The sequence below is a fragment of the Schistocerca serialis genome, chromosome 6 (assembly GCF_023864345.2).
Source record: "Schistocerca serialis cubense isolate TAMUIC-IGC-003099 chromosome 6, iqSchSeri2.2, whole genome shotgun sequence".
Taxonomy (NCBI): domain Eukaryota; kingdom Metazoa; phylum Arthropoda; class Insecta; order Orthoptera; family Acrididae; genus Schistocerca; species Schistocerca serialis.
In genome coordinates this window covers 644438166-644582344 of record NC_064643.1, presented here as the reverse complement: position 1 = coordinate 644582344, position 144179 = coordinate 644438166, and the positions used below count along the sequence as shown (strand labels likewise).

At 43.2% G+C, this 144179-nt stretch overlaps 1 protein-coding gene and 1 non-coding gene across 3 annotated transcripts; both read right to left on the bottom strand.

The window, feature by feature from the left end:
* Positions 1–46654: 46654 nt before the first annotated feature.
* Positions 46655–127284, bottom strand: LOC126484311 (probable nuclear hormone receptor HR38). Of its 2 annotated transcripts, none has more exons than XM_050107747.1 (8): positions 126672–127284; positions 87886–88034; positions 70077–70379; positions 65865–66178; positions 63186–63795; positions 58246–58448; positions 55869–56047; positions 46655–50733 (listed from the first exon to the last, which is right to left on the bottom strand). In XM_050107747.1, exons 1-8 carry the CDS (start codon positions 126766–126768, stop codon positions 50477–50479), a joined length of 2112 nt encoding a protein of 703 aa, XP_049963704.1. In that variant the 5' UTR covers positions 126769–127284; the 3' UTR covers positions 46655–50476. The 2 variants fall into 2 exon arrangements, with proteins under 2 accessions (XP_049963704.1, XP_049963705.1); XM_050107748.1 differs by having other exon boundaries at positions 65865–66151.
* On the bottom strand, positions 88416–88490 carry Trnas-cga (transfer RNA serine (anticodon CGA)). The gene has a single exon. It is a non-coding gene; the product is annotated as a tRNA-Ser (tRNA).
* Positions 127285–144179: the final 16895 nt, after the last annotated feature.

Below are 144179 nucleotides of genomic sequence, written 5' to 3'. Positions count from 1 at the left end.
AATCCGAAAAGAATACCATGTTCTTGCGTCACATAAGGTGAAAATTTTCAAACCATATTTTGCAGGCTTGCTTGATATATACTGTCGGAAGCTGCATTTGCCTCTAAATGCAACCAGTTGTTCATCCACTGTCGTATATTTAGACACAGTATAATTACTGACACAGTTTAACATGAATAATTCAAACACTTCTCTGAACGCAACTGGGTGATCAAATTCTCTATGCTGTGGTCTTTCTAGATCATCTAATCTCAAACAATGCAACAAGAAACAAAAGTGCTGTAAACTCATTGTTGCCTGAAATATTGCAATTCCAAAACCATTTGTGTCCCAAAGTCTGCCAGATTTTGGTGTCTGCCCTGTAAATCCCAGCCAATATCAACAGACCCAAAAGAGATTGATTTCTTCCTCACTTGGTTTGGCATCACAGTCTCTTGTGAAATTTGATGCAATGTGTTGTATGTAAATATTTGGGCATGATGTAATCATTCTAATTACCGTCATTTATAAATATCGAAAAACAGTCCACAGCAGTTTTTGCAGATTTTGCGATAGCTTTCACACCACGCAGATAAATAATGAGGTCTACTCTTCTAGTTCTTACATTGTGACTAGAACAACTTTTCATCCATTTTGTAACCTTATCCTTTCCAATAAAAAAATCATACTTGCTTTCATTATCCACTGCACTTACTTGCGGTTCCACTTCCACGTTGTCTTCATCCTCCATTTCCGTGTCACAGTGCTGACAGAAATTTCACTACTGTCTGTTTCCTCCTCTTCCTCTTGTCCTCCTTCAAAAGTTTCATCTAAGACCTCTTCCAGAAGCTTCCACACTCTTTCTTGTTCTATTTTGTAATGATCCATAGCTGTTTTAACTGTACAAAGTGACAAAATACAAGCAGCTACTACGGAAAACAACTGTGCACTTTCTCGCAGCACTGCAACATAAAGTGTCATGCAGGGTGCCGACAACACCCCAAGGCACATTGTTGCGTGTTTTTTTGGAACTTGCACTTCCATTGTAGATTCTATTGTTACTCAAAGCTTTCATATTACATCTTAGAAAGGTACCAAAGAACATGACATTATACTCCTATCCATTGTGTAATAATCCATCGATAAGGATGACTGGGGTGTTCTAAACACCCTGTGTGACCACTTAAGGGTTAAAGTGCACCAGCTTATTGATGAGATGGCTCATATATGTCTCAAGTGCAGGAGGGGAAATAATGCATGGCACAGGGCCCCTAGAATCCATTGAGGCTGAAATGCTTGGTTTGGGGCCATCTGTCATAACCCCAGATTTCACTTCACACACATTTGAATCAGCATAACAAATAGCCACAGAGTCTGATTTTTGTGCCAGTTCATCAATGGGAAGGTCAAGAAAAGCTTATAACATTACCTGAACATGTGGGGGCAAATGTCTGAACCAAGAAAAACTTTACTTATTGTTCCGATAGGAAAATTTGTGCCATCAGGGTGCTTAAGGTGTGGAGCATTTGGGAAGGGTAAGTACTAGTCACTGCCTCACTCTCCATGATTTTCTGTAGGTGTGATTTTGGAGACAGCACAGAATGTTCCTAGATAACATCTTGAAGAACAGAAAAAGACTGTTTGTCCAACAAATCTGCCAATTGTTCACTGACTGTAAGGTCCAGTTGCAAAATGGCAGTAGTAAATTTCTCCATGTCAACATCGACAGTATGGAAACAAAAAATTGTGTTGACTTCTGTTAACCACAGCTGTACCTTGATTGGCCAGAAAGGTGGAATTTTTATGTTCTTGTTTTCCTTGCAATGACTGTAGTCTATGGGAGGGGTAGACACCAGACGTGAATTCTGTTATGAGATCTGAGGCTAATCCTTAATTGATATGGTGAAATCTATAGTGTGTAGTATGTATCAGAATGTATGTAATAGATAAATTGTTCAGCTTGTGGTCACCGCTTGTGGGTACTTGAGGTACACTATTTTTATCTAGCACACACATAAAAATATAATTACTGGAACACTTTACTACTTCATAAATGCACAGAGAATGAAACACAATACATGAGAGAGTTCACACAGTTGAGCATCCATTTTCCAACCTGATCAAAGAAGACAATATTAAAATAATACATCTTTATACAATAGGTCTGGTTTAGGTGGTCAATTGTATCACTATTATCACCACAAATTAACTGAACAGAAATGTGTATGCATGAAGTTTCAGTTTGTAAAAATTGTAATTTTGCATAAGAGAAGAGATGATGCACTTAGTCTTCTGCAGGTTATTTAATTACTTCAAATTATGTTAAATAGTAAATACTAGGAGTGACAGAAATAAACATAATAATAAATATTTATCAACATAATAAAAGTTACAGTATATTCAATATTTCTCTAGAAGTGTGTATCATCTACTCCTGTATCAGTTATTTCATTACCCAGTTGCTCCAAAAGACCAATTACGGCTCAAGCTACATTTCTTCTATATGCTGCTGCACAGATTTATGTGTTTCGCCTTCCTCTTTGGCATATGATACTACTGCCCCTTTATTTAATGCTCAGGGAAATTTTTCTAGTGGGTTTAGTTGGTCTTTGTATAATTGATTCTACAACCACCTTATGGTCGCTGACTCCAACTGCAATATGGACTCCTCAAAGAGAACAGATGTATTTGCTGCTGTTATATCAAATATATTATCATCTTAAGTGGGCTTCCAATCTATCTGTTCTAGTTGGTTATCGGAGAAGACATTTAGTATTATTTTGCAAGATGTCTTATCATGTCCACCACTTATAAAATTGTAATTATGACAATCAATAGTTGGGTGATTGAAGTCTTTTCCTTTCATGTCAGTATGATTGGGGAACATATGTACTAGCAAAATGAATTTTCTTGGATGTATTTTGTTACAAGTGAGGGTGAGTCTTGTGGGTGTACACCCATGAAATTCAGCCATGTACAAACAGTCGTACATGCTACTTTATATCTCATTTTTTTGAGTTTCTTGTCTTCTGCTACAAACCCACTACCTGCTTTTCACACGAGCTTTTCCTTTCAATATACATTTAGATTTACCCCAAAAATCTCACTGCTGCTAATTTCAGGCTTTAGCCAGCTTTCTTTAATTAGTGTAGGAGTGCTTCCAATGCTGGCATTTTCTTTCGCAGCGGATGACTAGGATTTTACTGTCTCATCAGTGGGAGATATTTTTTTGGGTGTCAATACTTTGGGGTCTCCTATATTATGATAACTGTAAAATCCTAGTGATCAGCTGCAGAAGAAAATGCCAGCATTGGAAGCACTCCTATACTAAGTACTTGTACTAATCACTCCTATACTAAGTACTTGTACTAAGTACGAAGTACTTGTTGTTACATTTGTTGGTGTTTTAGTGGCTATTATTCATTCTTCTGGTCTAATTTTAGCTGCAAATTGTTCCTGCTGTATTTTAAAAAAATCTGTATTCATAGATGTCATTTTATTTTTCACTGATGAGATCCTGATAATCTTATCGCCATTTTGTTATCAGTGAGAACAGAAATTTATTAATATTGTACAGTTACTGATACAAGATACAAATAATGGTTATTCTGATAGTCCGATGCACTGATAGAAAAATACACTGATGCAAAGTCACCATATGCAGCATAGCCAAAACATAGTCCAGTGGTAAGAAGGTGCTATTCATCAGCATTGATAGATTTTACTCTATAGAATATTTGAATAACCTTAACATGATGCATCAGGTTGTTAGAGTAATGAAACATAAAGTTGATGAATTTCTTCTGTTATCACAATCTATAAAATGAAAATCAAACTGATGTACTAGATCAGTCTGAACACTATGTAAATACAGAAGTCTGTAAAGTAGCAGCTTATTAATGTACTGAAATTGGAAAGTAGGGAGGAGTTGTCACGTATGTTACAAAAGTTTAAAACCATTGAAACCAGTAGTTTCTGATTAGATCAACTGGAAGAAATTGTTTGCTGCTAAGAGAAAACTCATTTCTGATTTTTACAGAATATAGTTCTCCACTGGGAAATTTTGGAATATCTCACAATCAGAAAGAATTGGGTTATTATTATGCCATGTAGCAGAAAACTATCTCCATGAACCAGTTGTAAAGGAGCACCTGAAAAGCAACACAAACCCTCTAGAAGTAGCCAATACTTTTAATAGATATTATATTACTGTAGCAGACGAATTAATAAGTCAAAATAAAACAAATGCAGTAAGTAAATTGTTAAACCCCCCACATACAAATCATACTATGGTTTTCATACCTACAACAGATGCAGAAGTGTCAAACCTAATAAAACAACTTAAAATTAAACATTCTTCTGGCTTGGATGGCGTCACATCACATCTCATAAAGGAATGCAGAGAATGTATATTAAAACCATTGACACACATGCTGAATGCTGCGATAGAAGAAGGTATATTTCCAGATTCACTGAAAGTAAGTAAAGTGAAGCCAATATTTAAGAAAGGGAACAGGGATGAATTAGGAAATTACAGGCCAATATCATTGATCTCAACATTTGCTAAAATCTATGAAATGATAATAAAGAATAGAATTGTAAGTTTTATAACAAAGTACAGTATACTGCATTCATCACAACATGGTTTCAGAGAAGGGAAGTCAACAAAAACAGCATCAACAGATATAATTGAGCACATTCTTAATTTACTTGACAGGCAACAAAAGACTTGCGGGATTTTTATGGACCTATCTAAGGCATTTGATTGTGTGAACCACTCAAAATTAATGATGAAATTATATCAGTATGGAATTAGAGGAAAATGCTATGACATACTTAAATCATACATTACAAATAGGAAACAATGTACAGAAATCAGACATACTAGTGGGGGAAACATAACAAACTACATATCAGAATTACAAACAGTTAAACACGGTGTGCCGCAAGGGTCTGTGCTTGGGCCAATACTATTTATACTGTACGTAAATGGCTTCCCCAACTATATAAATCAGAAACTTATAATGTATGCTGATGACACAACAATCATTTGCACAGCTGACACAAAGGAGGAGCTTGAGAAGGAAGCACTCCTGACTATTGAAAATGCAAATAAATATTTAACACAAAACAACCTGTTTATGAATCAGTCTAAAACAATGAATGTAGTATTTCAGACCAAGCATAGTGAAAATTATAATATAAATGTTAATATAAATGGAAACACTATTAAAGAAGTAACCAGCACAAATTTTCTAGGAACTATAATAGACAAACATTTGGCATGGGGGGAGCACATAGATGCACTGTGTAAAAAGATAAACAAACAGATCTTCATCATGCATAAAACAGCTAAGACTGTGGATGATAAAGTCCTCAGATCAATGTATTATGGACTTGTCTTCCCACATTTGTCTTATTCGGTTCATATATGGGGAAATGCACAAGCTGGCTACCTAAAAAGAATATTCACAATTCAGAAAAGGGCAGTGAGATGCATTGCAAAAATACCACCAAGACAGACCTGTAGGCAAGCTTTTGTACACTATAATATTATGACAGTATATTCACTGTATATATACCAAAGCATAATGGTGGTAAGGTCAAGTGATAAACACCTCCTAAATAAAGATGTACACAAACACGGCACAAGAGGAAATGAAAATTACTACATGATAAACAGAAATCTAAAACTGTCTATGACTGCCCCAGAAGAAGCAGGCAAAAGGTTTTTTAATAAACTCCCCAAAATCATTAAAAAAGAAACAGATCTAAAATGTTTTAAAAATCATTTGAAACTATATCTCACAGAGAAATGTATATACAGTTTGAGTGAATACTAAGATGTGTTTAAATATATCATTACTGAAATGTACCTGTAAAAATTATCATTTCTGTATGTTTTTTTGATTTGTGTGTACATATAATGTGAAACATGTAAAACCTTTGTATGATTATGGACTATTTCTGTTTAATCATTTGTTTCATTTACATACATATTGAAATCAAGTTTGATGTTAATAGGCTATTGTATGACACACCCAATACTCTCAGCTGGATTTTCAGCTGGAGTCCATGGGCAAAGAATAAATAAATAAATAAATAAATAAATTATCTATTATTATCTCTTTTCTATAAATCATGATAGATACTCTTGCATAAGGTGACTTGTGTAGACTAGTGACATTGTGTAAGACACAAACTGAAGTGGTGAACAGTTACAGCATGAGAAGCTGGAATTGGAGGCAGTCTACCCAGCAAGAAGAGTGCCAAAAATAGTTCAGTAGAACAACTGAAAAGCAGAAGCAAGTCAAAATTATTGTGAGCCAAGTAATAATGGAACTAGTCAGTGGTCCATTCTTGCTATATATTGTACTTCTCAATACATTCAAATAGCTGGATTACTCGATTACACAAAGTTCTTTAGAAATTATAAAAAAAATTTATTTTTCAGTTATAATTAAATAATATGTAGAGTATTATTTTACTTACTTACAAATATAAAAAAAAGATATGCACTGACAAATCACTTCAAAAAATTTATGCTAAAGATATTTTCCCAAATTTTGAAAAGATATTTGAAATTATTATTTATATTGATATTTCTATAATTTTTCATGATGAATAGGAAACATTTGTAAAGTAAATTATTAATCACACATGACTTTGTCTGAATGTATCAATTGAAATCTTGTAATATCTATGTATGTGAGATTTGCTTCTTTTGTCATCTTTTTCTAACTTTTGGCATCTGTTAATGGTGTTGTGTTGGAGAAGTGATATACTATATTCCCAGTGCTGTTTTTTTAGTATGTTTGAGTGTGATGTGCTAAAATTTTGTGGCTGAACCAATAAATAATGAATAAAAAAGTTTCACGATGTTTTATTGTACAACTTACACATAAAATGGAAAAATGGGTCTCTCCTTGTAAAGTAGGAATTAATCCAAATGGACACTAAGCAGCCAAATGAAAGAAACTTTGAGAAAACTGCATAGGAGAGACAAGCATGGTAACATTACTTTTCATTTGATATAAAGTTCTTAACATGGAGAAAATGAAGCCTGAATTATAGCTACTGCTGATTCTAGAATTAGTAGATTATGTTTGCAACTTTACAATCATTCACCTGTACATTTGTGCTTCGTCACATGCAATATACAGCAATGCATGTCACTGAATATTTGCTGATGAACTTCAATCATTTTACTTTAATAATTAGCAAAACATACGGAGGAGGTCAGAATTTGTGGACATCGGTCAGGATGTTAATACTGTAAGTATTAATATAATAAAGGCTTGCAGGGGCAAAATTAAAAAAAAATTGTAAATTGTAGGAGGAGGGAGGGAGAAAGGAAAGGAAAGGGATTATTGATGTCAGCTGCATTGGGACATTACATGGACTCAGCGTTGATGGGTGAAAATGTGTACTGGACCAGGAATCGAACTCAGGATCTCCTGATTACTAGGCAGATGCGTTAATCACTGTGCCGTTCAGAACACAGTGTTGTTGCAGCTGCACGGACTATCTCAGCATGTCTACCAAGTGCCACCTATTCACAGGCCCTGTCCATTTCCTCCATCCTCACTACTCTGAGATTCCCACAGGAGATTGGACACATTTGTGCATCTGCACTAAAGAAGATGGATCTGTCACCCATCTAGGTGAACCAATTATCTGACTGCATGATGTCTGTGGTGATAACACTGTGTCCTGGATGGCACAGTGGTTACCCACCTGCCTAGTAAGCAAGAGATCCCAGATTCGAATCCCAGTCCAATACTCATCTTTAGTCATCACAGCTGATTCTGCATAATGTTTCGATGCACTTGATACCAGTAATCCCTTTCCTCCTTCAATTTACATGTCGTGTATCACAGCTACAGATGCCGCATGGTGACTATTCTTTCGGTCATCTCTAAAAGAGTAGACACAATCCATTCATATAAAAGAAAATAGTAATATTTTTGGTACTGGATGTTGGACATGCACTTAAACAGAGGACTTTTAACCTTTGATGGAGTAAAGGATCTGGCATTGGCAACACCAGCATTATGGGTATGTTAAGATCAGTAAAAATTTTTATAGTTCAGTGCTTTGTTCATTTAATTACGATGAAAAACATTTAGCAGAAATGATGATTATAGGGCCTAAATAGGAATAGATGTACAGTAGAGTGTCGATTATCCGAACGTCGATCAACAGAACGACCGCTTAACCGAACTGTGTACTTTCTCGCACCTGTTACTCTCCCACCCTACCGTCCATCATCCCCCTCACTTTCAAACGATATTACAGGAAAGAATTGTTGCGTAAGTTATTGTCAGAAAGAGAAGAGGATGGAGAAGAAAGTCTCTTAAGAAATCATAAGAATATTGACTTGAAAGACGTGTACTACATGATCAGCACAGCATGGAATAGTGTAAAGGAAGAGAATTTGAAGAAAGCCTGGAATAAAATTTTGGACACACAAGAAAATTCACAAGGTATGACTGAAAATGACGAACAGAATGATATGTCCAAAATTCTCGGTATGCTAAAAGAAATAGCTTGCCACAGATATGATGAAGAAGACATACATGAATGGATGAATATCGATGATGCAGATCCAGGACACTAAATCATGCAGGACAGCGAGATTGTAAACGTCGTCACTGATAAAGATGACGCCGGCAGCAGTGCTCCAGAAAGTGAAGATGAAAGTATACCAACAGCTTCTGAGGCGTTCACTTGTTTAGATACTGCCTTGTGATGGTTTGAAGCCCAAGATGAAAGTGACCAGTTTCAGATGTCTGTAATGAAAAAAGTACGTGACTTAGCCGCTCGTAAGCGTGTAGGCTTGCTTAGACAGACCAAAATAAAGGATTTTTTTAAACATTAATTTTGTATACTGTGTGTATTGTTCATGCAAAATGCGTTTGTAATATGTACATATTTTTGTTTAATAAACTGTGCCACATACTATATATTCCTACTGAAGTTGCCTCTGTATGTTACTTTGTAATACTAAAAGAGAAGCCTGTTTTTATGAATAAATTTACTGTACAGTGCTTCTTTTTGGCAAATAAACATGTACAGTTTGATTATCCGAACAAACCAGTTTTCCGAACACCCATGTCCCCCAATTGCTTCGGATAATCGACGCTCTACTGTGTATGAATGAAAATTTAACAGACATGGGAGACTTAGATGAAACATTTAAGCAATAGGAGGAAATGTCTGAATTAGTAGAACTGAGTAAGTTAGATGTGAAATTATTGCTTTTTAAGACATACCAGTTGATAAAAAAAGAGAGAGAAAGCCATTGAACAACTAGTGTTAGAAAATGAAGCATAATTTTAATCCTTTAAAATCAGTATCAAAAATCCTTTAAAATCAATATTAAAAAGTAAATAATAGTTTAATGAATACATAAAGAAAGCTGTATACAACCTATAGAACAAGTAATAGAATCTCATAAAGCAGAAATGAGTGTTGAAAATGCTTCACAAAATTTTCAGACTGTTAATAACAATGTTGATGGAGAAGAAGAAAAATATGATTAAACTAATCAGCAAATTTAAACAAGTTGTAGAAGAATTGAGAGTAGGTGGAAGTGATGACAAAATTAACACTGAGAGTGTTAATGTTGAAAGTAAAAATATGACTGAATGGGAATCTGTTTTGGTAGTAGAAACTAACACTGTAGTTAGTGCCAAAGACTTTATTATGAAAAGGATAGTTGCCACTCACCATATAGTGTAGATGCTGAGTCTCAGATAGTTGAAGACTTTGTTATATCTGATATAACTATGCTGCATTCGTCATAAGAATAAACCTGATATAAACGATACACCACACATTCTTTCATGTGTGCTTGAATCTCATTTGATTTGATTTAACTTGGAGCAGAAGCCAAGCTGTGTCCAATACAGTCAAGTACAATCATAAGGATACATTCTGTGCTGTGTTACATGCATATGGACTGAACAATAATATGGGGCAACTTTACCAGTGCATTTAACTTGTATAGCACTGGCCAGCCAGCTGGTGCAACTAACCAGCAATGATGTGAGCAGTTGCAGTTCAGGCATGAAAAGAGATGAGCAGAGAAGCAATACAGCTTCAAATGTCATTTAATTTTTAAAGAGAATGAAATAATATGCAGCAAAACTCCAGCTCTGTCACACTCTCCTTAGGGGACCAGACAGAAAGCATAAAATGCTCTTGTTCTCACCTAAAATAGTATTCTAATTGCAAACAAGAGTGATGAAAATTCCTAACATAAACACAGGGTAATTTTTCTGAGCAACCTATCTGTGATGCAAAAGTGTTGTGTTGGTATTGTACCATATTCTTGAATAATGATGCCACTGAAGGTATTAATAAATTACAGTCAGTCGTCTGGTAATCTCATAGTTCCTTCCTTATCCAAATTCAAGAAATACATTTAACTTCTGGAACTGTCATCCGCTATGTAGATAAAGAGTTGATCAACAACAGAATCCATGAAGCCACCTATACACTGCATTTTCTCCTCTTCTTTTATGATGTGTCATGCTATATCCCACCAGCATTTGGCAGGAATATGTGAAAAAGCTGTGTACATTAGTTCCAGTTTGTCTGGCAGCTTAACAATCTTGTATGACAAATCACTTAACTTGGCTCTAGGTCATTTCTGTTGGGTTCAGATTGTAATGGTACAATGGCATGTATAAAAGTGCAGCATTTGTATGGTGTGCTTGATGCTGTGAAAACTATTGTTTTTCATGCTTCTATGATACTTATCACTTTGGTTTTGTGAGACTACATCTGTGGTATGAACAATAGACATAGTACAAATAGAGAGTATCTGGTTTTGTGTTTTTGTCCTAAAAATTGAATTGTGATGTTTCCTTAATTTAAGGAACCTTTTCAACAATATTTCCATAAAATATCGGTAACTAAGAATTTATTTTTGAAAGGAAAACAGGAATTTTGCTTGCAATATGCAATTAGAAACAAGAGCACGGGCATTACTCATAAAAATTTTTGATGAATTTCACAAAAAAAAAAAAAAGCTACCAATTCCGCTAAGTATGCAATGTGTATGTATCTCAATTGTATTAAATACAGTCCCTCAGATAGAGTCCCTCAGAAAACTTCAAAGCCAATTTTTTCCTGTATATTTATGTAAAACATTATGGACAATCTATTTGTCAGCACTTTTCAATCGTATTTCACACATGTGTTTCACTACAGAGCAGGAAGCAGCCTCATCCATTTTCATACTGTGTATCAAAAGTAAGGCAATCAAAGCACAACAGTATGGAGAATGCAACTGTACACAATTTTTGAAATAAAAACTACGTAGCTAAAACATAATCATGAAAAACATTGATGGCTGTTAATACATACCTTAAAGTTTCATGTAATGTAACAGTAATAAGATACCTAACATAAGAAGGACCTACTTCCAAGAGCATAACAACACCAATGTGCATGTGCTATGGCTTCGATCAATCATCGCGTTTGTGTTTTTTTACATCAGGTTTATTCTTGTGATGAACAGAATATAGTAGAGAGAAATCTTTAATTAATTCATGTAGTAGAAGGTGTGCACAGTGTAATAGAAAAGTTATTTTCTTAAATTTTGATATATATGTTTGCAAAGACGTAGTCCTTTTTATGTGATGATAATAATAGTGATTTATTAACATTGACTTTCAGCTATTTTCAAGAACAAGAGCTAAAGGTCAATGTTAATAAATCACAATTATTATCATTCCAGACTGTTAACTCTCATCATACCTCTATAAATAATATACATGGAATTAAGGCAGCAGACACTAATAGCTGAAGATTCTTGGGCCTATACTTAGACAAAAACTTTTGGTGGTTAAAGCATATTAATTTGTGTGTGGAAAGATTAGTAGTGGATTATATCTACTCAGTCATCATGTAAAAATAGTTACAAAAATGTGGGCGTCGGCGTCAGTACTAGTCATGCGAGTCGGCAGGAGCACGACCGGGATTTCCATCTCAGGCAAGGCAGAGTGCGGAGGTGGAGTGACTGGCGGCAAGTCCACCTCATAGTCGGTTAACCAGCAGGGGTGGATGATGTGTTGACTGGCCCGAGAGGAAGTGTGTGGAATGGCCTACGGTGTGGTGCAGGTGTGTCTGCCCCATATGCAGATTGAGCAGTCCAATGAGATGAACATGCAGATTTCTGACAAGTTGCACTCACAGGGGAGGGACAGCCTATGCACCACACTGACATTTAACTGTCCATTGGAAGGCAAGGCCGCGGTGTCTGTTAGGAGCACGAGCACACAGTCATCAAAGGTGATGATCAACACGTCATCCACACGGTGTGGTGGCATGTTGCAGCACAGGTTGGCTGTGGGAGAGTGAGTCTCCACAGATGGTGGAGTGGCTGCGAAACTCGCACATGGGGTGGATGGTGACGTGCCTGGAGAACTTGCGAATGGTGACAATGAATCATGGGTTGGAGGAAACAGCGCTGTGGGATGAGACAAAGCATTTTCAGGCTCCATGGTGGAAAAGTCGTCACGAGTGTCCGACTGAGATGGCAGAGGGGCATCGGAGTCCACGAAAGCAGGTTTGAGCCGGTGCAATGAAACAGTTTGAGGACGATCTTTAACCATAATGTTGAACATTGTCTCCCCCCGCCAGAGCACTTTAAAGGGGCTGAGGTAGGGTGAATGCAGGGGTTGTCTAAAGGAATCATCCCTGAGCATAACATGGGAGCAAGTGTTGAGTGCGGTTGGCACATAACAGTACGGTGGGGAATGGCTGATAGGTGAGTGTAACCATGCATGTTTGAAGTGAGTGCGCATGCAACTAATGAAATCTGGGGAGGGGGGAAAATCTTCAGGTGCTTGAGGCAGGATAAGTTCCCCTGGTAGGACTGGGTTCTCCCCGAAAACGAATTCAGAGATGGTTCCCTGTAAGTCTGATTTAAAGGTCGAACAGAGACCGAGTAACACCCATGGAAGCGCCTCAGATCAGAGGCAATCGTGGCACCTGAGGGCAGTTTTGAGGGTGCGGTGCCACCGTTCAACTAACCCATTGCTTTGCGGGTGGTAGGCTGTTGTATGAATTTTTTTAATGCCGCAGATGTTACATAAAATGGTGAACAGGGCAGACTCAAACTGCCGACCTTGGTCGGTGGTGATGGTGGTTGGGCAACCGAACCTGGCAATCCATGAGGAGACGAAACCCTTGGCCACATTGCTGTGATGTTGGATAAAGAAACAGCTTCAACCCCACGAGACATGTGGTCATTTGTGGAGAGAATATATCTGTGGCCCTCCGACAGTGGTAGTGGACCAATAAGGTCAATATGTAGGCCTACTTGATGAAATTGTCCTTGTGGAATGTTGAACTTGCCTAGTGGAGGGGTGGTGTGGTGGCCGATTTCATTGCATTGCCAGGGGATGCAGCTGCGTGCCCAAATCTGACAGTCCCATTTAATATCCTTCCAAATGAAATGCTCAGATATGAGCTGTGTAGTGGTGCAGATGCCCGGGTGAGTGAGGTTATGCAAGGCATCGAAGGCTTGATGTTGCAATGTGGGCAGGAGCAACAGCTGCAGGGTGCTGGTAGAAGAATCGCACCACACCTTGTCCAAAACGCCGGGGAACTTGGCTTTGGTAAACGCAAGAGATGTTTGAGGAACGGTGAGGAGAGCTTGAGATTCCTCGTTGGAAGCTTGGAGAGCGGCTAGGTTGGACAAGTCAATGATGCGTGAGACAGTATTGCTCTGCGAGAAAAAATCTGCGGGGAAGTTTTCTGTGCTTTTGATGTTGTGAACATCTGTTGTGAATTGAGAGACTAAATCAAAGTGGTGGAAAAGCCGAGGGGGTGGGTTCTCGGGAGGGCTGCAGAATGCGTCTGCAAGTGGTTTGTGATCAGTGAGGATGAAGAAAGAGTGGCCCTCGACATTGGGGCGAAAGTGTTTGACGGCTTCATAGACTGCCAGAAGTTCCCTGTCAAAAGCGGAATATTTCTTATGAGCTGTAGATAGCTTTTTCTAGAAAAGAAATGAAGGGGAGAAACCATGTCGCCCTTGCGTTACTGTAGTACTCCCCCCGCCGCGATGTCGCTGGTGTCCATAGTGATGAACAACTCGGCCGACGGGTTAGGATGGGCAAGTGTCATGGTGTGAGCTAAGGAAGTTTTTAGAGCCTTGAAGGCCTCCAGCATAGGTTCAGTCCATCAAACTGGTTTAAGGCCTGAAGTCTGTTTGTCCGACAGCGAGTCTGTCAGCAGGGCCTGCATGGCGACGGCAGAAGACATATACTGACAGTAGTAATTTATTGTACCCAAGAAACGTCAGAGTTCTTTGTAAGCAGTCGGAGGCGGCAGTGATGTGATGGCCTGCATGCGGGATTTGGGAGGCTGTATTCCATCTGTGGAGACGGTGTAACCCAAAAATGTGACAGAGGACTGGCGCAATTGGAATTTGTCCTTGTTGACCTCGACGCCATTGGAGTTCAGTGTCTGGAGGACCTTGTATAAACGATTTTCATGTTCCTCAGCCGAGTTGCTGAAAATGAGTATGTCATCCAGATATGCAAAGCAAAACTCAAACCGTCATAAGATTGAGTCGATGAAATGATGCCATGTTTGTACCGCATTTTTCAAGCCAAGCAGCATGAAGTTGTATTTGAACAAACCAAGCGGCATGATAATAGCTGTCTTTAGAATGTGTTCTGGCACTACAGTAATCTTGTGATAGGCACGTTTACAGTCAATCACGCTGAAGATTGTGGTGCCCGCTAACATATGAATGAAATCGTTTATGTTCAGCAAGGGGTAATTGTCCATGATGGTACGAGTGTTTAAGCATCTGTAATCACCGCACATTCGAAAAGAACCATCGTGTTTGGGGATGAGGTGAATCGGTGAAGACCAGTTGCTGGCCGACGGTTGTAGAATGCCTGCCTCCAAAAGTTCGTTAATTTGCTGCCAGGCCACGCTGAACTTAATGGGGTTGAGGCATCTAGCCCTGTGCCTAATAGGAGGGTCGGCAGTGGTAATTATCTTGTGTGTCATTCTGTCAGTGACAGAAGAAACTGAGAATTGCACACGAGACTGAGTAACGTCCTGACACGAAGTTCTTGGACAAGTGGGGTGCGAAGACGCGTAGCCATTAATGCGAGTGGGAAGAGGCAGCACAAAAGTCACATTCCTATTACGTGAGTGCAGCATGCGCTTGGTTGGAGGGGTCATCTGCATGCAGCACAGAGCGGGTCAGGACATGCAGTGACTGTCTGTTGTCAGCCTTGCCTTGGGTAACTGGTGCGGATGAGAGAGGCATTGGCGTCGCTCGGGTAACAGCGAGAGAGGGGAAATGTTTATCAACACGCAGGGCAGCTGCCTGAGCAGTGGGCGTGGTCGTATTGCACGCGCGTCTGTCATTAGAAGCACTGGAAGGAGATTTTCACTCTGCAGTGGAGTGTGCACTGATATGAAACTTCCTGGCAGATTAAAACCGTGTGCTGGACCGAGACTCGAAGTCAGGACCTTTGCCTTTCGCGGGCAAGTGCTCTACCAACTGAGCTACCCAAGCGCAGCTCCCACCCCGTCTTCACAGGATGCATAAACGACCACTCGGCCGGGTGGACGAGTGGATGGAGTGCAATGTATGGGGATGCCTGTGAGGTTCCCTGCAGGACTTGGCATCTTTTAGGTCCTGCGGTCAGCTTGGGTGCTGGCTAGGTAACAGGCACTTCTTACCACCATCACTGAAAACCTTGTGGTACCAGCAGTATGGATGAGCCGGGTATGGTAGTGGTGGTGACTGTGGCAGTGGAGGAGGTTGTCCTCATCGATTTGTTCTGGCATGTATACCGGCACATATGGTGCATGGGCAACCCTGGATTGTTCAGACAGTGGAGAGAACAAGTGGATACTGCCAGGCAGTGTAGAAAGTGTGGATGTGTTGTGAGCGCTGCCTCTGCCAGCAGACGGCTGGTGAACAGGAGCAGTTGTGCTGACCAGTGGTAAGTGGTGAGCTGGTTGGTGTTCTCATAGCAATGCATATAGTTGGTCTGCAATGTGGAGACAACAGCCAATTGACTTGAAGGAGTGTGGTGGTGGGTGAATCTGTAGGTTGGTAGGCAATTTGGTGGACCATACTGCCCGCAGAGTGACGTCCGGCATTGTATGCTCATTTACAGGCAACTGAAGGCGGCACCAGGGTTGTGATGGAGTTCGGTCCCCCAGGTGTTCCTCATACAAGATCTTGATGTTTAATTCTTGTGGTGAGCAGGTGAGTCGGTCCATGATCGTTTTCTTCACGAACTCGTACCTCAGTGGAGGCAGTGGCGAGAGGAGTAGATCACTAATTAAGTCTGAGTGATCATGGAGGTGCGTGATGAGACACAGGAATTTAGAGTTGTATTCGGACACATGATGCAACTCGAAAAGGTGCTCAACCAGCGCAAACCATGATACAGGGTTGTCCTCGTATAAAGGAGGCAGATTTGGCAGATGACCAGGGGGAGAGGATTAAGGCATCTTTGGTGTCCCTTGGAAAACTGCTGGTCCATGGTAGGAGAGGCCATACAGCAGACCAGCTCAGTAGGAGTAGGTGTGTTACTGGCAAGCATGTCCGTAGCAACGGCAGGTTGCATTGTCCTTGACGTGTCGTGAAAACGCAACGCAGTTGACACGGTCAGTACCATAGGAACGAACAGTTGCATAATATGTGCGGGGGTCCCATAAACTGGACCGGAGATCACAGGTACTGAACTGAATTGACCCATCCTGGACATAACGCAGAAGGCAGAAGGCAGAAGGCAGCTGAGCGACTGAAACTGGAAACCCCTGCAAGTGCGAGGGAGGGGCAGAGGGGGGGGGGGGGGGGAGGTTAGTAACTTGTATGACCAAAGTTTAAGTTCTTTTTAAGTGAGTATGGAGAATTGTGCGTACTAAAATGTTCTTGATTAGTTTGCCAATGAGGCAAAACTGGAACAGGTCTTGGTTGATAGTAGCCGGGTGAATTTTGCAATAATGGTGGTGCTGCACATGGCATGACAGTAACTGTTGTTGCAGTCCGTTGAGAGTCAAAGTATGTGTGTGAATGTAGATCACTTTGAACATTATATTATCAATCAGCAGGTACACAGTTCTGAATATTATTCACTTCACACTTCACATGGTGGCGAGCACAGTCCGGCGCCATAAAACCCGAGTCCATTGTTTGTGTTAGCGGTTTACACTCGACCATTGTAGAGCAACAAAATTTGAAGTTAATGTGGCTGGAGATCACAAACACTGTGAATTAATGTAGAACTGGTCATTGGCAATGGAATGAAGATGTCCGGCAATCGTTGTTGTGCTTCCAAATCTTCGAATAAAGCATTGGGTGAGGTAGCCATGGCATTGTGTGCATAACCTGTTGATTTACAACACCTGGTGTGGAAGTCATGAAAGATGTAGAAACTTCAGGGTCACCAGTATGGGAACGGGATACAATTATTGGTCGAATGCAATAACTATCCCCCTTAAATTCCACACATAGATCTATATTTTGTAGTCAGTCATAAACGTGTACACAGCTTGAGATACAGAACAGAACTTAAAACTAAAATGGAGGCTCTGCAGAGCAATCAGAGTCCAAAGATGGTGTTAATCATGGTTGATATGACCTCTCGATGCCACAACATTTTATGACTTCCGTAATCACTACAAGTTTTTTTAGTTTATCATCCATTTCAAACTCTTTAGCTAAAATACAAAGGACTGCGCAGCATAACAATTTCACAGTGCATACGCTTTGGTCATCTGATATATAGCCAAAGAAACAAAGAACACAGTATTGCCAAGAGAGCTACTCTCTACGTGTGTTCATTGTTGCTTGTGAGCGCTTCTAAGTATCTCTTTTTGAAAAGTGTCTCCTGTAATTTGTTCACTATTGCAATTGGGACTCCAGATGTGTCAGAAGCACAAAACATGTATAGAACATTTTGGAAGATCACATGACATTGTAGCCAGCGTGTGCTAAAGCTTTGGAAAAGTACAGTACTGGTATGTCATTTTATGATGGAGAAGTAGTATTATGATGTTGATTAATTAGGTCAGGTAGTCCGGAGGCCAGATAGTCATGAGCCGCATAGTTGAGAGTCCATTGTACTTCAATTGTATCAAATACAACAGAACCAACTTCACTATGGCAAGTTAGTATTCGAATTGTATACCTTAATTTTAAACTGAGAACCATGTGAAATGTTGTGTTGTGTATGAGAGCAATGTAACTATGAATGGAAGAAGAACTGAACAACACACTACATGCAAGATCTCATAGACTACATGATTACATGGAGAGTAAGGCTGCAGTCACAGTGGCTCTGATATCGGTGGATTTCACTGATGTCTACGGCCGATCTTTTCAAATCAGTATGCCACTTTATGCGCAGTCACACTATAGCTGATCATATCTCCCAAACTTACAGACTTTGGATGACAATCTGTGAAATTCAAATCAGTTTGTTTTCTGCAGTAAAAACGACTGACGTTCTTGCTCACAAAACATGGAGCATGAGAAACTGATAAGTTTAGTCCAAAAAAGAGAGTTTGTGGCATCCTGAGGATGAAAATATCATAAATGGAATATAGTTCAGAATCTATGGAGTGAAATCACAGGTTTACTCCCCAAAAAGGCAAAATATTTATTCAAAATTTTAAGCATAGATTATAACTTCAAAAAAATAATATGTTCAAATGAAATGGGCATCATATCTTATATACTTATAGGTACTGTACTGCATCTTTTTGTGGTAGGTTGTCATTAGTTGTCTACAAATTATTATTACTGCTTACTGGCATTTTGTGCTAGTAGGGTAGTGATTCTGTTAATTAGAAGTGATTTGCAAATGTGGTGTATAGTATTTATTTCCACTTTTAAGTGCTGTAGGTTTTCAGTGTATCTTATACTACACTTTACATTTGTCTTTCACTCATGTGCTAAATGACAGTCATTGGAGGTTAACTGACATATGTCTGCTCAACTTTAAATAAATACAGTGAAACAGAGTGTTTATAACTTGCTTTTCAAGCTCACACATGAATTATCTCGAGTATGTAACCAAATGTTTCTCCTGTCATCTTATATATTTGTAGAACTTGTCTGGTTATTCCAATAACTGAGGACAGAGTGTATTCTTTACGAGACAGGATAGCACATTTATATGCATTCAGTGTCTGTTTAAAAACAGGAGCCACTATGCAGCACTTGTATCCAAGCACAGAGGTGTCATGGTATCCACTCCATCCTAAGAGGTTAAATTCTAACCTACTTCATACTGGGAACAGATTCTAACCTAACCTAAGCTCCTTGACCCTGCCAAAAAAGAACGAAGGAGATTGGACGCACCATGACGATGCTATTGGCCAATATTATCAGACAACCTCTGGTGACAGTGTCTGACCACCATTGTTGGTACCACTGTGAATGCAGCCCAACGCTGCAGTCACAGTGGCTCTGATATCGGTGGATTCCTCTGATAACTGACGTCGGCTGGAGATGGCCGACCTTTTCAAATCAGTATGCCATTACGTTCCTGGTCACACTATAGCCAATCTTATTACTTAAACATGCAGACTTTGGACAACAAATCAGTGAAATTCAAGGTGGTTTTTGTTTTGTTGGTCATATCGACTGATGTTCTCACACACAAAATATGAAGTGTGACAAACTGATAAGTTTAGTCCAAAAAAGAGAGTTTGTGGCATCCTGAGGATGAAAATATAATAATCGGAATGTAGTTCACAATCTATGGAGTGAATCGCAGATTTATTCCCCAAAAAGGCAAAATCTTTATTGGTAATTTTAGGATTACAACCTCAAAAAAATAATTTGTTCCAATGAAATGGGCATCATATCTTATATGCTTATAGCTACTGTACTGTATCTTTTTTTTTGGTAAGTTGTCATTAGTTATCTACAAATTATTCTTACTGCTTACTGGCATTTTGAGCTAGTAGGATAGTGATTCTGTTAATTAGAAGTGGTTTGCAAATGTGGTGTATCATATGTATTTCCACTTTTAAGTGCTCTAGGTTATCAGAGTACCTCATCCTACACTTTGTGCTTGTCTTTCACTCATATGGAGGTTAACCGACGTACATATGCACAAGTTTAAATAAATACAGTAAAACACAATGTTTATAATTTGCTTTTTGAGGTCACCACAAATTATCTCAAGTATCTAACAGAACATATCTCCTGTCATCTCATGTATTTGTAAAACTTTTCTGGTTATTCTGATAACTGAGGACAGAGATTCACCACATTCTTTATGAGACAGGGAAGCTCATTCACATGCATTCAGCATCTGTTTAATAGCAGAAGTCGCTATGGAGCACTCTTATCTAAGCACAGACACAGGTGGTATCCACCTCACTTTAAGAGGTTAAAATTTAACCTACTTCATACACAGAATATATTCTAATGTATTTCATACACAGAATAGATTCTAACCTAACCTAGCCTCCTTGACCGTGTCAAAACTTAGGATGAGATTGGATTCCCTTTGACCACACTGTCAGCCAGTGTTTTAGGGTGACCTCTAATGACTGTTGTTGGTGCCACTGTGAATGCAGCCTAAGGCTGTGTAAGGCAAGGGAAGGCTGCCTGTGCACTCAGAATGCTCTGTTGCCCTCTGTGGTTAAACATCATGTGGGAAGCATGCAATGATCTAATTGTGTCTAATGGCACTCATTGTGAGCGATTCAGCTGCAGTCCAGTAAATATGAATAGCAGTTGTCAAGATGATCAACTGTTGCCTTTATTTGCACTCACTTTGCGGAAACGAAGAAAGTGGAAATATGAACTTAATGCTACGTGACAAGATGACGTGGAATTTCACTGTCTGTGCAGGGAACTGTGGTCTTGTGAAGACTGTTTCTTCAGTTATAATGTCACATGAGCAGCTGAAAACATTACACAAGCTCATTTAACCAAAAATCTAAAAACTGAAACAAACTAGAGAAAGCCCATAGGTTCAGAGGAAGGACTTGTCAATTTGTTTGAGGCAAGCGCATTATTTATGATATTAATTGATTCTTCTGTTGCTGCTTAGTAGGACACTATTTACGACAGAACAATATTTACTGTAGAAAACACTTTGTTTTATTATTTGCTGTAATTATACAAGGTGCAACAATAAAGTGATGAGACTGATGTGAAAAAAAAAGAATGTTGCTTACTGTTTTAGTCAAGTTTAGTGTTGTCTCCTTCAAAGTAGTTCCCTTCTGATTGCACTCACTTTTTCCAGCGCTTCTGCCATTGATGGTAACATTTCTGGAACTCATCTTCTGTAATATCCTCGAAGAACCTCGTCACAGCTTTTTGGACATCTTGTGTTGTTTGAAAATGGTGTCCCTTGACTGCCGTTTTGACTCTTGGAAATAGAAAAAGTCACATGGAGCGATACCTGGTGAATAAGGTGGCTGTGGTTGTACTGAAATTTGTTTTGAGGTTAAAAATTGCTGTACTGTCAGAGCAGTATGGGATGGCGCATTATCATGATGCAGAATCCAATCATCAGCAATGTTGGCACAGACACAAAGAACTCTTTTATGAAGTCTTTCTAAAATTTCTTTGTAGTAATATTGGTTAACTGTTCGTCCAGGAGGCACCCACTCTTTATGAACACCCTGGCCAATTTGACATCCATCCGTGAGGTTGATGGTCATCCACTGCGGTCTTCATCTTCAACATTCGTTCTGCCTTCACTAAACATTGTATGCCAACAAAAAACTTGAGCCCTTGACATACCCTCCTCTCCAAAAGCCTTCTGAAGCTTACCGTAAGTTGTCATCATGTTTTCACTCAATTTAATGCAAAAAGAAATGGCATACTATTGCACAATATTATGCGGCTCCATTTCCGTGACAAGAGACACAACCACTTGTTAGCTTATTATAGCACAACTCAAGAGTGAGCAGTTGCATTGATGTGCTGCTTGGACTAGAAGCAGCTTATAGACCAAGGTCAAAGATATTGTGCCTATGCAAGCCTGCAGGGTTGCCACATCTTGCAAAGAAAATTAGTCTCATTGCTTTATTGTCACACCTAGTATATTTTCAAAAACAGTAATAAGCATAAAACATGACACTATATGAATAAAATATAAATTGAAAAATATTGTCAGTACTGCATGCAAACAAGTGTGACCTACAGGTCTATCATCTACAGTGAAACAAACTTTCGCTTTCTTATACATTTCTTTGTTGCTAGAAAAGGCATTGAAAGATTCCTCTGATTCCAAAATTGTAATGTAACTTTATTTTATGATATAGTATCAAGACTACTTTGTGACAGCAATGAATTGGGTGATGCAAGGACTGCAGGGATAGATGTTGTGGTATTTCATCATTTAATATCACAAGTTCAATCCCTCCAAATATTGAGCCAGTGGCATTTTTAAATGAGTTTGTGTTTGAGTCAGGAATGTCTTGAGTGAGTGAGCATAACTCAAAAATTAGTTGCCATATGGTTGTGCTCACTTTTCTCTCCCCTATTACTGTCTCTGGTGTGTTGATGATTTGTGACGGCAGCTACATCTTTATTTATTTTTTTTGTTTCGGCTTTTTGCCAGATGAACTCACATTACACATTCAGTTACGCTTCTTCCTCTTGATCCCCATCATCAGGAAATGATTCCTCTTACTCTACAACATTTAATGATGTATGATGTGGTGACAGAGTGTCAGGAAGAAACTCTGGATGACCTTCCCATGGCCAGTTTCGATATTTCTTGGCTGAGCTTGTGCCTCTCTTTATGAACTTTAGGTATTTACTGTGGAAGTCTTGTAGATTCTTCTATTTTGCTTGGCCAGTCTCACCTGTAAGTCAAGCCATATGCAAAATATTTTATTTCATGTGATGCAGATGTTTGGTCCCTAGTGTTTCACACCACACCATCGTTTTTTAATTCTGCATGGGAAAGACAATTATCTCCAGTGTAGTCAAATATGTGTGTCAAGAACTGTGCAACTTTTTACAACCACTGTATTTATCTCAACTAGCAGAAGAAATCTGGAAGAAAATTGAGATGGTGTTTGTAATGTTCTCCTTGGATCATTAACACTTAACTTAAATTTTATTTAACCTAGGATTCGGTGATGATTGGAAACAAAACTTTCAAGCTTAAAATTTTTTATTGACAATTGAACAACACACTCCGCACACAAACAAAACACTGACTGAATGACCTTTTCGCAGCATTGTTGCATCACTTTATATAGAATTTTAACAATAAATTTCAAAATAACCCATTATTAATTTTTGTACAATTTTGATGTTACAATTAAAATTTACAAAACGTAAAGAAACTGATGTTACAGCCAAATAAGGTATAAAATACAATATTGAATGGTATAATTTTTTGTAGTAATATCTCTAGTTTTCCATAAGAATATCAATCTGAACTTTAATTACAATAATGTCTCTTGTATTATTTTAGTTACATGATTAATTATGGATTTGCTTACTAACATTCAATAGCAGTACAGAACTCGTGCTTTATGGAGTTACAAATGTGGCATCAATAGATCGCATTGACCACGTATACTCTTGAACTCTAGCTGCTCTGACGAGCCGCCATGTTAATGTTCCAGTCAGACTTTGTACCTTGTACAGTGTACACATGTATCCTCCTTTGTGCTGAAATATATGTATGTATAGACGTTTATGGGAACAGTTTGTTGCATATACAGTTTCCCACATTGGTGACCCCGATGTTTCTACATCTTCCACACCAGCCGTGTTGAATCAACAGGTTTTATGTTTGATGCCACAGCTGCCCCACCCAACGTTTTATACGAGGATTTGGAGGATCAGCTACTACTACCAGGCCACTCCAATAACCTGCCAATGGTTGTTTCGCTGCTAACGGACAATGATTCATGATCTCCAACGAAATTAACCTCAAACTTTGCAGCTCTACAATGGCCGAGTGTTACGCTGTTACCTCAAATGATGGCCTTAGGTTTTGTGTCAGACTGTGCACATCAACATGTGAAAGGTGAAATGGACGATTTCCAGAGTAGTGTAATGATCAGTCGCTTGTGTAGTGTTCAAAGGGTCCCAAATTCGAACTCGTACTTTGATCCTCAACATGCCACGACATCGGTGACAGTAGTGCCGTGTGCAATGCCGTCATTCATGCAAAATGCACATGTGGTCAACTGCTATCAAGCTATGCCAGTTTTGCCTTCCTCATAATTTAATAACAGACATTTTTATATATCAAGTTCGCCAGGCTCAACCACCAAATCTGTCACCCAGTTTCTCGACCATGTGGGTTTGAGCACACCCGATGGCACTTCACCATCCAGGAACCTTGTACCACGACAATGTAACTGCCCGCAGGTTTCACAAGTGAGTTTTGATTCTACCACACGGAGTACATTTCTGATGTGCACAGAGAACTCTCGCTGTTGACACACCAAGTGCCAAACCACCACTCCCCTAGCCCCCCCCCCCTCACTCACGGGGGGGCCCAATTCTGACCATACAGCTGCTCGCTCCTTCTGCAGTACTGTCTGCGCCTGCCGTGCTGGCCTTCCGTGTCATTTCCAAGGTGGACAATTTAAGTGCTGTGCCTTTAACCTCTAGTCCAGTTTACGGGCCTACCTCACGTGCTGCTCATCTGTTCGTTCCCATGGTACTGACCGTGCCTGCTTTGTCATGCTTCCGCGACTTATCAGAGACATTGCAACCAGCCATTGTTCGGGACATGTTTGCTAGTAACACGCCCACACCAGTAGTGTCGGGTTACAGGACAGCCTGTCCTACCATGGGACAGCAGGCCTTCCAAGATACGCCAAAGCCACCCTCGCCCCCTTCCCCCCTCCCCACTCCCCACCCTGGCCATCTGCTGAAGCTGCCTCCTTTATATGAGGACAACCCCATTTCATGGTTCGTGCTTGTGCAGCACCTTTTCGAGTTACATCAGGTGACCGAAGACAACTCTAAATTTCTATGTCTTGTCACACACTTCCATGACCACTCAGATTTAATTTGTGACTTCCTCCATTCACACTGCCGCCACCAAAATACGAGTTCACCAAGAAGACAATATTGGACCGACTTGCCTGTTCACCACAGGAATTAATAATCAAGATCCTGTACAAGGAACACCTGGGTGCTCGCACTCCATTACAACTCTGGTGCCGCCTTTGGCTACTTGTGAGTGAACACACACAATGCCGGATGTTACCCTGTGGGTGATATGGTCTGCCGAGTTACCTACCGACCTGCAGATACTCCTTCTGCCACACTCCTTCTTGTCTATCAGCTCTCGCCTTCGCATCACAGATCAGCTGTATGCGCTACTGGACAAAAACTGCCAGCACACCTCTCACCGCTGGTTGGCACAACACCGTCTGTTTACCGGTCGTCTGTTGGCAGAGGCACATCTCGTTCCACCTCCATGCCATCTACACCACCGGGCAGTACCCGTTCACTCTCTCCTCTTTCTGAGCACCCAAGAATAGCACACACAACATATGTTCTGGTTTACATTCCGGAACAGATCAGTGAGGACAAACATCCTCTGCTGTCATAATCACCACCACATCCGGCTCTTCCATACTGTTGTTACCACAAAATTTTCGGGGATGAGGCTAAGAAGTGCAGATTACCTTGCCAGCGCCCAAACACCAACCACAGGATCTAAAAGACGCTGAGTCCTGCAGTGAACTTCACAGGTGTCCTCAAACATTGCGCTCCATCCACTCGTCCTCTCGGCCGAGCGGTCGTTTATGTGTGACCGACATTTTGTCGCGGTTGGTTTTCCTAGTCGACACAGGCACTGACATGTCCATCATACCTACATCATTGGCTCCTCCCATTTTTTCACTGACGAAGTCGCTTCTATGCGCTGTCAACGCATCAACATTACAAACTGTCGGCTCTTCTAAAGTTATGATGCATCTATCTCCTTCTCCACATTTCCCATGGACTTTCTACATCACCAACATTGATGCATCAATTCTCGGTATGGATTTCTTGTCCCATTACAAACTCTCCCCGAACGTAGTCCAAGGTTCAGTGCTACACCACCCTTCTGACACTCAGATACCGTGCACAGGCACTTATGCACGTCGTTCCGTTTCTGTTGCAACATGTGATTTGGTTTGTGAGTGCTCCACCCTCGCGGACAAAATTGTGACTTATGTCAATAATCTACTGTCAGAGTATGACACAAAGGCGATACTCCATCAGCAAAACGATGAGTTGAAACAACGCATTGCTCACACTTTCGACGAGCTCACCACGCTCGTACCTTGCTGCTGCAACTGCAATCCACAGTTCCTTCACGTGATCGACCTTCATCAACAGACACGAGCATGAACACTCATCAGGTTAGTTCAGAAACATTCATTGCGTGTGACGATTCACATTCAGTGATCTCTCCACCCGCCACACGCCCGATATGTGCATTGCCATGTGTTTCAAACAGTGCTTCTAATGACAGTCACGCACATGATGCAAATATGCCCACCACGCAGGCAGCCGCCCCGCATGTTGGTAAACATTCCCCCTCTCTCATGTGCCAACCATGTGATTTGGTGGCCATTGCTGTTCCATCGCTGTTCCCCGCGCGATGCCAACCCCTCTCTCGCCTGCGCCAGTTACTCAAGGCGAAGCTAACAACAGACAGTCGCTGCATGCCCCGATCTACTCCATGCTGCGCATGCAGCCAGCCTCTCCAAACAAGTGCACACCACGCTGACGTAATAGGCATATGACTTTCGTGCTGCCTTTTCCCACTTGTGCTAATGGATATGCCTCATCGCACCCCAAGTGTCCCAAAAACTTCACGTCAGAACATTACTCAGCCTTGTGTGTAGTTCTCAGTTTCTTCTGTCACTGAGGGAACGACACACAAGATAATTACCACTGCTGGCCCTCCTATTAGGCACAAGGTCAGACGCCTCAACCCCATTAAGTTCAGCGCAGCCCGGCAACAAATTAACGAACTTCTGGAGGCAGGCATTCTACAGCCATCGGACAGCAATTGGTCTTCACCGATTCACCTCATCCCCAAACATGATGGTTCTTTCCGAATGTCCAGTGGTTACAGATGCTTAAACACTCGTACCATTATGGACAATTACCCCTTGCTGAACATAAAACATTTCACTCATATGTTAGCGGGCACCACAATTTTCAGTGTGATTGACTGTAAACGTGCCTATCACAGATTTCCGTAGTGCCGGAAGACATTCCAAGGACTACTATTATCATGCCACTCGGTTTGTTCCAATAAAACTTCATGCCATTCAGCTTAAAGAATGTGGCACAAATGTGGCAATGTTTCCTTGACTCAATCGTATGACAGTTCGAGTTCAACTTTGCCTACCTGGATGACATCCTCATTTTCAGCAAGTTGACTGAGTACCACGAAGATCATTTATCCCAGGTCCTCCAGACCTTGAACTCCAACGGTGTCGAGGTCAGCAAAGATAAATTTCAATTGCGCCATTCTTCTGTGACATTTTTGGGTTACACTATCTCTGCAGACAAAATACAGCCTCCCAAATCCCGCGTGCAGGCTATCACTTCATTGCCACCTCCGGCTTCATACAAATAACTCCGACATTTCCTGGGTACTATACATTACTACCGCCGACCACTACCTACTGCTGCTGCCGTGCAGGCCCCGCTGACAGACTCACTGTCCAGCAAGCAGACTTCGGGCCTTAAGCTAGTCCGTTGGACTGAACATATGCTAGAGGCACAGCATTAGCTCACGCCATCATACTCGCCCACTCCAATCTGTCTGCTGAGTTGTTCATCACTACGGACGCCAGCGACATCACGGTTGGGGCAGTATTACAGTAACACAAAGGTGACACAGTTTCACCCCTTCATTTCTTCTCTAAAAACTGTCTACAGCACAGAAGAAATATTCTGATTTTCATAGAGAACTTCTGATGGTCTATGAAGCCGTCAAACACTTTCGCCCTGACATCGAGAGCTGTTCTTTCTTCATCCTTACTGACCACAAACCACTGGCGGAAGCCTTCTGCAACCCTCCCGAGGACCCATCCCCTCGGCGTTTCCGCCACTTCGACCTGGTCTCCCAATTTGCTACGGACATACGCTACATCAAAGGCACGGAAAACATCCCCGCTGATTTCTTTTCGAGGATCAATACTGTCTCACGCCTCGTCGATTTATCTGACCTCACCACTCTCCATGCCTCTGACAAGGAATCTCAAGCTCTTGTCACGGATCCTAAGACATCACTTGTGTTTACCAAAGCAAGTTCCCCAACGTTTTGGACGAAGTGTGGTGCGACTCTTCTATCCACACTCTGTGGCCGTTGCTCCCTTCCATGTTGCACCGACAAGCCTTTGACGCCTTGCATAACCTTGCCCACCCTGATGTCCGTACCACCACACGTCTCGTCACTGAGCGTTTTGTTTGGAAAAATGTTAAGCAGGACTGTCAAACCTGGGCATGCAGCTGCATTTCCTGCCAAAGCAACATAATCGGAATCGGATACCACACCTCTCCCCCTCCTTGGCAAGTTTGACATTCCACAAGGATGTCTTTGTCATGTACATATCGACCTTATCGGCCCTCTGCCACCGTCAGAGCGTCACAGATACATCCTCTCCACAATTGACCGCATGTCTTGATGGGTGGAAGCTGTTCCTTTTCCCAACATCACCGCTGAAACCGTGGCCAAGGGATTTGTCTCATCATGGATTGCTAGGTTCAGTTGCCCATCCACCATCACCACCGACCAGTCTGCACTTTTCACGATTCTATGTAACCTTTGCGGTATCAAAACAATCCATACAACAGCCTACCACACGCAAAGCAACGGTTTAGTGGAACGATGGCACTGCACCCTTAAAATAGCACTCAGGTGCCATGACTGCCTCTGGTCTGAGGTGCTTTCTTGGGTGTTACACGGCCTCTGTTCGACCTTTAAACCTGACTTATAGGGAACCATTTCCGAATTCGTTTTCAGCGAGAACCTGGTTCTACCTGAAGAACTTATCCTGTCTCAAGCACCCAAGGATTTCCCCACCTCCCCAGACTTTATTAGTAAAATGCGCACCGACTTTAGACACACACAGCTACACCTGCCTGTCAGTCATTCCCCACCAGACACTTACATGCCAACCACACTCAACACATGCTCCCACATTATGCTCATGGACGATTCTGTTACACAACCCCTGCAACCCCCATACCTCGTCCCCTTTGAAGTAATCTGGAGGGGTGAGACGACGTTCAACATTATGGTTAAAGATCACCTGCAGACCGTTTCGCTACACAGGCTCAAGCGTGCTTTCGTGGACTCCGACACCCCTCTGCCATCCCGAACGGACCATCGTCACCGCAGTTCGCAGGTTTCCCAGGCATGTTGCCATTGAATCCATGCACAGGATTTGATGACGTTTCATCTACTGGAGTGACTTGCTCCCCAGCTTTCAACTTCCGCTGCAACGACATGTCAATTGTCGCTTTCGACGACCGTGTGCTCATGCTCCTTACAGACACTGCAGACTCGACACTCAATGACGAACTAGATGTCAAGATACTGCATAGCCTGTCCCTCCCCTGAGAGTGCAATCCATCAAGAGTTTGTGCATTCATCTCCTCGGACGGCATTAGGGGCAAGAACACTCGCATGCCATATCCCTCCCCACACCTCTACTCCCAGGCTGGCCGATGCATTGTCCGCTCCACCTGGCTGTCTGATTATGTTGTGGACCTGTAGCCCATCACTGTGCCTTCGCATGCCACCCGGACTGAGATGGAGCTTCCAGTCATGCACCTGCTGCCTTGCACTACTCACTCCAACACTCATGCCCACATGACCTCCCCCCCAGGCCTCACAGGCTGTACTCTGTACTGCAGAGAGGGGGGGGGTAGAGGAGGGGGTCGGGGGACTGTGTGGCATCAGTAGGTGACATTGACCATGTAAAGCATGATGTTTGAACTCTAACTGCTTTGTACATTGTACAGTGTACACATGTATCTTTCTTTGTGCTAAAGTATATGTATGTATAGACATTTATGGGAACAGTTTGTTGCATATACAGTTATCCTTATTTCCATTTCCCATACATACATAAAATGCGCAAACAAGACCTCAAATTCTGGAAATCAAAAAGTTGTGTGATGTAAACAATTGGAGGGTTAATTATAAATGTAATTACAAAGAATATTAACTACTGAGGAGGACATAAAAATAGATACTAAATGAAAATACATCGCTTGGTAATAACTTTTAAGCTGTTTCTCAAGATAATGAGGTTTTTGTGTTAACACATTAATCAAGTGCAATTATGGTAATTAGAAGCGTTAGTTATTTATGCCAACATTTACACAGTCTCTTAATATTTGTTGCTATATATTTATTACTTCAATTTCTCTATTAGATGTTTGATTTAGCATTTGTACATAATTTTGTTAATGACAACAATCTATTGACAATTACGACAATATGTGTCCTTCCAGAATATTCTATATGTTTTCACAAAAATATTTGGTGTTTTAGCAAATTAGATAGGTCGATACCTATAAAGTTACACATACAAGGCCTTAGGAAGCACAGTATTGTCCGATAACTACCTGGATGCTTATAAAAATTGTTGTATCAGACACTTCATATTAATCTGTATCGTTATTTGTTGTATCATTATACGTTGATGGAATGGTGGGAATTCCCTAAATGCATTGGCAGCATAGATGGGAACCAGGTTAGAATGAAGTGTTCTAAAAACAGTGACTCAAATTAGTTTTGTCATGAAAACTTGTTTTCAATTGTCCTGCTTGCAATCATTGATCACAACTTTGTGGTTATCGACGTGAGCCACAATGGAAGACATTGTGGCAGCCAAAGTTTTGAAAACTGCATTTTTCTGGGAATTTAGATGAGAAAAATGTATTTGGCCTCCAAAACCATTCCCGGGCTCAGATATGCCTGACCCTCGTGTGTTGACAGGTGAAGAAAGTTTTAAATTTCAAACCTATCTGATGACCCCTTTCCCCAAATCTCTGGCCTTGGAAGATCATTCAAAAGCAATTTTCAATAAACAAATATGCAGTGTGTGGAGTGGCAGGTTGAATTATGTTTAAGTTAGTGGTTGTTACAGTTCGCTGTTTTTTTCCTGCAAGCCTGGCAACTAATTCTATGGTCAGCCAGAATGTGAAGGGAAACATACTGACCTTAGTTTCCAGTCTCCATGGCCACATTCTGGTCCAGCCCACTGAAAGAAAAGTTTCTATTCTCCTTCTGCTGAGCATGATCAGAACCATGATTTTTAAATTAAAGTATAAAGTTATATTTAACAATTGTCTTGATAAAAGTTTCTCACATACAACACTTGGAAATTCACTACGTTCAATTGAACTCTAATCTTTCTATTCTAACAGTGCACTTAGGAGTTCAGAGGCAACCTCTACGGCAGGTTCCTACCAGATTGGCTTTCGCCCTGACTAATAACACTCAAATGAAAGTTTACGATAAGTGTTCAAAATTGATGCTCGCCATAGAAGTGGAAATAATAGTTGCCACTTGCCAAGCAGATTTATAATTCTCACGGACAACAAATTAACAGTTACTTTGGCAAATTCTAAGCAATCCAGGATGGTGTACAGTCCTTGCAAGTTCACTCCATTTTTACTGCAAATATGCAATCCGTCACAGTCCAACTCTGACATCATCTGAGGCAGAGCGCGATCCAACGTTTAACAGATGTGGATCTTACAGCGGCTGAGTTCAAAGTGAACCTTTCAACTGATGCTGACACTGAAAATAAGGAGCCTGTTCTTGGCTCAGGGTGGTACAGTTTAGCCAGAAATTGTCATTCCTATGGTTCCCAAGGGGGAGACAATTGATATTACATTTCTTCTTGATTCGTCCTTGCTGGTGGGTACCTGTAAAAAAGAAGTAAACACAGTCTGCTGGGGGATTAGTAAACTTAATCTCAACCTATAAGGGTGGTATTCACTGCCACCGGCATAGGAAGGACTTTACCACCCTCCATGCACTACAATCCTCAGGATTGAGTGTAGACACAAGGTCTGCCCATTCCTGGTTCCAGTGTTGCTCAACTTCTGCCTTAATTTCCCATCTCATGAGTTTTAAGTGGTCCTTTGTGTCTGGTTGGTGAGTGAGCTGCCATTCACGAAACAGTCGGTTCTTCTTGGTGATTGCGTTCTGAACAGGGTGAGGTGGCTGACGCGAGAAGTCTCGTGGCCCTTGGTGATGTCTCGGCATGGCTTCGACTGCTGCTCAGAATATTCTTCGGGTGAAGAATGGTAGGGTGGCATCTGCCCCTACCTCTGTGAGGATTGGTATGTCCTCAAGGAGTTCAAGGGCTTTCATCCGAAAGCACTTGGTGTCCAGCCTGAGGTAGCTTGGACGGCTCTCTGGAAGAGAAGCTTCAACAACGTCAAGACCAAAAATGACCGGAACGTTGTTGGAGGACAGGATGTTTCACGTCTCAGCAGTCATGCTGCTGCCCTCAAGAAGAGCAATATTGAGCATGTCCAGTTGTCCCCTTACAGGGAAAATTGTGGGATCAAACGGCCCTATGGTGATCGCGCCGTTATGAAGGAAGACACCACCAAGCTGGCCATGCTTCTTCGGTCACCCAACCAGCTGGTGACTCAGCTACTGGTGCTCATGGGAGCAGTGACAGCAGCCCTCCAGGCCACTGCCTGGAGAAGCCAGCCTTAAAATGGATAACGACCATATTTATGGGTTAACGATTAGCATGTTCAATGCTAGAGGCCTCCACCCCCAGCAGAGCGAATTTAGCCAGTTCCTATGCGATGAGGTGGCCAACATCTGCCTTGCACAGGAGACCTTCCTCAAATGTGGGGTCAACGTGCGAGCAGCAAATTTTTGCTGCTACCGAGATGACAGAGCCACCCACAGGGGCGGCACTGCCATCTACGTGAAGAAGTCACTGTGCCACCACTGGGTCCAACTGCCAGTGCTTAATGCACTGGGGGCCACAGGAGTAGCCAACACCACCACCGGAAAGATTCTTTTCATGTTGGTGTACCGGCAGCCTGGCAGACCGCTAGATGAAGTGGACTTCGACACCCTGCTGTCGTTGGAGGGGTGAGCTTTCATTGCCAGGGATTTCAATGCAAAACACACTGAGCAGAACTCATGAACTGTCAATCGCAGCAGGCGCTGCCTCTCTCGCACTGTTCAACCTTCCAACTGCCTCTCGGGCTGTATTTATATAGGTGCTAGAGCGGATGGCCGACGGAACATCTGTTGCCTATGGCTTTCTGCATACTGCAGCAGCCTCCGAACAACTGCTTTCTCGGGCACCTAATCTTTAATATCACAGTTATAAATTGGTTCAGAAACTTCTTAATTTTTACATGTATTCAGTTAAGCTGTTTGAAAGTATAGAAGAAGTTTCAGCTTGCTTGAATGAAAGCTTTGGCTTCTAGAATTTTTATGGTGGAACTAACGGTAGATCATTACCTCTGAACCATACCTTTACTAGAACTGATATATTGACTGATATTAATACCACAACTCTAAAATTTGGCATAGCTCTAATATTTGGTATGTTTTATCATCTGTCTTAACTAAAATTCTCTTCTCTTAAAATTACAGGTACTTAATCTACTACAACTGGGCATAGTTGAGTTAAAAAATTGGTTTTTACTTAATTACTCGAAAACTATAACGTTGTCTCTCAGTTATGATTTTTAGGATGAACTGAAGCATAAACCAAATTTTTAAATTTCTAAGTCAAATATTTAGCACTTTTGATTTTTCATAAAAATGCGGATACTGGTTGTAATTTTTGTTCTATAGTTTTGAAAATTGCACCACTTATTTATGAGATGTAAAGGCACATTCTGACCAAATTCTGGCATTCTATCTTTATTATTTACCGCCACTTATTTTCCTCTTAAAATGGCATTTTTACATAAACTATTAAGTCTATGTACATAAAACTTGATATTTGTGACTTACCAAACGAAAGCGCTGGCATGTTGATAGACACACAAACAAACACAAACATACACACCAAATTCAAGCTTTCACAACCAACAATTACTTCATCAGGAAAGAGGGAAGGAGAGGGAAAGATGAAAGGATCTGGGTTTTAAGGGAGAAGGTAAGGAGTCATTCCAATCCCGGGAGCGGAAAGACTTACCTTAGGGGGAAAAAAGGACAGGTATATACTCGCACACAGACACATATCCATCCGCACATACACAGACACAAGCAGATGTTACCTGCTTGTGTCTGTGTATGTGCGGATGGATATGTGTGTGTGTGTGTGTGTGTGAGTGTATACCTGTCCAGATGTTACCTGCTTGTGTCTGTGTATGTGCGGATGGATATGTGTGTGTGTGTGTGTGAGTGTATACCTGTCCTTTTTTTCCCCTAAGGTAAGTCTTTCCGCTCCCGGGATTGGAATGACTCCTTACCCTCTCCCTTAAAACCCACATCCTTTTGTCTTTCCCTCTCCTTCCCTCTTTCCTGATGAAGTAACCGTTGGTTGTGAAAGCTTGAATTTTGTGTGTATGTTTGTGTGTCTATCAACATGCCAGTGCTTTCGTTTGGTAAGTCACACCATCTTTGTTTTTAGATATATTTTTCCCACGTGGAATGTTTCCCTCTTTTATAAACTTGATATTTGGAACTTTGTTATACTAAACTATATTTTAACGAAGTTTTAAACTTAAGTTTTGATTTTTAATTTCATACTTAATTGTGGTGCAACACTTGTGTGCTATGTGCAGATGCGTTAAGGTGACGTGGCACTAGTAGCAGTGAACTGGGGTAAGGCCCGGCATACTCGCTCGCCTCTGTATCTCACACATGATACAGCACTTGCTTTGCTTCAAGTGCCAGTCATGTGGTGGAAAATGCCTTCAATATATTTGCTCAAGACTGATGACTCTTTTCAAGACCTATAAACTTACAATTGATGCTGCAGAAACTGTAGCCAAAATGGCATATTTGTGGCTTAAATTATACTACAATGGCCCATTAGTTTGTGCAAACATATTATTATTTCAACCGAATTGTATTGTACAATGCAATGTTCATCTGGTACTGTATCATGCAACTGTGCATTTATTTATGAACAAAGACACCAGCTGTTTGATTAATACTTGTTTCAATTTTTTTCGTTGTTGCTGCCTTTTTCATTGCATTTTTATAATCACAGTGTCGTATATCATAACAAATACATTTGCACACACCAACACAATTCGAGCTTTCTATTTCTTCTGCCATCTTGCACACACTTACCTGCCACAGACTCTGTAGGAAATGACAACCTTCCAACTGCATGCCACAGGCAAGAGCAGCCCAGTGCGGGCGCCCGCCCCATTTGACCAGGACGATGTTGTAATGCACATCTGTGCAGCACAGAGTCCAAGGCGGGTGTCCACACATATTGTGCACTTCCTTTTTGACAGAGCCTTAATGTGCGCAAACATGGAAGACACTATACAGGTAGACTAATAGTAAAATATTATTTTAATGACAGGTGCAAATATTTAACAACACTTCGCCAATAAATTATTGAATGCCTGAATGTTGATGTAATGAACATTCAAATTATACTTTAAAAAAATTCCGATGGCATCATTTTGTCGCCTCCAAAATTTTGGCACCCTAAGTAGCTGCATATTTTGCACCTGCTTAAATATGGCCGTGCCTGTACCAAATAGGACTAACAGGGGTATTTAAGGAATACAGAGATATAGAGAAGGGCAGCACAAATGGTCATATGTTCATTTGACCTGTGGGATGCTGAAGAAACTGATTTGGCAGACATATTAAGATAGAAGGAAACCCTGCTGAATCAGCTTTAAACAGTGAATGTAGGAATATACTATAACCCCCCATAGTGATTGTGAGAACAAGATTAGATTAATTACAGCACCCACAGAGGTGTTATAAATAACCCTTCTTCTCACACTCCGTATGTTAATAGAATGGGTAGATACTCTAATATTTATTTATTTCATATTCATTTACTTACATTTCCTGTGCATGGAAGCAGCACAATGAGAGCTTTTGCAAATATCAGAGATAATAATATGACAATAATTACATTTACAAAATATGTTGCACACTATAATTGTTGCAGCTTATATCAGTGGGACAATGAGAAGTACCCTCTGCCATACATTTTACAACGGTTTGCGGAGAGTAGATGTAAATGTAGAATTATCTTCTGGGGCAGTGCATCTAAACTAAATGAAGGGTTTGTTCAGCAGGAAAGAGAAGTAAGAATACTGTGTAAAGTAGATAACTGTACATTTCACAAAAGCCCTTTTAAGGATCGTGGAATTCTTACTCTCACTTCCCAATACATTTATTCCTAGTTTTTGTTGTTGATAATAAAAATCAGTTTTAGCTGAACAGTGATTTACAGAGACACAATACAAGACACAAAAATAACTTACACGTAGACTTTGCTTCTTTGACCAGGGTTCAGAATTGATTGAGGCCCTTTGGTGGTAAGGCATTCATCACCCACAGATGGATCACATGACACATCAACGAGCTGATCTGTTATCTGCCAGTGTTCGAAAGACACAAGAAAGAACAAATCCCATTGTAGTGTATATGGAATTGTATCAGAACTTCTGAATGACATGTTGTTGATGGTGACAGAGTGTGCAGACTCATGTTAGGGAATGTTTGTCCTGTAAACAGAAAGAGCGGACATTGGTGGAAGGAAAACCATGGCATATCTGACTTATTTACAACAGCACTGCACTGTTCATTCTTGTTGAAACTTTCCTTGCCAATAGCTGTTAAGGGATGTGTCGCAATGTTACAACCATGGCAAGTTTCACAAACGATGAATACACCAACATCCACCTCACCTATGGGCTTGCCAAGGGAAGACCTGACATTGCAAGACTACTATATCATGAGAGGTTTCCTAACTGGTGCCTTCCATCCACAAAAACATCTTACTCTGTGGATAGGCACTTGAGGGAGTGTGGTGCATGTGTAGCACCTCCAGGTTGACCATCGATGTACAGTGCTGATGATGAAGAGAATTTTTACAAACTGTTTTGGTGGGCCAAAGAATAAGATGCAGGTCTCTTGCCACTGTGGTCAAAATGTCACATTCTACTGTTCTGTGAGTACTGCACAAAAGCCATTACTACCCCTTTCACATGCAGAAGGTACAAGCATTATCCCCAGGAGACTACCGTCAGAGAATGAACTTCTGCATATTCATCATAAGCTGTCAGAAACATTGTTCACGAACAATGCTGTTCACCTAAAAAGCCTATTTCATGAATGAGGGCATAGTGAATTTGTATTATTGGCACAAATGTGTAGAAGAAAAACCTCACAGCAGAGTGGTACAAGGGTACTGACAATGATGCAGTATCAGTATCTATTGTGGAACCATTGATCATCATCTCATAGGGCCACATGTGTTACCATCAATGCTGACAGGAGAGCAACATCTGCGGTTCCTGGATACAATATCACCAGAATTGTTGGAAGACGTTAGTTTGGCCTCTCATATGAATCTGTGGTACATGTACAACAGAGCCTCACTTCAGTGGCACAGTGCAATGCCTCTTGACTCTTCTGGATGGATTGGTCGTGGAGGCCCTGAAGCATGGCCAGCTAGACTGACAGACCTTCGCCTATGTTGGCGCACAGGAACACACGAAAACCTGCATAACATTTCTTGATCTTATAACCTTTCTTTTTGTGTGGCCATCAGAAATCTGTGATTTATAGAGGAGGAATTGTTGATGTCAACAACCTCTGACACTGAATACAACATGCCTTTGATAGTACGCAAAGAGGTACAGACATAATGGATCATGTTCAGCAATCCCTTCTGTGAAGAGTTGAACACTTGGCTGCCATTTTGAACTGTACTTATGAAACTCCACTGCAGCTTCTGGTCATGTGTTTCTATGTTAGTTTAGATTAGTACAGTTGTACTGTTTTTGTTTGGATTAACTAAGACATAACTGAGCAGTTGTAATTTGTATTCTGATTCTTTGTGTTCATCCCTTAATATTAAATCCAGGACACAAAAACCAAATAATAAAACATGCAAATGCAGTAATACAGTTCCTCCTCAGTTTTCTTCTCCCATGCTGACTAACCACAATACATAACAATGACTGGCGAAAATGGAATGAGATAAATGTGGATACTGTCACTGCTCGCATTGTCATGCAGACCGTCACTTGGCGCCACATGCCTCGTCTTCTAGTTGGCAGTATCGGCTACCTACAACACCTGCACGCTGCATGGTGTTACTGATCTTCCCCTTGGCCTATACTGGTGCACAGGGACACACAAAAAGCCTGCATAACATTTCTTGACCTTGCTGTATAACATTCAGTTGCTTTGCCATTTAGTGACACACGAACATGGGGAAAACGAATTTATGTTTGTAGCTCAATGTGTGATACTTTGTATGAAATATTTTTCTCATTTATGACTCACCCCTGTGTAAATAGGACCCAGTATTCATAGTTGTGAAAATATTCTCTTTGAAAAATGCTGTTGTTATCAAGTAAATATTAAGCTACTAATAGGATATAAAAAGCAGTCGTACAATAAAACTAGAGAGGCAGCATATGTTTTCCCAGTAGTAGCTTTCTCACTAATTTACTTGATTAAATTAGATGGCATAAGGGTGAAAAGCATTAAATGATGTAGTGTGACAGATAATTGTTAATACAGTAAACAGATTAAGTTTCAATGATGTCTTTGTTACAAGTTAATGTATATCTAAACTCATTTCACATCCCTGAAGGTTTTCTTTCTTGATGGGATTTGCAGGACACAATGAAATAATGAATGAATAGAGACAACGGTATTATCAGGAGAGTTCCAGAAAAGGGTGACAGGACTGTTCTTGACCCCTGTGTGCATAAATGATCTGACAGATAGGGTAAGAAGCTATCTGTGATTGTTCGTTGATGATGCTGACAGTCTCATGTCTAAGAGACTGTAGGAGGATACAGCATGACTTGGACAGAATTTCTATTTGGTGCGGTGAATGATGAGTTGCTCTAAATGCAGAAAGTGTAAAAAAATGTAAATTAATGTAGATGAGTAGGGAAAATTATTATGTAATGTTTGAATACACTATTAGTGGTGTGCTGATTGACACAGTCATGGTGATTAAATATCTGGGTTTACTGTTGCAAATTGACATGAAATGGAGTGAGCGTGTAAGGTCAGTTGTAGGGAAGCAAGTGGTCAACATTGGTTTATTGGGAGAATTCTAGGAAAGTGTACATCATCTCTCAGAACACTTGTGCAATCCGTTTTTGAATACTGCTCGACTGTTTAGGATCACCACCAGGTCTGAATTAAAGGAAGGTACCAAAGCAATTCATAGGTGTGCTTCCAGATTTATTACTAGTAGTTTTTATCAACAAAGGAGTATTATGGAAATGCAGTGTCAATTTAAGTGGGAATCCCTGGAGGGAAGATGTTCTTTTTATGAATCACTATTGAGAAAGTTTAGAAAACGGGTATTTGTGTTAAACTCCAGAATGAGCATACCACCACCAAGATACAACTCATGTAAGAACCCTGAAGACAAGAGAAGAGAAGCCAGGGCTTGAAGAGAATCATACAGACCACTCCATTTAGGAGTGGAACAAGAAACCAAATGACTAGCAGTGTGACAAGGAACCTTCTACAATGCACTGTATGGTGTATGTAGTTGCAGATGTAACCCATTTCAATTGGTACATTATATACATGATTTGCATGCGAACAGATCTAGTAATCTGTTTGTGTCCCCAAAATATATTTTAGTCCATTAGATAAAGCTAACACTGGCCTTCAGTATCATTTAAAATTGTACAAGTGATTATTTGGTTCAAAAGGCATTTTGTAATTATAATTAGGGGTCAGTTAGTGACATACGAGTGAGGTCATGAACTACACTATGTGATCAAAAGTATCCGGACACCCCCAGAAACATACATTTCTCATATTAGGTGCATTGTGCTGCCACCTACTGCCAGGTACTCCATATAAGCAATCTCAGTAGTCATTAGACATTGTGACAGAGCAGAGTGGGGCACTCCGCAGAACTCACGGACTTTGAACGTGGTCAGGTGATTGAGTGTCATTTATGTCATATGTATGTATGTGAGATTTCCACACTCCTAACCACCCCTAGGTCCATTGTTGCCGATGTGATAGTGAAGTGTAAATGTGAAGGGACTTGGACAGCACAAAACCGAACAGGCCGACCTTGTCTGTTGGCTGACAGAGACTGCCGACAGTTGAAGAGGGTCGTAATGAGTAATAGGCAGACATCTATCCAGACCATCACAAAGGAATTCCAAACTGCATCAGGATCCACTGCAAATACTATGACAGTTAGGCAGGAGGTGAGAAAACTTGGATTTCATGGTCAAGCGGCTGAACATAAGCCACACATCATGCTGGTAAATGCCAAATGGCGCTTCGCTTGGTGTAAGGAGCGTAAACATTGGATGATTGAACAGTGGAAAAACATTGTGTGGAGTGACAAATCATGGTACACAGTGTGTAAATCTGATGGTGTGGTGTGGGTATGGCGAATGCCTGCTGAACGTCATCTGCCAGCGAATGTAGTGCCAACAGTAAAATTTGGAGGCAGTGGTATTATGGTGTGGTCATCATTTTTATGGAGGGGGCTTGCACCCCTTGTTGTTTTTCATGGCACTATCACAGCACAGGCCTACATTGATTTTTTAAACACCTTCTTGCTTCCCTTTGTTGAAGAGCAATTTGGGAATGGTGATTGCATCTTTCAACATGATCGAGTGTCTGCTCATAAGGCACAGCCTGTATTGGAGTGGTTACATGACAGTAACATCCCTGTAATGGAGTGGCCTGCACAGAGTCCTGACCTGAATCATTTAGAACACCTTTGGGATGTCTTGGAACCCGAATTTGTGCCAAGCTTCACCAACCAACAATGATACCTCTTCTCAGTGCAGCACTCTATGAAGAATGGGCTGCCATTCCCCAATAAACATTCCAGCACCTGACTGAACTTATGCCGTTGACAGTGGAAGCTGTCATCAAGGCTAAGGGTGGGCCAACACCATACTGAATTCCAGCATTACCGATGGAGGGTGCCACAAACTTGTAAGTCATTTTCAACCAGGTGTATGGATACTTTCGATCACATAGTGTATCATACTGGAAGAAGCTGTCTCATGTCAATGTGGGGAGTTTGTCTGAAAGTACCAGCAGCTAGCAGCAAAGTCACAAGAGTATCAGCTTGTGAAATTTTTGAATAGCATATCTGTATGTTGCTCTGTTTTGTCTTGTTATTCTACTAGAGCGCAACAAATTTTATACACACTGTTTCAGTTAATGTATGACCATTAACTTCTATTTCTGCAGTTAGCAAGTAAATTTTTGCCCATTTTATATTTTGTAATGCGAGTTTTTGTGAGATTAAGACTTAAATCTCTTTCACTGTCAATGAGAAGAGGACATAGAACTTTGACGGGAATCCAGAAACTTTCTGCTAAAAATCAACTCTGCCATTATAACTACACAAGAGTCCAGAGCTTCTGTTATGCGTTCCAAAATGAGACTGCCATTATAGGCTTTGCACAGATAGCGGTGATCTCCACATATGATTTATATATTTTTTGCACCAAAAATCCCTGTTTGTTTTTACTATGAAACCAGATAGTCTTATCAAAATGAGTTTTGAATAGTTTCTTTTCCTTACATGTGAGCAGTCCACAATGAAGCTCCGAATATCACTTGAAAGATGTTATGAGGATGCTCTAGAAAGGTATACAAGTTTTTGTTTCTAAACCAAAATTAGACCTTTTCTTTTTGCACAATTTTTTAGTAATTTCTCCTCATACAGTGAGACTGGCACTTGCTCTTAATGATCAGATTAAAATATTGTGCAGTCACGGATGCTTATCTATTGTGAAATGAACTTACCCTTTTTTCAGTTAATAAAAAAATGTGTAGTACACTGCAAGGAGAATTATTCTAGGAAACAGAACAAGAATACAGTTCTGGAGAAAAGTATCAAAGTTAGAGTAACATAACCATGGAATAAATAGTGTCTACATTGAAAGTTAAATGGGGTCTGTGATTATACTTAATAAAACAAAATATTTTTGTTGTTGTTGATTTTGTTATGATTTCATAACAGATTATGGCAGCAACACTAAATGGCGAGTGGTGGAGAGCTGTCACAGCCATAAGATTCCTCTGGTTTGCACATCTTTTGCTAGAATCGAATCAGACTACAGGCAATCATAGCTTTTGCATCATCTGTAGACAATGCACATGAAGCACCAGATAGTGCCTGCACTATCAGTAGCAAGATGGTTGTGCTCATGTGGGCATGATGAAAGCTAAAGAAAATGTATGGTGTTTTTGTGATCCTCTAAAGGGCAGAAGTCCATATTCAACATCTTAAAATACACACACCAAAAAAAGTTTTGCATCACCCCAGATCCCAGAACTCCTGAAGACGGATGTTGACTGTGGATATTGTATCGCAGACACAGTCCCTTTGCCTGTTCAGAGATGTCACTAAACCCATCCAAAGATGTAAACAACCATGCGTGAGCAGCGCCTATTAGATGGAGGGGGTCTGACAGCAGATCAGTTCCAGTCATTCCACCAAGGAAGGAGGTACATGCAGCGCAGTACACATGGGCCCAACAACATGCTGAATGGACAGCTCAGGATTGGCATCAAGTTCTCTTCACCGATGTCGCATATGCCTTCAACCAGACAATTGTCGGAGACGTGTTTGGAGGCAACCTGGTCAGGCTGAATGCCTTAGACACACTGTCCAATGAGTGCAGCAAGGTGGAGGTTTCCTTATGTTTTGGAGTGGTATTATGTGACATCGCTTGAATAAAGTGGCCAGCATGTCCCCATACATGAACCCTATCGAACAAGCCTAGGTTAGATTGAAAAGGGCCGTTTACGGACGATGTGATGCACCAACCATTCTGAGGGATCTATACCGAATCCCTGTTGAGGAGTGGAACAATCTGGGCCAACAGTGCCTTGATGAGCTTGTGGATAGTGTGCCACGATGAATACAGGCATGCATCAATGCTGGAGAATGTGCTACTGGGTATTAGAGGTACCAGTGTGTACAACAATCTGGACCACCACCTCTGAAGGTCTTGCTGTATGGTGGTACAACATGCAATGTGTGGTTTTCCTGAGCAATAAAAAGGGAAGGGCAGAAATGATGTTTATGTTGATTTTTATTCCAGTTTTCTGTGCAGGTTATGGAACTCTCAGAACCAACGTGATGCAAAACTTTTTTTGATGTGTGTACATTGTGTTAACATTATGAACACAGGTGTCAGTTTAGTGTAGACAGTTCAATAGCAGCAGGATAAAAATAAATGATGAGCAGTAATGTTTGTTGGAGCAAATAACCTAGTTAACATGGACCAGAAAAGGTCAGATAGAGGGAAAAATTGTGTAGTCACAAATTTTTGTACAGTGGTAGAAATGAGTGTCATGAACAACATACTAAAAATCTTCACTGGTGGGGAGTGAGCATGGAGGCTTTAGTGAAAATGTTTCCCAGTGCAGATTTAAACTACATTAAATTTCCTACCAAAAAACATTCTGTTCACTTTTTCTCCAGGACTAGGAGACATTCCAGGTGAAGGGAAAATCACAATTATTATAAAGAGTGTTTTAATGGTATAAAATTACTGTTAATCAAAGTGGATTAAGAACAAATACTAAATGTGTGTACCATGTCTAAGTGCAGCAGAAACAAAAATAACTCCACTATATAAACATGAGCTCAACAAGAGAGCTGGACAAGAAATATTGGGGAGGTATAGCCTGTCAGCAAATTGCAAAGCAAGCAGTACTCGTGGGGGGGTGGGTGGGGGGGGGGGGGAGGAGAGAGATAGCTTATCCCAGAAGAATGCTAAAGTTGCCATACAGAATGAGGAAGGATCAGTTTCCTCTTTTGCAGAGATTTACATAGATTCTATCCATATGAGTTACAATTATTAGTAACTTAAATCTGTATTGCTTATAGTGTTAATGGACTTTGTAGAAAACAAACATCCACTGGGCATATCTGTGCACTACATCACCAGTAACTCAGGAGACATACTGTGGACAGTTGGTATAACTTCATCAAACACACTGTAGGTTGCCCCTTGTGACACAGGGCAGATCAAGTGGGAAACTACCAGCTCACTGTTCAGTTTGCAGACTAATGAAGGAGAGAAGTGCATGACCACAATTTGGTCACCTACCTTCCCTCATAGTTTAAGTCTCTGTCCCACTCCTAACATCCTGTTACAAACCCAGAACACAATCTATCCCTTAATAAAGATCTACTGCACTTAGATGTGGCACTCATATTTACTATTTATTCATTGCCACTTTATTTAACAGTAATTTTATACAATTAAACCATTATTTTTAATAATTTACAGTTTTTCCAACACTTGTCCTAGAGAAAAACTGAATATAACCTTTTTTGTATGGAATTTAATGAAGTTTAAATTCACACCGGGAAATATTTCACCAGAGGCCATAGTTTTCAAGATACTCAAGACAAACAAAAGTCACTTTTAAATGTCCCTCTCACCCATGTTCGTGTCACACAGATGGTTATTGTTAGTATGTTGTTCATGACACTCCCTCCTACCACTGTATACAAATTTGCGACTACATGGTTTTTTCCCTAGTTTTCCTTCTTTGACTGGGCTAAAATGTGCTGTATATAAGTGTGAATTTGATATGGACATATCACTTGCCCTAAAAATATCTCTTTGGTGCCAAGTTCGTCTGAGTAGTGTGCAGATACCATCTTGGCTGCTGGAAGTCATGTTCATGCTGCTTACCATGGCAACTCACAAAACATCAGAGGGTCAAGCTTTGATTAGATATCAAGCACTTGATGCAGTTTCACGAGAAATGAGCAATGTTACTGAAATGCATCATTACATGCATTTAAATGTAGCCTGAACATGTATCACCACCGACAAATCCTAATAAACATAGCTACCCATCCCCAAACTCTCCTCCTTTTTCCAGTCTCTACCCACTCCACCTGACACAACCATCCCATTCCACCTGCCAAACTGCAATTTCAGCATGAAGTGTCCAGCTGGCACAATGTAGGTTTACAGGTGTGTGTGTATTTCTGCTGTTGTTCATGAAAGGGTTTCTTCCAAAAGCTACCCCAGTCTTCATTGTTTTTTGTCTGCCTGTTTATGAAACAACTCTTCTGCTATGCGGCTAGTGGTCTGCTTTACTTGTAAATCATTACAAAGACAAATCTTATGTATGTGATTTGGAAACGAATTTTCTCCCCAAAGGAATATAGCAACAAAGAAATGCTTCTGCTCTATTTCTTCACAACTGACAATGGACCATATATTATTGGGACAGACTGACCCAGTTATGGGTGGTAATCCGCAGAGGTTTGTCTGCATTTCTCTCAACAGGTGTCGCATTACTGAATATATCAAACATAGGAGTCATCTGGACCTTTGAATGGGAGGTTCTAGACCATCCTGTCTCAAACTCCAATGTGCCACACAATGAAACTTCCTGGTAGATTTAAACTTTGTACCAGAATGGGACTCAAACTGGAGGTCCTTCCTTCCAGGAGTGTTAGTCCTGAAAGTTATGCTGAAGAAATTCTGTGAAGTTTGGAAATTAGGAGATGAGGTACTGGCACAAATCCAGCCGTGAGAACAGTTCACGAGTTGTGCTTTACTATCCCATTTGGTACAGCACTTACCTGCACACAGTTTTAATCTTCCAAGAAGTTTCATAGCAGCGCACACTCCTCTGCAGAGTGAAAAATCAGTTTGGATGTTACTCAGTGTTTAGTTATCTTCACACCTGCAAAGTGTGTAATGGGAGGTAAGTTACAACTTGAGTTTTCTGACTATGTGCAATTGGATAGCCATTTTTCTCTCATTACGTTTATGTAGTTGACAAGGAATGGCAAAAAAATTGTGACAAGCCAAGCCATAACTGTGCTCAGACACTGTACTTTCATCGGAAAGTAGGGAGCCAGGTCTGAGGCTTGAAATGTCACTCAACTTTTAACTTGTTATGTATAAATAAACGATTACAACCTGAGCAGATATTCTGAATATTGTGGCTTAATGTTGATATCTTTTAGGTACATGTGGATATTTTGTACACTGATGGTACAAATTTTATGAATATGTTGCAACTTCATGATTACCAGAATTATACTACAATTCTTCAGTACAAGTGGCTTCCCCATGGAAGCTTATTTATCAAATAACTGTTCTACATATATTACCAAAAGTGCTGAACATAGCATTAATATGCAGAAACTTAAGTACACTGTAATATTACCCACTCAAAGAGCTCATATAAATTTTGTAGTGTGTTGAATAAAATGTTCCATTGTGTTGTACTAACTTCACAGTAACTGATTATAAAAAAAAAGTAGTACATGTGAATTTTGTTCCAACATTACATGACTGCTTGCATGTACTAACTAGGGGGACAGTCACTCTTCTTTGTAGTTTTCACACTGACGTTTCCTGTTGTGCTGTTCACTAAAATAGTTTTAAATGTTTCACCCACCATTTCAAAAAGTACTGTCAGAAATTGGTTACTCATTTAATTTTTGGGAAGGGTACTAAGTTAGTTCTGCTGGAGAATGGTTCCAGATTAACGTAGCATAAAGCTCTTTATTATTTTTAACAATAGTTAAAACATTCAAGGAGTAATCTGTGTCTGGAAGAACACTTTCCATTAATTAAAGTGTTGGCTCTCACATGTAATATCATATATTTTAACATTAAGTATTAGAATTAAAATTGTTTGATAAAAGAGATTTTCAAATCACGTCATTAACACATTGTTATGGCAAGTGGATGTCGGTGGATTCCTTTGGATCAAATGGCATCACAGCACCCACAAATAAGACATATTTTAACTAAAAATACTTTTGCTTCAATGTTTAACTAAAAATAAACAGCGATAATCGCTGTTACATTGAATCAATAAAAATAATCTGTTACATATTCATATGTATATATCTTTGGTATCATATTCACTTGCATCAGACACACAATGCACTGTGTAGAGATATCACAAAAGCACACAGCTACCATTTAACTATGCAACAGGGACTAAGAGTAGTGTGTAGTTCCTTACTGCTGCTGATAAAGCTTGGGCTTCTCTCCAGATGTGTAGAAAATGCAAGATATAAAACAATTTGTTTAATGCAGTATGAAATTTCTGTAAACAAACATTATGACAATGTTTCTGTCTCATCAAGATTTATATATAAGGTTCAAGAAGTCACAAAAATATAATATTTACACATGCTTAAAGTGAATGATATGTGTCATATTTAGATCAGTAACACTCATTACACATCTGAAATGTATTGCTTTACGGAAGCTTTGTATACAATCAAATAACAGCAAAAACGTAATTGAAGTTTGTATAATAAAGTGCACTTGGAAAGAAAACATCCATTTCATTCAGAGATATATTTATAACATAACCACTGCAAATAATAATAATGATAATAATAATTACAATGTATTGCTGTTAATTTAAATTATGGTAACTTGTTTTACTGACTATCTCATTTGATGCAGCACTATGGAGAAAGACATCTTATCAAAACATTTCTCTGCTTTTATGGATCATATTCTTTGACTAACAGCACATTCACATATACATTTATTACAGCTACTATAAATAATTGTATCAGCCCTTATAATTAAGGTTAGATCATACAGAAATGCAATGTGATTTAAATATTACAGGTCTGGGAAAATGCCTACTTTAAAACCAAGTACTTCATTGTTTTGGCAAGAACTATAACAGAAGAAAGGATCCTCTACAAAAGTGATAAAAAGAAAACAGCTTCAAAAGACATCAAATCTTCTGCAGAAGCATATAGTTACTGTACCATACACTACGTCTAGATATAACAGTGAACTCTTGAAAGGCAGTATTTCTCCAAGGCAGTACAAAAGATCCAATAACCTCTGAAGCTTCACTTTCATTTTAACAGTTTTCAGTATATATTATGTGATGAAAATATGGAAAATCTGTTAATACTTTGAAACTCTCACTCTCACGAGTGTAGCACTCAACAACACTACGGCACAGCATAATCACACTCGTTATAGTTCCACCTCAACTAGTCTGCAGTTTCATGACAAACTGAAATTCCAAAAAAAAATTTAAATTATGAAAAAAGTGCATTTCTTGAACTAAATTATATCAGTCACGTGCCATGTAATTGTTTCAGCCAACGAAAAAACAATGGACTTAGTGAAACTTCCTTTCTTATGAATCCAACATGTAAACAATAATTCTGATATAAATGCAGTAGGATTACAACAGGCAATTCTGATTACATAGTGGTGCTGTCATGAAATAACAGACTGTCTGCTCTGATACCGTGATTTGTTTCTGAAAATACATTCATTTAATGCTTTGTACCTCAAAATATATCATATATGAGAATAGAGTGTGTATTTATCCTATATGGCCATGTAAAATAATTTAAGACATCTATTAGTAAGTCCACAGAATATACATGTTATGAAACATCTTGTTATGAATGACAGATAACAATTACAGTAATATGTCTTAAATACACTTATAGCATCCAGTGAATTTATGATAATGTGAAGTAATATTAATGATATGTAACATTCAAGAAACATCATAAAAAAGTGTTTGAAAGAGATTGAACTTTATAATTGAAGGTAATATGGATCATCTGGGATCAGTATTGTACACAAAAATATGAAAGTAAGACATTAACAGTCATATTCAGTAATGCAATGCCATGAATGTTATTTTATGCCCCTCTTTCATGGGCTGTTTGATGAAAAAACGTGAAAATGAAACGCACTATTAATCTTAGTGTATGGTTGAAGATATTGTCTATTCCACACTCACTGGACAGTTCATTAAACATTGAAAGAAAACATTATGTTGAAAATGATAATATTTTCTGTCCCTTTCGAGCATTTCTGAAATGTAATAGTCAACGTGAAACAACTCGTCATGTGACTTCAGTCTGAGATGAGGATGATGATGACAATAATAATAATGATAATAACATTAATACAAAAATAATGGTGATACTAATAATAACAGTAATAATAATAATGGTAATAATAATAATGGTGGTAGTGGTAGTAATAGTAATTTCTGGCATATCTAGGTAACTTCCATTTTCAATAAATGTAAATTCAATCACAAACAAAAATATTGCATTTTCACAAAACATTTACATTGTGCGTGAAGTCCAACTCGTCGATAGTATGTGCACAAATATTATACTCTTACTCGTTTAAATATATTTAGAATGTTAAAATTTGTGTTGTTGACATACTAAAAGGTTTAACATCATATCATTTCAGATCATATCACAATGCAGTACTGTCTCATCAAAGGTACTCAGGACGTCACATTCACAAGATGAATGAAACAGTTTTCATCACAGTCCACTAACAAAAGAGTTTTTTACTGTCCACAAAGTTAGCACAGTAGCTGCACATGGCATCATGTATATGAGGCAGAACAATGTTCTCTTAATCACAATTCTTCAAACACTGTAAGAAAGATGCACACATAGCTTATGATGTGTGGCAGAAGGCATAAACATCTTCCATTACACAAAATGCTAAAAATCTGCACACATATATTTACAAACACAGATACTTTGATTCTTCTGACAGAACCAAAACCGTCATTTCAGTTCCCTCTCATATCATATATCAGCTCCTGTTCATGCTAATCTACTCTTCTTTCAGTCTCATCAGCAGCATCTATTCATAATTTCCTGTACACTGATCATGTATGCACGCGCGCGCACACACACACACACACACACACACACACACACACACACACACACACAGGTTGCTCATACATGTGCACTCGCACACAGTCAACACAAATCGGCAAACATGTTCTTGTATTAACACATGACCTATGCATACATGATTATATCCTTTTATGTGTGAGTGCAGACACATGTACATGTGAATGCAATAAGACACACACACATATTTATACACACACACACACACACACACACACACACACACACACGTGTGTGTTTGTGTGTGTGTATGTACAGATAATTGTTGCTGCAGATTGTTTCACTTTGTAAGAATCTTAGCTGGAGGCAAAAATGAAATCCATATGCACCAGACCAGCTGGGTTGCCACAGAATCTATAACGTAACTGGAGATTCTTTTGTTATCTATGTATCACACGAAATATTCACATCCAGAACAAGAAAAGAACATGAATGTGCCACTCTGAACTCATGAGCAACATGAAGACAGGTGCTCAAATTGTACAGCATTTTTCTTGCATGGAATCTCCAAGCAAATTCTTTCACATAATACACTTGCTTTAGACAACACAATAGGTTTGTTGCTAGAAGCAGTGCTGAGTTCTGACAACATTTGAGAGGCAATAAAATGTCACTATTCAGTTCAAAATGGCAGGCTTGCCACAAACATATTTTCAATCAGTGGTGGAGCAGGAACAAGATCTTCCAGCTTCAGATAGAAAATCCTCTGGAGCCCCTGTACACTCAGTGATCGAAGCTCAGGAAGTTTCCCAAGCAAGCGGGAGAAGTAATGTGGCTTGCGTTGAGCTTCAGCATTGTATGTGACATGGTCCCTGAGTGAACTTATAATCTTCATTTGCAGTTGCTCTACTTTATGTGGTTCTTTCAGACCATGCCGTTCTGTAAACAAAAAGAACAAAATGTTTACATTTCATCTTTTTTTTTACAACAAGACTATTAATACATATGGGAAAACAAACTAGAAAAAAATTTCTGCAGTTAGAGTAGATGTGCTTCTTCCCATAGCTGTTTGTCCTACAGCAAAATAGAGCAATCAGTCTTACTAAAATACCTGTACTTACACAAATTTTGCAGTATATAAAGATTTTCAGCTTTCATTCACTTGCCTCAAATGATTTGGTAATTTAGATAAACTACTCTGCTGAAGTCCGTGCACATATATAAATGAACAAACAGCCCTCACCAGTGCAATTTGACCTGGCATGCAATGTGTTTAATACCACGGCCTGTGGTGTCCCTTGTGCATGTATTCCAATGACTTGAGTGTGGAGGTTAGGGACCGAGATGGGATTGGTAGCAGGACATTTCTCCTGTTCAGAGCACTGGAGCAATGTTCCACCTGATATCCAACAGAAGTCTCTACTCTTCCTCCTGCTGCTGAAGTTTACCAATAAGGCAATTGTTCTTTGCTGACTTATCCCATACCTAATTGTACCTTTCACAAAAAATGTTCCAAAAGAACTCATAAAGTAAAGTACAACATTTTAAAATCTTCTATCAGTTATTGCTCCAACGTGACTCACAGATTTCTAAACAGATGTATACAAATACGATCATGTAACTGTCTTCGTGAACCTAAAAGAACAACAAGAGGCAGGTAACCATCAATGATAGACAAAAGTTTGTCATTTCATATTCATTGCAAATATTGTATGAATACTTAGACCAGCTTTCTTTTTTTTTATATGTGGATGCTACATCACAAGAGCTTCTTTAAATTACATGATATTCTTTATTACCTTGATTTGCTGCAGTAATTAGTTGTACAATTTTTCCTGTTAGTAATGGCATGACTGCCTGTGGTTGCTTGTGTATACTCACTATGCAGCTCGCTGTTTTCCTCGTATTATATGTATGTATGTAAACATTGGCTGGTTTTGCATATAAGTAAAATTCTTTGTGAAAGACATGTTATTGAGAAACAATGTCTTGTACACATTTAAATCATCCTGTAATTCATTTCTTAACTATTATACCCCCAGGCAGGCTAGATCTACAACTACATCTACATTTATACTCCGCAAGCCGCCCAACGGTGTGTGGCGGAGGGCACTTTACGTGCCACTGTCATTACCTCCCTTTTCTGTTCCAGTCGCGAATGGTTCGCGGGAAGAACGACTGTCTGAAAGCCTCCATGCGCGCTCGAATCTCTCTAATTTTACATTCGTGATCTCCTCGGGAGGTATAAGTAGGGGGAAGCAATATATTCGATACCTCATCCATAAACACACCCTCTCGAAACCTGGTGAGCAAGCTACACCGCGATGCAGAGCGCCTCTCTGAGATTCCTCAATTAATAACATAACAACTTAACAGTGATTCTATTTGTGTATATGAGACCTGTGCTTCCACTAACGTAACTGCTGTGTTGCGGTCCTGGTAGGTATTTTGACACAAATTGATTGAGGAAGCTTGTAACTTATCCCCTTTTTCCAGGTGATGTGAAATTTAGTGGTATTGCAGCTTCGGATCTTTACCAGATAAATTTATGGCAGGACTTAAAGAATGTGTTCACTTCCAACATATTTAGATACACAGTGATTGTATTTTCTGTGTTTATGGCGAGACTGTTGGAGAACCTTTATGCAGTATATGATTCACATTCTCATTATCAAAGTCCCCAACAATTTCTCCTGATCACTACGTTGGTGTCATCTGCAATTTGAAACCATTTTTGGAATGATGTGGAGGATTCAGAGTCATTTGTAAAAAGTTGCAAGAACAGATCATAAATTGAACCTTAGTGAATACCATTTTGTTTAGTGGTACAGGTGTGCATTCCTTCCCTAAAAGTGACTTCCACTATTTGTTGTCTGATCTATAGTTAACAATGTTCATTTTCATACTTGGAAATGGAATTAAGTCCCATGCTTCTTGACAGAGCGTAGGGGAACGATGCAGGAGACCCATACCGCTGTACTAGGCAAGATCCTAATAGAGGTGGTTTGCCGTTGCCTTCCTCCGACTGTAATGGGGATGAATCATAATGATGATGATGATCATGATGATGATGACACAACAACACCCAGTCATGTCGGGGCAGTCCGACCTCGGTAGCTGAATGGTCAGCGTGACAGAATGTCAATCCTGAGGGCCAGGGTTCGATTCCCGGCTGGGACAGAGATTTTCTCCGCTCAGGGACTGGGTGTTGTGTTGTCCTAATCATCATCATTTCATCCCCATCGACGCGCAATACTGTATACCACTCTTGTCGTCCAACAGCAAAACACTGGGCCACAACAAGTTTCCTTACCTACATTGCACTGCACCCATACAGATGACTTTTCCGACTTTTCAAGTCGCCGAAGTGGCGTCAAATCGAAAGACTTGCACCAGACAAACAGCCTACCCGACGGGAGGCCCTAGTCACACGACAATATTATTATGTCGGTGCAGATGAAAATCCCTCATCCCGCTGGGAATCAAACCCGAGACCCCATGCTCGGACTGCAAGAATGCTACTGCAAGACCACGAGCTGCGGGTATTTTCATACTTACTCATTCTTATTCTGAAAGTGACAGATTATGGTTTACATCATAAAAAAGCCTGTGTGACATCCAAAAATATAACCCTAACTGCGATTTTCGGTCAAAATCCACTTTTTTTTTTTTTGTCAGTTCAGTCATTTCTCTTCATAGCCTTTTAGTATCCTTATTACTCAACACTTACACTTTAAATTGTTTTTGAAACATTATAGAATTCTTTCTTCTTTTATATTGTCATAAAAAGCAATGAATTTATGCAGCTCCACCAAACCAAATAAAGATCATATTCTTCTGGTTGTTGATGATTTCCGTACAGTCAAAATGGAGTTTTATATTCTGGGACAAAAGTCTAAAACAGGTTAGCAGTGGACATCAGGCAGGAAATTGGAAACCTACATCTTCTTCCAAAGTAACTTGGAGTATGCGGCAAAAAATACACCTCCTTTTACCAGTTTTTCCAGTTCCATTTACAAACAGAGTTTGGGAAGAAGGACTGCTTAAACACCTCAATGTGTGCTATAATTAGACTACTATTGTATTCGCAATACCTATGGGAATGATACATAGGGGACTGTTGGATATTCCTAGATTCATGACTTGAAGTTTGTTTTAGAAACTTTCAAAATTGGCCTTCATGGGATATTGTCTATTTTTATGTGTCTGCCAATTCAACTCTTTCAGCATTTTCGTGACACTCTCCCATGGATCAATCAATCGTGTGAACATTTTCGCTGCCTTTTTTTGTATCTGTTTGATTTCCTCCATTACTTCTATTTGATATGGGCCCTGTATCAATATTCTGCCACCTGGTTTATCTATGACTGACAACGTTCCATTTCATATCTCTATGAAACGTTATACCCATGTATTTCTATCTGAACAGTCAAAGCGTGTTGCTAGTCATTGCATTGCTTTAAAATAAATCTTATCAAAATATGACCATATTTGTGAAGCTTTTTTCAGACAGTACTTCACTATTGATAACTGCATCATCAGTGACTGGTCTGGCTACTCCTTCTGCAATACATCTCTGTACTTGGACTCAGGAATTACCTGTTTTTCTCTTAGCGAGCATATACAAAGTAATCTAGAAACATTTACCATAATTATCAGTTTCAGTAGATCAGTGAGTCATAATTTGTTGTTAGTAGTGTATATTTTGCAGCAGTGGCCAGCAGAGGTTACTTAAAAGTGTAATCACCACACTGCCAGTTATTTTTAGGCAATATGAAATATCACAAATCTATACATCAACAGTAACACTTTCAAGCAGGTAGATGTTATTGGCAAATAACGAAATACTCATTTGTCAGTATTATCATTGTACATAGAGTAGGATTGTTTTCTTCACTCACAGCCGGAGCAAGCCAGCACTGACACTAATGGATATATACCGATGCAGTAGGTACAATTATTTTGCTGATGAATTCTTCTCGGGTTATCAGCCGAATGGTGGCGTTGTCTTGTTGCCATGTTTCAATGAGTTTTGTACCCATCATCTTCTGGCCAGAAGATGACGGGTACAAAACTTATTGAAGCATTGCGACAAGATGACGCCACCTCTCTGCTGATAACCCGAGAAGAATTCATCAGCAGAATACGCCGAGAAAGACTGAAATCGCATGTACAACTATTTAATTTTTTCATATTCCAGTAGTACACGATGACAGATATCTGCAGTCTCGATGAAAACAACTGAGTAAAATGAAACTTGACATATGCTCATAAGAGATGCAATGTGGGAAAGTGGCTCATCTACTTCAGATAGCCTATGAACTTTATGAAAGGACTCAAGCTTGGTGTTTTTTGAGCTGTTCCTATCCTCTGGCATTGGGTATTTTTCAAAACTTTAAAAAAATATGATAATATGAGGAAATGCAGATACATGTGTATTGTGATCTGCAGACAAAGACAATGGAAAGCTTCGGAATGAAAGCTCTCTATATACAGTGCAACCAGTCCTTAGATTATTGTTATGCCATACGCCATACTTATTCCTTCTGAGCACCAGTCTTACAAGCTCGATGTTGTGTCTCTACTGTGTGTGGAAAGGGCGAAAATGAACATACGTTTCTGGCTGAGACACGCTGCTTGTCAACCTGTGGCATGTTTCCAAATAAATCGGTTTTTACAGTACTACCCATGACAGGTAAAACAAAACGATAAATGTGAAGCTTAGTCCTACTATTAGAAATGGAAGCCTGTGAATTTTACGATTGGAATCATGATTTTTTTGTGAAGTGGTAAATGAAAAAACTGTGTTAAGTCAGTTGTAATGATCGAGACGTGGTAAGTTTAAACAAAAAACCATCTACTATTTCGTGCCAGACTTGACTGTTAAGTTTCAGAACGAGAATTCGAAAATACTAAATCCTTTTTCACTCAAAGTTAATCAATTCAAAGTACAAATTTTTAAGGATATCTGTGCTTATTTGCCAGCACGAGCTCTGTGGAGTCGAATGACGTACGCGGTGATAATAATAATAATAATAATAATAATACGAACAAATAATAGTACATCAACTCACCTGTGACCAAAGTGAGTGCACAAAGACAAGCAAAAGCAGAGATGTCAATATCCATAGCATGTAAGGACTGACAGAACTCCATAATTGCATGCAGCCAGTCTCCGAAACTTCGCTGGCATTGTTGCTTGTCAAGCACAACTCCATTGCAAAAAGTCAGCTTCGTGTCATCTGGCCGTGTTCTACAAAACATACGAATTAATTAGTAGCATTCGATAATTTCCACAGAACAGTCGCATTCAATAGTTTTAAGAGGCATCTCATCAATTGTGATATCTTACAATACATGGCGGAGTGTTTAAAACATAGTCCAGAGAATATACAAGACTGCGAGAGGTATGTCAGTTTTTCCTGATATAAAAATTGATGTAAGTGATACAAATTTATTATATTAAAACCATATTCGCAAAGCGTACTTCGGTGTAACTGCTTTGTGAACAGGCTTCACTGTGGAAACCGCAGAACAGATATGGTAAAATGAAATAAGTTTTTGATGCATCGAATGAACCGCACTCTTAAAAATTTATGTTTTGTGATTACTTGTCTTATATCTGTAGTTAGAACACTAAGAAGTTTGTATTTTATTGCAGCTGTATATGAAGACTGGCGGAAGTCTTCCGTGTTGCGGAACTTATTAATTCGGTCACACGGATTCATTTACTCGCGCATTAAGTTTGAACAAGCGAGGGAATATTGCAACATAGCGTGTGTCATAAAATACTTAAGGTATGTACATAAAATAATTGGAAAAAGGACGAGAGATTAATGTACCATCGACAATGAGGCCATTAGAGACGCTCAGGTTGGGGAAGGACGGGGAAATCTCCAGTGCCCGTTTTGAAAGGCACCATCCCGGCATTTGCCTTAAGCTATTTAGGAAAGTTGCAGAAAACCCACATCCTTATGGCCGTAAGGAGATTTGAGCCGTTGATCTCCCGAACGCGAGTAAAATAACTGGACGAACATCCGAATGATTATCATGTTTTGCATTGTAAATGATGAGTTTTCCTGCACGTGGCGTTCGAGAGTATTGATTATAAAATGATTGATATCAGTTTTGTGAATAGCTGAACCTTAAAAAAATCTTTGAGTATCTCTTAGTGATGCAATAAGGATGTTATTAATCCCATTGTTGGGAGTATTTTTATTGTATTTGCTGGCTTAGAGTTGATTGAAGAATAACGTACCAGTTCTACAGCTGACGTATCAATACAATACTGTAGAAGGACGGTGGGTAAGCTTGTGCCACCCTCCCACACTACTACTGAACAGCAGTAGCCCGCGTGCTCGGTGGCTTTTGAATGCGGCTCACAGCATGCCCAAAAAAAGTGCTAAAGTATGCGTGTTGGATAGACTTCAGTGGAGAGCTGCGTTAAACCATCTTTGGACTGAAGACTCTTCAACAACAGCATGATGTTGTCAAGTCATATTAGTTTTAATGCAGAAAATTAGCACATCTATTTCAACTTTGTGCTCAGGTTTGTGAAGATCGCGGTTTGATATATTCCGTAATAAATCTAACGCATTTAGACCCCATTGCTATTGCATATTTCACTGTGTGTTCTTTTCTTCTGCCGTACAAATTTTTAGGATTGTCTTTCGATCCTCACCAACTATAACGCAGTCTGATTGGCAAAAAAAGGAGTGAAGTGCCATGCAGTCACAAAAATCTTTGACTGTTTCTCCAATGAACACACAATAAAATAATTGCCAAAATTACGTCTGTCTGTATTTATTTTCTTCAAGTCACCATATATTTTACCGCTTGTTCAATTCAAGCTCACTGTATAACTATATTACCACAGGGACAAATAGAAACCATAGGAAAATTGAAACTTTGTACATGTATTTTAAGTAAATATTCTCCGGAGAAAGTAGAAACCACCTTAATTTTTCACACGCAATTGTTTATTTGGAAGCGATGGAAAAGGCTGGTCTCCAATGGTATAGTTCTACGAATGAACAATACGGACAAAAGTAACTAATATTGGAATATATTGTCGACCAATATTTGCACAGATGATATGAGAAAATCCGATGCTTGTTAGACCGTAACACGGCTAGCGGCAGGTATGTCAAAACGCACTAAATTCAAATGGTTCAATTGGCTCTGAGCACTCTTGGACTTTGAGGTCATCAGACCCCTACAACTTAGAGCTACTTAAACCTAACTAATCTAAGGACACCAGACACATCCATGGCCGAGGCAGGATTCAAACCTACGACCGTAGCAGTCGCGCGGTTCCGCACTGAAACGCCAAGAACCGCTCGGCCACCGCGGCCGGCCGCGCACGAAATCAGTGATTTTGCTTTCACAGCGGGTTAGAAACGAAGGAATGCCACGAAGCGGTAGTCCCACAGAACATTTGCTAATGTTTACCTGTGTGCTAGCCGCAGAACGAAGAGCTCTAAGGAAGCGGACTGGAAGAGCAGTTCCTGGTCCTCGCGGCACAGGTCCGTGAAGCCGGGGATTTTATCAGCGAAGGCGCGTATCACGTCGACGGACGTCGTCAGTAGGTTGTAGAACTGCTGCACCTTCTCTGCCTCGCTGATCAGTGGTTCCGTCGGCGACGGTTCACGGTACTGTAAAACAAACGGCGGACGTTGTTACGGTACTCTTTGAGGAAAGCAGCGAGCATCTGACAAATACATAGGACACTGTTTTAATTCTGGAATCTTCCACAAGGATTGTCTCATAAATTTAGAAGGCATCAATGTGTAATTAAAACACTAAGTTACTTGCAGAAGTGTTGTTGCTATACTGGAGTCATGATCGCACGAGTAGGTGCAAATTTCCGCCCACCATCCTGCTTTACACTTTCTGTGACTTCCTGGAGTCACATCCTTTAATGTGGCCGCTAACTATTGCCTTACCCGTTTCGTTCTTAAGTCAGTAAATGTCTTGAAGAAGGTAAAAAATTAATTAGTTGCAATTATGTTCGTTAGTAAAAATGAAAGGATTGTCTGAGGCCTCCTCCGTGTACAAAGTTTACCCACTTGCGGCCATAACGCCACCGACAATCAGACGAAGCGTAGTCAGTGAAACAGGAAAAAAGAGCAGACTGACCCACGGTAGTTAATATACAACAACAAACAGTTCCAACTCGTCTTAAGTCAAGGGAGACAGTACAGTACCACTATAAGGTCGGCCTGAGACCCATCGGGTATCTTCATGATTGAATTCTTTGCAAAATACGAATCTGCAGCGCAAAGAGGAAATTGCACAAGGGCAGCAACTGCAATGTAGCACGTGGGGAGCAGTGAATAAATTGAGTCATAAAATGCAAAATAAACATGATTAAGTGGGGCTACTCTGAAGATGACCACTGTGAATGCAGAGAACCACAGACGATCGGACATTTGCTCTTGTGCCCAAGGATGGAGTTTCTTTTCAAAGCGGAAGATCTTTTTTTCCAACGAGAAGGCCGTTAAAGCTGTTGAGTTTTGTATGAAGAACTTCGACCTGTATCTACCGTTGCCTTCACTATTGTTGACAAACCAACGGAAAACCGCTTGCAGCAATAGTCGATCATTGTCTAGACGAAACTGGTGACGGCATTGAAAAACGCTCTTAAATGTTTCGAAAAATATAAAAATAAAAGAACGTAAGTCTATCAGTTTATTTCCAAACATGTCCCTTCTTACAAACGTCGGTAATAAAACGTTGGTATTTCATACTTCAGACAGAGGTAACTCATAACCACTGATTCGCAGTTATTACGCAAACGGCTCTTTTACGGACCTAGGTTTACTGGAACGTTTTTCCTTTTGTTACCGTATATTTTCGCTCTCATTAATCAAGATAGATCCTATGCTGGGGAAAGGCCGTAGATGAACCGTAGAGTGTATACAGAGTGAATCGCCTAAAACTTGCACCACACATATTGCGGAAATGGAAAGTGCTATTGATGTGCGGTTTTCAATGAACGAATTGGTAGTCAGGGACGCGTGTTGTTAGCCAGTCAACAAATTATAATAATACTTAGAAAGTGTATTTTTGTGCAAACATACACTGTTGAATGGTATAATACCTATTGACAGTAACAAAATGAAAGTGGGGTAAATTTGGATGTCAGTGTTATTTGCTGCAGGATTCTAGTGGGAGTCCTTTGCAAGATATCGTATTTTGGAAAGTTCCCACACTGGCACATAATATCTGTGGTAGCACATACTAAAGAACAACACAGACTCATACACTAGTTATGTGCCTTGACAAGTAACGAGACAATTGACCATCAGAGGTCGTGTTCAAAATGACCAGCAGCTGCAGTACGCGCTTCCAGTCTGGCGTAGAACGACTGCTGTACACGTGCTACCATTTCAGCGGAGACCGCCGTGCAGGCTGTCGTAATACGTCGCTGTGTATCATCGGGTGTTGTTGGTATGCCCTTCTAGGCAGCATCTTTTAGCTTTACCCACAGAGAAAAGGTTACAGGCGTCAAAACCGGGGAACGGGCAGGCCATGGTACAGGTTCTCTGCGTCCAGTCCAACAATTTGGAAACAATTCGTGAAGACATGCTGTAGCACTTCGCGCTCCACGGGCTGCACAGCCGTCGTGATACCACACGTTCCTCCTAGTCTGCGGAGTCTTTTAGCATCCGTGGAAGATGATCTCTTAGGAGACAGCAATACTTGTGCACGTTCAGTGTTCGTCTACGAAATACGGGCCTATGAGCTGATGTTTCACTATCTCACACTACACGTCTGCACACCATGAACGCTGATGTTCCACCCCACAAAACCAACGGGGATTGTCAACAGACCAGTAGTGCATGTTTGGGCGGTTTTCCTGGTCATGATTGGTAAATGTGGCTTCCCCACTGAACAAGATACATGATACACTTGGAGTATCCTGTCTAATGCCAATGTGGAGTTAACACGATTCTCATAATCGTTTCCGTGCAGCTCTCAATGAAGAGAGATGTGACACGGATGGAACCTGTATCGATGGAGTATGCGTGGGACACTTGGCCTCACTCATGCCACTTCCTCGTGCAATTGCGCGGGTGCTAACGTGCGGGTCAACCGTAACAGCAGAAAGAAGATTAATTTCCACTACCACTTTCACGCAACTTGTTGAGGTGGTTGGTAGATAACTTCCGAGACGGTCGACGTCTGTTGGGATATATTGCCACTTGCACCGTCAAAGAACAAACTGCATTCTTCCTACACCCTCCACCCGTACACCATGACCATGTAGGCTTTTTCTGCATTGGTAAATCTCATCGTCCACTCATAACCTATTGGTTGCGTTGTCGAACACTAACTGACTGGCAAGTCGCAGTGCACTCAAGGAACATACAAGCACTCTGTAAGCAATCACAACAACATCGTACCTAGTAACTAAGCAGGCTGAATGACAGAATCAAGTGTCGGGGTGGAAACTTTGCACAATTCGATGTCTCGTAAACGACTCGCACTTGAATCCTGCAAAAAACACCACTGATATTGTGACTTACCCTAGTTATAGTCTGTTAATCTCAAGAGGCATTATTCCATTTTAAAAACTATATGTAAAAATATAGTTTCTAAGTATTATTAAAATCTGTTTATTGGCTGACAAAAATGGCTCTGAGCACTATGCGACTTAACTTCTGAGGTCAGCAGTCGCCTAGAACTTAGAACTACTTAAACCTAACTAACCTAAGGACATCACACACATCCATACCTGAGGCACGATTCGAACCTGCGACCGTTATTGGCTGACAATACGAGCCCCTGACCACTAATTCGTTCTGTGAAAACCGCACATCAATAGCTCTTTCCATTTCCGTAATATTTGCGGTGCGAGTTATAGGTGATTCACCCAGCATATTTATGGAGTGAGCATAGCCTACTGCGCATGTCCTGAACACCAAACCCGCCTGGTCACGTGATTCTGGGACGACGTTGCTTGACTACGATCTGCGGTAATAGGGAAACTTGAATATTACGCGTATTCTCCATCTTTTACATACGTTTCTGCACGTTTGAGTTTTAGTGACAGCTACGGTGCAGTATCGCCGTTGCTTTCAGTAAAGAGAAGTACGTGAAAGGAGGACTACTTACTTTTCATAGGTATGTTCAATAAATGTACAACTGTAAATGTCATATTAATATGAGGCACTTGATACGTAGCAAAATATCGAGACACGGGTTTATAAAGTCTTCTGTTGTAGAGATAATGGTTCAAATGGCTCTGAGCACTATGGGACTTAACATCTGAGGTCATTAGTGCCCTACAACTTAGAACAACTTAAACCTACCTAACCTAAGAACATCACACACGCACCCATGCCCGAGGCAGGATTCGAACCTGTGACCGTAGCGGTAGCACAGTTCCAGACTGAAGCGCCTGGAACCGACCGGCCACACCGGCCGGCTGTTGTAGAGATAATTTCTGCGATTTGAAGGCCAGGTGTTTATGAGCCAAGACTAGATAAATTCGCATGTCTGTTTGAGTAAACTGCCAGTCAGTGTTTATATATCGATGCTACGTTGATACAAAGACAGCCTGATTAATTTCCTCCAGTTTATGCAGGTTCTCAAGCTCTTGTGTGTATCGAAGTTATTCCGCATGAAATAGTTTCCTATACTGTGCCACTATAACATAGTTAAATAGAACAGATTCGGCAATAGAAAACGTAAAAAAAGGAAAAAAAAATTGGCTGTCACTTCTTTTATTACTCCAAAATCCGAGGAATGATCTTGTATTTTTTATTTATTTTGTATGTAGTGTAGCGTTTTCCTTTTCTGATGACATAGCCAAAATGCAAAGATATTTTAATTGACCATAAAAAGAGAAAGGTAAATAAATAATGGACAAGCAGGTGCTGCAAATCGCTTACCGTATGGACTGTAACGTTTTCACAGCACCAAGTGCGTTTTTTTTCATAATCAGTTAGAACAGAGATTCGACAATATGAATAAAATGGTTCAAATGACTGTGCGCACTATGGGACTTAATTTCTGAGGTCGCGCGGTTGCAAACTGAAGCGCCTAGAACCTCTCGGCCACGCCGGCCGGCAATATGAATAAGTGGAATAGAAAAATTCGCCAAAAAAACGTAAATAACGTGGAATCTTATACCGTGACGAAAAGCGCTATTCAGTTCCCGGTAGTAAATTATCAGCATGTCTGTAAAACGGTTATAGAAAGTTTCACTGCAGTACTGAAGGTGATCTATCAGTAGCAGCGAAGTAATAACACCAAAACTACACTAAGCTCTATACGGGTTACGATGCCGTCCCAAACCACGTGACAGGTGCAACAGATGACAGAATTCTCGCGCGGTCATACAATTGTTCACTTCGTAGCCAGTCATACGTTGCGAGACGAACCTGCGAGTAGTCGAGGCTGGCGAGGTCGGGCGACGTGTCGACGTGCGCGCGCACCAGCGCCGTGATGAGCGAGACGGGCGGCGACGGCGGCGACTCCTGCGGCGACTTGGGCTTGGACGGCAGGCGGCCGCGCCGGCCCTTGAGGGAGTCGGTGCGCACCACCTCCTTCACCATGCCGACGGCGAGGCACTTCTGGAAGCGGCAGAACTGGCAGCGGTTGCGCCGCCGCTTGTCCACGGGGCACGCCTTGTCGGCGAGGCAGACGTACTTGGAGCCCTTCTGCACGGTGCGCTTGAAGAAGCCCTTGCAGCCCTCGCAGGTGCGCACGCCGTAATGCTGGCAGGCGGCCGTGTCGCCGCAGACGGCGCACAGCTGGGACGGGCTGGGTGGCGCGGCGGAGCTTGCGGGCCCCGCGCGGCTGCCGGACGGCCCGGGGGCGGCGGGCGGCGGCGGCGGCTGCGCGCTGGCGGCGGCGGCCACGCTCGCCGGGGGCGGCACCAGCGCCTCCGGGCCCGGCCCGGCGCCGGGCGAGCTGGAGGCGGACGACGAAGCGGAGGGCGGCGGGCCCGCGGCAGTGAGCACGCGCAGCTTCGGCGACTCGCTGCTGCTGCTGTGGGCAGTCCGTCACAAATGTCGCAATAAGCGTCGAAAACGCACATGCGTTAGCGCTCTCGGGCACTACACTGAGGAGACAAAAGTCGTGGGGCAGCTATATGCGCATACGCAGGTGGCGGTAGTATCGCGTACACCAGGTGTGAAAGGGCAGCGCATTGGAGGAGGGAGCTCTCATTCGTGTGAGAGGTTTCCGACGACTTGGAACCCGGAATGGCAATTGAAGCTAGACGCATGGGACATTCCATTTCGGAAATCGTCAGGGAATCCAATATTACACGATCCACAGTGTCAAGAGTGTGCCGAGAATACCACATTTCAGCCACGGGCAACACAGTGGCCGACTATCTGCACACAATAACTGAGAGCCGCAGCGTTTGCACAGAATTGTCAGTGTTAACAGACATGCAACACTGCGTGAAATAACGGCAGAATTCAATGTGAGGCGTATGTCGAACGTATCCGTTATGACACTGTGGCGAAATTGGCGTTAGACAGTATTATGGGTGGTATTCGTGGATAATAAGAGTTTATTGTTTTCCGAGGTTCAAATTGGGGACAGAAATGTGTAAAAACGTACGATGAGGTAGAATGGAAGGATACGTATTTGATTGTCGTGGTTAAATACTGTATAAAGTTCCAGTATCAAAGTTCTGACGATAATCTTAGCACATAGTGGGGTGTTGCATGCGATGAGTTTGGCGTAATCAGTTTTGGAGGAATCAATAATCAGTTTTTTACGCTTATTGTGGTTGAACATTACCGATCAGAATATTTTTTAGCTAAATTCCTATTAAGCCATTCATAAGGAAAGAAAGAGTGTGGCTGAAGAAAAGAAAACAATGGTTAATCAGTAGAACAAATTCGTAGCAATAATCGAAATCAGTCATGTGAGGCGTGACTAGGAAATATGATAACAGACCAGTCAACGTACAGGAGAGGTTACGACACCATATAATCTGACGTTGGCGGTACAAAGTCGCGCGGCTCCCTGCGGCGATTTAGATCTCTACAGTGTCTATAAGGATGTCGGGAAACCTGTTATTAATTTTCATTATGCCTGTAGCCATGTAAAATCTTTTGAGCCCACTAAAATTTTCTAGTCTGAGAAAGAGCTTCAAACTTGTCATACATCGAAAAATATTAAACTCGCTGAAGTCCTTTTTTTTGGCTCTGAAAACTGTGGGACTTAACTTCTGAGGTCAGCAGTCCCATAGAACTTAGAACTACTTAAACCTAAGTAACCTAAAGACATCACATACGTCCATGCCCGGGATAGGATTCGAACCTGCGACTATAGCGATCGGGCGGCTCCAGACTGTAGCGCCTGGAACCTCTCGGCCACTCCGGCCGGCTACTTTTTTTTGTCGACTTCTAAAATACCTCTCTCTCCAACGGATCTTTCCAATACTCCGTGTCGCACTACTTTTGCTATACATAAGGTCCCGAAAACGGCGTTTTTTTGTCCCTCAAAATTTAACTTGTAACAAATACGATGTATTTAAGTGTCTATCTCCTAATTCTGATATTCACCTATGGTAGATATCTCCACAGTGTCTATGAAGATGTCGAGTATCTGCTGTTAATATTAATTGGAGTGGAAGTTTATTTATCTTTTTAAAAAAAGAATGCGCGATATTTACGCGTCCGGGAACGTTTTTACTTGAGAATCGTTTGACTGGTTTCTGGGACAGGAGCGACAAGGAGGCAATCGAGATAAGAGTGTCGACGAATCTTGTTAATCGAGATACGGGTTTTGCCCTCAGTGCGGCTCGGCTGCCAGCGTTTGGAGCAGTAAGACGTGTGGGGGCAGCGGTGGATAAACAAACAGTCAGGCTGCTGTTACACTGTTCTGGAGCCTTTATAAGGAGACGGTCTGTGACACCAGAGGATGGAAAGAGAGAGCAAGCTTTCTTAAACGGGTGACTGGCACTGAGGCAAGAAACGCGTGATGGTTTTATTGCGTTGAGACGTCGCAAGAACGTTCGTAGACGGAAAAATCTAAGTAAGCGTAAGAAATGAAGAGAAGTACAACTAGACGATTTGTCGGAAGGGAGGCTGGCTCACCTGGTGGTGGACTCTGAGCGCTGCAGGGGCAGCGAGGCCCTCCGCTGGCGCGGGCTGAGCGCGGTGGCGGCGACGTGCAGCTCGCTGGGGAAGTGCGGCAGCGAGTAGGACTCGTGGCAGACGAGGGGGTCGAAGCCGGCGGCGGCGGCGGCGGCGGCGGCCCCGGGGCTGGGCTGCGGCGGCTGCTGCGGCGGCGGCGGCGCGCCCGCCGGCGGGAAGTAGGGCGCGAAGGGCGCGTGCTGCGGGTGCGGCGACGGCGCGAACTCGTACGGAGACGCGGCCGCCACCTGCCGCAACATGGCCGTCACCAGCGGCTGCCGGCAGACCAGACAGTCCGCTCCCAGCACATTCTCTTTTGCATTCGGTACTCTGTCCGTACCACACGTCATCTTACCCCACCTACCACTCCACACCAGGGCTCCCCTTTCCCTCTTCCATTTCTATCTTTCCCCATCCCTCCAACTCTTGAAATTACGGCCGTGCCCACACTCCTCCTCACTCTCTGTCTTCCCACTGTCTATTCACAGATACTACCAAACGAGCCACCCTACACTGACGCCTCTCAATCCTACAGGACATTTTCCCTCCTGTTTCCCTTTTTCCCTAGTGTAGGTCCCACCGCCTTTTAAGTAGTGTTTTGCTGTTCTACTTCACTGCTTCTGATCGTGTTCCAAATATATACAGGGTGTTACAAAAACGTACGACCAAATTTTCAGGAAACATTTTTCACACACAAAGAAAGAAAATATGTTATGTGGACATGTGTCCGGAAACGCTTACTTTCCATGTTAGAGCTCATTTTATTACTTCTCTTCAAATCACATTAATCGAGGATTGGAAACACACAGCAACAGAACGTACCAGCGTAACTTCAAACACTTTGTTACAGGAAATGTTCAATGTCCTCCGTTAGCGACGATACATGCATCCACCCTCCGTAGCATGGAATCCCTGATGCGCTGATGCAGCCCTGGAGAATGGCGTATTGTATCACAGCCGTCCACAATACGAGCACGAAGAGTCTCTACATTTGGTTAGACGAGAGCTTTCAAATGCCCCCATAAATGAAAGTCGAGAGGGTTGAGGTCAGGAGAGCGTGGAGGCCATGGAATTGGTCCGCCTCTACCATTCCATCAGTCACCGAATCTGTTGTTGAGAAGCGTACGAACACTTCGACTGAAATGTGCAGGAGCTCCATCGTGCATGAACCACATGTTGTGTCGTACTTGTAAAGGCACATGTTCTAGCAGCACAGGTAGAGTATCCCGTATGAAATCATGGTAACGTGCTCCATTGAGCGTAGGTGGAAGAACATGGGGCCCAATCAAGACAAACGTTCACAGAAAATCTGTAGAGGAATGAGTCGCATGTCAACACAAGCACCGAAGTCAACATTACCTTCCTTCAATTGGGCCAACTGGCGGTGAATCGAGGAAGTACAGTACATACTGACGAAACTAAAATGAGCTCTAACATGGAAATTAAGCGTTTCCGGGCACGTGTCCACATAACATCTTTTCTTTATTTGTGTGTGAGGAATGTTTCCTGAAAGTTTGGCCGTACCTTTTTGTAACACCCTGTATTTTTCCTTTATCTTCACCCGTTAATCCTTATTTTTCCTTTATCTTTATCTTTTAATCCTTCGATTTTAATGCAAACAACAAATAAAATCAACAGTTTAATGCCATGTAAATTCACCATTTAGTAGATTTTAAAAACATCTGTAAAATTTGTAACCTTTTAGTCATATTCGTTTCCTCTCGAAGTGCATTTTAAATTTTTTTAGCTGAAGAACAGAATGTTTTATCGCTGGCAACCTATCCTCTGCCCATATGGGCAGAGAGGGTGAAATAAAAACAAAGGAAAAAAAACCAGTGCATTCATCGTGTGACGGTATACTCCGATTTAAATTACTTGGCATTTGACGTTGAACGTTTGAACTTGTGAGGTCGTGGCGATGCGTAGGCAGCCGCCACAGAGCTCCGCTCTCCGCGACGAAAGGAATTCGCTTTAAAGGTTGTAATTCCTACAAAAATCTTGTAAGAAACCTCGGGTTCAACTACGGCGTAGCTCTGTACATGTCTCTACGAACGTTAAAAGTCCGTTTTCAATTTTAATGATACCCGGAATTACATTTTTTTCTTGAAATAGGCAAAATTTTCTGTGTCTTCGAACTTATCAAGTCGTATCTCGAAAACTATTGAACTCACTGGATTAGGACGCTATTTTTCCCTTCATTGCCAAAATACCTTCCTCGTGAACGTATCTTTCCGCAGTTGCGCATTGCGATGCGTTTGCTTTGTATAAGGTTCCGAATTTTCTTTTTCTATTTTTTTTAAGCATTGCCCATATTCAACTCGTAACAAGTATGATTTTTTAAAAAAGTCTTTATCTACCACAAAAATAAGGTAAAAATTCTGAAATTCACTTATGGTATTAATTTTTAACACGTCAAAAATATTTTCTTATTTCTTTTAAGGCCGGACATATGTTTTTTACTGAAACAGGCGATATTTTCTCGTTTGGAAAACAATTACTATTTGAGAACTAGAAGGTTCAGTGCTTTGCAAAATGAAAGTAGCAACGCAGTAGGACACGACAGTGCCGACGGGCTAGGAAGAAGTACAACCCGCTATCTGTCGAATGCCAACTGCAGTAATTTAACTGGTACCATAGACGCAGTCTGTATCTTCTATGTACTGTTGGTAATTTCTTCCCTTATTTATTTCGTATGTAACATCTTCCTAATAGTCAAAAAGGTATGTTTTCAGTAGTACGCGGACTTAATGTTCTCATCGCTAGCACACAAAAGCAAAGTCTTTGAGCGGACTTTATACTTAAATAAGTATGTCGCGGTGTATCACAACTCCAGTCTTAGGTGCACTGTGTACACTACTGCCCTATAAGCACCTAGCAGAAGTCACGGCCATGTATAAGTGGAAGACTTTTTTTAATACCTCCACACGTTAATTAATTATCATCCTTCTTGCTGGACAGTACTTGGATATATATATATATATATATATATATATATATATATATATATATATATATATATATATATATATATATAGTGTGTGTGTGTTTCATCTTACAGTACATTACTGCATTGGGCTGCGGGTACAATTATGCTAAGGAAGACGATTCGCGTGTGTCTATTGTCTGTGTTACTTTTTTTAAATAGAGTGTACCAATCAAAAAGTACAGAATAGTGGCACGGCATCTGACGTCTACAATCACATAAATACTCTGCAAATTGCTGAGCAGTGCGTGACACGGAGAGCAAAGGAAACACTTGGAATCTGCTCCTGTCCGTCTTTTCTGTGCATTGGATTTTTTTTTTTATTATTGTTTTGGGTGTTGTCGACTTTTAGGCGGGGTTGAAATATGCAACGCTCCACCCATACGTGAGTATTGCTCTTCATTCTTGGACAGTTATCAGTTGCGACTGACAGTTGATATCAAGAAAAGATCAGCGCATTTCGCCACGGGTTCGTTTAGTAAGTGCGAAAGAGTCATGTGGATGCTCATCTGAGTCCACTGGCAGACGATACAATAGAGAGGACATGCATCACGGCGTAGTTTATTGTTAAAATTTCGAGAGCGTATATTCTTAGGAAACTTACAATGAAATGAACACCCTTAGCTGGTTACAGGCGTTGACATATGTCAAGAGGGACAGATGCAAATGTGTTCCCCGACTGGGACTCGAACCCGGGATCTCCTGCTTACATGGCAGACGCTCTATCCATCTGAGGCACCGAGGACTCAGAGGATAGTGCGACTGCAGGGATTTATCTCTGATACGCCTCCCGCGAAACCTACATTCTCAAGGTATTGTCCCGCACTACATTCGTAGTGCCCCCGCCCATTATACCCATTACCCGCGGCGCGTTCCCGATTCCCGTAAGAGTTCGGGCACTGTTTGTGCATTCGCACAGAAGAAGAAGATGGTCAAGTAGCCGGTGAGCCTGAACATGTCCGAAAGAACAGATACCATCTTACTAAATGTCTTAGGAAACTTGCCCAATATTTTGCTTCCTCCTACGTATATCTCGGAAAAAGACAATGAAGGCAAGATTAGAAGGACTCGGGCTTACCAACAATCGCTGCTCTCGCAGAGTATTGATGCAGATGCCGAAGATTTGAAGGGAGAAAACTGGTGTTGGCATTGCGCAGTCGGGTGACTGGTGAGGAGGAAAGGGTACTGACCTGGTGGTGGTGGTGGTGCGGCTGGTGCTGGTGGTGGTTGTAGGGTGGCGCCACGTTGTAGCAGTCGTCGTCCATCTTGTAGGGCCCGGCGGCGGCGGCGGCCTGGTGCGGGTAGCGCGGAGAGTACGTCTCCTGGAAGCTGGGCAGCGGCGCGGGGGCGGGCGCGGGGGCGGGCGCTGGCGGCTCGGGGGCGGTCTGGAAGACCACGTCCGGGAACGGGTCGATGTCCTCGGAAAGCGCGCCGGTCTCTTCCGAGTAGGGCGCGGACAGCAGGTCCGCGAAGCTGCTCGATCCGAACGGGGCCTGTGGGCAGCGTGGACGCCGTCCCGCATGGCATCGCTCTCTGGCGTCGCGGCGCGCGCATGCCCGCCGGCAGCCAATCGGCGCTCCCCTCACCCGCTACCGGCCAATGCCGCGCTGCCTGCTGCGCAGCCAGCGACCCGCGTCCTCCCTCACGTGGACATCGTACTCCCACTGGCCCCATCTCTTTGGTGGCGGACCGCGTGCACCGCGAGGGGATTACGGTGTCCGAATAGCCAATAGTCGTCTTTACTCACGTGTTACAATAACGACAGATGAATCACCGCTGAAGCGGGGTTACATCTTTTTGGACTTGGCTGTACCTGAAGGACCTTGATTTGCGTTGGCCGTGCCATACAATGTGTCCCACTTCTCTTACCACTCCACATAACTTTTTGTCCAGAAGCATAATAAAAGGTACCAAACGGATGTTGTTTTACTACCAGGAGTACATTAAACAGCACTACATTGTGAGGATATGGACTACAGTACGTCTTTTTTTTCTTTTAGTAGCACCCTACAATTTTTAATTCGGTAATCTACCTCTTCTCCTCGAGACCTGTCCATATTAACATGACGTTATTAAAACGTACCACGAAACTGTCTTCGACTCTCCTGTACTAATACACTTGTTGGACATGACAGTAAACGAATGGAAGCACGAGGAAAATGCACACTGATGATTCAGTCAACTTTCTTCAGGTGAAGATTTCTGAGAGTACAATAGCCGACCGTTGTGGCCGAGCGGTTCTAGGCGCTTCAGTCCGGAACCGCGTTGCTGCTATGGTCGCAGGTTCGAATCCTGCCCCGGGCATGGATGTGTGTGATGTCCTTAGGTTAGTTAGGTTTAAGCAGTTTCAAGTCTAGGGGATTGATGAGCTCAGATGTTAAGTCCCATAGTGCTCAGAGCCATTTGAATTGAGAGTACAATAAGAATAATGAAAAGAATCTGGAATGCTATTCATCTGTGAATAACGTAAGCTAATAGAACAGTAACTGCAAATATGTTTCCTTATTTACTGTATGTGTACAAGTAGTGTAATACTAGTCGACCATAATATTATTCCACCGGGAAGTAAGGCCACTTCCGTCAGCTTATCGTGAGGTTCTTTTTTGTGATATTTCACGAGGACACTCTGAACCACTTGATAGTTTATGCACAACTGGCTTGAAATCATTCACAGTGCCAGGCGCTTTTCTTAGTCACCACTGTATTTGTTTGCTGTAACGTCACTCATTTCTGACAACGGCCATGGGGGGGGGGGGGGAGGCAGGTGTAGTATATCCTGATCGGATAGTACTGTAGTACTTTTAAACGATGTGTTGTGTACAGTAAACTGAAATACCGCAGTGCATTTTCCTTGTATTTCCCTTTGCTTACTGTCAGGGCCAGCAAGTGGATTAGCTACATTGTGCCGTGTCCTGCACTAGGCACAGAGGGTCAAAGTCAGCTTTGTGTTACGGTTCTAATAACGTTATGCTTGCCTAAATGATACACTGTGGTTCATTCTTGAACAGGAAGTGGGTTTCAAAGACAATAATGCTGGTTGATGTCCTCCTGGTAGTTAAACATGTACTTGAAACATTTTTATTTTTATTTTGATCCGGACAAAAAGTTACTTTGGGTGGTCAAAACAAATGGGACACCACGCATGTGACGTGTATGCCCGCAGTAGATCGTAAAATGCCTAAGATGTTGAAACAAGAAATGATAATGCGCAAATAGGCTAGTATTTTAATACCCTTTCTCGTCTGCCCAGATACTGGAGTATATGGAGTGGGTCGATGTATCTTTCCTCAATACCATTCGAGAGATCCTAAGAAGAGAAAGAAGGTAATGAAACGCCTGTTACGTGACGTCAAAAGAAAATGTGGGCTGCAGGAGCGGCACAGTTTCCGCCATATTGCCCCGACGTTTCTATGGCTATGACAGTGAAACTGAGCTATGATCACTTCCTTGCTCTGCATATTTATCATATTTTCCGCTATTTTTCTGAATACTTTCACTCCAAACATTAAGAAGCAATATAGTTTTCAGGGACTTTCGAATGTCGTTGTAGTATGTTCCAATAAAGTAAGTTTATAATTACTTCACTCTGTTGGCGGATAAATCAAATCGATTATTAAACACAGAGAAAAGTGCTCCCTCCGTCGAATACTAACACTTGTTTCGATGCCTTCATCCGTTTCCCAGATATCACGGGTGCTCACTTCACCCGACCCTTCTTGTAAAGCAATGAGGAGTGCCAACTCTGCACAACTTCGGCAGGCCCTTCAGTACGCTACTACATATTAATATTGCCCACCTTCGGTTTAATGAAAATGTTTGTGTATGTGAGTGACTTTTTAAAATAACCTTACACATGTTAAGCTGACAGTACAACAATGGCGTGGAATGTATTGGGTGACAAGAAAAGTAGGCGAGTGTTTGCTTAAGGCAAAGCATCAGAACAGTTTGTGGAAGAGAGACATAGAAATGTCCCAAGAGCTCATCGCCATTTGCCAGTGTATATTTCTTTTCTGAACATCGCATATAGGAAATAACCGGCAACCCTTACTAGTCTATTAATTCAGGGAAACAATTAAGATAGGATGACAGGGGCAATAAAACTGAGTCCTGCTCATCTGGAACTAAAAAAAGCAGACTTTATTGGCAGTCTGATTACCTTTTATCCAGGGAAGAAAAACATTACTTAATGGCTTAGTTTTCAAAATAGCATTAAATTTTAAGCTAACACTGACTTTCTGCAGAGTAAAGAGTCACGGCGAAAAGATGCCAGGCGTGTGGGTTTCAAATATGTAACTGTATAAAATAAGTTTCAGCAACAGTAAGATTTATGCAATGTTTGTATTCATTTGTCACTGAGTGTATTCCAAGAAATTATCTTGCGTCGACATGAGAGGGCGTGCGTGTCCTCTTGATATGACTGTAACCAAATCAAAAGCTGATGCAAATATATAATAGGTGTACGAATACAGTTTTTCTAGTCTAAAAATTTGAGGCCAAGTACAGATCTCTGAAGGAGATGATGATGATGATGATTGGTTTGTAGGGCACCCAAATGCGCGCTCATCAGCGTCCGTACAAAGTCCCAAGTTTTACACAGTCCAACTGAGCCACTGTCACGAATGATGATGATGATGATGATGAAATGATGAAGACAACACAAACATCCAGTCCCCGGGCAGATTCTGAAGGAGAGGAGCGAGTTGCTGGCACACAATAATATGTCTTAAAAATGATATGAAAACTACGTATCATAATTTATATGGGTAATTTAATGTTATTACCTTATGAAATAAAAGAGTATCTGAGTGCCATGCGTTTTAGGAACCGTTCAACAGCTGTGAGGGCAGCGCAGGCTGCTACAACAGTTAACAATAACAAAATAAAACTGCTATGCACATGTCATGCCATGCATAAAAGAAAACTATTTACAAAGTCAAGAGACAGCGCAGAAGTTTGATTGGTTGAAGCTTTGCTTGCTTAGTGCTGTAACATCGCAGGATCCATACAGGTTCAACTTTTACCATGTCTAAACATGCATTTAACATTTCAATTCGCCATGCATCAGCGTGACCACATGCAGATGATAGCCAGGAAATTGCCATCTAGAAAGTTGCTATCCATGCGGGTCGTGATTTCATAACAGTTACGCAATGTGCAGCCCAAATAAGAGAGAGAGAGAGAGAGAGGAAAAAAAATCTAGGAACATAGCAACGAGGATCTGCCTCGCACAACATGCGAAAAACATCAGCTACATTAAGTTTATTACTTGCCACTGACTAAAAGACTAGCTAACTAGTTCTTTCTTTGAAAAATATTCATTAATTACTAAGATAACATAAATCGCTCTAATTGTTCCAACACGTTTTTCTATGATCAGCATTTGCCGATTTTCATTGTTGTGATAAATACGGCGTATTGTAACTAATATGGTTTTATAGTTGGGATAACCTCAGATGTCCGATTCCGTCAGAAGCATCCGTCTGATGCAGAGCGTAGGCTTGCTGCAGCACAGACATATATAAAAATACACAGAGGTAATGTCTACAAATTGACTGGCTTGTGTTACGAGGTTCGACGTTTGGAAGCGGGTATGCGCACATCGAAGAAAGTGGCACATAAGACGGTCGACAGCGGTTGTAGACCAGACTTCAAAACATGCTAATCGTATATGGCATGCTCCAGAAAAAGAATTGAAAAAAATCTGACAAGGAATAATTGTCTCATGGGTGTGCGAGCATCGGTAACTCGTAGGCTTCAGTAAGAATTTCGTTAATAGCTTGCATAGCTGTTGCCCGTGTTTTGACCGTACGAAACGTAGAATGGTTGTTCGGTGCAGATTTAGAGAGGTGTTTCTTCTCGTTCTGTTGGAAGACAAAACAGAGTAAATATATATTTTCCTGATTTATATTTTATGCATTGATAAATAGTCTTCTGTCCGGAAGGCTAAATCGTTGTCGGGGTGAGTCGTTTCTCGCATGGTACGATCGCTTCATGTTTCCTTTACAAAGGTGCAGAAACGTTATTTCCACAACTACCAGAAGCTTTGAAAAGATTAGATGACACGCATTTGCACCAAATGCCGATAACAGTTTTCGGACAATACAGGCTCGGATGGCTGCCGAGGTGAAGCCACACATTGTGTATCGTGAACAGTAACGGTTCTGTAACACTTCGTGCAATTATGCCCTATTCCACTCTCTCCCCGTCACTTCAGTCATATATCTGTTGTGGCATTCCATCAGACAGTATTTTATTTATAGGGCGTCAATGCGAATGATGCCTACAGCTTTCCGGAAGTCGTGGAACAGGGTTCCGCAAAGTACAGCCATCTGGGTCTCGTGGTCAAACAGATCGAGCTACTTTTCACAACGAATCATTCAGAGGAATTGTTTGATTTAAGGGCGAAAAAACTTTGTCCCATTTTTGTTACCCAAAACTAGCGTCAGTGATGAAGCGTCACACCCTGATGGTTATAGAAGTTTCTTATGAGATCTGTTGGGGATCTTGTCTGTGATGCTGTTGTTGTTGCGGTCTTCAGTCCTGAGACTGGCTTGATGCAGCTCTCCATGCTACTCTATCCTGTGCAAGCTTCTTCATCTTCCAGTACGTACAGCAGCCTACATCCTTCTGAATCTGCTTAGTGTATTCATCTCTTGGTCTCCCTCTACGATTTTTACCCTCCACGCCGCCCTCCAATACTAAATTGGTGATCCCTCGATGTCTCAGAACATGACCTACCAACCGGTCCCTTCTTCTCGTCAAGTTGTGCCACAAGCTCCTCTTCTCCCCAATTCTATTCAATACCTCCTCATTAGTTATGTGATCTACCCAGCTAATCTTCAGCATTCTTCTGTAGCACCACATTTCGAAAGCTTCTATTCTCTTCTTGTCTAAACTATTTATCGTCCACGTTTCACTTCCATACATGGCTACACTCCATACAAATACTTTCAGAAACGACTTCCTGACATTTAAATCTATACTCGATGTTAACAAATTTCTCTTCTTCAGAAACGCTTTCCTGCCATTGCCAGTCTACATTTTATATCCTCTCTACTTCGACCATCAGCAGTTATTTTGCTCCCCACATAGCAAAACTCCGTTACTACTGTAAGTGTCTCATTTCCTAATCTAATTCCCTCAGCATCACCCGACTTAATTCGACTACATTCCATTATCCTCGTTTTGCTTTTGTTGATGTTCATCTTATACCCTCCTTTCAAGACACTGTCCATTCCGGTCAACTGCTCTACCAGGTCCTTTGCTGTCTCTGGCAGAATTACAGTGTCATCGGCGAACCTCAAAGTTTTTATTTCTTCTCCATGGATTTTAATTCCTACTCCAAATTTTTCTTTTGTTTGTCTGTGATAGTGCCCCCAATTTGAGTCCATTCTCGCTCGTTGTCCGTGGGCGCCATTGGCGTACAACGTGCAATTCGGTACGACTTCTTCGAGAATAATATTTATTTATTTTTGCGATGCTCGCACACCTTAGCGGATGCAGGGCTAGGGGTGCGGGTGCGAATACCGGCGGGGGCGAGCCGGCGACGGCCTGCGGCGAGGGCGGGGTGGGCCCCGGCGGAGACTGCGAGGCGGAGGCGGCAGGCTCCAGCTCCGGCCGGCCCATGGCTGCTGGCGGCGGAGACGGGGCCGCTGGCGGCGCGCTCGCCTCGCTATCCGAGCCGCTGTGTGCACTCAGGGTGGCCGCACCTGCGCATGCGCAGCGCGCGCCTCTACTCTACCCTGCCTTCCTCTTGCTGCGCAGCTCGCATGTCTACCTCATCGGGCAGTCACGAAGTCTTAATTATAGCCTCGAGAAAATAATGTCACGTAATTAATTTTTCTTTGTCTGCAGTAACACGTTTGCAGTCCTGGTACGCTTTGAAATCCAGGCGCCATAGTACCGTAGCACGCCACTGGAGGAGCCAAAGGAAGATGTGTCAGCCGATTATTAAAGTGGAGTGTCGTGTGGTAATTCATTCTCGGCAACAGCAGAAATGTGGCAGCTGGTCAGACATAGTTGCCACATTTTTGCTGCTGCCAAAAACGAATTATCGCACGATACTCCACTTTAACAACGGACTGCGCCATCTTCATTTCGCTCCTGCCGTGACGCGGTGATTTCGTCGTCTACCAGTATAACACACGTGTACTGCAGACAAACAAAAAATTGATGATGTAACTGTACGACTACCTGTCGTACTGGAGGACACACTTGTACAGACATAATATTCCGAAACTGAAGCCTATTTTGCCCCATCAGTGGCATCTCGAAACAGCTAAAGCACAGGGCGATCACAGATTATTGGACGATTCCATAAGGCTAGATTTTTCTCTACACGTAATTATGTTACGTGACCTTGCCATCGTCTCATACAGAAACTGGCATTTGCCCGCGCATTGCCTCCACACTGAAGCAGCGAGGCTGCCGTAGCGTATCATTGCACCACCGTTTCCCGAGCTCGAGCTGTGCCGCTACGCTGTGACATGCTGTTATTGCTTTCCGCTGTGAAACGTCGTGTTCGAACTCGGTCATAATGGAACCGAGAACGATGTTGAAAATTCGCGTACATTCCAAATACGTGGAATTAGTGGTATCTCTTTCAAAGGAGGATCTACGTAAGTACACACAAATCTGCAGTCGTCTCTTACACCGCGCAAAACGTTTTCGCGAGGCTTCGCAGGAGCTCCGCTGTCTTGACACAGCACAGCAGCGGAACGTGGTAAGACGTCTGTAGTCCACTGCCACTGAGTCGATCGATTTCGACGAGAACGGCCACAGCGCAGGTGTTGTTCACCTCGAGGCCGAGAAACCGTCTCGCACTGATAGGCCTCGAAAAACTGTTTCTTACTACTGCGAGAAGTTTTTGGGCGCGTTAGTACTTCACACAATAGAAGACGAGCATTTTTTATTGTTATTGTTGAAAAACGTATCTGTATTGGCGACTGATCGTAGTTGTGGAGGCCCTAAGATCACGAGAAGACACAGACAGTCTCGTTGCTGTTCGACCTCCATTTAGAGGACAATATCGGGCCGTGTTTCTCTGGCGTCATCGTCTCGAACAATTTCGCGACAAGGAAACCATGTGCTGGCGAAGAAAAGGATACGGTAGACTCAAACAGTCGAAAACTGGGGTCGAAAAGATACCTTCGGAGCTTGTAGAAATCATTACTAAGAGCCAGTCAGCGGTTACTGGCCGCAACACCAAGTCAGCAAATGCCACTGAAGGAATAAATCTTGCCAAAGCTGCAGCCTGTACACAAACTGAATCTGTATTTATATTCCGCAGATGGTGTTACGGTGCTTCGCTGAGGGTGGCGGGCACCACGTACTCCCCTGCCGCCACCCTTCTTGCTTCCACGAGTGAGAGGGAGAAAGTAATCTATAACCTGACCCTTTTTGGAACGTGTGTTCTAGGAATTTTAATTGTAAGCCTCTACGCTTCTCTTGTAAAACGTGCTACGGAGGTTGGAAGAGCATCGCTATGACACTGGCTAAACGAACCTGTGACGAAACGCACAGCTGAGCTTTGACCTGCCTTTATTAATCCGACTTGAACAGTGACACCATAGAGTAGAATGAATTTCGTGTGAATCTGTGACACGTGTACGTTACAAAACAGCATGCAGTACAAAGCTGTATCGGAACGAATTCTCAAGGATAATGGTGTGACGTTTCTTTTATGTGGAAAAACCAGTACTCACAATTTTACGAATATGAGTATGGTGACAGAACAAAAGCAAAAGTGAGACGTGCTTTGTAGTGTTTATAAGCCAAGCCCGCTGTGCATTTGAACGTTTGTGAACAATGGATAAAGTCACAATTGGAAGCCCAATAGGACGGAGAAGAAGGCTTCATTTTTGTCAGATACGAACTTCCAGTAGTAACGAAATCAATTGCTAAGAAGATATCGAACGGTCGCAGCCAACAGTTTCAACCCATGGGAATCACACCCAATGGTTCTACGGCTATATAACTACCGAGCAAGGTGGCACAGTGGTAAGAACGGGGGTCGCATCAGAGATGATGGCGGTTCAAATCCGATTCCGGCATCCAGATTTACGTTTTTCATTGTTTCCCAAAATCGCTAACGGAAAGTGCTGGGATGTTTCCATCGAGAAGGATACGGTCAGTTCCCCCCGTCCCCTCCTACATGCTTCCTCAGGCTGATTCAGTGAAATTTCTTCCTCTAAGGTTTCGTCTTGGACGTTATCAGAATCGAGATGTGCCATTGCTTGAAGGATTTGACGCTATTCGAACTATGAACTGTGATATTACTGGGGAAACCCACATGGACAGCATCTAAGCTCAGCATAAAAGCTCCATACAACATTGCTTGAAATGCTGATAATGCCTTTTAATTACTTTCTATGTTGGAGAGGTATAGCCTTATAACATTGTCCATTAATTTGTAATCACTTTGAACAATAACTAGTCATTATATGATAATGAAATCATTATTATTACCATCTTATTTTGAGTTTTTGGTGTTTCGGCTGCACTAACGTGAGCTAATTACTTTAATCTTGATGGACGGAAGGGGTGTTTATTAGAATGTTATATCATGTACAATTTCCGTACTGCGCAGATTTCTAGTCCCACTGAAATCTAATTTAGAGTGAATACGGCACGTGTAATAGCAAACACTCTAGCGGAGCCGGCGGTGAAATTAATATCCGTTATTGCTACATAATTATCAGGCGCTAGACCAAAACCGCTTTGATGCTAAACGTTCAGGTAAGAGCGGTAGAACGGCGAGTTAATAATATTGTGGCGGCAGACTAAGCAATTCAGTGTAGTAGAGTAAGGTTTGTTTCTAGGCTATTAATGAACGAAATTCAAGAAATAATAATGAATGTGGAAAGCATATTATTTATATGTGCTTGTAGCTGTGTATCATTGTCGCTGTTGGTTCCTTGTAAATGGCTTAGTGCTTTAGAAAATGCTTGATTGGAGTTACTTCTGAAACAGCTTTCATGTACGTATGTCCCGGAGAGAAAAAGTTGTTCGCGTGTTATGAGTAACGCCATCAAGAAGTTGACTCTTTTTGCCCGTCTCTTTACCTTTACGGTGTGGTAGTCTGTGAAATGAATCAATTAAGATAACTAATACTGAGCACTGAACGTGTTCAAAAAAGAGTCTCTGCCCAGTTTTGTAACGTATTTGTCTACAATCACTGAGCTGCTTTCTTATAGCTCCTGTGCTTTTTTCTCTTATGCTGCAGCTGTAGGTACTTGTGAAGTTGATTGAGAGCAGTCGGGCTCTTTTGAAATGATACCGATCAAAATGGTTTCGTTGTAACACAAGATTTACGTTACTATCGTGATTGTCGATCGCGGGAATCTGATAAAAGTGCTCATTTATATCTAAGAAGAGCTGGTCCACAAAATGCACTCAAAACCACGGTGCGTCTTATCTGCAGTATTTTAAGTGTTTTCATCCGGTGGTCACGGCTGGACAGCGCCTCGCAACTTGCTACTCACGTGGCAACGAAGTGCCCGCCATTGATCACGGCCAACACGATATCAATGCAGAAGATGCTAGACCTGATTACGAAACGACAAATAGCATGGTGGTGGCGGATCTCTACTCGTAGAGCGCCTTTGTGATCACTGGCGAGTATCCTCCTCCAGCTGAATGGAGGGCTTGAAGAATGGTGCCCAGTTCACAAGGGTGGAGCTGAGAGGGTAACACTCATGCGTCCGAACACTGCATCCCTTATTCTGTTGCAGACGACTGTTGGAGTCAGCAAACGTGCAGATAGGCGAAATTATTCGTAAACCGGGATCGTGGAGAATCACTGTTTGTGGTTTATTTTCAATAGTCTTAAATTTTCAATATTATCCACATGATGATCTACGGTAGACTTTCAAGTATCGTGTTCGACGACAGCAAGGTTGGAACTTCAGAGTTTAGGACAATTTTCCAAGCTGTAGAATTATGGAAGAAAGTTGGGACGAAACTTAACCTTAGATATCTCTAGTGTGTACAGTAACAATGACAGTTTTCACCATTCATCCGGATTCATAATACTGAGTTACCGATAAATACTATGTACACCTTTAAAGAATTTGTTTCGAATGTAGAAATTCTTCAGACGCCGATTGAATCGATATTAAATAACACTCTGCCAAGTTAATACCCCTTGTAAACGGTATTTATAATGTTTTACGCGTTTGATATATATTGATGAGAAATACGTATCTCTATTCTGAGTAAATCACGATTGTAACTTCTGAAGCTTTGAATTCCGAGTCAGGATTAACGTAAGATCATCGCTGTAGGCTGTGAACCTGTACCAAGAGATATCGCTGTTTCATTACGTAACACACCGTGTGACTAAGAGACAGATCGCCCCCTTTGTTTCAAATATTTCCAAATTCTCAACTTCCTTTTCATGTGTCCATAGTGACGGTAGAATTATTAATTTAGAATGGTGTCAAAAAAAAAAATGCTCGTTTTGTAAGGGGTGGAACAGTCTGAGCAGAGGTAAATAAGTAAATTGTGAGTAACTGGATAAGTTGTAATCTACGATATTTATTGATCTTTGTTGTTGTTGACTAGGGTAAGGGCGAACGCCAGTGTTCCGTGTATGTAATATATCCAATTTAGCGACAAAAGCTGTCCCATTCCCAACATCCAGTGATCACAGCAGCGCCGCGTGGCTATGACGTTGACAGATGTGTCAACCTCTTACGAGCTCCACCGAGAACTGGGCGTCACCTTGGGAGAAGTATCTGAATAGTAATGAAGCACTATTAACGATCGAAATTTGGCGTGTGAGTGACCTGGTTTGTTGCAAGCGACACGAGTTAATATCCAATTACGCGAGGGACTTATTGAAGAACCTCTTACTTAATCAGAGGCAAGTCTGCTCTGCGTAGAATTTCCATTGCTAGGGCCCTCGGATTAATCGGACACGATCTAGGGGGTGAAATCGAGGGTGTGAAACGCCTTTCGAGCTCGTGTTACTTGTTTTTGATTTGGTAGAGAACAAAAGCACGTCACGCCGCGCTAGATCACGGCATACCGGCCGTCGCTCCAGGAGCGTGCGAAATTAATAATAGAGGCTGTGGGGAGGGGCCGATGAGTGTGGGCGGGTGGTAGGAGCGGGGGTTGGGAGCAGGAGGAGGTAGGGGGGGGGGAGGGGGGGAGTGGTCGCGCTCCAGGGCTCGCAGCAATCGCGCCGCCACTGGGGACACATTCCGCCAAATGTCAGCCCGCCCTGTCGTGTCCCGTGCTGCAGGCAGCGCCGCGGCATTCTTCTGTTGGCGCATCTTCCAGGAAATTTGTGAAAAGAAAGGGGTGGAGCAGTGCTTCCTAAACTACACGTGCGCTCCTTTGGTAGGCAGCTTCGGCCCCTGACTACTTATTTGCAAGGTCTAAGATCTCGATCCAGCACACGTATAGAGTTGATATCAACGTTTTTTTATCTTCGTACAGCAACGTGCGTCAAGTGTCAACTTTTTCTGAGGGCTATGAACAGTTTTATGTATGAGATCCACGAAAACAGCGATGTCGCATGTGTTTCGTTCAAATTGATAAACTGGGGAACCTTGCCATCATGTAATGTTTGATTTGGGCTGATTTATTGCCTAGGGAAGTTCATCAAAAGGTGCTGAATTTTTATTAGTGGGCTGTTCGTTCCATTTCAACAGTTACAGATGGTCTGGCGTACTTCTCTTGATGATAACACACGAGAAAGACGTCATAAACCTACAAATACAGATAAAAACATCCAGAAAGTGTACGAAAAGTTGTCGGACTATCGGTGCAGAAAGGTGAATGAAATAGCTATTGGCGTATTAAAATATTCAGATCTAATTTTTCTGTATGTCCAGGTTCTTTTTTGGTTTAAGTTTCATGCTTGCATTCTCTGTTGTCAGCAGAGAGAGTGACTATTTTATGTACACCAGATAGTGCAGTCTAAAATATGGTAAATACTGTGACAAGGTACAGTCTAGATATCTCGCGCTTCTAACATAATATTTAAGCTCTAAAGATGTGCAATGTTTAATACCTTGCACTCTTATTAACAAGTGACTTATGAAAAAAACAAACAATTTAATTTGTTAAGGTGGTCGATATGAGCATAATTTAATTCAGGGCACACATACAATCGATATATTTCGTGTTTGGAAGCAAACTCTCCGCGAGTATAGAAAAGAGGCGTATAGTGACCGAAACTGAAAGTCTGTCAGACAGTCTTCACTATCACTGTCATGGTAATCTTTGTAGCATCATTGTAAACAGTAAGCAACACTTCGAGGAGAAATCTTAACAGACACTGTTAAAATAGAAAGACAGATTAATCTATGCAGTTATGGTATTGTTGTGCATTGCCCTTGGAGGATGCATCTGTATGCATTACCCTTGAAGGATGCAGAACAGTATTCTCAGTCGAGATTTGAATCCACGCGAATCAGAATCGTAAAGCATAGCGTGAACTCCTTGAGATAAAACTGCAACATCTTTTGACGCCATCTACCAAGTCAGATGACATTTTATAGATTTATTTCGTTCACTGAATGATACATTAATCTGTGGCCCGTCTCCTATCTGAATCGGCCGTTCCCAGAAATCTCCTAATCCACACGTATCATAAAAATGGATGTACGTATACAGGATGGTCAGAAACAGTCTGAAAAGCTTCTAAGGGTGTTCCGGTGTAGGTTGCGCTGAGGACTAATTATTAACAAAAATTCAATACATGCACTGTTTCCGAGTTAATTAGCACTACGGCTATAAAGGCAGGCCGTGGTGCGCGCAAATTCAAGCGGCCAGCCGGAGACAGTGTCGTCAAACGTGCCCTTCGTTTGCTTTCCTGAAATCGAACAAGAGAGCGATACAAAAATTGAACTTGGGACAGTAGTAAGGATTGATTGGCCAACTTCAATGTTAATTAACTCGGAAACGGCTCAACGTATCGATTTTTTCCCTTGACAGAGATTTCTCAGCATAACCTGTCCTGCAACGGCCTTACGAATTTTTCAGACTGTTTCTGACCACCCTGTATATGTTCGTATGTATGCTTGTACGTATGTATGTCCCGCATTTCTTCCTGAACTACTGGACAGAAAAATGTATCATTGTACGACACAGTTCAGGAGACATGTTGCGTGAAAAACGGCCTCATCGTGCATGACGTTTTAATTTATTACTTCTTTACTGCGAACTCTATTCACAACACGTTTCGTAAACGGTAGCCACATATAACATTGGATGTAGCTACAAAATTATATCATTGTACAGCACATAGTTGAGGAGATACGACGTCATTAACATTGAGCTTCGCTGAAATGAAGCTGCAGGGCTAAATTAGCTCGAGATATAGGTGAAATGTGTGTGCAGATACGAGTGAATTATGTTAAATATGTGTCAAATATATCAAAGGCACGGGTAGAAAGCTCTTCCTAACCCCCTGGAACGATTTCAACCAAATTTGGTACACACATTAGTTACAATCTGGAAAGAAGTACTATGGAGGTAAGAACCACCAGCCTCCTATTGGGGTGAGCGTGATAACGTGCAGAGAGAAGGGAGAAGAAGGGAAGGCGGATAGAGAGAGGGGCAGGAAGAGATGGAACGAGAGACGGGTGGAGGAGATGGACAGAGAGGGGGTGAAGGAAGGGATGCGCAGAGAGAGGGGGAAGGAGTAGACAGACTAACATAAGATTGGTATAAATACATACCCGGGTAACGCCAGGTGCTCAGCTCGTTACTTATCTAAATGAGCCGTTCGTAGGAATCGAAAGTTCCTTATCTTAAAGTCGTAAAAATGGGTTGCGTAACACTTCCTGTTGTTGAGAAGTCTCAATGAAATAGTGACATTTCGAAATAACAGCGTTTTATGAATGGGACACATATCATTTTTCAATGGACTCAAGGGCTTTGGTTCACTAATCTTTAAGCGTTATCTCAAGAGCACGAACGCTTGGAACTACGGCCTTTCGGTCAGATTACACAGGTCGAGCAGCACTTTTGAGTTCACTTTATCATTGTAAAGACGAGTTCCACGAAATATACGTCAATTAGATAGCATTTGGAAAGGTGTTATTTTTCGCTAATAATAAAACGCTGAACTGAAAATGCGGAGATAGTTTCAAAAAGAAATATTAGCAAAGTAACAACTGAAACATATTGTTGAACTAGAAATATTTCAAGTGTCTTATATACAGTGAGTTAATTACAGACGGAATGCTGTTATTAGCAGACACTGGGCGAAGGAGACCTCCGTGACCTCCACCACATGATTCAGATTCTCCAAGGGTACATAAAGTTTAACAGCACTGAAACTCCAGCAGGTAATAACAAACAGGGAAACATTGCGTGACATTGTCTAATAGAAATACTGTGGTTCAAGGTATTTTATGACAGTAAACTGAGAAGGCAAACATATTAATATGTAACAGAACAACAAGAGATTTTAGTTCCCACCAATACTTACATAAAACCTTCGCAAAATTGTACCAGTAAGAGTTTACTTAACTGTAAAACGAGTTACTAAGGCCTGTCTCTATGAGAGACTTGTCCACTTTTCGACGGTCTGCGTCGCCAATCCTTTCCCAATTCTGCTGCAATCAACCTTGCAGGCAGTAATTAGCAATATTTTGCAGATGGCTGAAAGAGAGGGAGACACGGTGATGGAGATTATCGAAACCTGATTATGGCAAAAAATACACCACACACCAAAACAATATAATTTCCAGGTCAATCGGACATCTCTAAAGGTTGGCAAAGCATTTGACCCAACAGTTTCTGCTTGGTGCACATTGTTCTGTTACGTTGTTCCATTACAATCATAGAGAAATTTATTGCTTAATTTGCCCTCTAGTAATAACAGAAGCGCTTTTCTCCATTTTGTTACACAGTAGTTAGAACATTAACAGTTAAAATACTGCACAATGAAATAAGTGTCGTATTCCTTCTAACTTGTCATCATCGAAAAATAAAATTTGCACACTGAGAGCTAGCAATAAGTTTTACAAGAAGCGAGTCATCCACGTGGATTTGGTGGTCTCCGCCCCAACGCCACTTTCACCAACAGCCATCCCGAAAATTTACAACCGGTAGTCTTTCTCTCTTGGGGCCGTCAACTGACAGTCTGAGTCGGCAATATCTACGGCGAACGGTGCAGACTCTGAGTGCCTCGACTAGGGGCTGTCTCCGTGGCGTGGGACCGGACCATCTGTACAGCGGAAAGGCTAACGCATGCAGCAATTGCAGGGAAAGTGCACGCGCCATGCAAAGCCGTGCCATTCTGTGCTTCCTGATGATGGATGCTAACCGGAACTTGAACGGAAACGCAGGGCTTCATCAAGCCAGTCGCCTGTTTTATTTTGCGTTAGTCGCCCGGTTTCCCATTTATATCGAAATATGTAGAGCTGGAGCATCTGAAAAAAAAGGGCAGTGGCACTGCGTGCTGTTTTAGTCGTATGTTGTATTAAGTGAGCACTGAGCACAGTGTGGCGTACCAATTTTGAGCGCTGATTGAACCTTTCGGAAGTCGTGAAACACATGTAACGCGGAAGAATAGTAGGGCAAAGGTATTCGAGAGCCACTGAAATATTCGGGGAAAATTCTGAAAGACAGAAAAGAGGACTGACAAACTGAGGTTTTGAATCTTCATCAAGTGTCCACTCTCTTGCTTTGTGTAACATTTGAAGTTGCAGTCAGTACACTTTCACAGGCAGAGTGCCTCTCACTTTAGTCAGGTCGCCAGCGAGTTCGCAGAGCTAGCGAATATCTTTTTGGATACGAAAGACGCAGAGATTTTGATGCCTGATTCCCGAAAATCGAGCGGTGGGAAGTTCTGAGTTGTGTGACACATGACCGAAAGGAGTTACTTTCCATCACAGAAACTATGATGGTCTCCTTGATATGCAGTACGATTTGTTTTGAATGCTTGCCCTGTCCGAAACTTGTTTTAAGACTTTCGTCATACTCGATATTTTATGAAATTTTTAACAAGCAGCTTTCTTCGTCCACAGTAAGTTGTTAAAAGAAAAGATCCTGCAACAAGTAATGAACTTCTAAGATCTGTTTAACATATTCATTTATTTGTGGCTTTTTTTTTAAACTTGAATGGAGTTTCATACTGTTACCGCAAATGTCACGCGAAGACAGGTGTTCTTTGTAGCGCTATCGTCTGATATTCAGTGAGAGTTCTCGGATGCTTATTGAAGGAATTATCCTGAGCCGCGTCTCAGACAAAACTGAAGCGGTTCTAAGAGAGCACAGGGCGGTGTGTGAAGTGTCTAGGGGGAAGCTTTAAACAAATACGACCTGCCTAATTCTGTTGCGCCTCCGATTATTGAAATAACAGTCTCTCCCTATCTGGTTTCAACTCTTAGCGATCGGCGTCGAAAGATTTGCTCTACGCAGTGCAGAAATACTGCTCTCTCTGTATTAGGCTTTAACAGCAGGTAGGGAGCTTAATCAATGGGAATGGACCACTTCGGTCGTAGGAGAAGAATGTCGCTGAGAAGATGGGCCCTAGATCCAAGAAGGGTCGTCGTGACTCCGTTGCAATAAGACGTCAGGAAGATCGCATGGCATTCCAGTGAAGCTGTTCCAGCCATCCTATCATTTATTAGATTGGTAGCCATACGAGTGACGAATCGAAACCGAGGGTCGTGCCTGGCATTGTAGTGTACGGCTTATGTTGCAATGTTAGTTGTGTAGTGGAACCACCGTCTGTTGCCAAATGTTCGACCGTTCTGGCGTGTTGTCGGTCGGGGTGTTAAACACTTGTAACTGGTCATACGAGGGCTTCGGAACAACCGCGACAATAGCGACGTGGTACGTGTTGTTATCGCCGCAAGGGAGGCAACAATTGCGACTAGCGAGCTAAAGCTGTGCTTCCGTGTCGTGGGGACTGGCCGGGGGTGGGGGGCGCCCCGGGTGCAGCTGGGGGGACAGAGCTGTGCGCTACTGCATGCTGCGTGAAGCGGGCGGCATGCCGAGGACGGCGGCGGGGGCGGCGGCGCGCGGACTCACCTGCGTCTGCAGAAGCAGCATACTTGAGGCGACGGAGAGAGGCGTGGAGCCCAGCGGCACGCGACTCAGAGCGAGGTCCGCGGAGGAGGCGGCGGCGGCGGCGGCGGCGGCTGCTGCGCTCGGCTCCTTGCTGCTGCCGAGCTCGGGACCTGCGCAAGCACCCGGCTCTCTCAGTGCGCTGCCGCACACCCTCCAACGACGCTCTCGCAACTGCTCGCTTCCTTCACATACTGTTCCTTTATTATCGCTATGGCGATCATAAGAACACCGGACACAGATCATAGGACGCTTTACGCTAATACCAAGTAACACCGCTTCTAGTCTCGACAATGGACTCAGCTCGACGAACAGAGTGCACGACTTTCTTTAGATATGCCACATCTAGCTGAAGTAAATCGTCATTGATTAGATGCTGTTGAGATACCTAAATGTTGACTGTTCCAAATAGTCCTAGACATACTTAGAATGAAAATTTTCACTCTACAGCGGAGTGTGCGCTGATATGAAACTTCCTGGCAGATTAAAACTGTGTGCCGGGCCGAGACTCGAACTCGGGACCTTTGCCTTTCGCGGGCAAGTGCTCTACCAACTGAGCTACCCAAGCACGACTTACGCCCCGTTCTCACAGCTTTACTTCTGCCAGTACTTCGTCTCCTACCTTCCATACTTTACAGAAGCTCTCCTGCGAACCTTGCAGAACTATCACTCCTGAAAGAAAGGATATTGCGGAGACGTGGTTCTAGAAACATCCCCCAGGCTGTGGCTAAGCCATGTCTCCGCAATATCCTTTCTTTCAGGAGTGCTAGTTCTGCAAGGTTTGCAGGAGAGCTTCTGTAAAGTTTGGAAGGTAGAAGACGAGGTATTGGCAGAAGTAAAGCTGTGAGGACGGGGCGTGAGTCGTGCTTGGGTAGCTCAGTTGGTAGAGCACTTTTCCGCGAAAGGCAAAGGTCCCGAGTTCGAGTCTCGGTCCGGCACACAGTTTTAATCTGCCAGGAAGTTTCAGTCCTAGACATTTTCTATGCGATTACGGTCGGCTGATGTTGCGGATCAGTCAGACCAGAAACGTAAGTGTGCAGCCTTATCACTCGGTTGCTATCTTGGGAGACGGGAGTCTCCACTGCGTACCCATCATGAAGGTGTAGAAAGACAGAGCAACAACTGGACAGCGTGAATACTGAAATAAGCGCCATGGTCCATTTTCTTGCTAACCTGGATGAATGGGCCGAAGGGTACGAAAAAGACCACAGAATCATCGTCCCTAACTACAGCCTCCACACGCGCTGAGCTGAAGGGATGATTGGGTCGTTGGTGCAGCCGACACCTCGCATCACTTGAAAAGAGGCAAAATGGCGGTAGTACACGCCTGCAGTAAACTACTGTCCGGTTTCTGTGTTATTCGGCCCACTGAACACGTCCGGCTTTGTGCGCAGCAGTGAGCAACGGGTTTCTGAGATGTACACAACTTCGGATGTCGATTGCATGCAGTTCGCTTTGCAATGTTCTCTCGGGACGTGGTCGAGATGGACCTGTATTCGCTCACAATAACAATTCCTGTCGGGTTGGAAACCGATTGCCGTGACAGCCGTCTCGGGACGCTGTTACTGAGGATCTTTTTCCGAGTGGTGTCCTTACGTCGTGTTACATGCCCGCTAGCGTACACATTTTTAGTACGTATGTTGGACAGGCTGCATTGGTACACCAGCAAATCCAGCAACTTCATTCACGATGTCGTCATGGGCAGGTCCACACACGACAGCTTCTTCTGTCTTTCTCATTGCCGTGGCTTACGTCGGCGGTGCGCGGTCATATGACGGCGTTGTTCTGCACCAAGTACAGCGCTCGAAAGCGACCAGGGCGTGCTCTTTAAAGGAGGTGACCAATGTTTTGTTCGGTTAGCTTATGAGGCAAGTTACACTCAGCGGTGCGGTATCAGACTGAAGCCTCGCGGGCCACCTGAGTGTCAAAAAAATCAAGTGGCTCTGAGCACTATGGGACTTAACATCTGTGGTCATCAGTCCCCTAGAACTTAGGACTACTTAAACCTAACTAACCTAAGGACATCACACACATCCATGCCCGAGGCAGGATTCGAACCTGCGACCGTAGCAGTCGCGCGGTTCCGGACTGAGCGCCTAGAACCGCTAGACCACCGCGGCCGGCTCTGAGTGTCAAATTCCCACTAAAATCTCTCCACTCCATCCGAATCCTGCAAAAAGTCTCCACACTCTAGGAGACTACCGTCTTCCAAAGACTGCCTGTACCAGAGTATGTTGCATATTGATTTAGAATTTCCGTGCTTCCCCTGAATCACTTTAGGCGAAAGCTGAGTTTGTCCTCGGTCGCCATCTTGTCCCTTCCTGCTCCTTCAGAGTTACTACTCGATCCGCAACGATCTCGACGTCCACGAACGTTAAACAGCTAATGCGGTGGTAGATAGATACTGGGTTCGTGTCGAGATCCGGAAAAATATTTACATGTGTGTGAATTCCTAAGGGACCAAACTGCTGAGGTCATCGGTCCCTAGACTTACACACTACTTAAACTAACTTAACGCTAAGAACAACACACACACCCATGCCCGAGAGAGGACTCGAACCTCCGGCCGAAGGGGCCGCGCAATTCGTGCCATCGCGCCCTAAACCGCGCGACCACTCCGCGCGGCCGAGAGCTGAAATCTCTCTTTCAGAACACGAAGTATCGGGTGATATTAAGCGCTCAAGACCCCTACATTGTTCCTTGACATAGCGGTGTGTCCGGGGGTACGAAGCAGTTACAGAAAGTTGACCGCTCTATTCAGAGGTCGCATGATGTGTCGCAAACTGAGCTGCTTCGTTGGTGCCTTACACATGATCACAATGATACAACTTTCAAAAACCTTTGTGTGTATGTGTGTGTGTGTGTTGTGTATATGTATAACAGTTCACAGAGGAGTCTTGTGGCTCGCTTCGAATAGGATAGTTTAGACGGAGGTATATTGTTTGGCCAGGCAGTGCATTTAGACGCCTCTGTATCCTTTGAAGCTATGTTTGTTACACGAATTTTGCCCCCGCGAATTTTTATTGCACTTGACATCTGGTATATCACGTTGCACAGTAAACGAACGATCGCGGTTTGCTTTGACGTCTGGCACTGCGTAGCCAAGAGTGGATTTTGCTTGTAACGACCAATAATTCTGCATTGTGTTTTTTTTTATCAAGCAACACAAGAATAAAGAGAGAGAGAGAGAAGAAATGAAAGGAAAATATTTTGTTCGATTCAGAGACGGCGGAGATTGCTTCGTCAGTTACCTGTAAATTGATTTCCGCAGCTTCTCCTTTTTAATCTTTTTTTCCGGAAGAAGAACAAACAGTGAGATGTTTCTTACTCTGTGCTAATAGCTGTCACGTCAGGAGACAGTAGCCTGTTATGAAGAGGAACGATCTGGATGCTGCAGTGTCAGGTGTAGAGTGTGCGTCTCTCTTCTACTATACTGCGCACCGTGTAGCGGTGCTAAATGCCTAGCTGCACTAGTCTGCAAGTGATGCGTGTGCGGCAGTTGGTTTCTGCGATTTGGTCTGCTCCCCAAGAAAGTTGCACCAGAGGCAGTCACGCGGTGAGCAGTTTAAGTAGCTGGCATCTCAGATGCACGATACATTCGTCACTGAGTGCCATTAGAATATTGAACTTGTGTAAGATATTGGAGAACATTGTTTTTCCGAATACCTATTTGGACGTCAGAACTGTTCCTCTTCTTTCTTTAAATGGAAAGAAGGGGAATGTGTGAGTTGCGTTCTGTGGGCGTAGAGATCTCGATAGACAGTAAGCTATCTCAGCTGCACAATAATGAGGTAGAAACTGCGCGTGGACCTGTTGAAGAGACTATCGTGGCACTAACCCCAACTTCTGCAGGGCAGCCATGGAAAACCTTAACAAACGCAGCTGGTAGGAATTTTCAGCTACAATCTTACGACTACCGTTTTGGCAAAGTAGCGCCGAAGTGACATGAAATCGACAGCGCTCTAAGAAATTATTCTCACCGCCTTACTTCTTGAGATCAACAAAGCGTTAGTTGTAGATATGAAACAGGCGCAAAGCCGATAACGCCTAGCGACTTAGTCTCTCAAAGCAAGGTTGTTGTATCATTGTAATGAGTTTACTAATAGTTGAAAAGGGAACTACAGGAGAGGAAGCGATGCACATTTATACAAACAGCGATTCACTATTCGTTACACATGACGTAGTTTTAAAGGTGAACAGCAAAGTACTTGCAAAGCGATGCAGTCTGGATAGTTGCAAAGTCATATACAACCAAATAAATACTCGATTTCTATTAATGTTGCATCTAAGCTGATACTATGTAACTTGATTGACATTAATCAAAGTTCGAGTCATAAGAAAGTCGAGATGGACATACCTGCCTGTATCTGAATAAGAAAGTGCTAAACATTAGTTTCTTCAGTGTTGCAAATAATACAAATATTCACATATACGTATTTGAAATACAAGATACTTGTATAAAAATACAAAAGCATTTTGCAAAAGGCAAGATATGTAAAATAATCTATTTGGTCCGCCGCTAAGTAGCTTTACAGAAGGCACGGCGGTTGGTATTAAACAGGGTTGATTTAAAGAAATTTAATTGTAGTACTGAGGCTATGAAAAGGGGACAGATATTTACATGTTAACGGTGTTAGTTAGTTAAATCTTTTCGGACGTTTACCCGGTGGAGCACTATTGGACGCACGTTACGTATACACGGTTAGAAGAAACTTCCATGTGTTACACTCGAGGAACTGCGGTTCCTTGCAATGTGTTGTTAATCCCTCATATGAGTTACAACTAGTTGCAGAAACATGGTTATCGCATTCGTCGACAGACTTCAATACGTGCTGCGCAAATCTTCAGATTTGATTCCCTTTACACACAAACACAGATATTGTACATAATACATTCACATATTTTGACCTCCCAGTTGTTTCCAGTCAGAGTGATCGGTTGCCTTTGTCCTGGAGTTTGTGACGATGTATTAATTTTCGTTTTTGCGATGTACAGGGTGTTCGGAAATTCCCGTTACAAACTTCTAGGGCTTGTAGATGGGAGCGAGTACATAATATTTTGAATAAAACCTTTGTCCTACAGCGTCATACAGCGACGCTAGGAAGCGTCAGGGTTACAGGCGCTGGCGGCTGTAAATATATATACAGGGTGATTGCGTGATGATGTTACAAACTTTCAAGGATGATGGAGAAGTGTATCAATGTGAGGTAAGGCTCCCTGTACTGGAAACGAACGAATCGAAAATTATAAGCGAAAATCATTGTGATACTTGTAACGGAAGAATACATGTACCGAAACGCCTGTTGCTAAGTTTGGTGGGTAGACAACTTTCAGAGGTGGTAATATGGACTAAAATAAGAAAAAAATGTCCAGTAAACGTGGGCTCTGAAATGCATGCTTTAAGAGCTATTACCACTCGTTCAATAGCGAAGATGGAAAACTGCTCATAGATCCTCAGGTATGCATTTTCGAGCCCATATTTACCGGACATTTTTTCTTGTTTTGGTCCATACTACCACCTCTGAAAGTTTCTCACCCTACATTCCTACATTCCTAGCAACAACGGTACCGCTACATGTCTTCCATGGTGGGGGGGGGGGGGGGGGGGGGTATGAGAATGATTTTCGCTTATAACTTTGAACTTGTTAGTTGCTGAACCAGGGCCCCTTACCTCAAATTGATGCATGTATCCGTCTCCATTATCCTTGAAGGCCTGCAACAATATAACGAAATCAACCTGTATTACATACATTTATAGGCGCCGACGGCTATTACTTTGACGTCTGCAGCGTCGCTGAATGATGTATCCGGACATGGGATCCTATTCAAAATAGTGTGTACTCTGTCCCCTCTGCAAGTCTTAGGCGTTTGTAACGGGAATTTCCGAACAATTTGAATATGTGGTGAGATTTCGCACTGTTTTGAACGAAGTCAAGTGTCAAAGGTTAACAATGTTTAGATTTTCGACAGATTTAGCCTACACATGACAATAAACCCAAATAGAAAATATCTTCATTAATTTCAGAAAAACGCACTTTAGCAGCGACAGTCTTGTATACGTGATCAAGTTTGGTAAAATCCGTTTAATATGTCTTAACTTTGATTTCAACGCTACTGTTCAAGCTACACGGGCGAAGCTGCAATTGAGAACATAATTTAATAAAGAGAAAGCGTCGATTTTTAAAATTAAAATTTTTAACTGTTTTAACACGAGCAGCTGCATTCAATGTCGGCATGTAGTCTTCAGTGATGATAAAAAAAAAGGCGATGTATTCGGCTTCTGGAATCGGAAACTGCATTACCTGTCACGACAGGTCTCATACGGTACATTACATTCGCGGTAAGCCTAAATTTTTTTGACACGCTTGTGCTATAAATTACGGATACAGTTTCTGATTTGTGCTAGGTGGAACTCGAGCGTACCCAAATAGGCTAAGATCACTAGAAAACTTCGCAACAATTAGAAAACGCGCCGGCAATCGGGTTACGCAGATGAATCGCGTGCGTAGATCGAAGCGAGACCCGGGCACCAGTCAGCAGCAGTACGAGTGGTCGCCTTGCAGCTGTAGGCGCCAGCTCGCTGGCCGCGGTCTCGCGGGCGGACGCGGCGTTGCGGTGCTGCGTTGCGTTGCGCGGCCAAACCTGAAGGAGGCGCGAGCATGCTCTCGTCCGCGGCGGGCAGGCGGGCGTCTGGGGCGTCGCGGCGCCGGCGCCGGCGCTTATAAGCCGCCCCCAGGCCCCCGGGGACCGCGCTGGCATTTCGGCCGCACCGGCCGCCGATGCGATGACGATGATTATGATGATGAAAACTCGGTCGCGCTCCGCCCGTCGCTTTATTACTACTTTTTTGTGCCGCCTATTGTCGGAGCGCGGGGTGCGGGTTATGGGGCGTGACGGGCCCCCACCCCCACCCCCACCCCCTACCCCCAGGACTCGCCCTCCTCCGCGTCACCTTCCGCTCGCCTGCCGGAGGATCGGGTTGCCGCTGGGGAATGGGGCCGGTCTCCAGCTTTTGGTCTGTGCGTAGTCGAGCCAGGGATGTAGCGCGTCGGCTGCCGCAGTCCATATTTAGCAGTCGTATACAACCGATCGCTCGTTGAAAGATCCGTACCCGTTGTTGTTGTTGTGGTCTTCAGTCCTGAGACTGGTTTGATGCAGCTCTCCGTGCTACTCTATCCTGTGCAAGCTTCTTCACCCCCCAGTACCTACTGCAGCCTACATCCTTCTGAATCTGCTTAGTGTATTCATCTCTTGGTCTTCCTCCACGATATATACCCTCCATGCTGCCCTCCAGTACCAAATTGGTGGTCCCTTGATGCCTCAGAACATGTCCTACCAACAGGTCCCTTCTTGTAGTCAAGTTGTGCCACAAACTCCTCTTCTCCCCAATTCTATTCAATACCTCCTCATTAATTATGTGATCTACCCATCTAATCTTCAGCATTCTTCTGTAGCACCACATTTCGAAAGCTTCTATTCTCTTCTTGTCTAAACTATTTATCGTCCATGTTTCACTTACATACATGGCTACACTACATACAAATACTGACACTTAAATCAATACTCGATGTTAACAAATTTCTCTTCTTCAGAAACGATTTCGTTGCCATTGCCAGTCTACATTTTATATCCTCTCTACTTATACCATCATCAGTTATTTTGCTCCCCAAATAGCAAAACTCCTTTACTACTTTAAGTGTCTCATTTCCTAATCTAATTCCCTTAGCATCAACCGAGGACTGGAAAGTTGGACAAGTCACAACGATACCCGACAAAGGAAATAGGAGTAATCTACTGAATTACAGACCCATATCGCTAACGCTGATTTGCAGTAAGATCTTCTCATGAAATTTGAAGCGCCAACTTTCTCCTCAGAGTATGAAAATATTTTGTTGGCGGCCACCTACGTAGGGAGAAGTGATCATCGTAATAAAATAGAAGATTTAAGTGTCCTTTTCCGCGCGTGCTGTTCGAAAGTGAACGATAGAGAAATAGTTTGAAGGTGGTTCGATGAATCTCTGCCAGGCACTTAATTATGGCCAGCCGGTGTGGCCGAGCGGTTCTAGGCGCTTCAGTCTGGAACCGCACGACAGCTACAGTCGCAGGAACGAATCCTGCCTCGCGCATGGATGTGTGTGATGTCCTTAGATTAGTTAGGTTTAAGTAGTTCTAAGTTCCAGGGGACTGATGACCTCAGATGTTAAGTCTCATAGTGCTCAGAGCCATTTTTGAACTTAATTATGACTTGCAGAGTAATCATGTAGATGTAGATGTAATTCACAACTGTTCAAGATAGAGCGAGAAGGCTTTCGGCCAGTTGTAGTGCACGAAAGGGCTTGTAACGTTTGCACACACCAAAGTACTGAAGCTTTTTTGTGGCATTCGATAGATCGTGAGAAGACTAGTTCAGTTGCACACGTCCATGTTTCAAGTGCAGTTTATTGGTAGAACTGCAGGGAAATGTGCTGAAAGTAAGATCGGAGATGGCACATCGCAGGTTTGACATCGTATTTATTTTACTTTTTATTTTATTTCTTTATCTGGCAATGAAAGTGATACAACACTGAACGAGGAGATGCATTGGTCAAGACAAAGGAGTCGTATTCGGGGGCAAGGTGCGTTCAGTATCGTGCCGGCCATCCTGGCTGGAGGTTTTCTGAGGGTTGCCTAGAATCACTTCCTTTGACAAGGCTACGGCTGGTTTCCTCTGCTGTCCTTATGCAACCGATCTAATACCGGTGCTCCGGACATTACGTCGTTGCACTCCGATCTTGCATCTGTCCGCCTCCTTTTCTTGAGTGGCCGGCCGCGGTGGCCGTGCGGTTCTGGCGCTGCAGTCCGGAACCGCGGGACTGCTACGGTCGCAGGTTCGAATCCTGCCTCGGGCATGGGTGTGTGTGATGTCCTTAGATTAGTTAGGTTTAAGTAGTTATAAGTTCTAGGGGAGGTGGTGGTGGTTAGTGTTTAACGTCCCGTCGACAACGAGGTCATTAGAGACGGAGCGCAAGCTCGGGTTAGGGAAGGATTGGGAAGGAAATCGGCCGTGCCCTTTCAAAGGAACCATCCCGGCATTTGCCTGAAACGATTTAGGGAAATCACGGAAAACCTAAATCAGGATGGCCGGAGACGGGATTGAACCGTCGTCCTCCCGAGTGCGAGTCCAGTGTGCTAACCACTGCGCCACCTCGCTCGGTAGTTCTAGGGGACTTATGACCTAAGATGTTGAGTCCCATAGTGCTCAGAGCCATTTGAACCATTTTTTTTTCCTTGAGTGGTCAGCGCATCTCACTGCCACGCAGCGGGCCCGGGTTCGATTACCGGGCGGGTCCGCTCGGGGACCGGCTGTCGCGTTGTCCTCACCGTCATTTCATTGTCAACGACACGCAAATCGCCAAACGTGGCGTCATCTGAGAAGACTTGCAACTTGCAGGCAAACGGTTTTACTTTTCTCTCTTACAGTAGCGACGCAATCACCAGTTTTCGCTGTTTAAGTTTTCTGCAGGCAGTCTTTAGTATCTCACCGCACATAACGTGTAATGGTACTGATGTGTTGTCGCTAGGAATCATATTTTGATGTATCCAATAAAAATCAGGTCTGTGCGCGGAGCGTCGGCGATGTAGCTTCTGACCTGGAAGACCATATTTTACGAGCGTCACGAATGTCAGATATCGGATTTTCCATTTATTTGCTCCATGTTTGTGAGTAATCATGTTTTATACGCCAATTATTTCAGGATCTCCCGTATCCAACAAGTCTGGAACCAATACTTGGGCAGGACTTAACAAAACTTTTGGTCTCTTTGACGCAACATATTTAGATTCAAGCCATCGTTCCACCCGATGCGTGCTCAATAAATAGCATAGTGATTTACAATCCACCAATTACATTTTGCTCTAGCCGTAATTTGCACTTCTCTTTCTTTCTCATGTTGTCGCCTCCGTTCCACACCTTTCTAGACATCACTCACTTCACTTAATGCTTTGTTGCGACAGTAGTCGCTCTGATTACACTAAAGGGTCTTCTTCTCGGCACCTAGATTCTGTACATCTATTAACCTTCTTTACTGGTCACTTTTTCTTTGCATAACCCTTTTTTCACACTTTTTTCGCGACTGGTCGTTTTTCTTTCCTTCAGACTGTAGCACTATATTTGTGTGTGCAAAAGAATGTTCTATTCATGCTTGATATAGTAGCCGTAAGCAGCAAAATGTGATCAACTACTTCTAAAAAGAGAGTTCGGTATTACAGATTATTTATTATGGGAATGATAACATCCATTAGAGTCGTTGAACCGACTGAAAGAATTTAAACGCACACTCCACACTCTCTTAAATCACATCACGTGAACTTAGCAACGAACGACCCGATACGACAAATTGCCCTTCGCGATTATCAGTGTCACCCGTGTTAAACTGAATTTATTATGAAGTCTGAGAAAAAGATGTTGCCTTTTGTAAGGGCTTAATTATAGTAGAAAGACAAAGGGAGGTGGAAGATTCAAAAATATTTTCGTACAGATTTAGTGGTACATGTTAGTTAATTATTGACAAACGCAACATCATTTTTATTTTACTGTTACGAAATGTGTAGAGTTATTCGAGTTAAGTTGCGTTGCAGGGCTACGGTTGTTGTAGAATATTCTTTTATTCGTGAATTTTGGTGATGTTTTTAACGATCACGGAAGATGTTCCCGTGCATTACAAGTTTCACACTCACATTACTGCGACTGCACGGCGTAACGGCTTTGCGGTGTCCGCTATCAGAAGAAGCTATAGGGTAACTGCTTTTAAAAACAGCTATCGAGTAGAAGCGAAATGACACCGATAAGTGCGCCTGCAGGTTAGGCAGCCAACTGACGGCTGCCTGGCGCTGCGAATCCGGTTCAACGTGTGGCGGACCCTGGCGGAGGAGAGACTAACTCCGTGCTGCTCCAAGTTTAGTGGCTACTGGGGGGGAAGCAGCTACTCGTAAGCCTTTATCAATCGGCCCCCATTTTATGAAGGGACTTAAATTATCAAGAAATAGCAGGAGAAAAGATAACAGTCAGGGAGAACGTACACGAGGCCTCAAGAAAACTCTGGGTGTCACGCTGAGGCGACGGGAAAGCTGTTCCGTCGCCCAATTCATTACAAGCAATTCTTCTGGCGGCGGCTTTACGCTGTAGGAAGCCGCAGGGGGAGGACCAAATAAACGAGTGTAATGTGATAAAGGGTCCGGCATCGTGCTGGGGAGGGGGGGGGGGGTGGGGGAGAGTGACTCTTTTCATATGTTCCTTCTGAGGCGCGGCAGCCGCAGCGATCGGGGTCACGCGGGCACACTTTCACTGGTAGCGCCGCTTACATAAATCCCGTGCCGCGCCGGTCTTCCGGGTGGCACATCACACACCCGCCGCGAGATCGCCGTCTGGGTCCGCTCGTCACTCGCGAGCTGATGACAGCGACACAGACTTGCTGCCACATCCGCCGGGTTACTTGGGACCATCTTCGTGGCAATGTTTGAGTGATAGTAAACTCAGTCAAAACAACGCACGTCGCAACTTATATGCTAATTAAGGAGTGCACTAGTCACAACACCCGCTCTAAAGGATCATTGGCAGCACGAAAGAAATAGTTTGTGTCGAAAATGTTGTAGGGGTAGAAGAAGACTGGCAGTGCCGCTTAGCGTCCGGGAAGGCAAAGGAAGGAGACAGGGTTTCGCGTCCCGAGAACAGCTGTGTCATTAGAGACGTCACATTGGTTTGCTGCGAATACGTGTCACGTTTGTCGCGAGATTTATAATGTCTTTTAATCTCCCGCAGATAAAATATCTGGAACATAAAAAAATTATCGCCAAATCGTTTCTTGGAGTAATAAATTTGTAAAATTTGTATCTCCTAGTCCTTCCATGATAAAAGAAATTTATTGTATAAACTTTGTGTGTTTTTTTTTTCTTTTTTCTTTTCGCATCTGGGGAAAAAAAATCACATGTAGTGTTGTTGCGAAAGTTTGAAACGTACTCTGGACCTAAATGAAGGAATGTTGAAAACGGGGGTCTGGCTCTTGAAAGAGTCAACATACCCACCAAAAGAAAGATTGTTCTTAACACTACGGAAGCTCATCCTCTTGCCAGTCACTTCTGTTACCAATTTTGATGTAGAATATTGATATTCTGGGACGGAAGAGAAGCTACATTGCGACTGATTTGTGGGTGTGTTTCCAGCAGCATTGAATCCTGTTTGTGCCAGAAACGCACGGACTTTAGCTGACAATTATACACGGCGTCCCAAAATATTGGTGTGAAAATAGAAGGGTAGAAGATCGCAAAGTGAATTTTTTGAGAGAAGGAAGGCAGTCGTCGTAAATGAGTATTGTTTTTGTTTACATAAAAACAGACCGTATAGGAACTGTAACTAATATGAATTGTTCGTAAGAGTGGCCGCCAGTATAAATGCATGCGTTAGTGTCGAAAACAAATTTTCGTCACTCCCTCGCAAATCCCAGGTGTCTGTAATACGATGAAGCAGACGATTAGGACCTATCGTCCAATTCTGTTTCAGTTTCAACTGTAGTTTTACGTAGACGACTTCACGCAGCCCCATTAGAAAAAAAAAAGACTTATCACAGGCGATTAGGTATAGCCTTTCAAAGCAAAGTCACGAAGGTCAGTGCCGAAATGTAAACCATTTAGAAGCATGTGCCTTAGGCGCACTGGTCATTCGAGATTAGCAACGCCTGAAATATTGATATGTGGCCTGTACTTACCTCCAAATCCTCGCTTTAGAACTTCTCTTATTGTATTTTTCAAAATCGGCTCACACAAATGAAATTGTTGCCGGCTTCGACTTCTTAGTAAGTCACGATCAGTTTGGAGTACGCTACATAGTTGCTTCGTCACCTGAAGGGCCAGGAGGATGTATGACCGGTCATTATACCATTTATGGGACCCGAGGCCGAAAAATACTGTTAAACACTTCTGTAACGAGACAGTCGTTGTCTTCCTCTTAGGCAGTAAGCCAGACTGCGTAAATCAGTTTAGAATCAGAATAATTTCGACCTGAAATATTTGAGGCAAGCCGACTCTTTCTATTACTCCTGCTCCTCCGTGAGGTTGCAGCACCGACTAATCTTCTATCAGCATAGCGCTAAAGTGACACCATCACAAGTATGACAACGCGAGATTACGTCGGACGAGCATCTCGAGATTTCTCAGCGAGAACAGTCGCTTCTCCGACGCGCTCGACCTCTAGTCGGCCATTAATCTCGAAAGAAAGTAACAGACCGTATTGATACTGCTACCGACAGCAGAGCGAAGCAGCCATCACGTGCCTCAACTGCAGCTTCTCGAGTCGCGATCGCCGTCAGTCAGCCTGAAGGCGGACGACGTTCTAACGCCGCGCCGCCGGGACCGCCTCGCCGATTCTGCGGCCGTCTAATACGAACATCACATTAGGCGCGCCGGGGCCGGAGCGCTCGCTATCTGATGACGGCTCTGCTCTGCTCTCTTGTCTCTCTCTTTCTGTGCGTCTCTTTCTTTCTTTCTCTCTCTCTCTCTCTTTTTCTGTTTCTGTCTCTTCCTGTCTCTGTCCCACACTCTCCCTCCCTCCCTCACCACCTCCGTCTCTGTCTCTTTCCCTCTCTCCTTACCGGTGTATCAGTGTGAAAGTCCGTGTTTACCTGCATCGTCATGCTCGGCGACCATTCGGCTTAACTTTCGCTTCACGTCACGTATCGATAGAAGGGATTTTAAAGCTGAGGAGAACAGATGTAATGTTTTGATATTGTGTTGATCCTGCTTTGGTGTTGCGACGCCGGCCGGTGTGGCCGTGCGGTTCTAAGCGCTTCAGTTTGGAACCGCGTGACCGCTACGGTCGCAGGTTCGAATCCTACCTCGGGCATGGGTGTGTGTGATGTCCTTAGGTTAGTTAGGTTTAAGTAGTTCTAAGTTCTAGGGGACTGATGACCTCAGTAGTTAAGTCCGATAGTGCTCCGAGCCATTTGAACCATTTGGTGCTGCGACGGGTCAAAAGTGTGGAACATAGCTTACTCTATTCGTACACGACCTCTTTACAAACCGTAGACTCCACTGAACAGGTACATTTCGACTTTCTAGATTTCCGATAGCCGTAGGACACTAACACTACGTCCACTGCAAACCTAGGTATTACTGTATAGAGCATCCTCGCATATGTGCGTTTCGCTAAGTGAATTTTTTAGTAATAGACCCCAGTACGTTAAACTGGACGGCGAGTGTTCAACAGAAGCGAAAGTATCATCGGGTTTGCACCAAGGAAGCGTAACAAGTCTAAAAATATTGTCAACAAACAAAAAGTTTTGTCGAATAGGGTAGTCAGCTTTAATGGATTGTTCGCTGATGATGATGTGTACTAGAAAGTATCATCGTCGGACGATGTCAAGGAAATCCATAAAGACTTAGACAAACGTTCCACATGTACGTCAGCATCACACTCCGGAAGCCAGCTAACGGAGGGTGGGGTTATAAATGGTAGCTCTCTTTAAGTACGGAGAAATGCATGACAACGCCCGTAGACAACAGAAAGAAGGCTGTAGTAAGTCGTTACAAGATCAGAGATGAACTTGTGAACGCGAATAGGCGAAAATACCTCTCTGTTCGTCGATCGCATCATCGATGGTCAGTCACTGGAAATAGCCGCAATAGTTAAATATACAGGGATGTCCGCCCGGAGCGATTTAAAGTTCAACAGTCGCTTACATATAATTGTGGCTGCATGGAGAGCTGCATCAAACCAGTCTCAGGACTGAAGACCACAACAACAACAACAACAACAACATATTGTAGACTAGAACAATCTGTTTCAAAGGGCGGAGAAAGAGAGGGAAGCATGGATCAACCTCAGGGAGACGGCTAAAGGCGCGCCTAGCGCCCATCTAGCGAGGGCGCTGGATGCAGCGGAGATCCCAAACTGGAAAACGTGCGTCGAGTGGCGGCGGACAAGGCGTCTCCAGCGGCCAGCTGACGCGGGCTGCCTCTGCCTTACGGTATCGCCAGTCACCGCCGGCAGTGTTTCGCAAGCTGACACGCAACTGCGCCGACTGCAGAGCGGCGGGTGGGCGTGGCCACTCCGCTTGGAGCAGCGCTCTGCCACGTCTCGCCTTCCCCCTGCTGCACTCCGCGGCCTGCCTTCTTGCGGACACCACAAAGCAGAGGGGCCCCTGCGTGTCGGGCCTCTCTCGGGATGTGTTCTGCGATTAACGGCGCGTACGACAGTGATTGTGTCGTTCTCTTGCGGGCGTCCTTTGATTTCCCGAATAGAGGTCTGTCTTCAGCAGCGTACCCACGTTCCTTATGAGAAGGGATGTTTCCTCACTGTACTTATTCCGAAAAGAAGGGTTCGAGATTAAGTTTCCACATCGAGTCGACGAGAAGCAGACGCTCGGATTTTGGAAGGAGGGGAAGGAAATCGGCCGGACAATCCCCGCATTTACTTTGATCGTTTCAGGAGGACCGCAGAAAATCGAAATATAGATAGCCGGACGGTGCTCGAACCTAAGCATTCCGAAATGCGAGTCCAGTATCTTATCACTGTGCCACTTTGCTCGGTTCTTATTCCGTATGATTCCTTCACTGTCTTAGGTTCAAAAATGGCTCTGAGCACTATGGGACTTAACATCTTAGGTCATCAGTCCCCTAGAACTTAGAACTACTTAAAGCTAACTAACTTAAGGACATCACACACATCCATGCCCGAGGCAGGATTCGAACCTGCGACCGTAGCGGTCTCACGGTTCCAATTGACGCGCCTAGATCCGCTCGGCCACACTGGCCGGCCACTATCTTAGGTTTGGGGCGCTAATCCGACTTGAAAACGTTGTGATCTCCTGGTGATTGGAGACGAGCGCAGTGCCCCACAGTTGGCGAGGTTATTTCGTAGTAATTAACGTCACTGGAAGTGTGAGTGATTTTACCTTTGGAGTTCGAGCCATCACTCCCTTAAGTGAGCAAGGGACTCCCCAGATATCTCTCTTCACGTCAGCCATCACTTGGTTCGGAGTGTTCGACAGTGCGCAACGCAACACAGAGTTTAGGAGCGATCATTTTGCACACGTTTCACGGTCGTAATTTTTGGTCGGCCGAGATAGGTATAAGCTGTGTTTGTGTAGTTCTTCGATGTACTTTTGTAAAGACATTCGGTAGCTCATAAAAAAGAGAGTACCTTAATAACAAAGCATTTCAGTCTTCACAGTGGATGTTCTAAACACGGCGTCTATGTTTGCAGGCACACTGCTGCTTCAGTTCTGTTAAGCAACACTTACGTGAGGGTGAACGTTGAGGATACACTGTTTGGTCTATTTTCGCCCATTCACCGACTCCTTTTGCGAAAAGTTTTACTGGAGTGTTGGCATATCTTACTCTCTGTTACTACGTACTTTCGCGAATTTTTATTAAATATCGTTCAGACGTGAATACTGCTGCATTAAAAAAGAAAAGAAAAAAATATGTTGCTTGAAAATCACGTAGATAATAATATTACAGGCATTAAACCTGCAAAGTAATCGCTCCTTTGCATACTGTGATTTGTTCGAATCCTTTTTTCGCCATATTGAGAGTTTGTACATATTGTGAGTGTGTACTTTACGAGGACGCGTTCAAAGACGATCCACATTTTTTCAACAAAATAATTACAGGTGATGAGTCATGGTGCTATGGGTACGATCCAGAAAGTAAACAACAGTCATCACAATTGAAGTCACCTGGCTCACCTCGACCAAAAAAAAAGCTCGACAAGTGAAATCGAATGTGAAAACGATGTTGATCTGTTCTTTTTTTTTTATGACATCAAAGGGATCGTACACTCTGAATTTGTCCCTGAAACCCAGACAGTAAACCAACAGTTCTATTTGGAGGTTATGAAACGGCTTCGCAGAAGTTTGTCGCGAAAACGTCCGGCTTTGTGGGATTGTGGCGTGTGGTTCCTGCGTCACGACAATGCTCCCGCGCACACGGCTCTCAGCGTTCGCCAGTTTTTGGCCTCAACGAAGACGACTACCGGTCCCGGCGGAGGTTCGAGTCCTCCCTCGGGCATGGGTGTGTGTGTTTGTTCTTAGGATAATTTAGGTTAAGTAGTGTGTAAGCTTAGGGACTGATGACCTTAGCAGTTAAGTCCCATGAGATTTGACACACATCTGAACATTATTTGAAGACGACTGCCTTTACCCACGCGCCCTATTCGCCGGATTTAGCACCCTCGGACTTTTTCCTATTCCCGAGGATGAAAAGGGACTTGAGAGGGAAGCGTTTTGCGGATGTGGAAGACGTAAAGCGCAATGTCATGAAAGTGCTAGCAGGTATCAAAGAGGACGAATTTAAAAGGTGCTTCGAACACTGGTATGAACGTTTGGACAAGTGTATTATTGCTAATGGAGAGTACTTCGAAGGAGATTAAGGTTGTATTTGAAAACAATATATGCTTTCTAGAAAGAAATTGCGGTTAATTTTGGGTCCCCCCTCGTACATGGGACGCTCTTCGTATTAGCGGCCATAAACCGCATGTTGGTTAACACTGGATCGAAATTTTCAGATCCTTCCGATGACTTATTTTTCGAAAAGTAGGTAATAGTGGTAAAGTGGGTGGCTATCTCAATGTTCAAGACTCCATCCCAAAGTAGGTTCTGCAATATTTTTCTAGTGAGCAGTGTTATTTCGCGTCTATAAGGTGCACTGTCTGAAATCTTTGGTAAAGCAAGGTGGGGTGGTTTACAAGGCAGAGGAACTGGCGTACCACTGGGTTGCGGTGGTGATCAAAAAACACTCTTTTTTACTACATTCGAGAGAGAAAAAGAAAATTCCTGTCCGGTGGAAGATGTAGTCCCAGAGCGTCCACAGTTGGACGGCCGGGGAAACGACTTGGGCTGCGCAATAGACGTGCTGAGACGTGAGTCGCGCCGGTAACTGCAGATTGCACCCTGTCCCCGCACCGCACTGCAGTTTGCCTTCAGTCGACGTCTTATAAGCTGCGGCTATAGCGGCGAGATTCCAGCCGCCGTATGAATATTCAGCGGCACCGCCGTGTCCTCTGCGTGCAGTGGACACCTGTGCCCGCCGGAGAGTAATCCCGTACCTGAGAGTCTACACTACACGCGTGCGTGCGCGTGCGCGCCGGAGAGAGGAGAGGCTGTGCGTCACGCGTCCTTCGCGCTGGCTGGCGCAAGCCCGCAGCACCAGGCGCTCGGCGGTCGCTCTGTCCGTTTCTCAACGCTAGCGGAACACGATAAATACCCTCGGCCAGGTGCCGTTGCGCAACCTCTGTCCAGGCGCGACTCTTCTCCAGCAGCTTCTGCTTCTGAAGCCTCGCCGTAGCTCGCGGCTTTCAGACTCGTGGTTCAGCGAATTACGCCGTCCGCATTCGTCTCGCTGCCTCGGTTACCGCCAGGCTGTCACTCAGCGACAGGTGGTGCGCGGTCGACCGGCGCGTCAAATCTTTAGCCGAGAGGGCGGTACTTTACCCCTTGATTCGCACTCTGACTCGAGGATCTTTTCAGATTTTTCTTACTTTCTTATCTTCGGCAAGAGATGTAAAATTAGCTAATATCCCGTCGATATCGAGATCAATAGAGACGACGACCTAACTCCCTTTGTCAGACATTATAGAGAAAATCAATCGAGGCCTTGTTTAAAGAAGTATGGTGAATCCTTAAACCCCGATCTTCCTGGTTTTCTTCTTTCAGAAACGATTTGCCTCCGCATTTGGTAGTGTTAGGCTCTTGCTCTGCCCAAATATGCTACACTTCGTATTGCCCTCTTTTGTACGGATTTGAAGAACAATGTCATTATTTGCACTTTATTTTTCATCTGTAAATTATCAGCTCCATGAAGCTGAGCTTCCACTTACCTTTGACGATCTATAACGAAGAAAAGAAAAGTACCCATAACGCTTCGTTGTTTGTAGGTAGTCCTCAGATACTTGCTTTCCAGAGCCGGATCTAGCGACATCGATCTGACGAGGCATTCAGCTTGTCATCTGCCAGGGGACCATTGAGACGGAATAAAATTGAACGACCTTTCCCTCCCCTGTCGGTAACTCAGCTCTCAATGTTCCGTTTTCCGTGCATAGTTGTCGCATTCCACTCCCAATAGAGAAGCAAAAATGTGTATTTCGTCAGTGACATTTTAGTTTGACAAACCTAAAACTGAAAAAGTCGGCTCAGCTAACTGATCCCGTTGGTGCTGACGGGTTCCACACAATTTTGCTAGAGCTGCAAAGCGACCCCGTACTCGCACTCATATTACCTTCGTCTGTGCCACGAGGGAAGGGCAGAGATGACTTAATGAGTTATGTGTAGCCGGTCGGTATACATTAATGCAAAAAAAGGTTGTTACACTGAATTGTGCGTAGTATACAATAGACGGTACACTGTAATTATTCATAACTTTATGCAGCAACTTCCTACAGCTCGTTTAGTAGGTTAATAGCTGAACGTCATGTAAATGCCTTGCGTGCTTTCTGGACGAGTGTTAGTGTGAAAGATGTTTTTGCGACGTATTCGTGATATGTACTGTTTTTCAGGTCTTTTTATCCTGGTGTTTCCGAAAAAAAGACAACATCGCTCAGGAAAACTCCAGACGAGAAGATGTGGCAAACATATATAGGATGAGATAATGGTTATGGTTACCTCTAGTTACGTCTATCATCTGTTTGTCGACTTTCGTATCGTATAGCGACATTCGATCTAATCTCACAATGTCTGCTTTGAAATGACTTGTTGCTTGTGTAATTAGACTGTGTCTGCATTGCAGAACCAAAGGCAATCAGGCATAGCTGCGGATTACGCAACATTACCAAGCAGCGGGCGCCACCGGCTGCAGTAGTAGTGTCTCTCAGAAAGTATTTGTGCTGTTTGCGGGAGACGTAGGCGAGATGCAACTAGCTGAATAAATTTCGCGATTTGTACAATTACAGCGGCAGTCGTGTGGCTTGTTCGCAGTTACGGAGTCCCGTGTTATGACACACTGCACATTACGCTGGAAGGGAATACATTATAAGGATCACCTTGTCCGTTGTCATTAGCTCTGTAAACAAGTCGGCTCGAAGTTAGCCAGGCAGGCAGCCGTTAATGCTCCTATTAAGTACACTGTCCCGCTTCCTTTCCGCTTATTTTCCATTCAGTGGGAGGCGATAACGTCCCGAGTTTATTTTCAATTAGAAGGTCACACGGGGCGCATCCGCACAAGTTTACTGCCGGAGGTGGGAGCGGCGGCTGCGAGGGTCCGCGGCAGCGCTCGGGCCGCCTAGGCGAGGGCTCCCCGCCCCTCCCCGCGCCGTGTTTTCCTCTTAAAATCGCCGTTACCGGTTCCAGCAGCGCGCTCCAAGGCGAGCGAGGCCGCTCCGCGCGCAGCTGAAGCCTCCGCGACTGTCCTCTTCGGGGGGAAAAAAAAGAGCGGCGGAAAGATTCAGCCGCAGCTGTTGGCGTCGAGTGGCGGTAAGTGAACAGCCGGGCGGGTGTCGCTCCCCGGGGCAGGCAGCCGCGTAAGCACAAGGTGGACCTCCAAACCGCCAGTCTCTCGCAGCATATTTACCTCTTTTTTTTCTGTCGCGGCCAACTTTAAGAAAGAGAGCGAGGGCCAGAGACGCGATTCTCCGTAGGCTTCTGCACGGCACTGTCACTTCATTACTTAGAGAGTTGTGGAGTATCAGGCGAAAGGTACTCTGGCGCGAGACAGCGTCTGAGGAGGCGTAGCTCGTTCGAACTCTGCCGGCTGTTAGCACTGTCGGCAACGGCATGTGGACGAACGCAAGAGGATTCCTTTTCGACAAACCGTGCTTTCAAGGTCCTCAATTACATAGCAGTCCCGTCAGCAGTGTCTTTTCGAGAGAAGTCCGCTACGTCCTATTACTCGCACACCTGGCTCCATTTCGGTCCGTACTAACCATCATTCGATATTTGCAGTCGTCGGAAACATGGAAAGAAACAGCTCGGGAATACGCGAGAGCAGGACGGCTCCACTGGGAGAGGTGTATCTCTGAGTCGCAATGTCGCCGAAGCGTACAGACGGGCATCGATTAACGGAGAAGTCATACTATTACGAACAGCACTTGCACTGGGCGTTTGGCACAGCAGATCTGGACATAACAAAAAAGTGCGTCTCTGAAATTCCATTCTCTTTGAATTTCACGTTCCCGAAGCTTTGACCGACAAAGAAGAGGACACGTCCGAATAGGGCATAGTAAAACGTTAAACATTGTCTGGCTGCCCACTTCTAGCGACATCTGCTCTTTCGTTGTCGCGTGACTGACGTCTGAGTGGCTGGCCGCGGTGGCCGAGCGGTTCTAGGCGCTTCAGTCTGGAACCGCGCGACTGCTACGGTCGCAAGTTCGAATCCTGCCTCCGGCATGGATGTGTGTGATGTCCTTAGATTAGTTACGTTTAAGTAGTTCTAAATTCTAGGGGACTGATGACCTCAGATGTTAAGTCCCATAGTTCTCAGAGCCATTTTAGGCATGTCTGAGTGGAACAGAAGGGTTAGTTGGCAGATACGCGGGAAACTGTGTCAAGAGCCGAATATTCGTCAAAACTGTACTTCAGACTTGTCGCATTTGTCAAATTGTTGTACGATGTACTCTCTCGCTCTCCGTCTCTCTAACAAACTCTCTGCCCAGCCCAACCCTGACCCCCCATTCTCTCTCTACCACACACACACACACACACACACACACACACACACACACACACACACGCACACACAAAAGTGTGCACTCGAAAAGAAATAACAGAAATAATTGCCCCTGTTAGACCAGTTAGAAAAATGATGTTTGGTTTTTATATGTCGATATGGTGATTACATACATGAACGGTCAACATATAGGGCGAGGATGTTTAATCATCGATATCGCCAATGAGTTTTCCTGGGTGGAAGGACTGTAACAGGATCCACGCAGTCCCGTGAGGACATATGATGAGCTATTTGAAGGAGGAATAATGGCTCAGGTTCGAAAATCCGTCATTAATGGCCGGGATAACTGTGTGCCGGCCGCGTGAGCTTCTAATACTGTCGTTCGACGGCGTTCCAGGGGACAATGAAGCATTGATCATTTGACGCCCGCAGATCTAATCACGGACCATGAAATACTGTAGCTGAAACTCCTACTTCAAATAAAAGGAAGGAGCTAATGAGTTAATAGGCTTCTGGAAAGCGTGGTTTTCTTCAAAAGTAAGTCGTTTTATCAGCTTTGAATACTATCTATGAGTTATCCGCTTTGATGTGACGAATAGGATGAATAGACCTTCATTGAGGCGCGGATTCGAAACGGATACAACCACCTCCGCCCAAAGGGAAGTCTCGAGTTGACGTCTGCGGGCCAGTTTACTGGAATCGGGCAGAAGGCATCGTGACACAAAGAGTGTGTCGAGCGCGACGCGACACTGGACGCGGCTTTCATCAGGCCTGGACAGCGGGACTGGAGCGGCTGGAGACGGCGTCGTGTCGCGTCGCCTGAATCACACGGCCGCCGCATTAGCATGCCTCCAAGGCCGCCGGCCGCTCCCCGCAGCTGCACGCGGCCACACGCGCGCGCACACACAGCCACACTCTGGCGCCTCCCGCCGTCTTCTGCTGCAGGTCTGCTCTCGCTCGCTCCTGTCTGGTGCTTCCTCCAGGTACGGCCCCACCCCCACTCTGCATCAACTCATCGACACCGAGCATTGACGAGCGTGGAAGGAAGAGCCAATCGCGAAGTCGATGGACTTCTTCCGGCACTCATTTGGGCTTACTTCTGAACAGACGTGAAGACCTAACTGGATATCAGGAAATTCCGTGTGAGTACGACGGCTTAAAGCTATACCAGCTACTCAGTACTCTGGAACTGATCCACGAACGTTTAGGGTCACATTAGGATCACACGATCTGTTACTTTCGGCCGGCCGTGGTGGCCGAGCGGTTCTAGGCACTTCAGTTTGGAACCGCGCGACCGCTACGGTCGCAGGTTCGAATCCTGCCTCGGGCATGGATGTGTGTAATGTCCTTAGGTTAGTTAGGTTTAAGTAGTTCTAAGTTCTAGGGGACTGATGACTTCAGATGTTAAGTCCCATAGTTCTCAGAGCCATTTGAACCATTTTGTGTGTAGAGAAGCCAGTGGAAGGCGGTGTTTGTGACGCAGAAGAGGCGAGCGCGCTTCCTTCAAATCAACGACAAGCCCGCACCGTATCCGCCTTTGCAAAATGTTGGAGCCTACGAGGCGCAGTGTGCAGAAACAGGCAAACAACAGATAAATCTACAAAACTTCCTGACAACTCGGCTGCGTGCAGAATCACCGCAGTTACTTTACACGGAGAGAGAGAAAGAGACGCATGTATCTGGCAAAGAGAAGCCGCTGATGGAAATGATCACGAACTAACAAAAGTATTCTGAGTAGTGGTAGTGGCACTCATGAGGATGCGGTGCACTAACACACAGGGAAAAACAGACACAGCGCAATAGTTATTTAAGACAGGAGCAAGGTAAATTGACACTGAAGATGTTTCTTCAATGACATACGACATGCTTCTCGCTATTTCACCTATATTTATTGACAGCAGAGCGCCACTGTTTGGCTTGGAGAAAACAGGCGTCTTGTTTTATAATTTACACAAGAAATCACAGTTTAAATCCCGTATTTTTGCTGTTATGAACGGTTTCGGCCGAATTAAGCCATGTTTTGGTGGGAGTGATTAGAGACACCGTCCGAGCCAACACACACCAGCTGTTTTGACGCAGCTCTGTATTTTACACCAGCAGGTGTCTCAGTCCGGACGTAAACAGTCCTGACAGTAAAAAGACGTGATCTAGACTGTGTTTCCTTCTCAAAACCTCTACTTATGTGTTGCACGAAAGAAAGATACTGTACAGCTAATAATATAGCGTTACCAGCACCGAACAAACTGACAGGTCAAATATAGCAGAAAAAGTGCAGGCAGATTAAATTCTAAAGCGAGTTTTCGGCGTGTTGGCTCTGTGGATTAGTGACAGTGTCGTGAGTCACCACTTAGCCACAAGGACCAAGCCGACATCGGGTTTTTGCGGGTTGATGAATGTCTTGTTGCGTTCAGACTACAGTAGCAAATCTGGACAAAAGTACTCCCTCGTATGTATTTGCACTTTCAAACACGGAATCATTAAATACGAAAAGTAACCGAAAGGACGAGCATCGTCGTCGTAGAATGCCGGCAATTAAATATTATTTCGACAATATTGTAGATTTTTACAAATGTCTTAACGGAAGATACCAATATGTGACAGTGACTAACGTGTGTATCTCCTGATGTGAGAAATTGACGAGAAAGGGAATGAAGATGGCAATATTAATGGAGACTAGGACGGTATCCAAAGCCGCACTTTTCGACGATTTCAGACTAGAATAACTCAGTGTTGTGTCGCTTCATCTTAAGAGGGCTGGGTTCCTAAATTTCCGGTAACGGCGCTCGCTGACTGAGCACCGTGGCGGGTTTACTATCCGTTCGTACACAACGAACGAATAGCCAAACGATCGATTACTATGCTGCTGGACTTTGCAACGACAAGGAAGACAATTTCGGCGATGTATAGACAGTGAACTGATGCCAGTAAATTTTTTTTTGTCCGTAAGAAAAGCACAGTAAAGTAAATCAAGTAACGACTTTACTTGCAGAACAGTTTTGTTCGTACGACTGGCTGAAACAGTCGTGTTGGGTGTGTTTCGTTCCAATGCATAAACAGGAATACCGTGACTTGATCAGAACACTGTTTTGAAAGGTTTATCGCTGACAGAAATTCGTGTAAAGTTAGTGAAGATGTATCCGAGGACTGCTCCTTCATTTACAACAGTAAAGGTGATTCGTGTGAACGGCGTACAAATACTGGAATATACTCTGTTAGATGCTCGGAGACAGAAGAATGAATGAATTATCTGAAGCAATATTCATATTAGAAGAAAAGGTATGGTGTTTCCCACTTGAAGAATGAATTATAAGAAACTCTCTGGTGTAAAATGGCTGATATATGGAAGTGAAACATAGACAATAAACAGTTTAGACAAGAAGAGAATAGCTTTTGAAATGTGGTGTTAGAGACGAATGCTGAGGATTAAATGCGTCGATCACGTAACAAATGACGAAGTACTGAATAAAACTGGGGAGAAAGAATTTGTGGCATAACCTGACCAGAAGACGAGATCGGTTGATAGGACATATTCTGAGACATCAAGGCATCGCCAAATTAGTATTGGAGGGACGTGTGGGGGATAAAAATCGTAGAGGAAGAGCAAGAGATGAATGAATACAGTAAGCAGTTTCAGAACGATGTAGGTTGCTGTAGTTAATGGGAGATGAAGAGACCCTGTATCAAACCAGTCTTTGGATTGGAGCCTACAACAACAACATTTGTTGAATGTTGACAAAAAGCAAATATGAAAACGGTGTTTTTTTTTAGCAATGTGTAGACCCTTAACAAGATATTCCATCCGATTTTGTGCGCTGTTTTCTTGGTTTTGATGAGGCGTAAGTCCTGCATCTGGTGCTGTTAATGCAACAGCAATCAAAGCTCTTGGTGGGAAGAGGTGCTCCTGAAGCAAAAAAATGAAAGCTAATTGTCTGGAATGCAATACGGCTTCATTCGCTAGATTACTTTGTAAAGTGAGTAGTACGTGAAAATTACTAGACCGGCCAAATGAAAGAGATACGCGACCAAAGGAAGTCGCAGGTAAGTCTTCCGAAGGCGTTACAGAATCGCACCTCGATGATGGAAATTGCTACCTGAGAAATGTTGGACACAGTGATCACGTGGAAAATTAAGTGTATTTTTGACCTGAACAACACAATATTTCACTAGCACGTCCAGAAATTTTCACCTTGCCGTCTTAAAATTCTTAATAATGTGAGGGACGGCCGAGCCCACACTCGGAGTGTGTAACCAGGATGCAAAGTGCGAATTTTTCCTCTTTTTTGCTTTAGGGCGCAAAACAGCTGAGGTCATAAGCGCCCTTGTCATGCCTTAAAATGGTCAATTACCGAATGAATTTGAAGTTGATAATACTCAGAGCCTAATGGACTGGAGTAAAGGGATAGCTGAAAATAATAACTTCTCCTTTGAGGAGGTTTGTCAAACGACTGAAAAGTAAATTTCCGCCGTAATGTTACTACGACGAATAAAAAGTAAAACATGACCTACAGCTCGTACTGTGTATGCTAAAATATCTGATAACGCGCATGGTAAACATACATTAAAACGTAAACGGTTATACAATCGGCATTGGGTCAGAAAATGGCGCACTGTCAGTGATTGGTTGCAGTAAGCACAGAGTGGTGTGGGATCTCCACTTAACAAATGACGGTACTGAAACGACAGTGCCCAATAAGCTAAAAGTATCTCCACACGACGAGAAGCGTGAGAGGAAGTCGTCCAAGCCTTTGGAAGGTGTTTAATTGCTCAGAGTTTGTTCGCATGTAGAGAAGACCAATGTTCATGCCATAATGACACGATGTTTCTACGTGCAGCAACACAGAAGGGGCAGAATAGCTAAAAGGCCTAGATAGTCGGACTGCAGCCTTAGCAGCAGCATCGGTAGCTTCATTCCCCGACATTCCGACGTGACTCGGGACCCTCGTGAACATCACGTTGGCTCCATCATCAGCGGGCGAGTGGAGGCGTTGTTGGACTCGTTGTACTAAGGGGTACAGCGCACAGAAGCTCTGGAGGGCACTAAATGAATCGGAACATAATACATGATTATGTATATGTAATACATGATTATGTATATGTAATGATATGTCGTTGTGCGTACTTGGATGGCTAATAGTGGGCGGAAAGCTCTGCTGTAAAAATTGAGCCGGTATCTAAGGTGCGAATGTGTTGGGCAACTCTGCGTGCTCCGTAGATTCGGCACCCCGTCACTGACCCAGGGCTCTCGGGGGCGCCGCATTCTTGCAGCACGTCGATATGTGTCGGCGCCTTGTGAGAGGAGGGAGGCGCCCCGCGAAGAAACAGCGCAATAGCGGAGGAGGCGACGTCGGCTGCTGCGGTGCCAAAGGTGATCGGGGTTGACGCTCGCCAGCCCCGCCATGAATAATGGACCGCCCCGTGCCGCGGCTCATCTGCATATTCATTCAGCCCGGCCCAGCCGCGGACACGCCGTCTGCCACTTTCGGAGACGCCGGCGCCGCACGAAAAGAGGGGGAGGGGAGGAAGAAAGTGAAACAGTGGTGAGACTCTAGGGTCCACAGTGGCCTAGCCGGACGGCAGTTTCTTTCGCTTTGCACAGTGCTCTTCAATTTTTTTTTCTACCGTAATAATGCTAGCTGATCACTGCAGTTACAACTGGAAAAAAAAGCATCGCCACCCATCATCTGTTTTTACTTCATTTCGTCGAACTGTGTTTCGAGCTTTCGCCCAACTTCTTAATGAAGTTCCACAGAGTTTGTTGTTTTTTTTACTTACTAGTTTTTTAAAGCTGTAGCTTTTCATTCGTGAAATAAAACACACAGCGAATGCAGCTCCGCAACTCAAATGCAAGTTATGGTAAGGTGAGGTAATTTCGCACTATAGGTAATTTTGTAGTATTTTGTTATAGCTGCGGTGATCCCATTCAGTGTAGTGTTTCGTGGTTTTGTCAACAGATGGCATGACAATGTCTTCTCGAGTAGAGAGCCTGTATACAGAGAGAGTAGCCATAGGTGAAGTTGCCCGTGATTGGTTGACTAGCTTTGGCAGAAAAATGGCGCCAAACGTCTCTCGCGCTTCCTATGTTCGCCGTGCTTTTGAGTTGAAATGAGGTTCAGAGGCCTTTTGGAAACGATTAAAAGGTATTTGAATTATTGAGAAACTTGTTATGCGTTGTGCATGCATATTCGATTTAGTTGTATATCGTTTTTAGTACGTAATTAGCGTTTGCGATCTTAAATACGAGTTGAAATAATGAAGCGTTTTGTGATGCAGTCGGTAGGCCTACATGTTTGAAGTAAATACGTTATTAATTGTACAGTATTGTTTTTGACGTCTGTAATTCGTTCTGCAGATGCCAGGTTGTGCTGCATTTGGTTGTTCCAGTAGAGGCGAAGGTGGATTTCGCATGTTAGCATTTCCACGCAATGAAGAAAGACGAAAGCAGTGGGCAGTCGCTTTCAACAGGGCTGACATAAATCAAACAGGAGCCTTGTGGAAACCAACCAAGTACTCTAATCTATGCGAAGTAAGTCGTTTTTGCTTTTTACTACATACAAACAACTTGCAATATACATAGTTAAATTTGAAAACAGACCTGTAAATTGGCTGTGTGAAAATTATTATAACACATTATTCTTATAAACAAAGGCATTTAACGAATGATTTCGCCATATTGTCTTGTGCTGTTGTTTCGGTGAGTGTGTACTCCACTACTGGCCATTCAAAAGTCCCGCCCGCAGTTTGGCAGAAATATGGCCGCCGTATCGTCCGGTTGGCCCCTCTCTCCCTATACAGGCTCTCTATTCTCGAGTAGCACTACAGCTTCGATCTCCCGCGTGCACTGATTAAACAAGTTATAGTCGTGTGTTTCAACGAGCAAGAAATGTTTCTTTTAATTATATACGGTAGGTCACTGTGAGACTTATAGTGATACATAAGTAATTTGGTTTATTTATTTTGTGAAATATGTGACGACAGGGACCTTAGGAATTCAACAGTTAGCGTTATAATCGGACTCCATTTTGGGTTACTCACTTGGTTGACTCTCAACGTTCCTCCCATATCAGTTCTACAATTTTCTGCAAGACATTTGTAGCAAATATTATTGGAGACAAGTATTTCACACACATAACTGATGTGAAGATAGAAACACAATGCTCTTTTTCCTTCATACCCTGCCGCGAAAGCTGCCAAAAACAACCGACTAAGGAAGCTGTCTAGATCTGTACGACTATTGTGAACATTCATGTTCTGAAAATGAGGACTGGTGCAGTAGGATGAATGAAACTTTGTGTTGCGAAGTTACCTTACCGCTACTACAGAATAACTTTACCTATTGCAAAATTACCTTCCTGTGTATGCTTCAAGGTTATGTACAGTTACCAACAGTGCCAATAATAACAATATATTAATATGTTTATAAAATGTGCCTCGCACACGTAATTACGTAATAAAAGTAATTGCTACATTTTTCGTTATTTTGCTCTAATAAAACAATTCATTTTTTTGAAAATACTACCAAATTACCCTCCTTACCTTACCCTATTTCCCTGATGTCTTAACACATATCCTATCATCCTATTTCTTCTTCGTGTCAGTGTTTTCCATATGTTTCTTTCTTCGCCGATTCTGCGGAGAACCTCCTCATTCCTTACCTTATCAGCCCACCTAGTTTTCAACATTCTTGTGTATCAAATAGCTGGTATCTTGGGAAGTACCTGTGCCTCGCGCACAGTATGGATGTGGATGTAGAATTACGTATTATATACTTCACTGTGGAAGTTGGCATTATGTGCAAATACTACCACGAAGACTTTCACGGATGGTGTTAACTTCAGTCTAACCTTGCGGATTGAGAGCCCGTGGTCGATGTATGAAACTATTTGCTACAGTTTCGCCTCAGTTGCCTGTCCTTACTCTGACGACGTCTGCCGCAGACGGGGACGAAAATTTGGTAAATAGTTTTATACATCGATCGTGACCTCTCTACCCATAATTTTTAACTGCAGCATTATGTACAGAACTATGCTAATTACAGCTTACATGTAACATCGAATTAGATGTGAATGAAGTGACAAGAGTAATGAAAGGCTGGAGTGGTAAAAGAACAATTACAGTGGACGTGCCTTGTGCCGTCTAAAATATTACTTTCATTTTCTTTTTAGAGTGCTGTCACCCGTCATTACTCCATTGACAGAATTAGTCGAATCCGGTTATTCACAGCGCAGTCATGAAATTTCTTCTGGATTTCAATAATATTTCTACATTTCACTGAATACAGTTAAACATCATAGAGGCACTAGGCGCTTTCGCTACTGGCCTAATACAAAATACACCAAAGAAGTACATTTTCAGGTTTTAATTTTTAATTTATGTTTTTCTTTATTTATTCCTTTTTTGAATTCCGTGCTTACGACAGCAAGGGAGCCTTTTCTCAGCCAAATAGCCAAGGAATCTGGGAGTGAGGCAAATGAATTCCCAGCTGGGAATATTTTGGAATTACTAATCATAGATTTTTACGCATTTGAAAAATTAAGTGTGAGAGATTTTTAAGAAAAAAAGTGCTTTAAGTAAAGTCTCCTATTCAGCTATGGACAAAACTCTTTGTAAATACTGTGTTACACGTGTTGTCTTCTGTTACTCTGTTGTGAGCATAAGGATACAAAATTTATAGGCCCTACTAAAAACCACGCATAACGTTTTCTGCCCAGTAATAGTGTAGCGTTATGAAACGTCTCAGCGTTGTGGGAACAACTTGATAAACAATTACTGTTTTTTCTCATTAGACCAGAACAGGTTAGTAACTGCTTACGATACCTGTTATCTAAAACTGCTGTCGCCATTTTAATGGTTTTTATATTTTTTAATACTTCTTGTCATTTCTTTGATATCTGTGTCCTTTTTTTAGCAGATCTGCGTACATTAGACGACAAAAGCAGTCGTTCAGATCAAACGATGGGATGAAAATTCGTCTGACTATTTATATTGGCGTACAGGTGCCGTGTGGGGGTCGGTTCCGTACTCAGGGCAGCGCACAGACCGGTGAAGAGCTCCGACACAGTGCGGGTCTCCTTCGCAACAGTTAACCGCGCCGCGACCCGGAGTCTGAGGTTTGAGGCCGCAAGCCTGTGGTAGTTCGCTTTCGGCGCCGTAAACGCAACGCTAGTTACGAAACTCTGTACGCGCGCGAGCGAAAGAAATCAGCTTTCGCGAAACAGGTGTTCCAGAATATTACTTAGTAGCGGCAGCCGGTCGATAAATATCGATACCCGAGGAGAAGCGAGTTTCTCTTCCGTGACGTTGTTTCTCCCGAAGACAAGTAACCACACAAGCGGAGAGATGTTGCGTTAATTCGTCACGCTCAGCTGGTGACCGAAGCAGTAACATAAAGAACGATTGTGTACCAGAATGGTGCAGTATCACTCGTCACCTGAGCTTCTTAATTTTTCTAGCGATATCTCGAACAAAATAAGAAGCAGCTAGTAAAAAGATTATGGAGTTCGATGAAGTTACTCGGAGAACGTAATTTCGTTAACTGTATAACTAAGTTAGCCCGCATACATCATTTCTCACTGGTTATCGCCTTGCTCGTACCTTTGAATCCTCTCATTGATACTGCGGTTGTTTCTTTGCAGAGATTTCAGTTACAGTTACTTCAGTCAATTAACGCGTTTGCTAATCCGAAAGTCGAGCAAATTCCTCGTAACTACACGGCAATCTGAACTGAGTTTCTTCAACGATCGCCATACCCCTTGGCAACATCGAGGAATAATCGTACCTTTCCTGTTCTCCACTCGAGCAAACTTGACAAGTACATTTACGAAGAAGATCTGGCTTTTCCGTATTTCACAGAAATTATGAGCCGAAATGTGTTGATCTTTCTGTACTTTTGCGCCTAGTGAGTATACTGGTAGAACGATTTTAATTTTATTGGATGTAATACTGATATCAATTTAAGGCGCCCATTCAGATAATTCTGCGTAGCTGGCCAGGCTCGTTATTGAGTATACGGTAATGAGAAAATGGAGAAATACGCACAACACAGGTTATACGAGAAGTTGACACTTAAGTAGGCTAAACCATTGTGTTAGTTTTATCAAGAGGGAACTGCGACAAATTTTGAAAGCCAGCAGGGAACCAACCAACTCCTAAAACGTTCGAGATCGAGAAAGCCCAATGAAAAATAGTCTAGAACGTGTAAATAGTGTTTTTTCCATCGAGATGTGAAACATGCGACTGCGGCGTGTTTAATTTCTGTTCCAGTCTTCGTTCACTGTGCTTGTATTTGTTTCGACGGAACTTATATTTAACAATTTTATTTGAAGAATAGAAATAACCAGCCGTCAGCAACACAAATTTTGTTATTAAACAGCTGCAGCTGACGGATGATTATTTCTGTTCTTTAAACGAGCTTCACAGTTGCTGACCGACAGCCACGAATAAAATTTTAACCATTTTATTCTGAAGTACCGAAAAAAATTTTAACTACTGGCTGTTGCGGAGAATTCTTGTGATGCAGTCAGCTGAGTGATACACTGAGCACGACGTGTGACAGGCGCGCCACCCAGAGATGAGCCATGGCTAAATTCTAGCAACGATACGTGTAATCACCTTCTTTAAGCGATCGAGGGCAGACTGTCGTACATTTCCGCTGCTGAGGCGAGTCAGGAAGCGACCGCTGTTCAGACCATGAGTACACCATCCCGAAGACTGCAGAAGGGAGGACCCCGTTCGTACAGGGGCAGCCGGAGTTTCCGTTCTGCTTGCTGTCGAATTTATAGCCTTTGCGTGTCGGTTATTGCTTGCCGAGACTCGCGAGATTCTACATCCACATCTGCAATGTCGAGACCAGTGTAAAGTTCATCTCAGAGGGCACTTCCCACTGTATCAGTTATTACGGCTTCTTTCCGTCCCATTCACGTATGGAGCGTGGTAAAAGATAACTGCTTAAACGCCTTTGTGCTCATTGTTATTAATTGAAACTTTTTAAGTTTTCTCGGGATAGTTTGCGTGTTCTTCAACCGTTTGCCAAGTCAGGTTCTTCAATACATCTGTGACACTCTTTCATGTGTGAAACCAGCTTGAGACCATCCGTGCTACTCACCTCTCCTTTATATAATATTACCCCATGTTAGTCCTATTTGGTACGCGTTCACTTCAGTACAACAGTATTATGTGACTGTTCACTTAATATCGCTAACATGTTATAACCAGGTATTTGTATGAGATGACCGACCCCAGACAGTAATGGCCGCTATCGACAGGGGATCTCAAGTTGATTCCGTTTTTCTAGATTTCCGGAAAGCTTTTGACACCGTTCCTCACAAGCGACTTCTAATCAAGCTGCGGGCCTATGGGGTATCGTCTCAGTTGTGCGACTGGATTCGTGATTTCCTGCCAGGAAGGTCGCAGTTCGTAGTAATAGACGGCAAATCATAGAGTAAAACTGAAGTGATATCAGGTGTTCTCCAGGGAAGCGTCCTGGGACCTCTGCTGTTCCTGATCTATATAAATTACCTGGGTGACAATCTGACCAGTTCTCTTAGGTTGTTCGCAGATGATGCTGTAATTTACCGTCTAGTAAGGTCATCCGAAAACCAGTATCAGTTGCAAAGCGATTTAGAAAAGATTGCTGTATGGTGTGGCAGGTGGCAGTTGACGCTAAATAACGAAAAGTGTGAAGTGATCCACATCAGTTCCAAAAGAAATCCGTTGGAATTCGATTACTCGATAAATAGTACAATTCTCAAGGCTGTTAATTCAACTAAGTACCTGGGTGTTAAAATTACGAACAACTTCAGCTGGAAAGACCACATAGATAATATTGTGGGGAAGGCGAGCCAAAGGTTGCGTTTCATTGGCAGGACACTTAGAAGATGCAACAAGTCCAAGCTTACACTACACTCGTTCATCCTCTGTTAGAATATTGCTGCGCGGTGTGGGATCCTTACCAGGTGGGATTGACGGAGGACAACGAAAGGGTGCAAACAAGGGCAGCTCGTTTTGTATTATCACGTAATAGGGGAGAGAGTGTGGCAGATATGATACGCGAGTTGGGGTGGAAGTCATTAAAGCAAAGACGTTTTTCGTCGTGGCGAGATCTATTTACGAAATTTCAGTCACCAACTTTCTCTTCCGAATGCGAAAATATTTTGTTGAGCCCAACCTACATAGATAGGAATGATCATCAAAATAAAATAAGAGAAATCAGAGCTCGAACAGAAAGATTTAGGTGTTCGTTTTTCCCGCGCGCTGTTCGGGAGTGGAATGGTAGAGAGATAGTATGATTGTGGTTCGATGAACCCTCTGCCAAGCACTTAAATGTGAATTGCAGAGTAATCATGTAGATGGAGACTTGTGATTCAGTGACTTTGTAGTCAAAGTACACTATGTGTTTTCGTTTTGAGAGCGACACGATTTCACGTTTCTGAGCATTTAAAGGGTATTGTCAAATCTTTGATTTGAGAAAAAATCAGCATTGAGGCTTCCCGACATTTGTGGCTGGACTGTAGGAAATCCAGAGAAAAGCGAAAGCTGGTTTCAGCGACTCTGGTGTGTGTCCGCAGAGCCGTGGTACGGACCCACTTGTGCAGACACACTTTACGGGCCTCGAAATAAGTGCGCGCCTTTTATTCGCAGCGCGGAACAGTGGCTGCGGCTCGCGTAAAAGCGGAGTAATGCCCGCACGTGGCTTTTTAATGTGTGTCGCCACGCGGCCGCCGTCGTATCGGAGCCTCAGTAAAAACGCTGCGCCCGCCAGCCTCCGTGCTGCGGCAGCGGGGCGTCTCACACTGCAGCGCGCGGCGTAATTAATGCGCAGAAAGAGTGCGGGAAAACGAGTCGCCAGAAAGCTATTCCACGGTGATTAATGTCGGAGGGGGACGCAAGAACAGGACCTGCCGTCTCCAGGCGTATCTGCAGCGGTGTCTGGACAGCCGTCAGCCGAGCCCAATTAATTTCCACGTCGGAAATCTGCCCGTTGCCTCCCTGTCACAGCCGTGTACGTCGTTTCCGTGCGACAAACACTACTGCCTCACAGTCACGTTCCATTTTTGTACACCATTCTGTCAGACTTGTTGGCAACACGCTAGTTCAGAAGAAAGGAAGATCAGGTCAGTACAGAGGGAGTACATGAGCGTGTCGGAGAGGAGTCGGTGCGAAAAGTGGCCGCGTACTTTTCGAGGGGTCATTCCGACATCTACCTTATGCGTACACAAACTGGAAAAAAACTGCTAACAGTCATTCAGCAAAGGGACACAACGTAAGTGAAATAGTATGCGACGCACTGAGCTGCGAGGTACGACCCGCAGACGTCGCGCAGGACTGGCAGTTATCCCTGAACGTAAATAAACATAACGTATTGTGCGTCAACAGGCGCAGTGATACGTTACTGTTCCACTGGAAACAGTGAAGACAGTAAAACTGTTGCCGGCGGGAGTGGCCGTGCGGTTCTAGGCGCTACAGTCTGGAACCGAGCGACCGCTCCGGTCGCAGGTTCGAATCCGGCCTCGGGCATGGATGTGTGTGCTGTCCTTAGGTTAGTTAGGTTTAAGTAGTCCTAAGTTCTAGGCGACTGATGACCTCAGAAGTTAAGTTTCATAGTGCTCAGAGCCATTTGAACCAAGTAAAACTCTTAGGAACAACCGTTCAGGCGACCTAAAGTGGAATAACCACATACCAGTTGTAGGGAAAGCAGATACCAAGCTGAGTATCATGAGAAGAATCTCAAGGAAATGAAATTCGTCCGCGAAAGTAGTGGCGTACAAGAATTTTGTTCGACTGGTTCTTGAGTATTTTTCATTAGTCTGAGCCCTTGCCAAATCGGTTTAACAGAATAGTAGAGAAGATCCTAAGAGGAGCGTTACGTTTCGTCGTGGGGTCATTTAAAAGCGCAAGACCGTTGCGGAGATGCACAACAGACTCCAGTGTGAGTCACTGCAAGAGAAGCTTCATGTATAACGGATAAAGTTACGCCGAAGTTTCGAGAGCGTACGTTCGAAAAAGAGTCGACAATGTGTGCTTCCTCCCACACATGTCTGGCGAAATGACCACAACGAAAACGTCGGAGAAATTAGAACTCATACGGAAGTGTATCGACAGTTTTTATTTCCACGCTCCATTCGTGAGTGGGACGGGAATGGGGGCAGTGATGGTACAAGAGTTACCTTCCGCCACACACCGTAAAATGGTCTGCGAAGTATAGACGTAGCTATGTTGATACCAACTGTGCAGACGTTGGGTCTACAAGGGCGCAACGCAGTAGCGAAACACAGGCAAGCAGCGAACACCTATCCACTGCATTTGACGGTGGATTAGTCCAGAAGCTAAATACAGACGTGTCTCTCAATTGAAAATGTAACCGAGGGCCAAATCATGGCTACGTCGATAGAGAGCAATGAGACATGGTAGCTATAGCGAATGGAAATGGGCGGATTGTGCCAAACAAGATGATGATTCTGCCTCGAGGGTAAACAGGACTATATGCAGATCACGCAGGAGGTGAAATTGCTGGTAGAAATGCGACGAACCCAAAGTCTCGTCACGTACGACAAAATTACGCGAACTAAACAGAGGCTGCAATAAAGAGTAATTTTTTCTGCTTCCACTTTCAGAAATTCGCACCAGATGTACGCTTTCAGTCATACGTAAAAGAACGTTCAACTCGACAAGTTGCAGAGATTACATCAGCCCAGAGAGGTAAATGTGAATGTCGTTAAAGCGGAACTTAAAAAATTCGCAAAGATGTCTGGAATTAAAAGTCACAGTTAAACGGAAGACCTATAAAACGATATTTTGTATCGTGCAGTGTCATTCATTTCGTACACAGAATAATCAAAAAAGCCTGATCTATTCAACGCTCGCGTATTACCGCAAATCTTTGTGATTTATTCAGTTCTGAGTGGCTTGAGTAATATAAGCAAAACGAAGACAAGAAGCAACATATTCGTTCAAACAGAAGGAGCCATACACTCAACAACTTCCTAAAAGCCGAAGTTTTCTTAAGCACTGTGTTGAAATATAAATGCATTTTAGAAATCGTAATGCTAACACACCAGGAGATAGAATGTTAACTTTCTGCATGTTGCATTAGTTGCCATCCGATGTCGCTTTACTCAAATGATTTCTGAATCATTAAATAACAAATAACTGACATGACCTACACTCTCTTTCGGCGTGACGAACTATCCGGCGGATTGAAATCGAATGGTCTTTCCATAACAGCATACATAACTGTTGTTAGCGGTGTTGTTTACTCCAAAGGATTCACCACCAGCATGCGAGAGCTGAGGCCGCAAGAGTCAGTTTGCAGTCACTTTTTTGCTCTTGCGAATCTCTTCGGGGTGACCATAATCCCGAAGTGAGGTTTCTTGATCCAATAACGGGGTGTTATCTCCACGGCGTCCGCTGCTGCCACCTAGCGGGACCGACTGCAACCGGGTGGTGACGTCACTCGATTTGAGCGTCACTGAACTCGCATCGAAGGTGGGGGCAGGGGGCGTTGCCTGAGTTTCACTGGGAGGCAACAAGCCACGGGAGAAAAACTTATTCTCCTGACAGCACCTGCCGTTCAGACATTTTCTTCGTTACCAAGTGCGAGGGATTTCTGTGCTGGTGCTTTGTAACAGACATCCCTTTTACCGTTTCTTCACTTAACTTTTTCCCTCGGTCGCAACACTCAGTATAGAGACAACTGGCCGTAGCAAGCCGGTTATACACCTCTTGCTGACAATACTAGCACAGATAGACGGGAAGCATTGTCAGGGGTTACTTTTGACGTATTATTAAAATTATGATGTATTACGGAACAAACATGGATTAGATTGATGCGATCGCTAATTGTCTGCCTGAAAGAAACACGGATTAGTTTACATGGAAGGTTGCTTACAGGTTAGCGCGTATCGGCAGTGGCGAAGGCTGAGCTTTCGGCAGCTGCCGCTGGAAGCGCTGCGGTCGCGTTACCGAGCGAGATAAAGACAGAACGCGGTTGTGCGAGAGAGACGCGCACGGGAAGACTGAGATAGCCCGCAATGACGTCACCCCGCCGGATCAATTCCCTGATGCGCCCGCATGACGTCACGTGGCGCATGGGCGTGGATTGACGTCACGAGTGACGCAAGCAATTACGGGATCTCCCGTAAAGTGTTCGCGGCGCCTGCGGCGAAAAAAAAGAGGAGGAGGCAGGGGAAGATGGAGCGTCGGGGTTACGTCAGCGGCAGCGCGTCACAGCCGGGCCACGTGAGGACACGCTGCGTTCGGCCAGCGTCGCGCGGAAAATAACGCACGGGAAACGAAAATGCGCCGGCGTATTTATAAACACGAGGCGGCCGTCGGCGTGCCGGAGCGAGCGGACAGGAAGCCCACGGGTCGAAAAAAAGTTTCGGTTAACACCGGCAGCGGACGATTGAGATCGCCAAGCGGTTTTTGTTGGCCGGCGAAACAATTCGTTTGGTGGGTCCCCTCAGTCAAGACGGTCGTCAGTCATCCGGAGGGCGGGCGGCGCGACAGCTTTTCTTGGCGCCGGCCGGGCGTGTGGTACCGGTTCTGTCGCTCCTCCTCCACCATCACCAGACCGGCACTGCCACCACCACCGACACCAGCACGGTCCACTACACTTTCTCTCCGCGCGGCGTCGCCACTGTACCGTTAAGGCTGGCGGCGGGCGGCGTCTGCCCAGCTGCAGTACACTTCTGGCCTCCGAGCCGAGAACAGGCACTTTCTAATCGCTCAAAAAACAGCTCCGAACGAATCCACTCGGTGACAGTGTCGGCACACTCGACCAATGATCAATAAACGATAGTCCCCCCCAAAAAAACCTCCTGTATCCTCTACACCTCTTAATAAAGTAATATTTACAGCCCAATCTGAGAGGCATACGTGCGGTTAAAGCGGATTTACTGACATTTTAGCAGCAGTGAGTTCGTGTTGTGATACACTGGATTCTCGGTCCCGTTCATGCTGGGTGTGTTTGTTAGTTAGCACAAGGTGCTCTGGACGTGAAACGGGAGTGGTCAGTGCACAGGTGTATGTTAGTGTTTCCTTTTCTCACTCAGCAAGCAAAGACAGAGAGAGAGAGACAGAGAGAGAGAGCAAAACAAAAACCATTTCTGTACATGGGCCAGACTTACTAAAGAACGCTGCAGCGTTGATGTCGTGGACACCTTGCTGACTGTTGTTGTTGCTGTCGTAGCATTTGCTGTGGTGGGAGCACGTTGTCGTTCGCATGTCTTCCGAGCATCATCCTGACCGAGATATCCCCCCACACCCCGGGCACTGTCGCACGGAACAGTACGTGGTAGCGTTATCCGACATAGGACAGAACCGGCATAGGCCGCAACGGCTACGTTTGTGTGTTTCTGGCTGGGCTGGGAGGTCTGAGGGGTGGTGTTTCTGTCACAGCACTTTCACTGTCGGGGCAGGTCGCGCCGCCGCGAACCGGCGGCAAGGCGGCTCACCACCCACCTGGCGGCGACGGCGAAGTCGGCTCCGGGGGCGGCGGCGGCGGCGTAGGCGCCGGGGGCGGAGACGCTCGTAGGGGCGGAGACGGCGGCTGTGGAGACTGCTGCTGTTCCGACTGCTCCAGCACGCTGCACTCTGCCTGTCGCGTCGCGTTCGCCTCTCACTCACTGCCGGTGCGATCCGCCGTGGCTGACTGTCCAGTTGCGGCGCGGCTGGCTAGTAACTGTGTCCCTCTGTGGGTGCACCGCTGTACGGCAGCGCGCGTCCGCACCGTGACAAGTATCGCACGAGACTGGCTCTCGCACCGGCCCTCTAACCCTATTATAAAACACCGCCTTCAGAGACCGGCCCGTGACGTCAGACGCTGTGTGACGTAACGGCCGGCGGGGAAGTGAGCCGTAGCAGCTGAGGGATCGAAGCGGCGCCGCTATTGGCCGGCCGCGCCGTCATCACGGCAGCGTCACTGCAGTGACGTCAGACCAGACAGAGAGCGCGCGCTCGGTGGAGGGGCGGTCCCCACCCCGGGAGCCCGCGCCGCCCACCTGCCCCCTCCACCGCCCGGCCCCCACCATCTGGCCGAGCGGAGGACAGACGGATGCGGTCGATAGCGGGAGCTGGCCGCGGCTTGCGTTAGCGCGCGGGAAAAGGGGCACTCCCTGCCGTACTATCCCAATGGGTGCTAAACGACGCTCAAATTGCTTAGTAGCGGCTGTGATTTTTCTCAATTTATGCCTCGCGGTGCCGCCGTCATTTCCGTCCGGGAGCGAGAGGCGCCAAGTCAGCGTCGTGACGCTGTCCTGCGCTGCGGATTAGAAACGAGAGAGTGCACGGCGGATATTGCCGTGAAAATGTAAAAAAACAGTTGTCAGTCGTGTGGTTCCTCAAGTGTTGTCTTGTGTATTTGCTTAGGCAAACAGTGTGATTGTGACATTTGTCCGCGTATGGATGTTTGCATGCTTGTCAGTATGTCTGTTCGCAAAAAATATGTGCGAAAACTGCATTCCTGGATGTATGGATGTAACTGTATCGTTGTGTAAGTGTTGCTGTATGCGACGGGAGTGCCTGCGGAATGTTTGTTGAGAGTTGCTTAGTTTGGTCTTAAGGAGACAGCAAATAGACAGGTTAAACTGCCACATCTCCACTACGCAGCTATTTCCGCTTATTTTTTTAAATATTTTTGCACATATTGATATTCTTAGCGTATGAAAATGAGATGTAGTCTGAGGCAGCGATTTGCTATTTTGGTGCAGGTTGCTGTTCAAGCTTCTAGATACACAGAACCTGTCACCTTTGCACGTATACGACGTCACGGAATTTTAGGGCAATGCCGTGGGCGATTTAAAAGTGACTACAACATATACTAACTGAAAGGTGCGCACTCTTCTATAGGTTCAAATTTTGATAAGCCTCGCAGACAAGAGAAAAAAAAATAGAGAAACGACGCGCTATATTTATAGATTTTCAAATCAAACTAGTTGACCTTTGCCGTACACTTCTGTTATTCATCACAGAAGAATAGCGTTGCCCTTTCCGTTAGAACATTGCGCACAAACGCCCTCGCTGCTATTACAGCAAACTTCTCGATCCCTATGTTAGTTAAAAAAAATTGTACCGATATTTGTGAACTGTATGTGCAGTGAGTCATCAGTGACTACTTGTTTTTTTGCAGGTGATCCCTGGCAGAGAGAAAAGATAAATAAATAATTGTATTTCGTATTCCAGCAGACCACAAGTCGGAATCCGAACTTTTTCTCAGAGGTATATGAAAATATCCATTGCAAAATGACTATAAAGGAAAAACAATTCCTGCCTTGTAACAATCCTAGGAAAATACATTGGCACAGTAGTTACCGGTACCTGATGAGAAATTAAGCCTATGAAGCAGCTTCATAGCGCATGGAGTCTGCTTTCATCCGCTACATTTCATACGAACACTACACTTAAAACATTTTGAACAATGCCATCTGTATTCTGTACTAGCTGCCATGTTTTTTTTCATGTTTGCATTAAAAGACGTCACTGCAGGATATTCCTGACTTTGGGTTCCGTTTGCAGTCCCAAGTCAGTATCTGTGCGGTATGTCGCAATTGGACAGTGAGCATCTCGCAGAGACGAGCAGTTGAAGGTTACTTTCCAAGGGGACTGCAAACGTCCACAGGAAGTCAGAATAAAAGTTGGGCAACTCATCAGATTACATTCGAAATGTAGTACAGGCGTAGCAGTTAACAGTTATCGGACATTTGTGAAATGTGCAAGTTGCTTTTGTGTTTTGCCACCTATCGCTCACTTGGTGAAAGGCCAAGTTTGCCCATCGCGGCACTTGTGAGTGGAACATTTTGCTGCGTAGATGTTAAGCTGTGTAAGCTTGGCGGAGGTATCTGTCTATACCATTAGTATGGCAAAAACATGTCGGATGTAGTGATGCGATACGTGCGCTATTAGTTTAAAAAAGTCCTACTGATTTTAATTGAACGCCCTGGCTCTTATTAAATTAAATTTGATCAGCAAGAAATCCTAAAGAAGAGGGTCTGTTTTCTCGCGTACCCAACTTTCCAGACTGCTGCATTGACTTTGAGCAGTGGATGTTTCACGCGGAAGTTTAGTATTTTGCGTGTTCTGTACATCACATCACGACAACTCGCTATGTTTTGGAGCGTCTCCGTAGGTTTATCAATGACATACATTTTCTCTGTGAAAACATCGTTACATGCAGGCCATTCGTATAACTGTTTTTTTTTATCTGCAACAAAATTAGATGAATGAAACCCAACCGCCTACAAATACAATTTTTGAACAATCTGTTCAAAAATTCATCTATGTCGTGTTGTGCCGCTGTGAGACTCAATACTTTTAACGTTGTGCAACTTCAGATCAAAATCGGTTAAAAGACTAATGCATATTCTATAAATGTAGAAAGATTGTTTTGGAGCACGGTAAGTTAATAGATTATGCAGTCTTACATCAATTACAGTGTCACTGAAGACATTCACAAGGCCTGTGCCACAGAAGTAAATGTAGCCATCGGGAGATGGGCATAGCTCTTCGAAACGGTAGGGCAATAAAATAAAATCTTTTCAAAAGTATTTGTGGCTTATTGTTGTGGTCTCCTTCGACAATCTTCACTTACTGGTATTCCTCATGAATCCGCGCGCAAACGTCTAAAATGCCGTAATCTGGTTAACAGGCAGCATCTTACAGCCATCACTTTCCATCTGTTCGCTTGAGTAGTTGTGGCATGGTGGTACACACACAGGAGAAAATTTAGAGAGAAGCTTCCGCATACAGCTGCATTCTAGCCGCGCAGCTGGATGAGATCAATACCGAAGCAGGTCTGTGCATGTGTCGGGGCTCCGTCACAGTAACAGCTGCAATATCAGCTGACCAAGGTCCAGTATAATAATCGAACAACATATTTGAAACCATATACTTTCAAAGATATGAATTTTTTAATGTCTAAATATAAATGTGTCACTGCCCAGCGTATATTGAAAGAGCGTGATTTTAGTTTTGCTTTGCAAAGTGTCTCGTCATTTAGATCATTTAGTTTGACTGAAAAGTGCGTAGTAGTGCTTAGGTGAGATCACATATGTTGCAATACTCACACTTCCCATTTCACCTTCTCTACGTAGAAAAATATATGAAGTAATGGAATAAATATCCCTATCAGGAACAACGGTAACAGTTTGTTTTGCTAATATGCTGTCGCTGTGCTGGCCCTTGTGGCCGAGCGGTTCTAGGCACTTCAGTCGGGAACCGCGCGACTGCTACGGTCGCAGGTTCGAATCCTGCCTCGGGCATGGATGTGTGTGATGTCCTTAGGTTAGTTAGGTTTAAGTAGTTCTAAGTTCTAGGGGACTGATGACCTCAGATGTTAAGTCCCATAGTGCTCAGAGCCATTTGAACCATTTTTGCTGTCGCTGTCTTCAGAGTTGACGCTGTAATTTATGTGCGTAATTGTGCTGGGTCGGGAATCCGCACTGGGGATTGTAAAGAAACACTAAGATGCGTTAGAAAAAAGTCTTCATTTGACAGACTTTAAAATTGCAGTTTCAAATTTTTTAATGTAAAGGTTTCGTCTGTTGTTCAGCATATAGTACAATGATGTATTCTGATGATGTGGCACATGTCAGATTTAGAAAATCTTCTAATACATGACTGGAATAATAGCTTGTCTGCAAGTTGGCATTTTACGCAGAATGCAAAATGATACAAAAGTGGCCTAGAGTTCGGTGGTAGGTATAAGCAAATCTCTGCCTTTACTCTACTGATTGCTTATTTTTAGTCGAAAATTGATGTTTGAAGCTGTAGAAATTGTCTCTCCGTACTGATCGCTTCGGTTACTTAATAGCTATTTTGTTGTTCTGGCTAGCAGATGAAATAAATTTTTTTATCGGCGTAATAAATTTCATCCAGAGAAAAAGACAGAGTGAACGAAAAGCAGCGTATGTTCCTGTGCGGCCCTTAGCCCCCCTCACGACCCCCCCCCCCCCCCCTTTAACGTGGCGTTGAAGAACGTGAAACTTTGGGAGTTGTCATGTTAGTAACTTTTTCTACGGAATCTGGCTTGCTATTGTGTCATTACTATTTACTGGTGTTGAAACCATTGCCTGTCGAAAGACTTTCGTTGGAGACGACACATTTTCTTTAGCGTGGCCAGCCGATAATCTCGTAGAAGGCGTGAATTTTTATGGAGCACCTTACCTCAAATCATTGGAAAGTCGTGTAAAGTACAGTGTGTCTCGCGTACGGCGGGGTAACTAGTACCGCGGCCGGGGTCTCACCATTACTCACGGCCCGGCCGGTTACACGGACCTTGACGGGCGGCACATCAGAACGAGACGACTGAGGAGCGGCGTCGGAAAGAAGTCAGAGCTGATGCTTGCGCCGCTGAGCGCTCCACGCTGGTTGTGTGAGTAGTGTCTGTTCACAGGGCTGTGCACACGCTCGAAATGAAACCACACAAAGTAACGGTAACTCGGGGACTGATTAACTCACAAATCGCTCGACAGCAGCACTGCAACTAGCTATTTCAGTTTGTGCACGATGGAGACATTGATCCTGAAATACTGTCTTTTCTGATGAAGTATGGTTGCGTTTACTAGGGTAAATGAAGTCGCTGGACAACTGAGGTTATGAAAACACTCATCTATTACACCAGGAGCGTGTGCATTATGTGAACACGTGGATGTAGTTTGCAAACACGAATCATTGGACCGATTTGCTTCACCTTACCCAAACTTTTGATAGGTACACACGATGTGCGTCAGAGGAGTAATGAGACTGTTTTTTGTCTAACAAAGTTTTGTCTTTTTCAAACAACAATATTGTCCCCTTCAAAGTAGATGTCTTTGGCAGCTACACAGAGGCAGAGTCGTTGTTCTCAGTCTTGGTAGCAGTGCTGAAAAGTGTCAACTGGTAGCGCCTTTCACATGTCGGTCACATTCTTCTGAATGTTTTCCAGAGTCCCATTCCAAGACATTTTTCAATTCCCGCACAAGAAAAATGTCAGAACAACTCAGATGAGATGAATAAGGGGGCCTGTGGAATAAGAAAACCTTTTGAGATCAAAATTTCCGTGATGGAAGAGGCCGTGCGTCATGAGGCGTTGTCGTGATGCAGCATCCTTTTTGTCTGCAGTGTTCGGTTTCACTCGATTACCTTTTTCCTGAGCCTTTCAAGAACATCTTTGTAAAACGCTTGGTCTGATCTCACAAGAGCACGCACACTTTCGACGTTTTCGTCGGTTTTTGAAGTTGAATGTTTCGCTGAGCGAGGTTCATCTTCAACGTGTTCTCGGCCGTCCAAAAATGATTCGTGCCAGCGAAAAACTTGTACTCTCCATAAGGAATTTTTCCCCATGGGACTGTTTCAACTCTTCGGAGGTCACACTCGCAGATTCTCCAAGTTTAACACAAAACTTGATAGCATAATGTTGCACTATATTCTACTGCACCCAAAAACACAACTTCACTGACTGCGCTCTCAGAAATCAGGTGACGAATGTACGGAGCTGAAACTCGGATTGAGCCTCAGAAAGGGACGAACACATCGGTCTACAACAGTAGTCCCAGTACTCCCCCACATTATCATCAACTTTAGCAAATATATATATATATATATAGGGTGAGTCACCTAACGTTACCGCTGGATGTATTTCGTAAACCGCATCAAATACTGAATCGATTCCACAGACCGAACGTGAGGAGAGGGGCTAGTGTAATTGGTTAATACAAACCATAAAAAAATGCACGGAAGTATGTTTTTTAACACAAACCTACGTTTTTTTTAAATGGAACCCCGTTAGTTTTGTTAGCAGATCTGAACATATAAACAAATACGTAATCAGTGCCGTTTGTTGCATTGTAAAATGTTAATTACATCCGGAGATATTGTAACCTAAAGTTGACGCTTGAGTACCACTCCACCGCTGTTCGATCGTGTGTATCGGAGAGCACCGAATTACGTAGGGATCCAAAGGGAACGGTGATGGACCTTAGGTACAGAAGAGACTGGAACAGCACATTACGTCCATATGCTAACATCTTTTTATTGGTCTTTTTTCACTGACGCACATGTACATTACCATGAGGGGTGAGGTAAACGTACACACGTGGTTTCCGTTTTCAATTACGAAGTGGAATAGAGTGTGTCCCACTGGAAACGCGTCGACGTATGTGGTATCAGCATGATGGTGCACCTGCACATTCCTCAATTAACACTAGGCTGACCCTTGACAGGATGTTCGACGGGCGTTTCATAGGACGTGGAGGACGCATAAATTGGCCAGCCCGTTCACCTGATCCTACACCTCTGGACTTCCTTCTGTGGGGTACGTTAAAGGAGAATGTGTACCGTGACGTGCCTACAACCACAGAGGATATGAAACAATGTATTGTGGCAGCCTGCGGCGACATTACACCAGATGTACTGCGGCGTGTACGACATTCATTACGCCAGAGATTGCAATTGTGTGCAGCAAATGATGGTGACCACATTGAACATCTATTGGCCTGACATGTCGGTACACACTCTATTCCACTCCGTAATTGAAAACGGAAACCACGTGTGTACGTGTACCTCACCCCTCATGGTAATGTACATGTGCGTCAGTGAAAAAGACGAATAAAAAGGTGTTAGCATGTGGACGTAATGTGCTGTTCCAGTCTCTTCTATACCTAAGGTCCATCACCGTTCCCTTTGGATCCCTACGTAATTCGGTGCTCTCCGATACACACGATCGAACAGCGGAGGAGTGGTACTCAAGCGTCAACTTTAGGTTACAATATCTCCGGATGTAATTAACATTTTACAATGCAAAAACGGCACTGATTACGTATTTGTTTATATGTTCAGATGTGCTAACAAAACTAACGGGGCTCCATTTAAAAAAACGTAGGTTTGTGTTAAAAAACATACTTCCGTGCGTTTTTTTATGGTTTGTATTAACCAATTACACTAGCCCCTCTCCTCACGTTCGGTCTGTGGAATCGATTCGTCAATATTTGATGTGGTTTACGAAATATATCCAGCGGTAATGTTAGGTGACTCACCCTGTATATATATGTGTGTGTGTGTTAGAATAAATGACGAGGGAATTCATGGTGCATTTCAAGTGCTACCAACAACTCCTTCTGAGATAAGGAAGCTAACTATCCACAGTGAGGGTAGCCAACTATCCACAGTGACGGTAGACACTTGTCACAAAACATACTTCCCTTGCATTACTCCTCTGCATTGCAGCACTTCCTTGACCTGCACAAGCAATCACATTTAAAATGTGTGTCCTACACTGCCGTCTGTCGCCCCCCACCCCCCCTCCCCAGATTATCACCAATTTTAGCACCTAACTAAACTCTAGAATGAAAGACTTTTCTTGGAACACTGGTGGTGGAAGTTACGAGTTCCTCACATAGTCCACCCACTACACACACATGTTGTGCTTTGTCCGTACATCGCTGATGATAAAAGTGCGACATATACGTAACAAACGCTAAATATCTCAAGAAAATATCTTCTCCAAGTTGTAGGTAGTACCTGCAGTGGTCCAGAAATTGCTTCGTTACTCGTTTCGAAACAGATACATGAATCACTTAACAGCATGACACAGAAGTAGCTACGTAAGGGTTACTATAGTGTTGTACACAGTATTATTATTATTGGTGTGGTCAGGCACACAGTATTAACAGCCCGAAGTCTTCCAATTTCCGCCAGTTCAGAAGAAAGGAGAGCAGCGATGAAGTGACTTACTTACTGTACGTGCTTGCTGTACTTACTGTACGTAAAGCACTTCATCGCTGCTCTCCTTTCTTCTGAACTGGCGGAAATTGGAAGACTTCGGGCTGTTAATACTGTGTGCCTGACCACACCAATAATAATAATACTGTGTACAACACTATAGTAACCCTTACGTAGCTACTTCTGTGTCATGCTGTTAAGTGATTCATGTATCTGTTTCGAAACGAGTAACGAAGCAATTTCTGGACCACTGCAGGTACTACCTACAACTTGGAGAAGATATTTTCTTGAGATATTTAGCGTTTGTTACGTATATGTCGCACTTTTATCATCAGCGATGTACGGACAAAGCACAACATGCGTGTGTAGTGGGTGGACTATGTGAGGAACTCGTAACCTCCACCGCATTAATACCATTAATTGAGAAAGCGTAATTATCGATAACTTATATAATCAATATTAGAGTCTTACAAAATTGTGATGATAGTAATGACCATTAGAAAATAATTTACTTCCGTGACTGAAACAGAATCGAATCGTCTAGTTTGTATTCATCAGAAGATTTCATTTGACCCCGCAGGAGGTAATTATCCCGAGGTTTGGAACCCATAGTCTACAATATAGAGTTGCCAGGTCGCTCGCAGTGTTGTCGGTCTCACTACTTTTCTCACCCACCTTTGTTCTGAGAACTAACAACTAACGAAAAGACTTAGGTTTATTTCAAGTCGGATAATCCAAGAGCACAGCCACGGAGTTAGTTACTATCAACAAAGACGACTCGTAACACTGTCATAGACGCATTTTCGGAGTGTGAACATAGGAACACGACGTGAATGGATGGCATCCCAAACAGTACGGTATACTGTATGCAGCACAGCGATGGGATATCACGCGGCGATCGCCGAACCTTTCACGGGCGGCGGCAGAAAACTTGCTAGTCCGTGTCCGTACTCGCAAAGCTGTGGAAACAAGATGTAACCAGAGTCGAAGCGTCATAAGACCGATGCAACTAGTTTTGAGATCTGACACGTTTGTTTTTGCCCCGAATCACTTCCGGTAGCGCCCAAGAGTGTCCCTTGTCGTCGTGTTTCTGGGGATGCTGGGCGGTTATCTGTCGCTCTGCTGAGTACCTACATGTTTGCTGGTACGCCGAGAGGGACGCAGCGTTTGGAGAGTTATCGGGGAATCTCAAAACTTATCGTTCCCTTGCGCAAGTCCCTAACACTTCTCTGAAGCGTTCGCAGAATCACATAGGTAGCGTGCGCAGCGGCTGATAAGCGGAGCTGTCGTTCATTCATCTCCTCGCAGCCGGCCGTGGGCGGCTGATACCTAATCAAGTGCGTTAACGGGCTCTTGCGAAAGTACAACAGCACTTGTCTTGTTACCAGGTCGAGCAGCGGTATTTGACTGATATCGACCGACACTGGCCTCCGCGAGCACTCACACGGATAGTACATGTCAGCAAGTTCCACGCCAAAGCTTGTTAATGGAACTACGATCGTATGGAGTACTAAAAGAAATTTGTGACTGATTGAGAATGTTCTTGTAGGGAGGGCACAGCACTTTATCTCGGATGGAGAGCCATTAACAGATGAGGAAATAACTTCAGGAGTTCCTCGAGGAAGTGCATTGGAACCTTTGTTGACCATGTTGCATATTAATGACGAGGTAGACAATATTAATAGTAACGTTTTACAGTTATCTGTAATGAAGTACTATCTGAAATAAGCTGCACAAATATTCAGTCAGATCTTGACTGGATTTCAAAGTAGAGCAAGGCTTGAAAAATGGCATTTTGCGTTCAGAAATGCTAAATCATGCACTTCACAAAACACAATATCAGTTGAGCACAACTGAATCAGTCTACTCGTACAAATACGTGGGCGAAACGACTTCTTTGGATATGAAGTGGAATGGTCATATAAATTCGATCGTAGTTAAAGCAGCCCGCAAAGTTCGATAATTTGTAGCTTATTGGGGAACACCCGTGCGACCCATCGTAGAATGCTGCTCAAGTGTGTTGGATCCACACCACGAACAGGTTTGTTTCAGTCGAGCGAGAGCGTCGTGGAAATGCCGAAAACCTGAATTGGACTGAACTTGATGATAGACACCAGGTATCCGGCCAAAGCCTACTTACGAAGTCTCTCAACAATCAATATTTATCGAGCAATCTAGGAAAATACTACAACCGCCTACGTAACGCAAAGGCAAGATTCGACTAAACACAGCGTGCGCAGATTCATTTAAGCAGACATTCGTTCTGCTGGCCATACGCGAACAGAACGGGAAGGAAGCTTAATATATGATAACAGTATTAGGCACCCTCTGCCTTGCAGTCGACAATGCTTTTCAGGGTGTGGATGCAGGCGTACTTCCAAAAGTCACAAGTCTTACAATCTTCGCTTCTCACATTCGGGTAGACCAGTGGTTGTCAAACTTTTTTGCTTAAGAGCCAATATTGACGTTGTAAGGCGACAACTCGTCGGGCCGTTTAGGGAATGGTAAGGAGTGGGGGGGGGGGGGGGGGTTGTAAACTGGCCACTCAAAGAGAAATTCGATTTTGACCAAACCATGGTTATTGATAGACGCTTATTACTTACACATTTTGAATCTATGTATTATAAGGTATTTCACCAAATATTTTTAAGTGATAAAGAAAAATAATATATTGGAACTACATGCATTTTTCTGAAGGATGATCAACCTGCGCTACCTAACGGGTTTTGTGGCCAGTGCCATCACAACAGGATACAATGTTTTTTTTTAATTTTTATCTGCGGGCACATTTTATAGGCTTCTTCAGCTCTAGTTTTTGAAAGAATACCAAACGGTCACTACACCAGTCGGCTTACAATTGTTTTAGGCAAAAATATAACAGAACACAGACAGTTTTAAGTAATATAACTTAATTAATTCAAAATTGTCACAAAGGAATAGAAAGGCGAATGATAGCTTTGTGTATGAAAGGGTTTAGAAGTCAGTTATAGCTGTTGTATTATGCGTGTTTTATTTTAGAAGTATCGAGTAGTGCGGACACTTCTCCCGACCATGTTGGCATTCGTGATCCACAGAAGAAACTATCAAACTAAAATAAATAACGAAGAAGATATTATTCAGACATTGATATGGTGAAAAAAATTATTCTAAATATTGTTGCTCTCCGTACAAGTGAGATAACAAGAATAAAAATAAACGACTAAAAAACAAAAAAGCTTTTACTAAACACAGAACAAGACAAGCTTCCTCCGTTTATTCTCACTGACAACAATGGAGATGTAAGTTAGAATTAAACCGACCACTTCTCGGCAGGTAGCAGCGCTGTTCAGAGCAAAAAATACACTACTGGCCATTAAAATTGCTACACCAAGAAGAAATGCGGATGATAAACGGGTATTGATTGGACAAATATATTATACTAGAACTGACATGTGATTACATTTTCACGCAATTTGGGTGCGTAGATCCTGAGAAATCAGTACCCAGAACAACCACCTCTGGCCCTAATAACGGCCTTGATACGCCTGGGCATTGAGTCAAACAGAGCTCGGATGGCGTGTACAGGTACAGCTGCCCATGCAGCTTCAACACGATACCACAGTTCATCAAGAGTAGTGACTAGCGCATTGTGACGAGCCAGTTGTTCGGCCACCATTGACCAGACGTTTTCAATTGGTGAGAGATCTGGGGAATGTGTTGGCCAGGGCAACAATCGAACATTTTCTGTATCCAGAAAGCCCCGTACAGGACCTGCGACATGCGGTCGTGCATTATCCTGCTGAAATGTAGAGTTTCGCAGGGATCGAATGAAGGGTAGAGCCACGGGTCTTAACACATCTGAAGTGTGACGTCCACTGTTCAAAGTGCCGTCAATGCGAACAAGAGGTGACCGAGACGTGTAACCAGTGGCACCCCATACCATCACGCCGGGTGATACGCCAGCATGGCGATGACGAATACACGCTTCCAATGTGCGTTCACCGCGATGTCGCCAAACACGGATGCGACCATCATGATGCTGTAAACAGAAGCTGGATTCATCCGAAAAAATGACGTTTTGCCATTGGTGCACCCAGGTTCGTCGTTGAGTACACCATCGCAGGCGCTCCTGTCTGTGATGCAGCGTCAAGGGTAACCGCAGCCACGGTCTCCGAGCTGATAGTCCATGCTGCTGCAAACGTCGTCGAACTGTTCGTGCAAATGGTTGTTGTCTTGCAAACGTCCCCATCTGTTGACTGAGGGATCGAGACGTGGCTGCACGATCCATTACAGCCATGCGGATAAGATGCCTGTCATCTCGACTGCTAGTGATACGAGGCCGTTGGGATCCAGCACGGCGTTCCGTATTTCCCTCCTGAACCCACCGATTCCACCGATCACAGCATCTTCTTCCTGTCGGTTAAATTTCGCGTCCGTAGCACGTCATCTTAGTGGTGTAGCAATTTTAATGGCCAGTAGTGTATGTACCGGCCACTTTTACCGTCCCGGCGGCTTCACTACGCCTTCCCCTGCCGATCTTGCATTGATTGGTAACCTCCTCAGGTTAGTATGTTATATTAATTGGTAACAGTAACTGCATTATGAGACACGATCACTAATGTTTACTAAATGTTTTGAATGACATTTTTCTTTTGCTGATTGCATTTGATACAACAGCCTTAATTTGATTCCATTTTAATTGTTGCAAACATATACTACATTTGAAGATGACCGTCTGTATAATCCTCATTCACGAATTCGATTATTTTGGTTTGACGTTTACACCGTAGCAGCTGAGCGGCGCTAGTTGCGCGCGCTCGTCAGCTGTCAGCATTCGAAGACAGACAATGAAATGCTCCGCCTCTCACTTCTATTAACCCTCCAGTGGCCGCGCTACATACCACTCTGTCCCTGACGGAAGCAGCAAATTTTAATTAGCTCAGGGCCGAATTCACCGATGTCAACGAAAGTTAAGCAGATCTTAAAATATTGCTGTCTCTAACTATTTTTATTTGTTACTGAGCAAGAAAAATGCGCTCTTAAGAAGCTCTTAACCTTAGTTGACGTTTCCGGATCTGGCTGTTAATTGCTTGATGCATATTATTATAAAATACGGCTGAGAGCGCGAGCTGCGGGAAAACTTGATTCGGGCCACATTGGGCCGTGGGCCGCTTTCTGGCGACCACTGGGGTAGACATTAGCAACGAAGATAAATTGCTTGTATTATGGTGGAGAAAAGGGAACTATTATTTCTTCCATACTGTGGTTGTTTGGGACGAAACACTATCTCATTTGAACAGGAATGGGCAAGGAACGATACCGACATATGTGTAGTGAGATTTAGGAGTTTTATACTTGTATTGAAGGAACTATAGTGCAACAAATGATGGGTAAAAAGTGTTGATAAACCTTGTCTTTAATATATGCGAGTTTAATTCTTCTGGAAGTTGGTGCTTGCAATGCTTTCACAAGTGGAACTCGTTCAGCATGTGACTGATACCACTGGGCGTTACCTCGAAACCCTGGTCACCTCTGCCTGAAATGTTGTCTGATGATGGTTTGCTGACCGAAAGCATGAACAACATTAACCTATACTAATATATAAAGCGGAAACGTTGTTTCCAAAAATATCGAAAAGTTTTTGACTGATTTTCTTCAAATTTTAACACAATACTCAAATAAACGTTCTGACTGACACTGGGGAAAGCTGGTAGCAAAAGCCTCGAAAATTTCTCGACTGATACTGTATTTTTACACGGGACTGTAACAAACAACACTGTACAGCTTTTCTGTTAAAACCGACTTCGAGAAAGAAAACGCTGTGCTGTGAAAATGTGCGGTTTCGTTTTGTTCCTCGCAGTCGGTTTTAAACCATTAGGCAAATTGTTTCTCCTAAGTATATTGTTTCTCCGTATGTATAATTTTACACAGAAATTGTATTCACAACAATGTGATGGTTTGTTTTCTTTCTCGCAGTCGATGTTAACAGAAACCTGCATGTTAGGAAAGTTCTATCAATGCAGACTAGCGAAACAATTCAATTGAAGCTATTATCAAATGGTTCAAATGGCTCTGAGTACTATGGGACTTAACTTCTGAGGTCATCAGTCCCCTAGAACTTAGAACTACTTAAACCTAAATAAGGACATCACACTCATCCATGCCAGAGGCAGGATTCGAACCTGCGACCGCAGCGGTCGCACGGTTCCAGACTGTAGCGCCTAGAACCGCTCGGCCACCTCGGCCGACGAAGCTATTATCCTCACGGATCCAGCAGCTAGAGAGGCCTCCCTCATATCTCGTATGCCGAAGATCCCAGTCGATTTACCCACTCATTTTAAGCGACGTAAGTTCCCAATGAAGATTTTCTTTGCAATAACAATAAACGGACTCAAGGTCAGACATGCAGATATGTTGGAATTGATTTAAAATTAGACCGTTTCTCGCATAGTCAGTTGTATGTTGCATGGTCAGCTGTATTTTGCCTCTCTAGCTGCTGGATCCGTTCAGAAAACCAGTTCATACTCTTACAACACAGTACCGGAAAGACGGAAACAGTTGTATATTCTGAAATTTTGTAATTATGTTGTATACAAAGCGTAAAATTCTTAACAAGTATAAAAACCAAACACGAAAACAAAGGAGTCTTTTTCATTCATATTCTACATGAATTATTGCATTTCAAGTTCCATTCCATCGAAGTGGGAGAACTCGCAACGGCGAGCTGAAGTATTGCGTCCTGACACAGATCCCAGAGTAACCTAAGTTAGGACGAATATACAATTCCCAAACATATTTGGCAATCGCGACGCTTTTCTGGCTTAGCTAGTATTAAATAAAGGCTATTCACGGGTTAGCTGGAATTTTGTTTGTTTGTGATTACTAGAGACCGGATTATATGCATCATAAAAAACTTAAAATATGCGAGCAAATATGCATGAAAAATGCTTGAAAATACATGAAAAGAAACATGCAAGATCAAACAATAAATAAACGTGGTAGCTACTGCGTGCATTATATCTCAAAGTCGAACTTGTGCATTTCGATTACGAGGAAGAGCGCCGGCCACGCGAAAAATAGGTACATTTAGAGCGCTGATATTTTCTTAATACTTCCTGGTAGAGGTTAGGAATGGGGCCTTTCTGGAATTATTTTCTAAAAACTTGCAAAATGGGGACGCATACCGTTTTTCAGGACTTGTTCCTTCTTTGCTGTTGTCGTCGGTAACAAGTGGGTGCGATGCGAGTGAGTCGCAGCGAAACAATCGATATGTACAGGACCAACTTCGAGATATATCGCACGTAGAGGGGCACGCTCAAAAACTACCTAATATTTTATTTAAAAAGAACATACACTCATGAATTTTTTGCACATCATTAACTTTTAATTAATACTATTGGACCAAAGCATCATTTACAAGTTATTTTACATTTTCCTACTATAGGCATAAACGGTCAAGTACTGTTCCAAATGGTCAGCAGTATGTTTGCGTCTTCGATCACTGAAAATATTTTTATGAGCAGGAAAGGACCGTCCTACATCAACTGAAGTAACTGGGCAGCATTTGAATTGGGTGACATGTTGGCACTTATTGTTTCTGGTAATAAATAATAATATTATCAATTTGGCGCAAGGGTTCAAAGAATGAGTTATTGTTTAAAATGTTTTCAGACTTTTCTTTAAGTTTTCTTGGAAATACCGCCGGCAATGAGGAGTTCACTAGAATAATTTTATTCATTAACTAAATAGATTCATTCAACGCTGAACCTTGAGTTTCAAGCTTTTTAATACTTGCAGGGTATGAGAAAAATGGGTGCTAAACACAGCAATGCCTCTTTTAATACCGGAATTATTAAAAGTATCCTTGCACTGGCAAACTTCCAAAGCCTCTGCACTATCGAAGTCGTTTACTATCCCTCTGATAGCCTCGAAATGTTCATTGTAAAACAACACAGCTTCGACCCTCGTACGCCAACGAGTTAGCCGGCCGTTGTGACCGTGCGGTTCTAGGCGCTACAGTCTCGAGCCGAGCGACCCTTCCGGTCGCAGGTTCGAATCCTGCCTCGGGCATGGATGTGTGTGATGTATTTAGGTTAGTTAGGTTTAATTAGTTCTAAGTTCTAGGCGACTGATGACCTCAGAAGTTAAGTCGCACAGTGCTCAGAGCCATTTGAGCCAAGCCCAACGAGTTACCACTGATTCTGGAGGTAAAGGCACATTTGGCAGTTTTTCTTTGTAGATCTTGATGCGAGTAGGAGCCTTTAGAAACACTTTCTTTGTGGATGAAATCAGTTTAATTACATTTAAAAGCATGGAACTTACTTCTTCAGCAAGGCGATGTACTCCATGAGCAAATCATGTCATATGAATCAAAATGGGATAAAATACTCGGAGGGTTTTTCCTGCTTTGATTACATAGGGAGCAGCATCTGAAATAAGCACGAACACCCTTTCACCTTCAGAAGATTCTGGAAATATTTTTATAATACCCTCATTCACAAATATCGCGATCGTAGGATGATTTACTTTTTCAAGTTTTTTGCAGGCTGCAAAATAGGAAGAAGAAAGCTTTTATTTTAAAGCACCAACAATTAAATTTGCAATGTAATGGCCAAAGCGTCTGTAGTTTCGTCAGCTGAAGTCCAGATAATGCTGTCCTAGAGTTCATTGCGTATTTCTTCCAAAACATTTACGTAAATTGTCGGTATGTAATTTTTACGTAATGTTGATTCATATGCTATATTTTGATTTAAGCCGTATTTGCGGAGGAAACCTTTGAGGATAGGGTTTGTAAGTTTGTGAAGAGGAATATTGCTTGCGATGAATGCTTCACATAGATCCATGTTAAACGGACTTTTTTGTTTACCTTTCGACAAACCCCTGCTACCGCAACTTGCTGTTGTCAGAAGTTGTCGTGATCCTTTCTTCTGCATTCCTGCGATATGAAGACTTGTCTTGACATG

Coding starts and splice junctions, on each gene's coding strand:
- LOC126484311 (XM_050107747.1), bottom strand. CDS start 126,768: ATGCGAACGACAACGTGCTCCCACCACAGCAAATGCTACGACAGCAAC. Junction 88,035..126,671: donor CAACGCTGCAGCGTTCTTTA/GTAAGTCTGGCC, acceptor GTGCTTGCGCAG/GTCCCGAGCTCGGCAGCAGC. Junction 58,449..63,185: donor CCAGCCTCGACTACTCGCAG/GTTCGTCTCGCA, acceptor TTTGTTTTACAG/TACCGTGAACCGTCGCCGAC.